Here is a 132,764-nt window from a genome sequence, read left to right as displayed (position 1 = left end):
GTGTGGGCGCATCACCCCCATCCAGCTCCCGGCATGCAACCTTAGGTTGATTGGTTGCCTGAGCTTGGTAGTGGACCTGGCCCGCAGTGTGCAAAGGGGACCCGAGCCTGGCTCTGGGGTGCGGCAAAAATCTGCGGGCCAAAGGGGACCCGAGCCTGGCTCTGGGGTGCGGCAAAAATCCTTGTTTCCCAGAGCTAGGCTCGCTCGGTGTGGCGGCTATATATCCTCACCTCTCCCCCTCCTTCACGCTCACTCGCTATTTTCACCGTCACTGAGTAGGAGCACGTGAGCCTCTTCCTCTCCTCTCAGATTCGTCTGCTCTCTTTTCATCTTCATCCTCAAGCACGCCTAACCATTCCTCCCCTTGTTCTTTGATTTGCAGCGGAGATTTCTTGGCGAAATCTGCGCTACAAGGCAAGTAATTTCGCCCCCTCTCTCGAGTTCTTGTTTACCTAACCTTAGATCCTATGAAAATATCATCGATTTGCTAACTCTATCATCTCAAATGTGTAGATCCTCACTGGATTTGCATCCTTTGGTTGCTTCAAGGTAGAGATCTAACTTCTGTGGCCTTGGATTTTTATTTCTGTAGATTCATAATAGTTTCTGATATGCACCATGGTTAAAATCAAGTCTTTTTTTGTGCAGGGCTTCAGATCTGTTGTTCCTCCCTCACTTCCCATCTAATCTATTGGTTGATCGGCTTCCTGCTGTTGTTGTAGTACATAAAGCATTAACCCCTCCTCCTATCTCGTCTCACAAATCTTGTGGTCGCGCTTATATTATTGTGCGGTGCTCTAGATGCTATTTCTGTGATGAAAGTGCTGTTGGATTTGCTATATTCATGCTTGATGGGAAAAGCTTATTCAGCGATGCTTTGTTTGTTTTGTTAATCTGAGCATTTGTCCATGTCAGTGATGCCTTTCCTGTAATTCTTAACATACTTATCCATGTCAATGATGACTTAACTATTTAATCTGAGCGTACTTGTCCATGTCAATGATGCATCTCCTATTAATCTGAGCATACTTATCCATGTCAATGATGTTTTTTATGTTGAAATGAGCACTTGTCCATGCGTGTGATGGTGCTTCATGTTAACCATAGCAGTAGATCATTTTTCGTGCATACACTTAGGCTATGCTACTTGTTTTCATTTATATAGATGGCTTGGGAAGACAAGAGGCACATGCTAATTGTTCAGGTAGCTGCTGTAGTGACTACTATGTATGTATTCTTCATGAGTAGGATTAGAATGGGTCAACTTTCATGACCTCGGATTACCTATGCCCCAATGAGTGCTATGGATGAGGAAAGACAAAAAAATTTGGATAAAATTTATAACTGCAATAATGTAGAGTGTGTAAACATGCTTCGCATGAGAAGAGCCCCTTTCTTTCAGCTATGCAATTTTCTTAGGGATAGAAACTTGCTTAGAGATAGCATACATAGCAGTGTTGAAGAGCAAGTTGCAATATTTCTTCATATTGTCGGCCGCAACCAACGTTTTAGAGTTATACACCAAAATTGGAGGAGGTCTGTGGAGACCATGCATAGATGTTTCAAGGAGGTGATCTAAGCTATTAGGGAACTTAGGCATGGGATGATTAAGACTCCATCTAATGAGACACCATGTAAGATCACAAACAACAACATATGGTATCTATATTTTAAGGTAATGAATAAATCATAGAGTTAATAATAATTGTTGCATACTTGGATGCATATTATGTAACAATAATTGTTGGGTTCCATGTAGGATTGTGTTGGGGCAATAGATGGAACTCATATCTATGCTAGAGTACCAGTCAAGATGCAAGCAGCATTTAGGGGCAGGAAACACTACACGACTCAAAATGTGCTAGCTGCAGTGGACTTTGATTTGAAATTCACATATGTCTTGGCTGGTTGGGAGGGATCTGCACATGATGCCACTATTCTTGCTGATGCACTTGAGCGGGAGGATGGGTTAAGGGTCCCACAATGTAATTAACTTAGCATAGGTAAATAAAGTTACAACCTACAAAACTTTAGGACTAATGCACCTGTATACACTTTTTCTAGGAAAATGCTACCTAGTAGATGCTGGATATGCATGTCGTCCTTGATTCCTTCCTCCTTACCGAGGCACTAGATACCATCTTAATGAGTTTGTTGGTAGAAACTATCCAACCAATCCAATGGAGTTGTTCAATTTGAGGCATTCAAGTCTGTGTGTAACAATTGTGAGGGCATTTGGGGCTTTGAAAAATCAATTCCGCATTATTAACAACAAACTATTTCATCCACACAAGTTAAATTGGTACTTGCATGTTGCATTTTACACAACTGGATACTTGGGCATGGAACAAATGAGGTTATTCCTCCTAAGTCATATTGGGAGCCCAACAATAATGGCTCTCATGGTCATGGGGTTCCATGGATGACAACTCAGCATGGGCTACAATGAGGGATGAATGAGCTAATCACATGTGGGATAGTAGGGGTTATGCTCACATCTAGAATCCTGTACTAGGTTATTTCCCTTTGTATTCTAGATAATGAACTTTGTATTCAGCTCTGAACTTTGTATCCTTCTTTGACTATGCATGCATTGGACAAGTTGTTGTGATTACTTGCTTTTATTTACATATAACTGAGGCATTGGACAAGTTGCTGTGATGATTAATTGCTTTTATTTACACATACATGAGGTATTGGACAAGTTGCTGTGATGATTAATTGCTTTGATTTACATATACCTGAGGCATTGGACATTATGCAATGATGAGTACTTTATGCTTTAAATTGTTTTAACCTGAGGCAATGGGCATTATGCAATGATGAGTACTTTATGCTTTAACTTGTTTTAACCTGAGGCAATGGGCATTATGCAATGATGAGTACTTTATGCATTAGGAGATGGCACAAGAGAATGTTCACTTTGACTTGGTTGATGAGCTTGACGCTACTGAGGCTGCTGCCCAAGATGCTATCCAGCCTGCTGTTGCTAGCCAGGCTGTTGCTGGTGCCCAGGTTGTTGGTGCTGCTGCTAGCCAGGCTGGTAACCAGGCTGCTGGTGGTGCTGGGTAGTAGCCTAGGGCTGCAATGAGATGGATCAATGTGATGTCAGAATTTGGGCTTTGCCACATGTGCCAGCTGATCTCCACTGGAGTGAGAACTGATAAAGGTTTCAAAGAGGTGCACTTGAACCAAGTGGCTAAGGCTCTGCATGAGTTTCCAGGCAATGAGGTCATTGGCACCTAGGTTTATAACCATCTACGCAAGTGGAGGCAGAGGTGGATTAGGGTGACCAAGCTTAGAGAGCTTAGTGGTGCTTTGTGGTATGAGGATAACTTCATGATCACTTTGAAGGATGAGCACTACAAGGGCCATATCAAGGTGTGTTGGGCTGGCCAAAGTTAATTAAATTCATGAATTTCCTTGCTTTATCTCCTTTTCTAATCTCACCTTTCCATACATGCATTTTAGGCACACCCCAAGGATGATGACTTATTGAACAAACCTATTGAGAACTACCAGCAGATGCAGATCATATTTAGCAATGGGTTGGCTACATGCAAGTTTGCCATGGGGTCTGGTGAGGCTTTGGGGTCTCCATCTGACTTTGCTGAGAGCTCACTTAAGGCTGAGTCAGATGCTATGAAGGTTGATGATGTCCCAAAGCTGTTCGGAGAGGCACCCAAGACTCAGGATGCTGGTGCTGGGTCTGGTTCTGATGCAGGCAACAAGAGGAAGATGTGCATGCTTAGTGAGGGGGACATTGTTGCCATGACTGGCATGACTAATGCAGTGAACAATGTTGCAAATGCCATTCTCCAGAGTAAGGTTGAGGATGTCCACCCTAAGTTGTATGGTGCTGTCATGTTCATGCCTGGGTTCACAGAGGAAGCATTGATGGTAGCCTATTATCACCTGCTTGACAACAAGGCTCATGGAACTGCATTTGTGAAGATGAATGACTCTCACCGTGTGTTGTGGCTGAGGATCTTCTTGGCCAAGCACTACTACATTTAGAGGATGATGGTCTAGTGCTGGTTGATCCATCTTTTGTGCAGTGAGCCTACTGATCAGATGGCGGCTTCTTTTGTGCAGTGAGCCTGCTTATATGCTAGTGCATTCTTTTGTGCAGTGAGCCTTGTGCTCTCTTGGTGGCTTCTCCAAAGCAGTGATGATGATCTCCTCCTTCCTTCACTTGTGTAGTTGATCTGATCCTGCACTCTTTTGTGCAGCTAACATGCCTTTACCTTTTTACTAAATATAGCTTATAGTTACTAATTGACTATATGGCACTCTAGCTGCCGCTACTTCTAAACTAGACTATTTGATGTGCATGAGACACTATTATGGATCAACCTTAGCTTTATGATGGATGTGATGTCATGAACAATATGGTCATGTAGTTATTTTGAGAATGTGTCCACTGCTAGTGATGTGTATTAAACTGAGCATATGCCCATTGCTAATGATGACCTGTTCACATATTTATAGTGTTCTCCATCACTTTCTTTCTGGCTCTTGCTTTTATTTCAAATATGTGTTGTTTTGCCTGTCCATACTTGTCTATTGCTAGTGATGTTGTTGTGTTGAACTGAGCATATGCCCATTGCCAATGAGGTTGTTGTTGTGTTGACCTGAGGATATGTCCATTGCCAATGATATCCTGTATCACTTCTTTTCAAGCTCTTGGCTTTATTTCAAAGATTTGCTATTTTTTGCCTTACCATACTTGTCCATTTTCATTTAGCTCATGCTACATCTCACATTTGTGTGAATTGTTTTCATGTTTTCTAACTATTTAGCTCGCTATGTCCTGGTACGTAGTTTGTGTTTGTCGACAGACTGGTGTATTCTCCAGCTGGGAGGCTTGCCATGCTTAAGTGGTTGGCTTCAGGGGTGCAGACTGTTGACACCAAATTTTGGCTGCCCGACCGTCTTTGGGGCAGTCTCATACAACTTCTCGAACATGGGGCGGTTCGTCAAGGCAGAGCGAAAATACCATATGATATCACGGTCTTCAATGCTGGCTAGTTTGTTGCGGTTCTCGAAGAAACGATTGGTGTATTGTCGAATAGTTTCGCCTATCCTTTGGCGGACTTGGCCGAGTTTTTCCCTGTTACCCAGGTCAGCTGTAGGTGGCCTGGTAATTTTGAGTGAAAGCTCTAGCGAGCGGACCCCAACTGTTGACACTATTAGGAGGGAGATTTTCCAGCCATAGGAGTGGAGCGGGACCCATCACTGCTGGGACGTAAGCGGCCATCTGATCGTATGTGCCATTGGCAGCTCTCACCACGGTGCTGTATGTTTTGAGCCAGATGGTGGGGTCAGAGCGACCATCGTACTTTTCATTGATAGCTAGCTTGAATGTGGCCGGCCAGTCAACAGCCTTGAGCCGTGGTGTGAAAGCAGCAAAGCTGTCGATCGCCATGTCATCGTCATAATCGTCGTCGAGGTAGTGCTGGATGGGGGGAGCCTTGCCGCGTCTACCGTAGTTGCGCCTAGGTGGATAGTGGGCATCAATAGGAGTGCCATACATGTAGTCATAGTCACACCTGGGTGGGTTGTAGGCATCTTCTGGGGCACCATACACGCGGTCGTAGTCATCACGGCGGCACATCTCATCTTCCTGGCGATGGCGGTCCTAGCGCTCTGCATCGTGATTGGGCACGGGGGGGGGGGGGGGGGGGGGGGGGGGGGGGCATATTCGCGGTTGTACTCAGCATGGCGACGGAGCTCATTCTCATCGCGCTCGTTGTGGCGATTATTGGGTTCGGCGCAGATGTCACAGTTCTGACAAAGATCATGCAGCTCATCACGAAGATCTCGTTGTCTTTTTGGTCAGCCACGATTGTCATCATTGCCTCTCCCACCGCGATGGCGGTTATCATTGTTGTCGCACTAGCGGTTGTTATTGATGGGCGGGTTGGCGTTGTTGTTCACCAGTGGACAGCATTTTGCTCTACCTCTTCTTCGCGGATTGGCTCCAGCCGACCAACTGCGCGGTCACCTCAGCGGTGGTCGGATTTGCTATGCCTTGACCAGCTCCGAGAGTGCCTGGAAATGTGGACCAAGAGTGTGCGCGTCGGTTGTTGATTTGCTACTCGATCTGGGCGTTGGCGACTTGGAGTCGCGCCTGAATCCGTCGTATATGTTCTGAATTTGGAAAATTTTCTAGCTCAGCAAAGTGTAACATCCGTGAAATCACCAACCTAAAATCACCCGTTAAAAACCGTCTTTAAAATCTTTTTACCGCTGAGCTCCCAGGAATCGGAAATTACCCCGGCGATTTCGCCGTCCCGGCACCCATGCCGACCCCTACCTTTTTACCCGTGCCCGTATCTCCCGCCGCGTGCCGTTGTCAGACGCCGCGCGCGTGCTCCGACCGCGTGCCGCAATCGCCGCCGGTCCCTCTCTTTTTCTTTCACTTTTTCCCTCCCCTTTTCTTTTCTTTTCCTTCTTCCTTTCTTCCTCCTTCTTCCTTCTTCTTCCTCCTTCCTTCTTCTCTCTCCTTTTCTTTCTTCTTCCTGGTGCCGCACGTCCAGCCCCAGCTCCTTAACTCCCCGGCGCCACCCCCTACTGGCGCCACGCCGCCTGGCCTCCGCACGCCAGGGGCCCGCCGCCCGGCCCGGCACCGACCACGCCGCCGCCTCCCTCGGGCCGCGCGCCAGGCCCGGTCCCCGGCTGCTTGCGCCATCCACTCCGGCGCTCGGCCGCCCCTGCCCCGCGCGCACGCCCTGCACCGCCGGTGCCGTGCCGCCCACCGCACCCTGCCGGCCGTCCCCTACCGCCCACTCCGACCCCGCCCGACGCCACCGCCGCACGCCGGCCACCCGAACCCCCACCACCGGAGCTCTCCCCGCCGCCTATAAAAGGGCCGGCCCTCGCCGGCTCCTCTCCCCACTCACCAACACCACCACCCGCCACACCCTTACTTCCAGTCGCCGACGCCGCCGCAAGCCGCCGCCGCCGCCCCTCCGCCCGAAGGTCGCCGCCACCGTCCGCTCCTCTCCATTTCCCCCCAAGGTGAGGGGCAAAACGGAGCCCCCTCCTCTTCCTCCACCACCCCCGGCCCTCGGCTGCCGTCGGCGAAGCCGACCGGCCGGCCGCCGCCAGCCACCGTCCACTCCCTCTCTCTTCCTCTGGTTCCTGGAAGAAGAAGGAGCAAATTTCCTAAGAATCCCGATCTGACCCCCATCTTCTCCCAAATTACGAACCGGTCCTCCCACCACTCTCATAGCATTTTCACAGATATGCCCCTCCACCTCCGAAAGTATTTACAAATAGGTCTCTGGTTTATTACAAATCAGTCCTAAACCTCCGTTTAAGCCCCTAATTCATGTTTAACCCGTCATTTCATGCGCCAAACTTCCTCCAATTAAACCCAAATTTCACCACGCCATCCTCTGGAATACTTTCGCCGATCCATATCCAAATTTCCCAAAAATAATCCTTCTACATATTTTCCGTCAACGTTTTCTGTTTGGAGCTCACGGTTAAAAACTGACCTTTCTTTTATTTATTTGTGTGTCTGCTTGTGTGTGCCGTAGATCGCGGATTGCCCGAGGAGGAGCCCGAGGAGGAGTTTGACCGCGAGCCCGAGCCCGAGGACCAGTACCGCGAGCCGAAACTCCCGGAAGGCTTTGAAGACAGCAAGTCCAATCTCACCCTTTGATGCATACTTAATACCTAGTTTTTCAAACACAACCTATTGGCCTGTTTTATGAAATGCATATTGTTTTATTGCAAGACATGGTTGGATAGCCACCCCTTGATTGTTATGATCATTCCTTGTTATCCTATGCTTATCTCTAAATATGACTTGCTCTGTTTAGATGATAACCACTGCTAGAACGCTTAGGAATTTGTTACACAACTGCAATCATTATTACAATGGTGTATTTGGAAAATAAACGTGTGTGTGTGTGCAAGTGAGAAAAATGACTTTTCGGGTTCAGGGGAAAAGGATGTGTAGACATGATGGATGGGTATTCCTTGTGTGGGATGCCAGATTGTTGTGCTCGTACCTTGGTGGTTGAGCAATGTCGGGAGATATCCATCTTGTCGTAATTAAGGACCGAGTTGATGTGTCATCTTGCCTAATTCCACCATCGTGCAACCACTCGACCGTTGTATGGGCAACGACTTAGCATAAATCCCACTAGCTGAATTGTTAGTCCTCAGGGGTGCTGGTGAGCGACGGAAGCCCATGGAAAAGGAATAAGATCTGGGTGACTTAGGTCCCGGTTACGGTCTCATGAATGAGCCGTGAACCCCTTGGGTGCTTCCGTGAGGGCTAGTCAGTCTTAGCTAAGGTGGGTTATGGCTTTGTTAGGATCCGCGCTGACACTACGGTGATCGTGCTGCGGTACCCTACTTGTGGGAAAAGTGTACAACCTCTGCAGAGTTAAAACCTATCCGGGTAGCCGTGTCTATGACATTGGACGAGTTACGGCTTGGTCACATAACTAGTTCTTGGGCAAGAATGTCGTGGGAGTGTGTGTGTGTTGGATTTTGGAAGAGTCCGGCAGATGTGCCGTGCGCTATGGCGGACGGGGAGTCCGATAGCGATAAAAACTTGGATCCTTTGTGTAGGATCAACCCCACTCAATGTTTCGGGTACTAAAGGAAAACTTTACAAAAACCCTTTCGAAAACGAACCCCTGCATGTGTTAAAATTTAGCTTTATTGCAAATGAACCTTAGCCTATCCTTATTATACTCTGTGCATAAACTTGCTTGTATCCCCCTCTGTGGATGGGGTTGGACTTGTTGAGTACATTTGTACTCACCCTTGCTTCGTTGCTACAGAGGAAGACCCGGACTTCATCGCCGAAGACCTTGAGTAGAGGTTGTGTCCGCACCCAACGCTGCCTGTGGTGTTGGCCTATCCAAGATGCTGCTGCTGCCGTTTAGTCCCGAGTGCTGTCTTTTGGCAGTCGCTTGGTTAGCCGCGGTTATTTATCTACTGCTTATTGCTGCGTGGCTTTCACGCCCACTCCCTCAGGAGTTGTACGGTAACTGAATTATCTGTCGAATAAATGTGTTATCAGCCTCCTGGGACTGATATTTGTATCACATTTAGTCTCTACTTATGTGGGGACGCTTCACAAAGGCATCCCCCAGGTTGGCCTAGGGTGTGGCAAAGACGTTGTGGCCGGCCTGCTTGAGATCGGCTAGTAGATTGCGGGTGTGTACAGGGCGCCTGTGTCTTTCCCGAGCACCACCTTGGTCAGTGTTGTCGCGGTCGTGGTGCGGCTGCTGGCGTTGGTCTCCTGCTACATCTGTGTTAGCAATAGATTGTTGTTGGGCGTCGGCTTGCTCCTGTTGTCGCCGAGCTGCGCGGTTCTGGTTCTTGACGTTATGGCCTTCTTGAGATTCCGTTTCACCATCCAGAGGTGGCTCGTCAGTGGAGACTATGAAAGATTCACGATCTAGCATGGAAGAATTTCTCTCATAGTTGCTTCCATAAGGATTTGGTGTCAGGACGATGTGAGGCAGCTAGAATTCTCTATAGTCCGGAACTGGGTGGGTTCGGGCAGTTCTTCAGATTGGATCTGGAAAGCGTTGTCAAGCCTGGCGGAGTAATCGGTGGCCGAGTTTTGCAGACCCAAGGGGACACGGGACGGACCCTGCACCAACCTAGTTTCATGCAGCATTGCCTTGGACAGCTCTATGCACTCAGTGATAGTGCTACTGATGCGATCTAGCCCCACGATCAGGTCGGAGGGCATGGGTGGGCGGCTGCCAACGAGTAGATTTGGAATCTTCTCGGAGAGGGAGAGTTCGCCGACTTGCTAGGCAAGCGGCATAACAATTTTTGGGTGGAGGACTTGTCCTGCTAGAACAGATCCGACGGGAGCCAAGTTGGTGCTGGACGCCGAGCTGGCAGAAGCCGCCAATTCTCCGAAAGGCGCCGAGTCAACGGGAGCCACCGAGTCAACGGGAGCCGCCGAGTTGACGGAGAAAGCAGTCGGATCAGAATGTATTGACATGGTCCCGAATTGAATCTGCACCGGGTTGGCGAGAAAGTCTTTCATGCTCTCGAGGAAAACAACACCGGGACAGAATGCCATCGAGGTCTAAAAAAGGATCTCGCAACCACCCCTACCTTGTGTGCCAACTGTCAGATTTATAAGCCTAGCAGTCCACCAGGGGGTTACCCAAGTGGTTGATTTGTAGGTGAGGACGATTATGAAACCAATAACTCGAAGGTGATCACGGGAACATGAAGGGGACATGAGGGTTTAGATAGGTTCGGGCCTTCGGAGAGTAATACCCTACGTCCTATATTTTGGTAGATTGTATTGCTCAATAATTCGATGCCCTTGGGAGGCTCTCTTGGCTGCCTTATATAGGCTGACGACCAAGAGTTACAAGTCGGTTTGAATCTAATCTACTCGATAATTATATGAAAGGAAATCTAAGTCAGATTACAATACTTGTCCCACGATATCCGGGTAGATTTGAACTATCTAGTTGCCTTGACGTGTACTCCAAGTAACTTTATGCCCTCGGCCCGCATGGCCTAGTTGGGCAGGCCCACTTGTCAGGTCCGACCAGTATCCTAATCAGTGGGGACCCATGGGGTACCCATATCCCTCAAGTATACGACTAGCATACGAGCGTATAAGCCTAGCATATCAACATAGCAAGGGTATATAATCAACTCATGTATATGAGAACCAAGCACAGCTCTATATAAAGAAGATGTATATTTTGAATAGAATAAAGTCAACCTAGGAATGTAAGATACAAGAGCCATACCCTAGACTCCAATGAGGACTTGGAACCTAAAGTAGAGCTACTTTAGCCTAACTCCACTAACTTGGAAACTAAGAGGGAGAGAATGATTCACTTGTAGTGTGTGTCCTAGAATAGAGCCCCTACCCTCATATTTATAGGCTCATGGAGGCAGTTTACAGGAGGAATATTCGAGGGAATCTCCCATAACTGATGTAGGGAAGTAATCACTTGTCGCGATGTGGAGGCTGATCAGCAAAGGAGCCAGAGGCGGTTTGACCGATCCAAGGGTTCGGTCAAACCCCTGGTGGCCCCTCTGGTAACCGTCTTCGCGTGGTAGTCTGACATGTGAGTCCCAATGATGGTTTTGTGCGTTATCCAGTGGATTGAGGCGGTTGTGGTAGTTTGAGGGCCCTCCAATCTATGGGATGCACACGTGGCAATCTCCCATTAGTTAGAAGTGTGTTTCTTGGATCCACAGGGTGCGTTTTCTCCATCCTTTTGTGTTATTTCACCTGCAACCAAATAATCTCCAAGGATAAGTGGAACTACATTATTTGAAACTAAATATGAGTGTAAGAAATGCCAATCCTCCTTTATTCCTGAATATATTGATGGTCATATTTGGTACTTAACGACCGTCAACAGTGGGTTTGCCCCATTCAGATAATACCTAAGAAGGGAGGAATGACCGTTGTCACCAATGAAAAGAATGAGCTAATCCCGCAATGTCTTCCTACTAGGTGGAGGATGTGCATAGATTATAGGAAGCTCAACAAGGCGACTAAGAAGGATCATTTCCCTCTACCTTTCATTGATGAAATGTTAGAGTGGTTTGCAAACCATTCCTTCTTTTGTTTTCTTGATGGGTATTCCGATTATCATCTAATCCCCATCCATCCCGATGACCAAAGCAAGACCACTTTCACATGCCCCTATGGAACGTATGCTTATCGTAGGATGTCATTAGGGTTGTGTAATGCACCTGTTTCATTCCAAAGGTGCATGTTTTCTATCTTCTGAGACATGATTGAGGAAATCATGGAAGTTTTCATGAACAACTTCTCCGTCTATGGGAAAACCTTTGATCATTGCCTTGAGAATTTGGACAAAGTTTTGCAATGATGCCATGAGAAGGACTTGGTGCTTAATTGGGAAAAGTGACATTTCATGGTCCGCGAAGGCATTGTCTTAGGACACCTAGTTTTTGAACGAGGGATAGAGGTGGAGCCAAGATTGAAGTTATAGAAAAGCTTCCACCTCCTGTCAATATCAAGGGAATCCATAGCTTCCTAGGCCACGATGGGTTCTGTCATCACTTCATCCAAGCCTTTTAGCCAAGGATGCACCCTTTGATTTCACTAATGAGTGCCTTGCTGCCTTTCACACCCTCAAAAAGGCACTCATCTCAGCTCCAATCATTCAACCCCCAAATTGAACGCTTCTGTTTGAGATCATGTGTAATGCTAGTGACTATGCTGTAGGGGCCATTCTAGGCCAAACTAAGGATAAGAAGCATCATGCGATCGCTTACGCTAGCAAGACTTTTACAGGAGCTCAACTTAATTATGGTACCACCAAATAAGAGCTCCTTGCCATTGTCTTTGTTATAGACAAATTTAGGTTACTTAGTAGGATCCAAGATCATTGTTTACACTGATCATGCAGTTTTGAAATATTTGCTCACTAAGAAAGATGCTAAACCCCGCTTGATACAATGGATCCTTCTACTCCAAGAGTTTAACCTTGAAATAAAAGATAAAAAAGGAGTAGAAAACTCTGTTGCAGATCATTTGTCGTGTATGCACTGTACTAACATGCAGGAGCTACCGATAAATGACTTCCTTTGGGATGACATGTTGCTAAAGGTGATAGACTTCAACCCCTGATATGCAAATATTGTGAACTTTATGGTTGCAGGATTTGTACCACCAGGAGAGAACAAGAAGAAGTTGCTCTATGAAAGTAGATGCCACTTGTGGGATGACCCGTACCTCTACAGAGTTTGTGCTGATGGCCTGCTGAGAAGATGTGTACCTGCAGCTAAAGGAATAAGGATCATTGAGAGATGCCATGCAACACCATATGGGGGATACTATGGTGGATTTCGTACTCAAGCAAAGATCTGGCAGAGCGTATTCTTTTGGCTGACCATGTATGATGACACCAAAGACTTTGTTCGGAGATACCGAAGATGCCAAAAGCATGGAGGAATCACCACATGAGATGCGATGCCCCTACAAGGTAACCTCCAGGTAGATCTATTTGACGTATGGGGAATTGACTTCATGGGACCTTTCCCAAAGTCCTATGACAGTGAGTACATCCTAGTAGTGGTTGATTATGTGTCCAAGTGGGTAGAAGCAATACCATGTCGTGCTGCCGACTCCAGACATGCTCGAAAAATATCCCAAGAGTACAACACAACATTGCAACCCCATATCACGCCCAAACAAGTGGCCAAGCAGATACATCAAACAAGCAAATCAAGAACAATCTGCAAAAGACCATGCAAGAGATAGGGAAATCAAGCTACCAGATGCACTATGGGCATATCGGATAGCCTACAAAACACCGCTAGGCATGACACCCTATTAGCTGGTATACGGGAAAACATGCCACTTACCAGTCGAGCTAGAGCACATGGCTCATTGGGCCATCTGGAAATTCAATATGGACTTCACAAAAGCTGGGAAACAGAGGAAGCAATAGCTATCAGAGCTGGAAGAATGGAGGGACAAAGCATATCACAATGCCAAGATCTATAATGAGAATACTAAGAGATGGCATGACAAGAGGATCAAACTGAAAGAATTCAAGCCAGGAGATAAGGCAGTACTCTTTAATTCCAGGGTCAAGTTATTTGGACATGGGAAGCTTCGGAATAAATGGGAAGGACTGTACCTTGTTGTCGACGCTGCGCCTCATGGAGTAATCACGCACCAAAATGACGGAGGTAGTGCCTTCAAGGTAAACGGTCATCACTTAAAAGTCTTCCTAGAACCTGATAATAGAGAGTATGATGTGATCAACTTCATCAAAGAAATCTAGCCTTAAAATAAACTCTTACAATAAATAGGCTAGACAACCTTTATCTTTCTAGGCTCCTTTTTATTTTGTTTTGTCCCCTAATAAAATGCAGGTACAAAATTAAGTGTGGGGGAGTCATCCAACCCCCAGATCATCTACACACAACAAAGGTATGCAACCCCTTTCCTCGCTCCCCTTGATTCATGATTTTGAATGATTTTCAAATTTGCCTCTTTAATCTTGAACTCAACATAAAATGAATCAACATGCTCTGCTTCCTCTACATGTTTCCTAAGCTTGGCTTGCATATGTTTTATTCCATGCTTATCATCTTGATGCTTGTGAACAAAAATCTTTAGGAAGGCATGCTCATCTAAGTAGTTGATGTTTGTAATATGGTTGATGAAATGATATTCACTCTTGATGCTTAAGTGCTTGGGAAATTTATTTGAAAATTCTAAAAACCCTTTGCAAAGCTCCTCTTTGATATGCCAAAGTCCTACCAAAGCCATATGATGAGATATCTTGAAAACCTATACACATATGATGCTTGTCGTTGCATTGAGCTTTGTCAAATTGTTGTGACCCTTGAGAGAATTCCTTTCATACTTTCATGATCAAGATTCATGTGCACGCCATATTCCCCTTGATATGCTCTTATGAGAGTTAGCATTGTACCATCCATCCATTCCACAAATAAAAGCCCCACCATACGTGTTGGTCTCTCTTTCTCACTTTTATTACAAAAGAGACATGGGATATCGAAAAAAAATATGGACACATGAAGATTCAAGTATTGAAAAAAAAGTTGGATGTATGCAGGTCTAAAAAAAGAAAAGGAAAGATAGCCATGTTCTCAAAAGAGTTTATAAAGCGAGAGACATCATACAACAGGAGTTACCGTTTCATTCACCATCTTCCACCATATCCATACACGTGCACATCTTGATCTGATTGTATGACTTGTTTTTCTCCTTGGATCCCCTTTTTGACTTTGCAATATATGTGATGCAAGTATGCCTTATCCTTTACTTCCTACCTTGAGCTCCACATATAGCCATCTTTAGAAGTAGGATGAAGAAAGGTAAATCAAATGTCTCGGTGAGGACATATACACAATGAGTGATCTAAGAGAATCAAATGAGGAGCTAAGAAAGGTTTGTTTTGAAAACTTATTGGAAAATCCCAAGCTACTTGACATGAGAAGTAGAAGTGATTTGATTCAAGATCATTCCATGCCTTAACTACCCAAGATGGTGTGATAGACACTTCAAAGTTCACAAGTGCAAGTTATGGTTTGGAATATCTCTTATGCTCGCTTCATACCTTTGGAAGTCATGTTTCACCTTAGTCCTTTCTCCTTCACTCGAGGACAAGCAAAGGCTAATTGTGGGGGTGTTGTTGACGGCTATTAAGTACAAAATGTAGGCCATCAACTCCTGCATAAACACATAAAAAAATGAGCATCAACAGTAGTGGTAGGACTTATTACTAATGAATTCCACAAGTGTTGGTGAATATTTGTATGCGATCTATTAAGGGAGAAAACACACCTCGAAGAGCAAGGAAACATACTCTCAACCAATCAAGAGTAAGCACATAGATTGAAGGACCCACAAATGGGAGTAAGCTGACTAGATACACCGCAAAACACCTTGTATCCAAGTGTGGACCCACCTGACAGCCACCCAACCAAAGGCGGTTGCCAGAGGCGGGAACCAGGGGTCGGCCGAACCCCTGGTTTGGCCGAACCCATGGTGGCCCCTCTCGCCTCCAGCCTCCAGCCGCCACGTGTTGCTAGATACTGACCTTACAATGGCTGTTAGGGAAGATTCCCCTAATATTCCCCTCGGGAACCGACCCCAAGTGCCTATAAATACTAGGGGAGGGGTCTTATTTCAAGACACACCACCAAGTGAAGAAACACTACTCAATAGGAGTTTAGAGCTCCATTTCAAAGGTGGAGTGCTGCTTAGCTAGTGCTTAAGTTAGGATAGAGAGTGAGGGGTAGTTCGGGGAAGCATCGGGTCTGTCGGCGCCCTTCTCCAAGTTTGTACCTCTACAGATGCTGCTTCCTTTGTTATGAAGTAAGTTTGTATTCGTGATTCCTTTCTCATAGTAGTTTTTATAGTTGGGTGAGATCAGTTCTCTTACTCGCGGGTTCTTCGCTCCGTATTTATATGGAGTGCTGTATGTCTGCTATGGGACGTCAGATGTAGTTAGACTGCAGTAGTAATTAGTAGCGAAGACGTGGTGATTAGGCTAAGGGTTATCCTTCGTTTGCCTTATATCCCATGGGTTGCTAGAGGTAGGTCGTAGGTGGTGACAACCCTATTTGTCCGTTGTAATCCTCCACGTTCGGATATAGCGTAGAGCCATTGGCTGGAGGTGCCTGACTAATTCAGGGTAAGCCGGTGCCCGAAACAAGTTCATGAACTAAGGGATCGACCTTTAAGTCCCCTATAGAGCTATATTTAGGAATACTCTCTACCCTCGCCATCTATCTTGGTTTGTCCTTGGATCGACTAAACTAGGAGTTAGTACACACACGTTCCCTTGGATTCGATACCCTTGGAATACTCTGAGGTGAAAGCTACAGCGGTATCCATGCGCTTGCGGATTTATTCACTATCGCTAAATATACCAAAAATGGTATTGGTGTAAAAGAGTTTATCAGATACATATCCAGGATAATATGCTTAAGTAACAGACCAAAGTTCATATAGGGGTAAGCCATGATAAAGATATGTGGGTAATCTGACACACACACAAGCCAATCTCATGAATAAAGAATAAACAAATAAACATAAGGTTAGTGGGAGTAAGGCATACAAGGAGGTCCTAGTAGCATTTATCTATACTGGCAAGGATCATACAAGCACATGATTAGAACTATATCTAAGCATACAGCATATAGGGAGAATATCCCTCTCTGGTCTGCCAGGGCAAGATATCTTTCAGAACTCCTACACTGTACCCGAACGTGGGGGAATACAAGGGACGGATAGGGCTGTCACCACCTGCTGCCTACCCCGACAAGCCGTGGGGTACAGTCATATTCGATGGATCCCAACACAAATGAGCACCACGCTTGTGCACGTGATCACTACTCTAGTCCCTCCGGAACCTCGACCATGATGATCGGCTCTTGGTATGGCTTTGTACTATGCTTGTCAGCATCTTATTTATAAAGATTATGGTTATTATGCTATTTCGGTAGTATGTCATACCATGTATTGTGCTTTATCTAGTTACACTCATATGCTTAGGCTAAATCCACGTTACCGCATCGGTTCGTTGTGCTTTCGGGCTTGCTCTAGTTCTATGCTTATCGAAGGTTTCATCCTCAACCGACCCGAAGGATAGCTTAGCACTACTAGAAGATAGCTCTTGCCTAGCTCCACTAGCCTAAGGAGTACAAGTCTATCTTAGAGAGAGAGAGAGGCTCCAATGTGTGTTGTGTGTTGAGAGGGGGGCCCTCCTCCTCCTTTTATAGCTGGTAGAGGGCGGTTCTCAGGAGCATCTTCCAAGGAATCTTCTCCCACCGCCATCAGGGGTTAACCAAGTGCCGCCATGTGGAGGATCAGGCTGAGAGGCCACCGCCTTGGTTCGGCTGACCCAGTGGGTCAACTGACCCTTGGTTGGGCCGCCTCTCTACCGCCTTCGCATGGTGGGCTGCTGGATGGGGCTTGGTGCTTTCCCTTGTGGTTTGCTCCTAAGTTGGGCTGATTTGCCCTGGCATGTGGGTCCTCTAATATTCATGCTTTGCGTAGAGTGTTCTTTGGTGTGTTTTGTCCGTGTTTACGTATGCTTTCTCCCTTATGCAGACTTGTGTTCCTGAAATGCTTAATGGCCAATACATGTGGAACTAGGTTATTGATAACAAATATGAGAGGAAGGAATGATAGTTTTCCTTTATTCTCTGAGTAATGTGACGATCAGATTTTCATCATAAGGACCGTCAACAGTCTTAGCATGAAACATTGCTACAATCTCTCATTATCTCACCACTTTGCTTTCATAAAGAATGCATTTATGAGAAGATGATATTACTATGGTACATACTTCTCACCAGTGAACGAGAGAAATTCTCCATAATTGCCACCTTTGTTTTGACCCAATTCAAGGTGTGGATCCAGTTCAAGGTGTATAGCAATTTTGAGGAGCATATGTCAACAATTTGTAGTCTTTGTATGATTGATTAAATGGAACCAATATAGCATGTGAAATATTAACCCTTTAGAACTCTTATCTCATTTCGCACGATGATAGAGTTAGGGTGTTCCAATGATCCAGTGGCTAAATTTATGTGCACATGTACATGGTTTTTGAATGATGAACATTCGTAGGCTTTGGATTTGAATAACCATAAAGTGTCTAACAACATGCATGCTGTTGATTTGTATTTACTATCTTGGAGGATGTCTCCCCCTATTTTCACGGATGCTTGTAATAAGCTATATCCCTAGTGACCATACTTCTCCCCCTCTTATTTTAATTTGGGAGTTGAGTGATTCTATTAGATATCTTCACTCTTTGTGGCACATTAATTGTAGGGATTGGATAAGGTGTGGCACTTTTGATAAGCAAATGCATTTGGCAGGTTATTTGTAATGTGTTACAAATAAAAGATGTTCTGAACTCTTCATTCAGATATTCTTTGGTATGTACATGGATGTGAGGATTGAATGTGTGTAACATTCATTTTGGATTCTTGGCATTCTATGTGGTAATTTCCCCCTAATGCTTGGAATTTTCCTCAAAGTATGATCAACATACGGCCTGTGTATAAATCCCCATAAGAGACCTAAGGTATTATATGACTGACGAATAATAATACCTTGTGTTGGTCCCTAAAGCCCATGATTTATGATAAGGTGGTGATATCAGTATGTGCAAAATATAACCGACACACAGATAGGAAATATTTGGCTGTGGCCAAGTTTCCACGTACAAACTTCAACAGGGAGAGCCGTATGATTGCAGTTTTATAAATTTAGATTATGTGGTGTGTAAGTCCACATATTACAAACATGATGTTGATAAATTGAATTCTATTTTGATGGTCATACAAATATCGATAAGAGGTTAAATTAAGCCAGAATTGGTATAAACATAGGGACTTAATGATTTAGTTCCCAAAACCAAACAATTCCATAGGAATGGATTTGCTAATGTGTCTAGGAAACTTTTCTCTAAGTTGAAAAATTAGAGCAATGAATTTGGTAAAATTGTAATGCCTTATGATCAGTAAGGGACACATGTGGAACTATTTGCAAATGCATTCATGAGCACATTAGAGTGCCTAGATAGTCAATAAATGGTTGAATATGACCAACTTATCTTGAATGTGTTCAAGAAACTTAGTGGCCATTATTTGAAATTTTAAGGTAAGAGGGCCTTAAAATTAATTCCCTTGTGGCACATGCAATGCACAAAATATGAGGATTTTGGGGATGCATGATGTGACAAATAGAGTTATTTTATACGCAACATGTCATACGGGATTGATGTATATACGTATAATACATCCCAGATGATATGAAAGGAATTTTATGAATATTTAAGTTCCATGCCCATTGTACCAAGTTATATTTTATCATTACTCTTAGTAATAGGTTTCGATATGAAACCATACAAATAAAAGGCATGAAATCATATTTTTGGTATTTGTAGAATACATGAGTGCATCTACGATTAATAAGTGAATACCCATAAGGAGATTATATATCTCCTGTAATTGGATGGTGGTGGTCCACTTAATGAAATTCCTTTTCTTGCTAGTTGGATCCCGAATAAATACTATGCATGAGGTACATGATATTAATGTTGGACAATATACTACATGTGGTAGTAAAATATTGAACTAATGATATTTCCATGAATTATAGGGAAACCTATGGAGATCTAATTTATTGAAGTGAGCTTCAAATGTATCCCCAAGAATTAGCTTGCCTCCAAAGAAGTGGAGGTATTGTTGAACCAAATATTTGATTTGGAAATAATGTGTACAAGAAATGTACAACCACACTTTAGACAAATGTGAGATTTTTCATTATGGTCACTTTTAAGGAAAGTGACATTTTATGTATGGGATCCATTATGTTGAAAATTCCATGAACTGAAAGTTCTATTCTTTATTGATAACTGTACTATGTTGGGTACTTTGATTAGGTTAGAACTATGGTGGCATTGATGCCATTAATCTCCCAATGATATCGTTGATATCAAGTGCCCATATTGGAGAGTAAATCACATCCAATGCGAATTAAAAAAAAAATCAATTTTTGAAAACGTTAGTCATGTCCTACATGAGTAGATCATGTATTTTAATAAATTTACTCAAGGAGTAAATAATATAGCATGAATATATTGTTGTGCAAAATTTTATTTAATCAAGTTGATTGCTTGATTATAAGTGGACTATTCTATAATTTACATGTGACAAAAGTCATTGCACATGTTCTGGTCTCCACTCTTGTGAGAATAGATGATTTGATGATCATTGCCAAAACATGATCTCTGTACACATATGATAGAAGATAGTCACCAAAATCTGTTGCACTTTTTCTGCTATTTATTTAAGCAAAAGTTGATGTCTAAATTTTGGATTCAAGATGAGTCTTGAATTAATCTATGCAAAATCTTGTATATTCAAAATGCAACTTGAATTACAAGTACTGTGAACCTCATCTTTGATAGGCGATGAAATCGCTGCTATTATCGAGTGTGACTCGATCATCATGTACTAGTGAGTTAACACATCAAAAGGTACTCACCAAAATGGTGTTGATCATGTGGATGAGAAACTCGTTGCTATAGGCATAGTTTGCATGAGTGCAATAAATGCTTTAGACTTCACTCATATGTGTTACACTAGTAATATTAGATGGTCACTTGGGGAGTAATCACCATGTTTGTGTTATGATTATGCAAAAATAGTGAAGTCAAGATGATTCATGCAATAAAAATTAAGGTATATGTCAATGGGCAGTGCAACTGCTGTAAATGCATTATTTATATTCTTGTGGGAATGAATGACTTGATAGTCATATTTAATTCAAAATTTTCATTGTATGAAATTTTGGATATACACGTTGAAGGTAATCATCATAAGATGTAGACCTCTAATGAGCAAGTAACTTGCTGCCTAAAAGCACGATCTCAACGCAAATAAATTCTTAGATAAGAACTTATTGCAGCCAATGCCTAGGCCTCATCACCTTGTGTTGTTCCTAAGATTTAATGAAAATTTGGTTAAAACCTTTGAAGGTAGAACCTCACAGTAATGGAGCATAATTTGCATGATGTTGATGGCCATTACCGTGTTTATACCAAATAATTTATACCTTAATTTTAATTTTGCATTATTTTCTACTTGATGTAGAATATTGATTTAGAATATAAAAATGCAAACAAAATGATTGCACATAAAAAAATGTTCTAGAACTAATTTGAGACCTGCGGATCATGACAATACATAATTACTATGGTAATTATAGCATGCTTATAACATTGGTGCTAACTACATACCTGATGGTATATATAGCTGATTCACAAGACACCATGTAAATTAGAACAATCAAGGAACTGAATAGTAATATTCAGAGCATAGACATGCTAGAACATGTAAATTGGTTAAAGCCTAGGGGCTTTTTGATTGAAATTAGAAGCAACTCTGGTTTGCAGCTGAAATTGGATGCAATCCCACATCGGCATGTTGTGCAGCATGCCCATACCGGTCTAGTGTGGTCCGGCTTTGAGTCACCACTGATTCGTCTCTCCCGATTGTAGCAAAGGAGATTCATGCGTGGAGGCACGATTAGTGATGGCTTATTGCGAGGCCATCGTCCTCATTTGCAAGCGGTGTAGGCCATCACCACCGCCACATGGATGGTAGCGTGGGAGGGCCAGCCATGTGCCACTGCCCCTTTTGCCACTAGCAATGCCTTACGGCCTCATGCATATAGGCGATCGTCATGGAGACATATGTGCGTGTGGCCCTGGTACGGGCGTCTCCTTTACATGGATGCGCGATGGTCTGTGGTCTACGGCCAGCGGTACCATGCACCGGCCGTCGGCCAGTGAAACTCGCTTGGAGCCTGGGGACCACGCAGATGCGTGTCTCGGTCACTGGAATCGGGTCCAGGAATGGTGGGGGCTTGAGCAGAGTCAAGCAGGCGGCCGCGTGTGGAACAACGGGTGAGTCCATGGTGGAGTCGGCACAAGCGTTGTTGCGGTAACAGAAGAGGTACTGCAAGGCATGAATCTCTACTTTATGTTTTTTTGTAGGGTTTTTGATAGGAAATGAATAAGGCATACTTGTATCACTTAATGTTGCAAAGTCAAAGAGAGGATCCGAGGAGATGTAAGTCATACAACCTGATCAAGATATGCATGTGTGTGGGATTTTGTGAAATTTTATTTGAACTCCTTTTTGCATGACTCTCTTTCTTTGATTTCTTTTTGAGACATGGACTATCTTTCTCTCTTTTTTTCTCATGCTTTTGTGCATGGATTTTATTTCTCTTCTTTCCTTTCCTTCATTTTTCATAGCCCATGTCTTTTTGCATAATGAACATGGAGAGTCACGTTAAAGGTATGGAGTATTTTTTATGTGGACGGAAGGCATGTTTTTGCGTAACTTCCAGTGTAGAAATCAGCATGATATATGTGGAGTGTATGTGATCTTGATCATGAAAGCATGACGAGAATCTCTCAAGGGTCACAACAATTTGACAAAGCTCAAAGTGATAGCAAGTAGCATATGAGGAAGGTTTTGTAATGTAAACATCATATGGCTTTGGTAGGACATATCATCATTATGGAACTTTATTATTTTGGAATTTTGAAAATAAAACTCCAGACGTCAAGTTTCACTTGGAACAAGATCATAGCAAACTCTATTGTACCATATCATAACTTGCAACAACTTAGATTTAGATCATGCACTCGCAATCCACAAGTTTCGAGCTCTAAGAATGAATGATGGCCAACAAACTCAAAACTTGAGAGAATACTAAGTTGTAAACTAGTGTTGACGCCTCTTAAGTGCCAATTCTAGGCCGTCAACTCCTACATAAACACCAAAAAAATGAGCATCAACCTAGTGGTAGGGGTTTATTACTAACCGTTTCCACTAAGTGTTGGTGAATATTTGTGTGCAGGTCACTTATCCTTAGAAAGGAGGAGAAAACACACCTCAAGAGCAAGGAAACACACTCTCAACCAATCAGGAGCAAGCACGCGGATCTATGGGCCCACAAATAGGTCTAAACCAACTAGATTCACTGCATAAGACCCCAAACCCACATGAGGGCCCACCAGGCAGCGTCCTAGACGAAAGGCGGTGCAAGAGGTGGTTACCAGGGTTGGCCGAACCCCCAGTGGGCCCTCTTGTGCCCATCTTGCACGTGGTGGCTCCTGGTGACTTCCTGAAGGCGGTTGTGACCGGTTCATCAGCAGTTACTACCTCAAGGCCTCGGATCCTTTTAGGTGGCACAAGGAGAGAGGGTGGAGGAAGAATATTCCCTTGGGATTCTTGGAGCATCTCCACTCTCCCAAGGCACCTCTAGCCTATAAATAGAAGGAGGGCCTCACTTTGGAACACACCACTGAAGAGTAGAATTAGTGCTCCATTGCAAAGGCGAAGCCCTGCCTAGCTTGTTACTTAGAGTTGGAAGAGAATGAGGGGTGTTCGGGAGGAGTGCTGAGGTGTCAGCACTCTCCTCCCAGCTTGTACCTCTACGGATGCTAGCTTCTTTCCTTTAGAGTAAAGTAATCATTCATGATTCCTTTCTATAGTGTTATACTTGTCTGGAGACCTTTCTACAGTATACACTAGTAGTACTTATATCCAAGTGAGATCAGTTCTCTCTGCTTGTGGGTTCGTCGCTCTATATTTATACAAAGTGCTGTAGTTTGCTACGGCGTACTAGATGTAGTTAGACTGCAATAGTAATCAATAGTGTAGACGTGGTGTCTAGGCTAGGGGTTATCTTTCATTTGCCTTAAATCCCATGGATTACTAGGGGTAGGTGGCAGGTGGTGACAGCCCTGTCCGTCCTTTGTAATTCCCCACGTTTGGATATAGCATAGAGCTGGAGACTAGAGTCGCCTAGCAGAGTAGGGGTAAGCCTGTGCCTGAAGCAAGTATCCATAATCGAGAGATCGACCTTTAACTTGCCTCAAGTGCTACCTTTAAGAATCCTCTCTACCCTCACCACCAATCTTGGTGTGTCTTTGGACCTACTAGAATAGAAGTTACTCGCACACATTCCCTTGGATTCCATACCCTTGGAATACTCTGAGGTGGAAGCTACAATGGTAGCCGTGCACTTGTGGATTTATTCGCTATCGCTAAAATACCCAACAACTAGGCACATGAAGGAAATAAAGCAGAGCAACTATTCGTCATCTCAACAAGGTAAAACTAGAACATTCTTTCTACATATATGAAAGTAAGAAAATATGTTTAGTTCTTTTTGTCATATGCAGTTTTTTAATTAAGATAAATAAATAAGGCATGCAAGATACATGTTACCGCATGGTGGGGGTCCTCCCCAAAGCTTGTTCTTTGGTCAATGGCCAGGAGGGGTATAGAATCCCTGCGACTGGAAGTAGGCCATCAAGTCGTTTATGCTTTGTTGCAGCATGCTGTTGATGTTGGTGAACTGTGTGTTGACCTGGTGCTGCAACTCGACAAAGCCCTAGACATGTGTATTAAGAGTGTTTTAGATTTCACCTGTCTGGACTTCAAGTTCATGCATTCGGCAGTTGAGGTTCATGAGATCACGGTGTCCTCGTGCCGAGAAAGATCGGCGTGCACCGAACAATGGGGATAGTCCACTGGAGCTGGAGGAGGTGTGATGTCCTTGTCAACTTGCTCCCACTCCGTACTACTTGCACTCTGCTAGCCCGAGCCTCCAACTTCATGCGGTTGTGGAGGTTGGTCCCAACCCGGCTGATACTCGGGTGTAAACCCTGGCATCTGCCCAGCTGGAACCCACCGTGCCTGGTACATCTCCTGCATGACATGCTGGGACTGCGAGAGCTGGTACTGTGACGTGGTGGCCTTATTCCTAGGCCTGCTCCGAGTTACCCTGCCAGACACACTGCTCCTGCGAGCTTCCTCTTGTGGTATAAGAGGAAGGGTTAGATCCCGACACTTATACAGATAAAGTTCTGGGTTAGGTAAAAGAATTTCATTTGTATAGCTGGGGAAGAAGAATACAAGTGATTGGTTTGCATCATGCTTAAGAATGTGACCTTGAATAAGATACACTTCATTTATGATAGAGCGAGTTGTTTGGATGAAAGGTAAAGCAGCACCATCAAGCACTCCAACTTTTGAAGCAATACAAGTAATCAAAGAGGTACACTCAATAGGACCAGTCATCTTAAAATTATCTAACCATTGAGCAATCATGGGTTTGATAGGAGAAACTTTGATTTTCTTAACCATAGAATAAAGAATTTTAAGCTCATCATTACGAATAGGTCTAATATCATTTCTAGGGAAAAGATATACATCAAGCCATTTATGCATCAACCTTAGAGTAGGATTACGAATTTCATTACAACGAGGTGAAAACTTGCCAACAACTACTTGACTAGAAATGCTTGTCCAAAAGGAATGCCGATTAAAATCGCGGACAACCTTATCAAAGTCGACTGTGCATTTCTTATGAAAACCAAGCAATAGACTTAGGTTTTTCCAAGGGAACTCATACTCCATTCTGAAAAAACGGAAGGAAATACCATCATCGTCTTTTTGCAAGGTGCATAAGAATTGGATGGTGAGAAGGCGAGAACCTTCCTCCAAAATGGGTACGAGATCATCCCATCCAATTGTATGCCAAACATTAGTGAAGTCGATGTCCATACCTATGTTCTCAAGAAGCTCCAAGTCGAAGGTTTGGGTGTGGGTGAAGACTCGGTCCTTGATGAGGGTGTAGGCTTGCATTTCTCGATCATCACGTAGGTCGGGTTGCAGTTCTTCTACCCCCATGGCTTCCGGTACGGCTTGCTCTTATTGCACCACTTCCTCCTCCCGTATTGGGCTTGGCGTGTAGTCGTCGGAGCGGGGTGTGCTTGCACAGGAACGGCTTGAGCTCGATCCTGTCAACTCCTTTCATGGTGGTCGGAGCAACAACAAGAAACAACTTGCAACCGGGTCATGTTAGCATAAATGAATGAACTTCTTACCCAGATTGATCCTCACCTTGACCGCGTGCAGGAATGGTCACCCAAGAATGAGTGGCATTCCTTGATCACTAGCCGTATCAAGGACCACGAAGTCCACGGGAACAATGGCCCCTTGGATTCTTACCGGGAGTTTTTCAACTATTCCCTTTAGGTAGCGGATCAACGAATTGGCTAGCTGAAAACGTATCATGGTAGGGGAAAGAGTGGGATAGTTTATTTTTTCAAACATAACCTTGGGCATGATGCTGACGCTAGCACCAAGGTCACATGGGGCTCGTTCCACATGGTAATCCCACATAGAGCAGCTGATCGCTGGGTACCCTAGTTCCTTATCCTTACTGCTGGCTCTTCCCATGAGCTCTTTCTTTTGTGCATGGATTTACCTGCATGGTTAGTAATAGGCGGGTTCCAAGATGGATTACCCCATCTAATGTTAACTGAGCTAACATTCTCAGGTTGCCCCGAGATCTTTCTAGGCTCAGAAATAGGTATAGCGGCAGCAATTTGAGCTAGTTGTGTTTCTATCATTTTATTAAAACTCACTTGACTTTTAACAGTAGAGGAAAGGCTTTCAATTTTTATATTTATACTTTCCAGGGTTTTATCATTGGCAGCAAGCTTTTTAGAAAGGTTTTCATTTATCTTTGCTTGGCCAAAAACAAGGTCTTTCAAGGAAGGTTGTTTTGAATTGAAATTACTGTTACCTCCTTGATATTGTAGGCATGGCTGGTTCCACCCCTGGCCTCCTTGAGAATGATACCTGCTATTGTTGTTGTTGTTCATGTAAGCGACTTCTTCACGGGTTTCGGGGCAGTCGTTCCCCAAGTGTCCTTCATTTCCGCAGACCTCGCACATGGAGTGCAAGTCTAGTGCTTGAATGGGTTTGAGCGTGAGCTCTTTGGGCTTCTCCCATTTGTCCATGTGCTTGAGTAGCAGGTCTAGCTTGCAGCTATCATGTCCATCTCCTTGATGGTGTGCATGCCCCGCGTACGAGGTTGGAGTCATTCTTTGCTCCAACCTTGGTTGGAGACCATCTTCTTGACCAGAGCCGTAGCTTTGGCTATGGTGACGTCGAGGAAGGCTCCTCCAGCAGCAGTGTTGAGGTGGGCTCATGCCGTCGTGGTTATCCCATTGTAAAAGCTCTGAAAGATGAGCCACTCATCCATTCCATGGTGTGGGTAGGCAAGCATGTATTCCTATAGCCTTTCCCACGCCTCTGGGATTGTTTCCAATCCCGACTACTAGAAGCTGGTGATTCTTCCACAAAGGGCATTTATTTTTCCCAATGGGAAGAACTTGGTGAGGAACACCGAGCATCATTTGTCCCACGTCTTGACAGCATCCTTGTCCTTATAGAACTACTGTTTCGCATTCCCAAGGAGGGAGAAGGGAAACAGGCGGAGTCTGATAGTATCAGGTGTGACTCCCCTTATGGTGACGATGTCACACAGGCCAAGGAAGTGTTGGAGATGAGTGTTAAAGTCCTCGTTTGGCTTGCCATAGAATGGGCTAGCCTGCACCATGTTGATGAGGTTCGTCTTCAGCTCAAAGTTCACGTCCCCCAAGTCAATGGATGGCCTAGTGGCCAAGTTGTTGGTGGAGGGGACGGAGAACTCGCGAATAGTCTTCTCAACCATAGCCTTAGGAGTAGATGGTGCTGGGAAGATAGGTCTGACTGCTGAAAGAACGATCTGAGGAAGGACGACGCGAGGTCTGAACCTTCTTACCAAATGTTCCGGGTTCTCGACGAAGTTCATCAGCAAATCAAAACTGGTCATACAGTACCCTGTTTTCATCCATGAGGAGAAAACAAAGACAAGTTAGCCTATATAAGCATCGGCTATTCCTTAGTCATATAGCCAAGAACATGTATTGGTAAATCTTTTAACCAGTGCCATTCCCTGGCAACGGCGCCAGAAATGCTTGTTGGTATTTCTTAACATTACAAATCAATCCGCCAGTGCACGGATATACCATTATAGCATTTCACCCAAAAGTATTCATGGTATCGTTACTTATATTTTCCTAGCATTTGTGTAAAAAAGTTTATCAGATACATAGCACTGCGGCCGGCGGGGGGGTGGTATGGCATGGATAAGGTGGTTTTGATTGCGGGGAGAGGGAGAGAAGTGGCGAGGGGGAGGTACTAGCGCAGCTACGCTTGGCACGGTGGCAGCGGGGAAGTTGCTTCCCGAGGTTGGGTGGTGTTGCGCACCAGCCGGTGGCTGTGTGTCAGAGAGGTGGGAAGGAAAGGGGGGTGCACTGTCGAGTAGAGGAGAAGGGGGAAGAAAATAGGATAGCGGTATGGCGGTGGGGTCGAGGTGGTTTGTGGGGCCGTAGGCGGGCAAGGGGGGGACGCACCTACGTAGCGATGCGGAGCGCGGCGGAGTGCGGTGGCATGCAACGGTGGCAGAGGTGTCAGTGGGGGAGGGGGTGAAGTAGCCCTATGCGTGGTTCGATCGAGCAGAAAGGAAGGAGGGGAGAGGAGAGGAGGAGAAGGGGGAGGGTGGATCCGGGCGCAGGCGGCGTGCTAAACCGGCACGACGGCATGATGAAGCCAGCACAGTGGCGCAGCGAGGGTAGCGCAGCGGTGCCAAAGGGAGAGGACGCCGGAGCAGCGGCGCTTGCCACGGGCCAGGTGGTGGCATGCTGGGCTATCTTGGGCTGGAATGGGCTAGCATGAGTGGAGCTGGGCCGAGGGAAGGGAGGCGGGGCTGGCCAGGCCGAAAGGATAAGTAGGCTGAATGGGAGATTGCCAACCCATCTGCTGGTTTAGATGGTTTTTCATTTATTAAAAGGGGAGTTTAAATCCAAGTTTGAATTTGATTTCAAATTTGGATAGGGTTTGAGGTGTGAGCTGAGTTTGGATTTGAAAATGGGACTTTGGGAGAAGGTTTGAGATTTAGAAAGGTTTGGATTTCTTCAGGATTTGAATAGAATTAATTCTTGAATTTCTAGAATAGGAAATATTTTAGGAATATTTTTCCTAGGTTTTTGGAGGGTTTAAGAACTTGATGGCGGGAGGGTTTGTTATAGATAGGTTCGTGGATTTGAATCCGAAATTAATATTTGAATAAAATTCAAATATTATTTCTAGGATTTTAGATGAAGGAAATTTTCCTAAGGTTGAGATGGAGAGAAAGCTAGAGCAATCAAATGCAACACGTATGCTCATGTTCATGCTAGGTTTATGTGTAAAAAGAGTTTTGAATATTTGATGAAACGGAAGATAGGTTTAGTTTAAAGAAAATTTTTAAAAACTTCATATTTTTAAATGCTCTAAAGAGCGGGATGTTACAGGTTAAACATTATTATTTTTGTTAGAGCTTCCCTTATGAGAATTTATTCCGCATATACATTCATCGCTAGAAATTGCATTTATTGCTTTTGCAAATTATGCATATTGGCCATGCGTACCTCTAGCAAATGCTTGTCCCTAATTTCCTATTGTCTGTGTGGCCCGAACCTGGTCCAAATGCTTGGGATTTATCTGGTCCAGGCTGGGTAACGGAGGCTCCCATTTTTTCCCCTCTATGTTTGGGTTATGATTAATGTCCTATTTTCCCTCTAGGCTCTAGCCTGAAGTTACTACTCCTTTAGTTATCGATTTTAGGCCTGTTTGTTTGAGCTGCAACTTTGAACTTTTTTTACGTGAAATACGCTCTTTGTTTGAACTTATGGCTTTTCATATTGAGAAGCTGCCAGGAAGCTCAAACAAATAGGCACTTAGTTGCAACTCCCTCTGTCCCATATTACAATTCGTTTTGGATTTTCTAGATACATAGCTTTTACTATGCACCTAAATATATATTATGTCTAGATACGTAGCAAAATCTATGTATCTAGAAAAGTCAAAACGAATAGTAATTTGAGATGGATGGAGCACTATTGAATCAGTGAGTAACAAAAGTTTTCCATGGTACGCCAGACATGCGTGCCTTCCGAATAAGGAAAAAATATATTTTTCATCCCTCAAGTATTGCAAAAGTGCGACATTCATCCCTCATATTTTATTTGATGCAAATCAACCCTTAACTAATTAAACCGGTGCATTATCATCCCATATTAGTTTAACAATGGTTTAGTACCATCTAACATAGGTTTAGGCTATGTAATCGTCTTACTAATCACTACTTAGCCACGTTTAATGTTGAATCAGAAGTTAAAAAATCGGTTTCGTCATTTTCTAATAAAATATTTATGGGTAGCTAATTTAGAGAATTTACTGAATCTTTTTTGTGAGCTTTATATCTTTGACTTGGCATATTACAATAAGTAGTGATTAGTCATATTATTACATGGGCATAAAACACCATTAGATGATACTAAACCATTATTAATATAAGGTGGGATCACTTAGTTAGTTAAGGGATTGATTTGCACCAAATGAAACATGAGGATGAGTGTCACACTTTTGCAATATTTAAGGGATGAAAAATGCACTTTTTCTCCTGAATAAAACTGACCTAGTTCGATGATTTCGTGCAATAGCATGTTTTATGCAACAAAATGTTTGCACCTTTATGCTTGGCAAGTGATGAATATCTATGTTTTTGGTGATACTCCCTCCGTCCCAAATATAGCTACGTTTAGATTTTTTCCAAAGTCAAACATATTTAACTTTGACCAACAATAACTCCAAAAATAATTTATTTCAAATATAACGGGTTACATATTATATATAATAGTTGGTTTCATGATAAATCTATTAATATTATTTTTATGTTATTAGTCTCAATGGTTGCTTTGCTATTCATAGTAAAAATTGGAAAGGTTTGATTTTAAAAAAGTTTAAACGTAGCTATATGTTGGGATAGATGGAGTATTTATTTAATTTGTTTTTTATGAATTTCCTTTCACCTTATAGCTTCTATCAGATTTTCGTAGTCAAACTTTGCCAATGTGCACGACTGACAGGTAGGCTATTGCCACTTATCATCCAACTCAGCAAAAACCACTTTCCAAATCAGCTTAATGGTCAAATTTATCTGATTTTGATAATTTAGTGGTAAAAAATTCCTAATTTTAGAGTTTCATAATCAAAATTAAACTCAAGCGATAGTTGGATTGGACGGCCAAAAAAAGAACTTCTGCCCGCAGAAAACTGATTTCAAAAGCATGACTAGCGGCGTAGCGCAACCATGAGAGCAGCGTCACGTGTACAGCGGTAGCGAGCGGTTAGCAAACCAAACGACAGGTACACACACAAATATGGGCCCAAGAGCCATCGGGTTCGGACATTTGGCCCAACAATGTCGAACCCTAACTCCTAAGGGTAGTCCCAATGGAACATTGATGATAGTTTCTATCCCTCTTAATTATCATGCTAACTAAGTAATTTGCTGATGTGACAGTAGATTTATTATGGAGAGAGAAACCATTTCTTAGAGAGAAAACTAAGTCCTCACGCCCACCAATGAGCCAAGAAACTAGCAAATCTGCATTGAGGAGATCCAAGTAGTTTCTTCTTACTTACTGCCGGATCCTTTACGCTTGCACCGCTGCTACCCATCACTCGAGCTCCTTTACATGATGCACAGAGGATCTGGTACTAGAAGGGAGAATGATTGGTTGGATTTTTATTTAGACTCTAGATAAAAAAAGTTGCATTGTGAAAGATGATTTCTTGATACAATATCCTAAACTATAAAAACTAGGTTGGTTTCTCCCATTGGGACTGCCCTAAGCAGCTCAGCTCCGAAAGGCGGCAAGAACGCAGCTCCCACGCTAGCCGCCACTTCACTTCACTTTACTCTCAAGTGAAAACCCTCGCTGCTCGGCTCCGCCTCCACGCCGCCGGCGAGCATGGACCTGAGTGGATGGCACATTGCGAGCATAAAGCAGGTCCGGTCCTTCAGCGGCGAGGATGAAGACACGGACACGGCGCTCAAGTTCGCGTACGGGTCCCTCTCCCTCCCACCCCCGCTCGCCATCCCCGATGCGGCCCTCGCCGCCGCCGCCCGCGCCGCGTGGACCGGGCCCCCCGACGACGGCGTCGACCGCATCAGCAGCCTTCCCGACGGTATCCTCCGGAACGTCGTCTCCCGCCTCCCCGTCAAGGACGCCGCGCGCACCGGCGCGCTGGCCTCACGCTGGCGCGGCCTCTGGCGCTCGATGCCCCTCGTCTTCGCTGACGCCAACCTCCTCGACGGATGCATAGCGAACCCGCTCTGGCGACCGGGCCTCAAGGACACGCTCGGCGTCACCAACGAGGTGTCCGACATCCTCGCCGCGCACCCGGGCCCCTTCCGCTGCGTCCAGATTACCTGCTGCTACTTGGACATGAACAGGGAAAAGATCAAGAGCTGGCTGAAGCTGGCTGCCGACAAGGGCGTCCAAGAACTCGCCTTCATCAACCGCCCATGGCCGCTCAACCTCCCTCTCCCCGCCACGCTCTTCAGCTGCACCTCGCTCACCCGCCTGCACATCGGCGCCTGGAAGCTGCCGGACACCGCCAAACTTCCGCACGGCGTCGCCTTTCCCCACCTCCAGGAGCTCTTCCTCAGCTTGATCACCATGAAGGATCGAGACCTTGCCTTCCTGCTCGACAGGAGCCCCGTCCTGGAGGTCCTCACCATCATCGCAAGCCAGAGGGATGTGAGCCTCTGCCTGGTTAGCCACAGTCTGCGGTGCCTGCAGCTGGGCATGTCTTCCCTGGGACACATCGCCGTGGCGGATGCTCCTCGCCTGGAGAGGCTCTTTCTGCTGAGGACACGTCGCATTGGGGGCAACAAGTCGTCGAGGATCAAGATTGGCAACGCACCCAACCTGCGCCTGCTGGGATACTGGCCCCCGGGACAGCACGAACTACAGATCGGCAACGCCATCATCGAGGTACCAATATAAATGCCAATCCTAATTTTCATTCTGTTCCATTGCGTAGTTGTCCTGGTATAGAAATGTGTGATCTTAATTTCTGATTCAGTGCATTGCATTTGCACATTCACACCGCAGGCGCGCACTAAGGTGAGCCCAAGCACCATCATCCCGAGTGTCCAGATCTTGGCTTTGCAGGTGCATTTCGAGGTCCGCAATGAAGTCAAGACAGTGCCTTCCATCCTCAAATGCTTTCCCAATGTTGAGACACTCCATATCCAAGTAAAATTTATCAACCTTGCTTGTTCATTTGGCATTTTGCATCGGTGGCACCGCTAGCTTAATGGCCTTATCAAATATGTTGTTGCCACCAGAATTATAACCATACGTTCCTTTATTTAACTTGCAGTCAGTGAAAGTTGATAAGCCTATATACTGGAAAGGTCAATCTCAAGTTCTGGCTGGAGGCTTGCCCTGTTGGATGTGTCAAGCATGTCAAGAAGTTGGTTATCCATGGGTTTAAGGGTTCAAAAAATGAACATGCGTTGATCAAGTTCATCATCGGAGAGAGGGCGCAGGCGCTGGAGACGATGGTGATTGTGATGTGCCTTGAAACTTTCTCTTCGACAAATTGTCTAGATGCCAAGATGAAGCCTTTTCTTACTGTGAAATGTGCCAGTAAAGACATCAAGAAGATCACCTTTGTACTTCCAACCTCTCCTAATCCCTGGAGTTTCCGCATGGCAACTGATGTTTCATGTAGGGACCCTTTTGACCGTGCAAGCGCTGTCTGAGGTAGCAGCTGTCTACGTGCACCTAAGCAACTAGTCATGAATGTTTGTAAGTGTCATTAGGTAAGGTTTCGACTAGCATGGACTTCAAGCGTTTAAGGTAGCGTTTGGTTCCCTTTTGCTTATTTTTAGCACGTGTCACATCAAATATTTAGATACTAATTAGAGGTATTAAACGTAGACTATTTACAAAACCCATTACATAAGTGGAGGCTAAACGGCGAGACGAATCTATTAAGACTAATTAATCCATCATTAGCAAATGTTTACTGTAGCAACACATTGTCAAATCATGAACTAATTAGGCTTAATAGATTCATCTCGCCGTTTAGCCTCCACTTATGTAATGAGTTTTGTAAATAGTCTACATTTAATACTCCTAATTAGTATCTAAACATTCGATGTGACGGGTGCTTAAAAATAAGTCATGGAACCAAACCAGGCCTAACTCATTTAGTGCCAGTTTTCGTACTGCAAAAACTTACTATGGCATAAACCTGCTACTATCTGGGAGGCATAAACTGCTACCGAGTACATTTTATATTTAATTTACGTTTTTTGTTATGTTGGTTTGCTCGTCAACATATTTATTCTTTGCCTGATTATTTGTTCATTCTGACCAAAGCTACCAACGCATTGTGTCTTCCATTTGTTGTGCATAAATCTGTTAAATTGTGCAGTTATTGAAAGTAGTCTGATTAATTGCCATGCATTATTTGGACGTGCTTGATCAACTTGCTGTTCTACTTGGAGTATGTATATTACCTGTTTTACATGCTGATTTTGTAGAGCAATGAGCAGTGTAATTTCATTAAAAAAAAGTAGTGTCTTGAACGATAGGCAAAGCTTGTCCCATTATCGTTTTGTTGCAAGTTTCTGTGATATTTCCATCCGATGATTTATAATATATATGCTTTGCATCCCATTGCTGTTCCTCAAACTAGCAGAACGATTCTTTTTCTATTCTCTATTCAAGTTTTTTTTTGAATATTTTATGATATAATTTGCCAAGTTCTCTTATGAGTGCGTGGTCGATGCTTCTCTGATAATGACAGAAACATTGAAACAAGGTTCCTCATTGAGACAAGTAGCTACTGTCGAGTCATATTAACCTGCAATTGCAGAATGTGTTTAGCATTGCACTTTTTTTTTTGGGTATTCCTAACGTTTTACTTGCAATTGACCAAGTTACTTCATCCTGTTGCATGAGTACTGTCAACATAGTTTTCAGGTTTTATTTCTGATACTACGCTACTGGGAAGGCAATGACAGGAATGTTGCCTTGTTCTGAGAGGTAGTTATTAGTGGGCAGCTTTCCTCTCATCCCCCTCCCCCCTCCTTGCATTGTAGCATCCTGAATATTTGAGTATAAGTAACTTGTAGCAGAGCATGCCCTGGAGGATGGTGCCCATCATGCCCAGGTGAATCGATCTTCAGTCACGAGGGCACCCCTTCCTGATATTCTTCCACATACATATGGAATACGATTTTGTATGCCTGATTCCGTGCTTCATGCTGATGAAAGATAATGGTGAATATAACTGGGGATTCCAGTTGGTGACTAATGTTGTGCTATGTTTTTTGCTTTTCGTCGTAGTAGTCTCCCTGCTGTTACTGGTCATTTCCGACAATCTCTGCTCTCTGGAATCTATAGTTTCTATTGTATTTTCAGTTTGGTTTATTGTGGCAGCTTATGCCACAGGATTTTATATCAATGCTTCTCAAATAATGACACAAATTGTTAAATAGAAGCTGGTCAATGTTCATCGTAGTATCAAATGTGCTTTCTCATTGCGATAGCTATCACGTATCAGTGTTGAGTCATTCTCATCGTAGTATGCAAAGCTTGTGGCATGCCACTTCGTCTTGTCATGTGAGTAATGTTTAGTGCTGGAGTAGGTTTATGTTCTCTCTCTGAATCTGTGCAGCTGTGAAGGCAGTGAACGAATGTTGGCTAGGTCCAATTGACAGCTACTCCCTCGGTCCAAAATTACTATTCATTTTAACTTTTCTATATACATAATTTTTAGTACATATCTAGACATAATATATATCTAGGTGCATAGCAAAAGCTACGTATCTAAAAAACTCAAAACGAATAGCAATTTATGATGGAGGGATATGAGTTAATTTGTTGTTTTCTTGAAAGATTGTCCAGAAGCTCCACCATTCACTGAAGTGAAGCATTCACTGAAGTGAATGCTGCATTGACACCTAATTGAGAGGATGGTACTTGATTACAAGAATTTGAAACATATCCCTATCTGTTGTGCCATTAATGTGTTCACTGTTTGTAGCATTTTGAATTCGAATTTAATTTGAAGTAGTACCACTGTATGCACCAATCTATCCACCCACAACAACTTCTTTAAATTACACGATCTAGATCTTCTCGTGTATCTTCTCTCTCCTTACTCACTCGAATCCAACAACTCACCTTATCTGGATCATCCATGTACCTCTTCATTCGTCTCCCCGCACGCACAACCTGCCCCCGCACCCCAAGCCCCCAACCTTTCGGCTTCTCAGGCGGTCAGGCCCTCGACTGACTCGTATTGTATCTTCCTCCATGCGACCTGACCCATCGGCTTCCTCATCAGACTACGCATCTCCTCTTCAATCACTGCCGCCAACAACGTGCACACGACGAGGGCTGTGCTCCCCGCTTCACTCCTCGCGCGCCCCCTCCTCCCCGTCATCTTCCTCTTTGTCGACGCCTGCGAGGACACCGTCGCTTTCCATGGCCAGACACCCACGCTGCTGCAGCCATCCCCGCCATCAACAACCGGGACGCTCGCGACGCCATGTTCATCTTGTAAGTAAGTTGTCTTCGCTGCTGCTGTTCAATCTGCTTGTTGGGATGATGAATGTCCAACGCTAACGCGTTAGCCCCGTGGACCTCGCCGTGGTGCCGCGCGTGGTGAAGGCAAGCCTGTCCCGTGGTCGCATCGATCTGCGGGCGGACGACTCTGGCTTAAGTTCTTGGCCACCTCCTACTGCAGTCCTCCACGGAACTGCAAGCACCTCCCTTCTGGTTGCCTCCTAGCACAGATCTGCTGACATCGCCATCTTTAGAATCAGTCATAGCTATGGCTATTTGAGCTCCAAGTAAGAAAAGCTATCAACTACCCTTTTTCTCTTCTCTAATTATCTGATTCCTACCAAATCATTCTTGCTGGCAAATCTTTCTTTGATCTATTAGCAATAGTTAGTCTCTCATCTTAAGTTTCAATCTGTCTCAGTTATTTTGGAGTAGGGAAGAGGATTTCATGCTAATATAATACTGAATCAAAATGTGGCCTACTAAAGTCCACTATTGCCTACTAAAGTTAGTGTCATATGTAGTTGTTCATAAAGAAAAGCTCTTGTATGTTGCAATTCAAAAGAGCAGTAGTTGTTCTTTGCTATCAAATATTCCAAAAGCTTGAGCGGAGCTCCATAGCTTTAACAAACAAATGTCAGTAGCTATCAAATCTTCCAAAAGTTCGAGATTGAGCTCTATAGCTTGAACAAATGTTAACAAATGTACAGTAAAAATCAAAGCTGATAGCTCCGTCATATTACTTTGTCTACAAACTATTGCAATCTTCTCTATATTACTGTCTTGGTGCAGGACCTTTTAATTTGACAAGGAGATATTGTCATCTCTTGGCGCAAGAATATTGATAAATCAATCCTCTTTCAATAAGCAGGCCAAGAAGGATGTAGAGAAAAAGTTCCATTATTCCTAAAAAGTTAAGACATTTGCCATAACTAATTTTATTATGAATAAGCCTCACCACTTCTGTTGGGGTGAGAAGAAAAACTCCCTGTTTGGATTAGAGCTCTTTTACGGTACATAATACTAGGCTATACTAGTGTACAAAAAGGACTAGTATACAAACATCCGACGGTCAAGATTAATTGTACACTACTGAAACCTATCAAAAGAACACAAATGACATCACTAAAATTTTATTTTTAACACTAGCATAAAGTAAAGGCCTTTCCGTTTGAAATATCACTTTTCACATGTAATAATTACTAAATCATCTATAATCATGAACATTTAGATCTTATATATACTATATACTACTAAGTAGTAGTATTGTGTACTGTAAAAGAGCTCTTGGATTAAGGTACAAAATTATTTGGTGTATTCATTGTCAGGCCCAAGAGAATGCAAATATAGCTTCAATTCCCTTTTTCTTTCATAAATACTTGGTACATGTGTGCCGTTAACTTGAAGCATCTATGAACTGTAGAAAAATCTTATGGAATGATGCAAGATGTTCAAGATCATTTTTTCTCTTTGGTGGGTGATGACATTGTCATTGTAGCTCCGGTTGAGCATTTGTTGCCATGGAGTGGCTCCAAGATCACTTTTGCATACATACAAACATGGTGGGGGAATCTAACCAACATGGATATTTGTCACATTGTTTTACTGGCATTCTTGGTCGTTTCCTCACATGAATAAGCTATTGTTTCTTTTTCCTTGCAGAACATTTCACTGTCAGTCAATGTCTCAATGACCTACTGCAGTTTTATGCACAGTGATGTTTATGATGGAGGTTATCCTAGACGCTACTTTTTTCAAAATGATCTTGTCACATGGGGTATTAGTCTACTTCGACTTTCATGATCTGCCACAGTATGAACTGTGGATTTTATTGAAAAGTTTTCTGGTAACACACAGTTCCATTCGTCGAATTTTATTGACTTATATGGGGACAACAGTCTTAGCCCTTTGGCTCTGAATGGTAGGTTTCACAGGTTCACTTTGACACTTGCCATTATGGATTTTATTACTTGATCTTAGCTACAACCACTAAAAAATAGTGTAGCTAGAGAAAATGATTCCCTTATTTGTTTCACCTTCTCATGGTCTTATTATGAAATTCATTTGTTCTTGGTTATATGTATTCCAGAAGGATATATATAGCTGAAAGAATTATGTTAGTGTTGCCTTTGGATGTTTGATGAAACGCAGGGCCTTGGATTACTAGCGTGCTCATCATGCTGCCCGACATTGGCATCCGTCCCCATGCTTTAGAGTGATTCAAGATGCATCCATGGCCGTGATCTTCTCCGGTAAGATTCAGAGTGATCCAAGATGCACCCATGGCTGTGATCTATTCAGTCATCCAAGATGCATCTATTGCTACTTCTCCAATATGATTTTGTTGGCCTTCCCTAGAGGTGGAGGGCGTGCCTGTGAAGATTTGATTAGTTCCTGCTTGACCTTCTTCTCTTCTTTAGCTTCAACAATTCAGAGCCTAAGGGGCCACTTAAGTCTTTCATGGGATATTCTCTCGTCATATATTACAGAATATACATTGGATACATTGCACATATTGTCATGTGCTTCATTTTTGTACGATAGATTGCTTTTTTGAATTTTCCCCTGCCGGTGCTCTTTTAATCTAAGGAATACTCCCTCTATCCCAAATGATAGGTGTTTTGGGTTTGTAGATTCATATCATTTGCTATGCATCTAGACATAATATATATCTAGGTGCATAGGAAAATCTATGAATCTAAAAAAGCTAAAATGACTTATAGTTTAGGATAGAGGGAGTATGTAATTAGTCAATTTTTACAGTGAAAGGGAAGAAATCATTATTTGTCAATTTAGTATTGTTAAAGTTGCATTTTACGAAATTGTTATGAGCTGTACAATTTTCCTGCGAACAAATTGGACCAATATACTTTTTGCTAATCTGTCGTAGCGTTGGCACAGGCGTTATACTAGTGTGAAAAGGTCTTCAATCATGAGTGTTGTATGCTGATATTCTGCATATACTATTGGAATATTACTGCCTTACTGGGTATGTTCTTCACTAGATATGCAATTGTATGCTGCACATGCAGCCGTGCTGGTGAAACACAATGGCAAATATACAACTGCGGATTACATTTCATTAGAGTTTTGAGGTTTCTTGGTATTCCAGCTCCCTCCACATGTTTTGATGGTACATATGGTTCTTGCTAAGTCGGATGCATTATATGCCTTCTGTACTTATGCCTGTTTGAAATTATTAATCGGTCATTGATTAAGAGGGATGCACCGTGCCACTGAAAATCGATTTGTTAGTGTTGATTAACCTTTTTAACTTGATGGGCATGAAGATTGTTGTGTGTTTCATAAAGCTTGACAGAAAATATGGCGCATGTGATTGAAAATACAAGATGCCACAGTTTATGGTGCCGATATTCCACGCCACCGTTTAGGCGAGAAAATGAACTAAAATGAGCTGTCCCTCGTGTGGCACGCCGAAGGTAAATCACCAACCAAACAGCCCCAGACTTGTTTGCATGGCTGCCTAACATATGGCGTGGCGGACTGTGGCAGAGGAACCAAACACGCCCTGACTATTTCATGGGTTGGGCAGATCTAACGATGGGGCATGCAGGGCTCAAGCCGCCCCCCCTCCCCCCTACCACCGATCGGACAATGGAGCCTCCCCTTAGCCCCTCCTTTGATTTTTTTTGGGAGAATGAAGAAGAGGGTAAGGGAGGTAAGGAAGGAGAAGAAGAGAGAGCCCCTCTTAACCTCACGGGTTGGATCTGCCACAAATCATGGGCCCACAAGGAGGATGCATTTTGGCCCACCAAAGTGGTGACAATGAGATGGAATTCCTTAAGTGTCTGTACTAGGAAGCAAATCTGATGCAGCCATGCAGGAGTTGATAATTGTGTTGCGTTATGATATTCTTGGTCTGGTGGATAAGATCAAGGGTCTTCTGAGTAGGGCTAGTGAAGCTTGCATGGTGTTGCTTGAGGGGCATGAAGATATGTTTTATTTGTTCTTCAGAGCATCTAATCTTTCTATCCAGGACCCATTTATCTGGGTACATGTGGAGCAGCTCTTACGTGGCACTGAAAAGCAACAAGCCAAGGATAAGGGCTTTACAAACACCATTGCAACAAGGTTGAATGCACCAATCTTGATGCTCCTTTAACTTGATGGACTAGGAGGTGGTTGTATGTTTCAGGATCCGTTCCAAGCTCGACCTTTTAGGAAGTATTACAAAAACTAGAGAATATATCAACGGTGTTGCTTAGCATAAGCATCAAATTTATTAGTATGATGGTTGACTCAGAGGATTATAACTACCTATTGTGTTCTTTACTCTTTAATGCATCATAGACGTCTATTTTGAATTTTGATGATGTTCCTTAGCTATCTTTGGCTTGACACTGAAAGAATATTTGGAAAGTTGTGACAAATGAGACAATATATTGCTTAAACCTTATAAGCATTTCATTTGAACTTCCCTTTTGAAAATTTTATTCACCAGTAGTCATTACAATTGCCTGTAAATTATGCTTCTTGGTTATTTATCCATACCTTTATAATTCAACTGTTGTTAGAACTATCTGTGAACCTTTATAATTTTCTGCTGCTTTTATAGCAACTAGGTTGGTTGACAAGACTCGTGGCGATGATGAGCATAGTGTTCATGCTGTGAGCCTGTGACATACAAAATGCATCTTCTGAATAAAACTGATTTAGTTCCATTACTTCATATGCATTGGAAGTTTTTGCTTCCTAGCATGCCTTATGCATATTGTAGTTTTGTAGCAAATATGCTTTCTCACTGTGGTAGTTTTCAGTTTCGAGTCATTGTTGGCTGTAATCTACAAAGCTTGTACAACGGTAATTCATCTTGTCGCGAGATGGCGTGAATAATGTAGTACTGTAGTGTGCTGCATTTAGGTTCATATTGTTTCTCTGACTCTGCAACTATGAAGGCTGTGAAGTAATGTTGTTCCGCTCCCATCGATAGTTACAAGTTGCGTTTCTTTTTTTCCGTTGAAAATTTGTCTGGAAGCTTTGGTATTCTCTGAATGAGATGCAGCTAAGTGGCTGGTTCTAGGATTTTTTACAAAAATCGAATGGACCATGCCCAAGGATTTGAAATTGTGTTGCTTGTATTAGGTCATTAGCCTCTTCTCTGTCCTGTTCCCTGTGAGTAGAATTTTGAGTTATGATTTTGGAAAGCTAGTAGCAGCCTAGAGAGCATGCCCTGACAAATACCAAAGCTATGAAAGAATTATATGTGAACTTTCATAATTCCTTGTACAAATCCAGTTATGCATTTATGAGACAAGCTGAGTTGCTTATGAATGCTCATGGTGATGGCGAGGAATGTCTCTATTCGTGAAATCATTTTGTTCAAGTGCATGAGCTTGAACAATTCTAATGGTGGTCCAATGAATAACCTCATATTTAGGCCCCCAAACTTGTCCCTCACTGATCCTTCTCATCCAGCCACTTTGTGTTTTCATTAGATACTTTTGCCCTTGCCCAAAGTTTCTATTCGTTTTGTGTGTTCACTGCCATGGAAAAACAGTCACAAAACTTTTTATTTGGGTGCAAAAGACAAATCTGTTCTTAACAAAAACTATTCCCAATTGTTATGACTTCATTCCTTTGAAACCCTTGCTTCCTGAGCTGGAGTATGAGTATCCTCAATTCCTTGTACCCTGCTAATTCAATTAAGCTTTCCTAGCCAGCTTTTAAATATGTGCCATTGCGCATCACTTGAACTTGAGTAGCATCCTTTGGTCATTCTGGCATTCTCGATTTGCATTTTGCTTTAGACCTATCTCTGTGGGGTTTATATGAGCGCTGGTGCAAGCATTTCGACTTGAAGCGTGACCGGGATGAGATGACTTGCTGGTTGGACCGTTTCAAGAAACCTGCAATTGACAAGTGATGAACAATTCTAGCCTGTCCTACAGATTGGAATTAAATGAATTTGCCGATGGGAAGTTATATGATGAGATTTTCCCCGCTCAGAGTAGTGCCATCGCAGCTGCGGTGCCTGCCCAGCAGCAGGGATCCTGGTCAATCCCATGAATAACTGCAATCATGAAATTGCTTTACAATATATAGGTGGCTATGGTCTTGTATTATGATGCTTTAGCTGGTACTACCACTTCCTCTCGTCACCTGTTAGCTAATGTATATTTGTACTCTCAAGTTACATGTACTAAATGCCAGCAATTATACACTAGTCTTACAAAAAATAGTTATGGTTTTTTATAGGAATACTACTCCCTCCATCCCAAATTACTATTCGTTTTGTTTTTCTAGATACAAAATTTCTGCTACGTATCTAAACTTAATATAAATATATATTTAGATGAATAGAAAAAATATGTATCTAGAAAAATTAAAATAAATAGTAATTTGTGACTGAGGGAGTATACAAGAATTTTATTTGGTTATACTGGTATACCATGTTGCCAAAAAAGTTTAAGGCTACAAGAGGGTATAACAAGGACGCGCACAACCAACGCACTCCACACTCACACCACACGCGCGCACACGCATGCGTGTTCATATACACGCTTATGGAAGAGATTGGGAGGTCTAAACCTCCCGTGCACGGGAAACGTACAACACCACTTACGCGCACGTGTGTGTACCTTAGCGAAGCTAGTACTACCCCTGAGCGCAGCTGGAAAAAATCCCGGTGAAGCACCCCCGCCAGCAGCCACCACGAGCTACGCTCTCGAATTGCACACGTCCCCATTCACCTCGGCCCAACACTGCAAACCCTAAGGCCCATATGCCCATTAGCTACCTCCCCACTTCCCAGTGTCGGTGCCCACTGGCCACTGCCCGGCAGGCGGCGGGACAGCAGCCGTGCCTTCTCCTCCCCATCACCCCTACCAATTCCCCACCGCCTCCACCCCCAACCAAAACCCTCGTCTCCTGCCGGCGCCGGCCACCATGGACCTGGCCCGCCAATGCGCTATGCGCTGCCTCCCCGTCCGCGGCCGGCAGGCTCTCCGCCGCGCTCCTCCGCATCGTCGCCTCCCGCCTCCCCGTCAAGGACGCCGAGCGCGTCATCGCGCTTTTCCCCAGGTGGCGCCGCGCCTGGCGCTCCGTGCCGCTCGTCCTCGACGACACGCACCTCGTCATCGCCGGCGTGCACGAGACCGTTCCCGCCGTGGACCACCTCCTCACCGCCCACCCCGGTCCGTTCCGCACCGTACGCCTCACCTTCAGCTTCTTCGGGGACCTCGACGGCGAGGATGAACTCGCCCGGTGGCCGCGACTCCTCGCTGCGAAGGGCGTGCAGGAGCTCTTCTTCATCAACCCGCCGCCGCCCATCGACATGCGCCTCCCCGCCGACATCCTCCGCTGCACCGAGCTCCGCCGCCTCTACCTCGGATTCTGGGAGTTCCCGGACACCCGCTGCCTCACCGACGGCGCTGGCGTCTTCCCCCACCTCCGGGAGTTCGTCCTCCTCAACACCCGCATCGAGGACCGCGACCTCGACCACATGCTCACTTCCAGTCCCGCGCTCGAGACGCTCGCGCTCGTCTTGAGCTACGGCCTGCCACAGCATGTCCGCCTTCGTGGCCAAAACCTCCGGTGCGCGCTCTTCTGGCTGTCCATGGCCGACGAACTCGCGGTGGTGGACGCGCCTCGCCTGGAGCGGCTCCTCATGTGGCTTACGACTACTCCTTGTGTACTTGGCGACTCTGACTCTGATGACGAGCCACCTATCAGGGTAAGGATTGCTTGTGCTCCTGAGCTGAAGGTGCTTGGGTACTTGGATACCAGAATCCACCAGCTTCAAATTGGAAACACCATCATCAAGGTGCTGTGTTATGATGTGATATTCTCGCGCATGATCACGCAACGACTAGCTGTATGCCTGTACATGTGCTTGATTCATGAATTGTACTGTAGGTTGACACGGAGGCGAGCCCAAGCTTCATGATCCCAAGCGTCAAGATCTTAGCTTTGAGGGTGGATTTCCTTGTCTCCACTGAAGTCCGAATGCTGTCCAGTTGCCTCAGATGTTTCCCCAACGTTGAGACCCTGCACGTGGAGGTAGCAAAGTGCAAGATAATGCAATTGTTTTGGCATATTCATCATCTCAGCATTGTGCTTCTATAATTACATTGTTTACTGATGGTGCAGTTTTCTATGACTGATCGGTCAACTGGCAAGCACTATGGCGAGTTCCTTTCGAAGCAATCTCCCATTGAATGTTTGCAGTCACACACCAAGAAGGTGGTTCTTCATGAGTTCCGAGGGGATCTGAGTGAGGTGGTATTCCTTCAACACCTAACGCAGAGAGTGAATCAGCTGCAGAAGCTGACAATTGTTTTGTCTAAGGATATACTACTTTCAGTGGATGACATGAAAGTTGTACTGCAAGAGTTGGCTAGACTTCCATGGGCTAGTAAATCGTGTACCGTTATGCTTGTGGGACCTAAGCATGCTTGGAACTTCCACAGGGCATCTGATCTTTCAACTGATGACCCTTTTGATTCGGAACATGGACAGGAGTTCTTTTGCTTCATTAAAGAGGGGGTTCAGACGGTTCGGAGGTCCGATGACCATTTTAGGCTGGTGGACTGTTCCTGGATCTGACTTACGTTTTTAGGAAATATTGCTGTTCGATCTGAAGCTAGATAAGATATCAACTGGCATGCATAGCAGAAGTGAAGTTAGTGAAATGATGGTTTGCTCGGAGGACCTTCACTACTTATCATGTTATCTAGATATGTTATCTAGATGTGAAGATGTCTATGTTTGATGATATTACTATCTGTGGCTTGATTCAGAAAGAATATTTGGAAGCTTGTGTCTATATTTATATTTCTTAATCATTATTATCTTCATCAGGATTTCCCTTTGAATTTGTCATATTCATCCTAGGGATACCATTTATATCTTGCAAAAAAATTATGCATTACGTATTATCTTGCATATTTCTTACAAAGTCAACTATCATCGGAAATGAAAACCAGTTCTGCATTTATGGACAACATATGTTGCGTATGAACTGCTCATGGACAAATCAGGATGGTGCTGTTCATGATGGCATTTCATTTTTACCTTTGATTGCATGAGATTGACCAATTATGAGTTTATGATAAGTGGATGAATAAGCTTTATGTTTAGGTCCAGTGCTAGCATATGTTAGGTGATTGGCCTGTCTCAGGTCCTGATCAGGCAATTGGGGTTAATTGATCAAATGCAGGCTGGGCAACTCCAACTGTGGTTCTCCCCATTTTGCCTTGCTATGTTTTTGTTCTATGAGGCATGAATTTAGGTAGATACTTGTGCTCTACATTTTCTTCTGAATAAAACTGTCACCGAGTTTTATGATTCCAATTTTCTTGATAGGTACAGTTCTGCTTGCTTCTTAACTTCATTTTCATCTTTAACTACTGATTCCGCTAACTGGTGCTTGAGTTGTGCGTCAACCTGGAATCTGTCAGCCGTCTTTACTGTTCTTTCGCTAGTATTCAATATTCTCCTGTACCTTATCATGTATACTGGTGTTGATATCACTAGCCATCTTCACTGTTCTTCCACCTTAACTTCATTACCAACTTCAACAACCGTTATTCGTTTCAGCTGACTGGTTCTTGAGTTGTGCTATCCACACCTTGAATATGTCAGCCATCTCCACTGTTATTTCACTAGTATTATCCTGCACCTAAACACGTATACTGGCCGTTTTAGGTAATCATGCTCGTGCTGACATGTTGGATGGTATTTCACAGTTTAATTTGTGGTAGCAGCTTATTCCATTTTCCATGTGATTCTAGTCGATGCTTCTCAAATAATGGCACAAATAGTTGGTGAGACTGCCATTGTGTGTGTTCTGTTCTGAATCATGTTAACTATGACCTGGAAAAACTTGCGGCATGGTTCTTGGCTTTTCATTGCTTTTTGACTTTTTGTGTGTTGGTGATTTACTTTCAACTGACTTATTTTGCTTTGTCTTGTCGCATGAGTAATGCCCAGTCATGCAATCCTGCATATATGTTCAATTGTATATCTGACTTTGGTACCTCAGATAAATAGTTTTGAGAGGTTCGGTTCTTCAAATTAAATTTCTTACACAGAAAATTGAATTGGAGAACTAGGAGTAACGATTCCTCATGAGTCCATCGCGTGCTGATACTCTTCCATATGTTCTGGAGTTTTTTTAGTTTCAAACAAAATTAGGTATGTTCTACTCTACTCCCTACGTCCAAAAGAATACAACTCTCGCTCTCCGAGAAGTTAACCAATTTTAAATTTTAAATTTGATCAAAATAAATATTAATAGATTAATTATGTAATATATTTTCGTACTATTTTTTATGTAAATTTGGTCGAACGACTCCTCGAACATTTTTTTTTACGGATCGAGTAGTTCCATGCTAAATGCTGATGAAAGATCAAGATACAGCTGACGACTTTTTTCTGGTCTGGGCACAGTGCTCTGCAAAAGTGAAAAAGAAAAGCACGAAGTACAATATCCGTATCCACTGCAATATAAAAAAACCATCGCGTTGGAACTTGAACATTCGACTTGTTTTTCTGGTCCGTGCTATGCAAAATTAAAGAAACACATGGAAGTGCGGCGGACATTGTCTGCTGCAGGCTGAATTTTGTGGTGGCAACTGGCGGCAAGTGACAGGCAGCCGAATTTTTTTCGTGTCTCCAACGACCTTCTTCGTAATGGGCCCGCGTGAAACTCGCTCAAGCCCACGAAGGCTTGGAAGCACGAAGCCCTAGCCGCCTCTCTTGTACGAAATCAAATCACCATTTCGGCATTTCGCCATTTCCCCAACCCAACCAAACAGCGCCGCTGGGCCTCCGCCCCACCCCCGACCAAAACACTCTTCGCCTCCGGCCTCGCCGCCGGTCATGGACGCGGTCCGCCAATGCGTCTTGCGCTGCCTCCCCGGCGCCGCCGTCACCAGGGCTGGCACGCTGTCCGCCTCGGACGACCACGACGGCGAGGACCGCATCAGCGCCCTCCCTGACGAGCTCCTCCGCGACGTCGTCTCCCGCCTCCCCATCAAGGACGCCGCGCGCACCGCCGTGCTCTCCCCTCGGTGGCGCCGCGTCTGGCGCTCCACGCCGCTCGTCCTCTACGACGCGCACCTCTTCCCCGACAGCAGCGAGGACGCGCGCGTCGCCACCATTCACCGCATCCTCGCCGGCCACCCGAGCCCGCTCCGCACGGTCCACCTCGTCTACTGCTTCTTCGGGATCCACGAGCGCGAGCTCGACGAGTGGTCGCGATTCCTCGCCGCGGGGGGCGTCCAGGACCTCGTCTTCATCTGCCAGCCACCGCCCGTGGACACGCCCCTCCCCGCCGACATCCTCCGCTGCACCCAGCTCCGTCGCCTCTACCTCGGATTCTTTCAATTCCCGGACACCCGCGATCTCCCCGACGGGGCTGGCGTCTTCCCCTACCTCCGGGAGTTCGTGATCCTCAACACCTGCATCGAGGACCGCGACCTGGGCCACGTGCTCGCTTCCAGCCCCGAGCTCGAGACCCTCGCCCTCGTCGTCAGCTACGGCCAGCCAAAGCTTGTTCGCCTTCGTGGCAAAAAACTCAAGTGCGTCCTCTTTTGGATATCCATGGCGGATGAACTCGTGGTGGTGGATGCGCCTTCCCTGGAGCGGCTTATCATGTGGCATACGTGCCCTCCTTCTCGATTTGATGAGTCTGATGATGAGCCACGCATGAGGGTCAGAATTGCTTGTGCACCTGAGCTGGAGGTGCTTGGGTACCTGGAGCTGGGAGTTCACGAGCTTCAAATTGAGCACACCGTCATCAAGGTGATGCCTGACGATACGATATTCATGGGTATGCTCATATGTTACGTATCATGACAACTTGTACATGTGCCTGATTCATGGATTGCATTGCAGGCTGACACAAAGGTGAGCCCAAGCTCCATGGTTCCAAGTGTCAAGATCTTGGCGTTGAGGGTGGATTTTAGTGTCTCCACGGAAGTTCAGATGCTGGCCAGCGTCCTCAGATGCTTTCCCAACATTGAGACCCTGCATGTGGAGGTAAAAACATTTAACGCTCAATTTGTCGGTTCAGTATTCTTATAATTTCAACCATTGTCCTGTAATTGCATTGTCTGTTGATTTTGTAGTCTGCTCTAGCTGACGAACCAACTGGCAAGCACTACTCAGAGTTCTTTGAGAAGCTCAGTCCCATTGAATGTGTGCAGAACAACATCAAGAAGATGGTTCTCCATAAGTTTCAAGGGGTTATAAATGAGATGGCATTCGTTAAGTTCATAACACAGAGAGCGAATAAGCTGCAGAAGTTGACACTTGTGTTACCTGATGAAGCACTTGTTCAAGTGGGTCAGGATCTACTGAGAGCTCTAGCTGTTCCGCAATGTGCTAGTAAAGCATGTACGATTTTTCTTGTGGGGCCTTTAGTGGAGCGTGGTTGGAACTTCCACAGGGCATCTGATCTTTCTATCGACGATCCTTTTCGTTTGGAACATGAGCATGAGCTCTTTCATCTTGTTAGTAAGGGAGAATAGGGAGTCTGAAAGCACTTTAGCCTGTGTAGGAAATCACCAGTGTGTATGGCTCTTTTAAGCTGCTGATGGACTAGAAGTTGGTTATGTGTTTCAGGATGTAGGTTTGCCTTGTAGGGAAGTAATGCTGTTCTAAAGCTAAAGAAGCTATCAACTGGTATGGTAGTGTAAACGTCAAGGCTATTAGTGCAATGGTTCATTCAAGTGATGACCAATCTATCTCTACTTATCATTTTATCTAGTTCATCATAGATATCTGAGTTTGATGATATTCCTTAGCTATCTATGGTTGGATTCTGAAAGAATATTCATGAAGTTAATGGTGTAAATGACCATGCATTGCTTAGACCTGTATTATTTCTGTTAGAATTTCCGTTTGAATGTTTTGAGAATCAAGCAATTTCTTGGTTCAGTTGAGAGGACCCCCATCTGGGCTCAAACTTGGGTGCTCGTAGGTAGTGTGACGTCTCTCCCATGGCCATGTCTTTTTAATGTTTTTATATGCTCGTTGCATTGATTACATTTATATCCTTCAAATCATGCACCATGGCTAACTATGTATATTTCTATATATAAGAATTTATTTTGGTCAATATTTTTGTTTACTTGGAGCATCTACAGAAGATAAACTTGGGCGGTTTGCCTCATCCAGCTTAGCAGAATGCCAAAAGGAGCTTTTGCTGGCTTAGAGGGATGAAAGTTATCGGTTGTTTTACATATACCATTTCATTCATTCAAAAGGTAATCCAAAAGACAGTTGTTTAGAAGCAGCTTTTCATCAGCATCTTTTGAAAGCTAGCCTTTATTAATATTAGCACAAACAAAACAGGCCTTAGGTTGTTGACAAAGACTCATTGTGATGATAGGAAGTCCCAATTAGTGATACAAATTTGTTTAGCTTTGATTGCACAAGCTTGACCAATTATTACAATTCGATGAACATGCTTCAGTTTTAACATATACAAGCAGTTCGCCTGGCTAGGTCCTCGTTACTTGTGGATGGGTCCTGGTACAACTGCTTGGGCTTGATGACGTCCAGGCTTGGTAGCTCCAGTGATGAGCTTTGCCCATTTAGTCTCTCCAAGTCTTCATATGTTTTATGTTCTGAGCTTATATGGTTGTGGTTAGCCTGGCTACTTGTTTGTGTTTTGATTTACTCTTTACTGCTCAATGAGTGCTGTACAGAATTTTGTGGTGCTATATTACAGCCATATGCTTCTAACAGAATGTCAAATAAATAAATTCATGCATTGGAAACCTTTGTTTTTTAGCATGCTGACTTACAAAACGTAGCATGCTTCTGCCTGAAAAGTGATATCTATATGTGCTTTCAGTTTGTCTCTGAATTCCCACCTGGTTGCCCTATCGCTTAACTTAAGTTTTTCATTCATGTTTTAACACATAATGACTCTCATACTTGATCATCTTCATCTTATACACATTCCTGTATTCTAATTCTAGCAACATAGCTTCATAGTTAGCAAGTACAACTCTACAAGTAGCATTTTGGGTGTTGACGTTTTGAGAACTAGTAGTGGATGCCACCATCTAAATAAGAAACAACTGTTTTTGCATTTGATGTGAGTTGAACCTGAAATATCAAGAGTCCATTACTTGCTGACATTAACAATTGTATCCCTTTTGGAATGTTGCTGGAAATGTACTACGGTCCCATGCTCTGCATGCAGGTGGGTGAAATATTTGCCTGTTCAGGTACACATGCTGTTTCAGTGAAATTAGTGTCCTCATCAGTGTGAAGTTTGAGCTGTATGGAGCTGTGTTTATACTAGGTTTGCAATCCTACTGTGTGCCCCCGTGATTGGTGGGAATGGGAACCTCGTAATTGAATGCTGATTATACTATTGTATTGCCAAATGCAGTGCTACTGCATGCCTGACCAACTATGAAATCTAGAACCTGTGACTATTTGTATGGTTTCAATTTTTTTGATTATCTGATTGGTAGGCTATCAGGATACTGTTAGCATTTAGCTACTTAATACCTAACTGATGGGTCGTTTGGTATTTAATCACAACTGCTGGTACTAGTGCCAAATGCCTAGGTGATTGGGGTCGTATTTAGTTTTTTTTACGGATGATCGGTGATCACAGGTTCACATTACAATAAGTTGTTATCAGCAACTATCTTGTGCACCTTCTTGCATGGTAGACCATAGTACATTACATAGTAGCATTTTTATTTGAGGCCGCATATCTTCATGCATAATCATCCTTCTTTAAAGCCTGGATATTGCAATTGGCATATGATGGTTCACTTAAGAGGGCTATTGTTACTTACCATGTTAGCTAAGGACATCGTAGATGTATTCCTTCGACTTTAGCTGTATGTGGTTTTGTGCTGAAATACTAGTGGTATGTGACTTAATTGTTCATCATTAATTTGCATTGTGAATTCTGTTCCATATATTGAGCACTAGGTACTGCACTTACTATTTCCTGCAAATTATGCATCTTGATTATTATTATATGTAATTATGTACCTTTAATGTTTAACATCAAATTAATAGTGGACTTTTTAATCTCTTTGTAGAAATCCAGTTCTGCATTTGTAAGAGAAACTAGGTTGTAAAATAAGTCTCATTGTGATGATGAAAACTTTATTAATGATATCTTGAGCTTCAACAATTATGGCTAATTGATGAGTAGGATTATAAATTTAGGCCCCATGTGTAACTTGTAAAAGTAGCTGGCTTTGTCATCGTTACATGTGTGTCCATGTCCAAGCCGTGCTACTTGGGGCTTGAAGGTTGATTACGTGCCGAGGCTGGCTAGCAAAAACAAAAAAAAAAGCCATTTCTGCTTAGGCTCCTCTCTTTGTGTACGTGTTATTTGGTGAACAAGAAAATTTTGCTTTTTGCTTCATCTGAATAAAACTGTTACCAAGTTCTATCACTTCATTCTTTGGGATCCCCTTGCTTTTGATTTAATACCAGGAATTTTATATGATAAGAGGGTATCGTTGAAGTTAAAAGGCAAGCTTTATAGGATGGCGATTAGACCTGCAATGTTATATGGTGCAGAATGTTGGCCTAAAAAAGACAACATGTCCAGCAGATAAGTGTTGCGGAAATGTGTGTGTTGCATTGGACTTGTGGTCATACGAGAAGGGATTAAGTTCGGAATGAGGATATACGTGATTGGTTAGGGGTAGCACCAATTGAAGAAAAGTTTATCCAACACCGGCTGAGATGGTTTGGACATGTCTAACGAAGGCCTCCAGAGGCACCGGTGCGTAGTGGAACTCTAAGGCGTGACAATAATGTGAAGAGAGGCAGGAGTGCTTGGAAAACTGTTATTCATGTGCCCGAACCTTGGTTTGTGGCTCTTGTTGGGTTTCAACTCTAGTCTACCTGAAGCGTTCTCACATAAGCAGTGACTAAATGTGATACAAATATCAGTCCCAGTAGGCTGATAACATACTTGTTCAACAGATGGTTCAAGAACTGTACAACTCCCGAGGGAGCAGGCGCGAAAACCACGCCGAAAGGATAAGTAAAACAACAACGATAACGATCCAAGCTACTGTCCAGATGAACCCTAGACAGCACTCGGGACTATGCGTCAGCGGCAGCATCCTGCAAAGGACCAACACCACATGCAATGTTGGGTGCGGAAACAACCCCCTACTCGATGTCTTTGGCAACGAAGTCCGAGTCTTCCTCTGAAGCAACAAAACAAGGGTCAGTACAAATGTACTAAAAAATGTACTCAACAAGTCTAACCACACCCATGGAGGAGGGAACAACAAGAATATGCACAAGTCATAACAAGGATAAGGCTAAGGTTCATTTGTAGTAAAGCTAGGTTTTTAACACATGCAATGATTTACTTTCAAAAAGGGTTTTCGCAAAGCATTTATTTAGTAACAGAATTATTGAGTGGGCTTGATCCTACACAAAGGATCCAAATTTTAATGCTACTGGACTTCCCGTTTGTGGTAGCTCATGGCACAACTGCCGAACACCTCCAAAATCCAACACACGCCATGGAAATCATCCATCTCCCAAAAGCTAGTTATGTGCCCAAACCGTAACTTGTCCAATACCGTGGACACCGCTATTCGAATAGGTTTTAACTCTGCAGAGGTGTACACTTTACCCACAAGTAGGATACCGCAGCATGATCACCTTAGTGTCATTGCGGATCCTATCAAAGCCATTACCCACCTTAGCTAAGACCTGACTAGCCAACACGGAAGCAACCAATGGGGTAACGACCTACCAACGAGGTCTTAACCAAGACCTAAGCCTCACATGCTTACTCCTACTCCATGGTCTTCTGTTGTTCACCAGCTCTCCTGATGGCTAATAGACTAGCTAGTGGGAATTATGCTAAGCCTTTGCCGCATACAAAGGTTGAGTGGTTGCGCGATAAATTGGGTTAGGCAAGATGTCACATCAACTCGGTCCTTAACCAAGACAAGATGGATATCTCCCAACCTGCTCAATCAACTCGGTCCTTAACCAAGACAAGATGAATATCTCCCAACCTGCTCAACCACTAAGTTACGAGCCCAACTTGGCATTTCACACAAGAAACATCCATCCGTTTCATCTAAACATCCTCTTTTATCTTTCACAAAACCCCATTTACTTTCACCAAAACACTCACGCATTTATCTTTGGCAAAATATTGTATTCATGATTGAGTTTGTATCAAAGAAAATAACCAAGTCCTAAGCATTCTAGCTGCAATTATCTTCTAAACAGAGCATATCATATTTAGAGATAATTCTAGGTCATCAAGGAATAATCATAGCAATCAACGGGTGGCTATCCAACCGGGTTTTAAGCAGTAAACAATATGCAATTTATAAAAACGGCCAATGGGTTGTGTCTGCAAAACTGGGATAAATATGCATCAAAGGGTGAGATTGGACTTGCCGTCCTCATAGCCTTCCGGGAGTTCTAGCTCGCAGTAGGGGTCCTTGGGCTCTAGCTCACGGTACTGGCCTCCAAGCTCCTCTTCGGGCTCCTCCTCCTCGATCACTCTGCGATCTAAGGCACACACGGGTGAGTACACGATAAATAAAAGAAAATAGAGTTTTACCTGTTGAGCTCGAAGAGAGAGAGAGAACCATATATAGAGGAAGGAAGAGTGTTTTCAAGGAATTCGTAGATGACTCGGCGGGAATATGTTTAAGAATGACGTGGTCGAATTTGGGGGTGCATGGGAGGAAATTTAGCGCATAAAATGTCGGCGAGAAGGTGCTTAGGGGCTGGTTTTGAAGAGTCCAGGGACCTTCTTGCGAGAATTCTTGGAACGGGAGGGACTCCTGGTGAAAAGGAAAAAGAAGGGGAGGTCTTGGTGCAAATAGGGGAAAGGGGAGGGGCAAGAGGCAATTTTGTCTTCTTCTCAAAACAGAAACAGAGGAGGGGGAGGCGGGCCTGGGCGGCCGACCGACCGGCGGCGGCGCCGGCGTTCCAAGGCGCGGTGGCCGGGCTGGGAAGAGGGGGGAAAGGGAGAGGGGAGTGAGGGGGATCCATTCCTCCCCTCACCTTGGGTGAAGGAGGCACAAAGGGGGTGCCTCGACGGCGGCCGGCGGGAGGCGGCGGTGAACTGGGCGGCGGCGGCGTCCTGGTGGCGAGAAGAGGCGGGCAGGGAGGGGTGGCGAGCTCGGGGATGGAGCGGAGTCCCCTTTCATAGGCGAGCTCAAGGGCAGCGACAGTAGGGGTCTGGGCGCGGCGTGGAGGTAGCGTGCATGCAGCGCTGCCAGGGTGGTGAGCGGCGTGGGGCGGGGCCGGGGCAACGCATGCAGGCGTGCATGGGGGTGCAGGGCACGGGGCCGTGGCGAGCCTAGGCGCGGGCGCGTAGGGGTGCTGGCGCGCGACGGGGTGGCGAGGTCGGGCGCAGGCGCGTGGGGGTGCTAGCGCGCTGCGTGGTGGGGGCTGGGGGCGCGCGGTGAGTGGCCAGCGGCGGGGCCTAGTGCGGGCGATAGGTGTGCGTGGTGGGGGCCGAGGCGATGGCACTGGGAGGCAGGCGTGCGTGGCCAAGGAAAAGGGGGAGGGAAAAAAAGAAAGGAGGGAGGGGAAGAAGAAGGAAGAGAGAGAAAGAGAATGGGAAGGAAAGGAAAAGAAGAAAAAGGAGATGAGGTAAAAAGGAAAAAGGATTGGAGTATAAAGGGAAAGATAGAATTAAATTGTGTGAAGAGTTAGAGAGAGAGACGACGGGGATTGCGGAATCGGTTGTGGGCACGAGCGTGGCGTTCTTCCGCTCGACATGCGGCGTGATGCACGGAGAGGAAAAGGAAAAGAATGGACGGTGGTCGGCTTTGGTGCCGGGATGGCAGAATCACCGGGAAGACGGGATTTGGGAGCTCAAACGGTGAAAAGATTTAAAAAAAAGATTTTTAGCGAGTGATTTAATTTAGTGAATTTTAGGGATGTTACAAACCTACCCAACTTAAACTGAATCTCGTCCTCAAGATTCAGCTGAATCCTTAAGAGATAGGGAAACTCTTTCCTTAGAGCATCTTCTTGGGAAAGGATCACATCTATTCCTTTAGACTTAAGTACTACTAGGTCTGCTAGAAACTCTAACCCACTTAAATTGATCCTTGCCTGGGGACAACCTAGTCAACATCGATTGTCAACTCCAGGTGTTCGGGTTAATAGGGGTAGCCTTAGTAGTACTATAGGTATATTGTGCTTGTTCACAAAACTTGATGATATGAAAGAATGTGATGCTCCAAAATCAAAAGTATTGTTGCTAAGATTGAGCTGACTAGAAACTCACCAAATACTATGCCTTGTGTTTCTTGAGCCTCTTCCGCTCTGATGTGGTTGACGCGGGCTCATCCAAATGACTGCTGGGGCGGGCTCATATGTTGATTGTTGTTGTTGCTGGGGTTGTTGTTGCTGCGGACTGGGACACGATTGGCACCTGACAGAGCTGGCCTTGGTCCATTCACAAAGTTAGAGAAGGCTGAGGCTGCTGGCTTGTTGGCATATGGATAGTTGGTGATGAAATGTCCTATCTCATGGCAATTGAAACATTCCCTGTTGTTGCTGGTGACTTGGCTGGTGGGGATTGCGGAAGCGGTTGCAGGCATGAGCGTGGCGGTCTTCCGACCAGCATGCGATGTGATGCGCGGAGAGGAAAAGGAAAAGAATGGACGGTGGTCGGCTTTGATGATGGGACAGTAGAATCGCCGGGAAGACGGGATCTGGGAGCTCAAGCGGTGAAAAGATTTTTAGTGAGTGATTTAATTTGGTGAATTTTAGGGAGGTTACACTACCCAACTTACTTGGTACTGAAAGACTATGTTGTTGTTGTGTTTTATGGACTAAGATTTAATACTCTCTAGAGTTATGGTAGAAGTTATCATGTACATCGAATCCGTTTAAGTCCCATTTTGAGATTCAGGAAAAGTGTGCAGTGAGGTACAGGTGGGGCATTATATCCCAAAATGTATTTCATACGGTATATGTGTACCTATCGCTTGCTTAATAAATACTTCCTCCATTTCATTTCAAATTGTAGGTCGTTTTGATTTATCTAGATTTATAATATTTTTATGCATCCCAACAAAATCGAATTGCCATTCCCCGCACTCCGGCCAAAAGCACTCCTCTCCCCCTTGTCTGCCCTTCCCTCCCATCTCCGCGACGACCACCATGGAAGCCTTCTTCAGCCGCTCCTTGGCCTGCCTCCCTTTCCCCGCCGTCACCGTGGACGGAACCCTCTCCGAGAGGCCGACGACGGCGTGGACCGCATCAGCGCCCTCCCCGACGACCTCCGCCGGCGTATCGTCTCCCGCCTCCCCGTCAAGGACGCCGTGCGCACCACGGCGCTCTCCACCCGCTGGCGCCGCCTCTGGCATTCCACGCCGCTCGTCCTCTACGACTCGCACCTCGACCCCGCCGATCCCGGGCGCGTCACCGCCGTCGACCGCGTCCTGGCGGGCCACCCAGGTCCGTTCGACACCGTCCACCTCGCCTTTTTTTTTCTCTTCGATGAACACGAACGCGAGCTCGGCCGGTGGTCTCGGCTCCTCGCGGACCGGGGCGTCCGGGACCTCGCCCTCGTCAGCCTACCGTGGCCTACGGATCTGGTGCGCCTCCCCGCCGACATCCTCCGATGCGCGGAGCTCGAGCACCTTTACCTCGGTTGCTGGAGGTTTCCGGACACCGCCGACCTCCCCGACGGCACCGCCGTCTTCCCTTGCCTACGGGAGCTTGCCATGGTCCACACCTTCTTCGAGGACCGCGACCTTGACCATATGCTCGCCTCCAGCCCTGTCCTCGAGACGCTCGCGCTCTTTGTCAGCTTCGGCAAGGCAAAGCATGTCCTCCTCCGTGGCCAAAAGCTCAAGTGCGCGCTCGTCTTGGAGACCATGGCATTCGAGCTCGCGGTGGTGGACGCACCGCTCCTGGAGCGGCTTATCATGTGGGAGACGTCTGCTCCTTCTGAAGGTGATGGGTCACTTATGGAGGTCAAGATTGCTGAAGGTGCTTCTGCGTTGAAGGTGCTTGGGTACTTTGGAGCTGGGTGTCCACATGCTTCAAATTTGGAAAAGAGTCATCAAGGTACTATTTGACGATCTGATATTCATGCGTGTGGGTCATCATCATGCTTGTTTTTATTCGTATATCAAATATGCTCGATTCATGAATTGCATTGCAGGCTGACACAAATGTGAGCCCAAGATCCATGGTTCCAAGCGTCAAGATCTTAGCGTTAAAGGTTAACTTGGGTGTCTTCAAGGAAATTCAAATGCTGGTCAACTTCATCAGATGCTTTCCTAATATTGAGACCCTACACGTGGAGGTAACAATATGCACGCTAATTCAATTATCTGGCAAGTTTTATCATTGCTTGTCACTGATCGAGCTGTTTGCCAATTTTGTAGTCTGCTCGAGCTGGTGAACCTACTGGAAATAACTATATTGAGTTCTTTAAGGAGCTCGATCCTATAGAGTGTGTCCAGTCACACATCAAAATGATGGTTCTCCATGAGATCTATGGTGATCTTAAGTGAGGTGACATTCATGAAGTACATAACCCAGAGGGCAAATGAGATCAAGAAGATAACGCTTGTGATTTCTGATAATAGAAGAGCTACAGTAGGCGAGATGATTTATGTAGTGAAAACTCTAACTATTCCACCTTGGGCTAGTGAAACATGTACGGTTTTGCTTATGGCACCTAAAGAGAAGGCAGGTTTGGACTTTCACAGTAGGGCATCTGATCTTTCTGTCGAAGACCCTTTTCTTGAACATGGGCAGGAACTCTTCCGTTTCATTAAAGAGTGAGAATGGAGAGTAAATGGTACAATATGGCGAGGAAACCTTTCGAGCACTCCATGGAAGGTGGCTGTATGACATTTCAGGATCTAAGCTTCCTTTGTGGGAACTAGTCATTCTCAAGCTAGAGAAGATATCAACTAGGATGTGAGAGTATTGAAGTTAGCACTGTGATGGTTCACTTAGAGGACCATTATTACTTATTATGTTAGCTAGAGTATCATGGGTATGTTTGTTTGACTTTAACCTTTAAGCTATGTATCTGTGACTTGATACTGGAAGACAATATATTCCTCATTCATTAGAATTTCCCTTCAAGTTCTTTGTTCCATAGATGACCACTAGTTGTTCCATTTGTTGCCTGCTTGTGTAGGACAGAAGTAATGTTGTCGAAGAGGTCCTCATAGTAATGATGATGAAAGTTCTACTCGTGATATCATTCTGTTGAGTTAAATTGCATAAGTTTTCAACATTTTTTGTAAAATGTAGCGTGTTTACACCTCGTGAGTGATGTGTGTTTGATATTGCTTACCTCCGTGTTTGCTGTCATCTCATGTCCTTGTTTGAGTTTTCCTAGTCATGCTTTAGAGTTTCGAGTATGTGCTGCAAGTACTTCCACTAGGCTATACGTCCTCTTCTGCTTCAAGTATTTTTAGCTAAGCAGTAAGCACAGTTGCTGCTGGCCGCTTGACTTTATTTTCAACAAGGCTTTGTTGCTGTTGGCTACCGGTTCGGCTGTCTGGTGTTTTGAGTGGCCACCCGCTTCGAGATAAGGCCTAGTCCAAAGGTTGAGCTAACTGCTGGCTCGTAAATCTTGCGTGGAGCTTCCACGTAGATATAAAAGTCAACCCGTCCATCAGTCTGGCTCTTTACACATTCTCCAAGTATCCGTGGGGCCCATGTTTTTATTTTTTACTCTTTCTTCTCTCTAGTTCCTTTTCCTGCTGCACACAGCCGAGCTCATGCTCTTCAATGGAGGTCTGCCGGAGGCACTCAAGGCAGCCATCGTCGCTCGTCGGCACGCTGCTTGCTCACCCTCTTTCCCTCCAGCTCCGGCGACGCGAGTCCCTCTCCTCCAGCGGCAGCACGAGCACGAGGCCCACTCCTCCTGCGGCGGCACGAGGACAAGGCCCTCTCCCCCGGTGGTGGCTGAGCCGCTCGCTGTTAGCAATCAAGGATCACAGTGACAAAAACAAAATCACACACATGAGCACATCTGAATTTTAGAACTAATTTATTTCAGAGGTCAGAGCTATTTTCCTCTGATGAGATTACAACTGAAAACAAGAACTCTGTTTTTCTCATCTAAAAAAAAAAACCAACAATACACTACTTGTACCAGCAGTGATTACAGGAACAGAAACCGCTAAAACTTAGCTACGATCCGAATAAAACGAGACTACATGGAACCGCATGAATTATTCTTCAGCTAAACTAACACTACTGAGATGCTTGGCGCATGATCTCCACCTGAGCACCTTCCTCGCCACTTCCTGCTTCAAAGCCTGAAGAAGCGCTCGGCCTGAAGACCTGTTGCATCCAAAGCCACCATTGTCCCCACCAGCACATACAAGATTAAGTCCAACAATCTCCCCCCTAATCCTGACATGTGCTAAGATCTCTGACACCCAACAGGTGCCTCATTGCCTGCAGCTTCCCTGCTGTCAGTGCTTTTGTCAGCAGATCTGCTCTTTGTTCTTCAGTACAAATCCAGTGCACTGAGATGTCACCCCTGCAAACATAATCTCGTATGAACTGATACCTCGTATCAATGTGTTTGCTTCGGCCATGGAACACAAGATTTTTCATCAAAGCAATTGCTGAATTATTGTTAACATATAGCTTCACACTCCCTTGCTTTTCTCCTGTCATTTCTTCAAGCATTGACTTCAGCCACAATGCTTGACAGGCAGCAGCTGTTGTTGCCATAAACTTAGCTTCACAGGATGACAATGCCACAGTATTTTGCTTCTGAGAAGTCCATGACACTAGGTTGTTGTTCAGATAAAATGCCATCCCTCCTCCTCCTATCATCCAGATCTCCCCCAAATCACTGTTTGTGTATCCTGTTAGCACCTCTCTTCCTGTCCCTTGGACAAACACCAGCCCAAGGTCAATGGTACCTTTGAGATACCTGAGCACTTGCTTCACTAGCTTCTGATGCATGACAGTAGGCCTTTCCATATATCTGCTGGCCACCCCAACTGCATATGAAAGATCTGGCCTAGTATGGAGTAGATATCTTAGATAACCAACAACTCTTCTGTACTCTGTGACATCCACAGGTTGACCATCTGAATCTTTGTGTACATGAGCTTTGTGTTCCATGGGGTACTTGGTTGGGTTACAATTCTCCATTTCAAACTGCTTCACTACCTTTCTGGTATAAGTTGATTGCTTGATTGTCACACTGCCTTCCTGCTGTGACACTTCAATCCCAAGATAGAATGAAAGTAACCCCAAATCACTCATTTCAAACTCTATTGTCATCTATCTTTTGAATGCAACAATCTTACTTAGCTCCTGTGACAATGAGATCATCTACATATACACCAACAATGACTGTGGTTCCCCCTTTACCTCTTGTGTACATGGCTTGCTCTTGTGCACACCTTCTGAATCCCAACTTTTTCAGACTCCTGTCAAGCTTAATGTTAAAAGCACGTGGTGCCTGCCTCAAACCATAAAGGGATTTGCTCAATTTCAACACATGTTGCTCTTTACCTTTAACTGAATATCCCTCAGGTTGAGCCACATACACCTCTTGCTCTAGATCTCCATTCAGAAAGGCTATTTTGACATCCAGGTGATGCACTTGCCAACCCCTGTGTGCAGCCATTGTAAGAATTACACGCACTGTATCCATTCTGGCAGTAGGTGCAAATACTTCTTCAAAATCTATTCCTTGACACTGCACATAACCCTTGGCAACCAGTCTGGCTTTGTACTTGATCACTTCTCCCTCTGAGTTCTTCTTCAGTTTATAAACCCACTTCATACCAATGGGTTTCTACCCTGTTGGCAAGGTTGTGAGTTCCCAAGTTCCATTTCATTCTATTGATTCTATTTCATTGTTCATTGCTGCAACCCACTCAGAATGTCCTATTGCCTCTCCAAAGCTTGAGGCTCCTCCATCTCTACTAGAAGTGCTTCACCATCTAGATCAGAGTTCTGCTCTTCATCATCTGAATCAAAATTCAGTGCCACCTGTGTGTTCTCTGATAGACATCTTCCAAACTCCTAAACCGGTGAGGCTCCCCATCTGAATTTCCACTTGCAATTGACCCTGGTGATGGCTACTCTTGAACTGGACTGATGGTTTCAGCTGTCAGTGGTGTTGAATCCATCTAGATTGCTAGGAAAAATGGAGCACTGGTAGCTAAATCTGCTGCTGTTGCTGCTCCCTACATGTTTCTTGCAGCTGCTACCCCCTCACCAGTACTCCACACAGGTGGATTTGTCATAGCTCTAATTCCTTCTTCTTCATGGAACTCTGTTGATCCCCACATATCTGCACCACCATTCCACTGCCATGGTACATTCTCTTCAAATTTTACATCACGACTTACAATGACTTTGCCCCGACGAGGATCGAGCAGACGATGTGCCTTGCATCCTTCCTCGACGCCGAGATACACCATCTGCTGACTCTGGTCGTCGAGCTTCTTCAGGTGTGGAGTCGCCACCTTCGCATGTGCCAAACAACCAAACACACGCATGTGTCCCAAGTGAGGCTTCTTCCCTATCCATGCTTCAAATGGAGTGTGCTCCCCCATTGCCTTCGTTGGCAAACGGTTCAATAAGTAAACCGCGTGCCGCACTGCCTCGCGCCCAGAGCTTGCCTAGAACGTTCATGCTCTTCAACATGGATCGTGCCATCACAACCACGGTCCTGTTTTTACGCTCGACAACGCCATTTTGCTGTGGTGTGTGGGGCACCATGAGGTGTCGCTAGATCCCCGCCTCCTCGCACACTTCCGTGAACTCTGCACTCAGGAACTCGCCATCACGATCAAACCACAACGTCTTTATGCGCCGCCCACATGAGTTCTCCACCAATGCCTTGTACTTCACAAACTCCGCACAAGCCTGATCCTTACTCTTCAACACACACACGTGCATCCATCTTGAGTAATCATCAATGAGTAAAAGGAAGTACCTATTACCAGCATTTTTCGATGAGGTGATCTGCCCACAGAGGTTGACATGAATCATCTCGAGCGACTCCTCCGCCCGATACAACACCTTCTGCGGGAATGCTCCACGTGTCTACTTTCCCACCAAGCATTCGTGGCACAACTGATCCGAATGCGAAATCAGTGGCACACCTACCGCCATGCGCTTGTCGACGAGGAGTTTCAGTGCCTTGAAGTTGACATGGCTGAGGCGACCGTGCCATAGCCATGTCGGATTCTCCATCTTTGTGAGCAAGCAAGCAGGACTCGCCCGTGTCAGCTCAATATGATACATCCTATTTGATGATTGCTGCACCTTCATGATCAGCCGCCTCGTCGATTTCTCAATCACCTCGAGCTCACCTCCATCCAGCACCACACGGTAACCCAACTCGGTCAGTTGTCCAAGAATGATGAGATTGCTACACAAATGCGGAATGTAATACACATCTCGGAGAGCCCACTGGTCCCCATTCTTGCAATCAAATAGAATTGAGCCCTTTCCCATAATCTGCACAGTGGAGCCACCACCGAACCTGACCTTGCCGGTGATTGCTTCATCCAGCTCCTGAAATTTCTCCCGATCGCTGGACATGTGGTTGCTAGCACCGTTGTCAAGGTACCACGTGCTCCCGGCGGTCATGCCTCTTCCTGCTAGGTACAGCTTGGGAAGACTTTCTCCTCTGTCAAGAACACAGCCTCCTGTTGCGCTCCTTGTGTAACAACTCTACCTAAATTAAGTGCTTTTAACCCTAAACCAGTGATAAATCCTTAAGTTAAGAAGTGAAATGACCTTTATAAACCTAAGAAGCTCTTTTGGAGTTTGATTTAAAGCTTGAAATTCTATAGACAAACTTAAGTTTCTGCCCAAATAAGAGTTGTAAAACTTTTAAATTCCAACAACTTTTGTAAAAGGCACTTTGACCATTTCGGAGTGAAAGGAAGTCAAAAACAGCAACCAAAGCCGGCTTTCCTAAAGGATCCTGAAAATCTCTTAAGTCCTGGAATTCGAGTTTTCCTCCATCTTTGCAAGCTTTCATCTCCCGTTTTCCTATCTAAACTCGAGTCAGAGCCTTAATAGAAGTTGTAGTACCTCGAGAGTGTTCCAACTTCGTTACACTGACCCAGATCCAAATCGGACCCGAACTTGTTCAAAATCCCGATCAAAGTGAGGTAAACCAGTCAACTCAGCCCGGATGCCTTAAATCCTAAGTCTGGAATTCCAGATTTTTGGCTAACTTTGGCGTAAAATATCTTCGAATCCTTTCACAATCTAAACCAACACCCTAAACAAAGTTTGAAGAACGACCAGAGTTGAACAAGTTTGTTTAAGGGAGTTTCGGGAGTTGTGTTGAAAGATTCGGAGAAGGGTCGCTCCAAAGCTGGTCGGGCTTGCTGCCCGAAGGGAGCCTCGACGCCCGAGCATGTTCGCTCGCGCGCCGCGCGCCGCATGGCCGCCGGCCACCGGTAGCTCGCCGGCGCCCTATCACCAGCGCGACAGCGACAGGACGAGAGCCACGACGTCCAACCCGTGCCCGCGACAGGACGGAGCGAGCGCAGGGCTAGCCAATCACCGGTCGCGCGCAGGTCGCCTTCCGCCTGCCCCGGCTCTGCTCCGCCAACGCCGTTCTGCCCGTTCGCCGAGAAAGCTGAGACGCCCCCGACGTCCCGCGCCTCCGCCCGCTCGCCCAACCCCCAACGGTAGCCTTTCCGCCTCGCCCGCCCGACAGACCGGAAGCCCCAGACGCACGCCGCCCAAGGCCAATCGCCGCCGAAGACCACCCGGAGCTCCGCCTCCTCTGCCTAATGGCGTCGTCGGCCAATGGCCGCCTCGCCCGAGTACTCACCGCTCCCGGCCTTATCCTTTCCCCACCGGAGCCCTGCTTCGACCCTCCACGCCACCCCGGCCCTATAAAAGGGAACCCCCTCACCGGCAATGCCACCCTTTGCCACCGCCCGCACCTGCGCCGCCGCTTTCTCCTCTGTGCCCTGCTTTCTCCTCTGAGCCACCGCTTTCTCCCCGCGCCGCCGCTGAGCTTCCGTGGAGCTCACCCCTTGCGCCACCCTACACTCCGGCGACTTCGCCACCACCCTCAAGCCGTTTCTCCCAACACACCAGCCGCCCGCTACTCCACGCGATACTCGAGCTTGCTGGTGTCCGCAAGAAGCACCGCCGCTGCCGAACCACCGTCAAAGTCTCGCCGCTGCCCAAGCGTTAGCGCGTACAACTTCCCGCCCCAGCCTGCTCTATTCGGCCCCAAGGCTTCACCGGTAGACCTGGAGGTAAGCTACTTAACCTCCCTGTCCTTTCCGTCTCGCCCGACCCCTTTTTCTTTCCATCTCGCCCGACCCCTATCCTTTTTGTTTCGCCCGACCCTTTGTTTCGGTTCGCCCGACCCCTTTTCTTTTTATCTCGCCCGACCTTTTCCCGTTCGCCTCGCCCGACCCTACCAAGTTCGTCGACCCTTTCTCCGCCTCGCCCGAGGGCTCGGTTGTAACTTTTTCTTTGACCCGAGGGTATCAGCGAAATATTTTTGGGGATTCCTCTGTGTTGAGTCTGAGGACCTCGGTACGGTTTTCCTTAAACCTGAGGGTTAGACCCTAAGTTTTCCCCAATCCGACCCTCTCATCTTGCTCTCCACCAACAGAAGTTGAACTCCCCCACCTTTCCTGTAGCTTTGCTACAAGTGTCCGTGTTAAAACATGAGTGTGTTGAAATAACCATCTAAAATGTTTAACCCCTGCATTGCATTTCCGTGTAGAGTTGAATCTCGCCGACGGAACGTACGAGCTTCATCCAGCACCGGAAGAAGACCCCGCCGAGGAACTGCATCCCTGCGAAGGAGAGCCCGAACCGGAGCAAGACCCCGAGGACCCGCAAGCTTTTCCTGAAGGCAAGCCCCGGTGCATGAACTCCCTATTTTACTTTCATGCCACTTATTGATTACTTGATTGCGCATTTACGTTTCGAGGAGTTGTAATGAAACCTTAGATGCATAAACTTAGTACCTTGTCTGAATACTAGTTGCTAAGGTCGAGTAGTGCAATGCTTAATAGGTTTCGGTAAAGTCGAGTGATTTCCTGTCACTCGCGAGTTATAGGAGTTGAATGTTTCAGTTTTGTCGCAAGTATAAGGATGACGGACGGGGTCAGGCTTATGTTCGATACTTGGTGCATTGCCCCGTCTGTCTATATGAAAATGAACTAAGGTCGAAACGTGTCGGCGTTCGTGATCAAGTGTTTGAAAGTACTAATCTCATACCTAGTATGGGATGGGGAAGCCTAGTACCTGATTGAACTGGGGCGTGGCATACCTTCCGGCTGTCCTTGGAACATCGTTTCCATGGTGCATCATGTGGGTGCAAGTGCGGTCACAGTGCAGCAATAGGCCGGGAATGTGGAGCATTGCATGCCAAAGGAAGCTGGCCCTGACACGTGCCTAAGGGATCGATGGGGACGGCTGACAAATGAAGCGACCCTTCATGGTGCGCGGATGTCGTGAGATTAGGTTTGCCATGCATGGTTAATAAAATTCGAATCGATTCATCTGCCTCTCACAGATTGGGACTACTTGATCGCTATTCTGCATTGAGTAAAGATGGAACATGATGACGATTTTAATCTTGATGCTTGTTCAGTAATTGCTTGGAAACCATGTTTGTTTAGTATAAGTTGCTAATCTAGAATGGATAAAGAACATAGAACATGAGCTAAAATGTTGAAAGTAAGGACTGACTTTAGACGCTTTTGGCAAGAAATCCCCAGAGCCAGAAAGCCTTGCATGTCTAGGTCTCGGTCGTGTCTTTCCGACAGGTCAGTCTTGCTGAGTACTAGTTGCTCAGCCTTGTTGTGGCTAATCTCTTTCAGGTAATGTCAATAGCTTGGGTGTTGGTACCATTTGGCCGACCCAGCTTCCTCCAGGCTGGACCGTCGAGTGGGATCCTTCCTCGGATGGCGAAGGAAGGAATTTTTGATGTCATCATCGGCTCCGTCATGATGTCATGTATCGACGTTTAGCTTCGCTAGTTTTATTTGACTTCGAACCTTGCAAATTTCATTCTAAATTTCGAAAACTCTTATGTAATAAATTGTTAAACTATGTTGTCATGATGGAATATTGTAACCTCTGTGCTACTCACCTTCGCGTGAGCGATGCTTCTCGATCCTGTTATGTGGTTTATCGGAGGAAATCCGACGGTCGACCAAGTTGACTTGCTTAAAGTGCATAATCGCGTGTCAGGCGACTTCAATGCATTTTAGTCAGGTTAATTTGGGCGGTTCCGCCACAGCTGGTATCAGAGCTCGAAGCACAGCACGGAGAACAACAAACCTTAAAACTCTTTTTCTAACTAAAATTTGCAATAAGTAAAATCGAGAAGTTCGTAAGTTCGCTAAGGATGAGTTTAGTTCGAGGAGCCCTAGGGGATTTTGGAGTTGTTTTTGAGGTGGCTAATAGTTATTGGTTATCTTCTAACTTCCAGCACTTTTTGCCACGTCTATCATACGTGTGCTGAAATCCGCATCGCGAGTATGCGAAGGGTGATGGGAATTCGATTCCAACGAGCCTATCATCACGGTTGTTTCGCCCACGTCTATTATACGTGCGCAGGTTCCGTATGTTAATACATGCGAAGGATGATATGGTTCGATTCCAATAAGCCTATCATCACGGTTGTTCGCCCACGTTTGTTACACGTGTGCATGATTCCACATCACGAGAATGCGAAGGGTTATAGGATTCTATTCAAAGGAACCTATTTCCACGGTTGTTGCGCTGTCCATGCAGCGTTAAACGCATGGGTGCCATTTCTATAGTGAACGGTAATGATTGTGGACGCTTTCGTGAGTGCTGGCACGGAAGGTTCAAGCTGTGTTGTGTTTTTCTGCAGGTACACTAACAAACGTTGCGTTCGAAACGATGCCTAGTAACTCGACTAGTTATTATAGTGAGAGCCGTATTGTTGCCTTGCCACCGGCACTAACCACGTAAGTCCAAAGATTTTTAGCAATTATTTTTGGTTGAGAGGACGACTAGGACGTGCATGCATTCAGAAATAAAACCAAACTCGAGTACGTCGTAAAAAGTAATGCACCGCGTTAAGGATTGTCTAGCTGTCCTTTTTCCGCCATGCTAACTCTAGAAACTTTGTATAAGAAAGTTGTGTTAAAACTCCCAAGTAAAACTGCCGCAAGGTACTACCATTTGGGTTGAGAGTTGTGATCAGTTTGGTGACCCCCTGTTGGCTGTTGGCCCAAAGTGCACACCAGCGGAGTTTCTGCTGTTTCGACCACCTTAAGGACCTTTTCTGTGAGGAGTCCTTTAAGCAAAGTTTTTTAGGACTTAGTGAAGGACTTACTGGTAGATTTTTGGTTTTGTTAAGTCTCTGGTTTGGAAGAGGTATTCAGTTTATCTTGACTCGGTCTGAAGAATTCCAGCAGGTACACTTAATGGGAATCTGAGATTATCACCTTGTTAGGTTCTGTTCTAGCCCTACCTTTGAATACCAAACTTGTTACCCACTATCTAAAGAACATGCTGGTATAATTTGAGAAGTTTTGGAGGAATACTTGCTGAGTTATGAGCTTTTCTCTAACTGCTAGAAATCTGTTTGATTTCCAAGTGTTAGCTCCGTTTCTCACTTGACCTTTGGTTACAGATGGCGCAGCCCGTGCACGTTGCAGTCGGTACGGAGGGCACCACCTACTCACGGTGCCTTCACTACGAGGGTTTTCCAGCTGTGTTGTGGGACACTCTGCGCTCTTTCGGGTACCAGTCGCCGCTGGTTTATGCGGGCCGTGCGTACCAGTACCACGGGATTCCGCGGAGCTGAGAACACGTGCGGGTACCCCCGCCTCCGGATCAGCCACAGTGGCCGCTGTTGGAGGTAATGGCTGAGGGACACACGCTCCACGACGCTTGGGAGTTTGCAGCCTTGCAAACCTTGAGATCGTGCTAGACCCGATTGGGTTGTTCCCTGCCCGGGATACGAGGGACCCGAACTAGTTGGATTGTATGGAGCATATGGACTTGCTCGGGCTTATGGATCCTCAGCGCACGATTTTTGTTTCAGCTCGTTGCCTAAATGTGTTCTACAGGATGGTTGAGCTGCAGAGCTGAGCGATGGCTACGGTGATTGGGATGGCAGTGGCCAACCAGGTTGCCTTGTCTACCGTGCAGAGTGGCATGGTGGACCAGTCGCTCGAGCTAGTACAGAAGGATGTTCAGATTGCTGAGATGCAGGACAAGATTACTCATTTGGAGGAAGAGATTGTGGATATGGAGCACGATATGGAGATCTTGGCTGACCAGTTCTATGATGTGAACATGGAGCTGGCGAATGCCAATGAGCACTTGCAGGAGCATCACAATGAGCTTAATGCCATCCACGCCTTAGAGGTGCAGCTGGATGAGCAAATGGCCCAGGAGGAGGAGCCTGAGGAGATCGAAGGCTTTTCGAGCATGGACTATGAGAATGCCTCACCGCAGCCTCCAATTGGTGATGCTCACTCTCCGGTCCTTAGCTTTGCCTCCGTGGGCAACCTCGACGACTTCTAGTTATGGCAAACTAAGTTGAGCGGTTCTATTTTGTTTTTGATTGTACTCCTCGGCGACCTATATTTTTGGCCAATGATGTAATAGGTTAGCCTTGAGTTGAGTACTCCTCCTGTATGTTAAGACCAGCAGTGAAATGATCTTGGTGAAAGCAGTTCCTGTTTTCCTTTCACTCTTGACTCTACTTCTGACCCTTGCGACACGCCGTGGATGCCAAGCTGTGTGGGTTTTAGTGCTGTGACCACACACCCGTCTCCTGTGGGCCTGTCCAAAGCTGACCGACCCCGAGTCGCGAGGTCGGACGCGCCCGACCCCTCGCGGATGGTCTCCGCCCCGCCCGACCCCTCGCGGCAGGTCTCCGCCTCACCCGACCCCGGGATGAAAAGCTCCGTTTCGTCCGACCCCATGTTGAAAGGTCTCCGCCTCGTCCGACCCCGTGTTGAGAAGCTTCGTTTCGCCCGACCCCGGCACTTGAGGTCGGAATTAGTGGGACCCTAAAGATAAGGTTTTGGCTCGCCCAAGGGTGTGTGCAGACCAACCAGGGAGACACCGGATCTTGTGGACCCTACAAAACGTGGATCAAAATACCTTTCCGATCGGTAACAAGGATAAAATGACGCTGCAGGAACGGGCTAGTTGCTAGCTAAGATATGTGCATCTCCTTAATAAGGATATGTGTTGGGTTGCAAAAGTTGCATTTGCAGAATTAACACATACATTCCCACATTATTGGAATACTGCTGAGGTTATGGAACTAATGGAAAGGTGAATCTTGCGGATGGCGCATCGCACACACTCCGGCTCCGTTCCCAGTGGCAGCAAGGTGCCTCCCCCACCTCCGCCTCCGACCACCCTCGAGTCGATCTTGGCAGCCCAGACCGAGCTGTTGAGGCACATCGCTCAGGGGCAGCAGCAGCAGCCCCAAGGAGGAAGGGCCCATCATCAGCCACATGTTGCTCGCTATGAGGATTTTCTGGGGACCCAGCCTCCTCTATTTCACAAGACGGAGGACCCACTTGACGCCGATGCCTGGATTCGCGCTATCGAGTCCAAGTTCTCCCTTCTCACCGCATATTGCCCGGATAAGAACAAGGTTCGGTTCGCCGCGCAACAGTTGCGTGGTTCTGCTCTTCTATGGTGGGAACACTACCACGCCATGCAGCCGGCCGACCACGTCGTCGGCTGGGAGGAATTCAAGATGGCGTTCAGGGGCCATCACATCCATGAGGGTCTTCTGGAGCGCAAGCTCAATGAGTTCCTGGCTCTCACCCAGGGAGGCCGCGATGTCCTGCACTATGCACAGGCTTTCAACGACCTGTGTCGCTATGCAGGCTATCATGCGGACTCCGATGAAAAGAAGAGGGACCGCTTCCGTAGAGGCTGAACCCCATCAAAGTGGGTTCCTACAATGAACTGGTGAACCTGGCAATTTCCCAGGAAGATTGCATGAAGGCTCTCAAGGCCGACATGAAGAGAAAGGCCCCAATGCCGGCACCCAGCCCGCCTGCCCAGAAGTACAGAATGGTTCCCCCACAAGCGCCTCGCAGGCCTGCACAGCCTGGAAGATGGGTTGCTCGACCTCCACCACAGGCAGCACCTCGTTTCCCCGGTTTCCAGCCGCAAGGGCCCCGCCCTGCTCTCCCGATGCCACTGCGCCCGGTCACTGGAAACCGCTGTTTCACTTGCGGGAACTCAGGACACTTCGCCAAGGACTGCCCCCGCAACCAGAATCAACGACCCGGTCAGAACAATATATCGGGCAACAAGGGGAAGAAGCTTTCCACACCTTGAGGCAATTATTGACTTCTGCGCCAGTTTTAGCTCAGCCCGACACCACTAGGCCATTTGATGTGTATTGCGATGCCTCTGGCACTGGACTTGGTTGTGTTCTTATGCAAGGCAGCCGAGTCATTGCCTATGCCTCGCGAGCGTTACGGCCACATGAGTTGAACTACCCTACTCATGATCTTGAGTTAGCGGCAGTCGTTCATGCTTTGAAAATGTGGAGGCATTATCTCAGGGGAACCTGATGCAACATCTATACAGATCACAAGAGTCTTAATTATATTTTCACTCAAGCATACCTCAATATGCGCCAGCGGAGATGGTTAGAATTAATGAAGGATTATGACCTAGAAGTGCATTATCACCCAGGAAAAGCCAACGTAGTTGCAGATGCACTCAGCCGCAAGGTCCATTGTAACTGCTTATCGGCGGTTAGTTATGCCGAGATCCTGTGTCACGAAATGGCTAAATTCAACTTGGAAATTGTTCCACATGGCACCTTAAGTCATATTTCTCTGGAGCCCACCCTGCTTGACCAAATAATTCTAGCACAGCTAGAGGACAAAGAGATAAACCTGATCAAAGCGAAACTTGCACAGGAGGATGAAGGATATAAACGTTTCCGATGGGATTGGAAAGGAGTGGTACTTTATGAAACTCGACTTGTAGTTCCAAATGATCCCGAGCTTAAGAAACAAATTCTGGACGAAGCACACCTGTCCAAGTTCTCGATTCACCCCGGCAGTACCAAGATGTATCACGACCTCCGACAAAATTTCTGGTGGAGTGGGATGAAACCCGACATTGCTCGATATGTTTCAGAGTGCGATACCTGTCAACGAGTTAAGGCAAGCCACATGAGGGTAGCTGGCCCCTTGCAGCCGCTGCCTATTCCCTCGTGGAAATGGGAAGACATAAGCATGGACTTTATAGTCGGACTACCCAATACCTCTTGCAAGCATGACTCCATATGGGTTATAGTAGACCGACTAACCAAAACGGCACATTTCCTTCCAGTACACACCACCCACACCATACAGAAATATGCAGAACTGTACCTTGATTGGATTGTTTCCTTGCATGGTGTACCTAAAACGATCATCTCTGATCGAGGTAGTCAGTTTGTAGCACGCTTTTGGGAGCAGTTGCAGTTTTCACTTGGCACGAAATTGATCCGCAGTTCCACATATCACCCTCAGACCGATGGGCAAACTGAAAAGGATTAATCAGATTTTGGAAGATATGTTGCGCGCCTGTACTATTCATTATGACAAGAACTGGGATAAGTGTTTGCCATTAGCGAAATTCTCCTACAACAATAGTTACCAAGCTAGCCTGAAAATGGCACCTTTCGAGGCCTTGTATGGACGTAGATGCCGAACCCCACTGAGCTGGTCGCAACCCGGAGAGAGAACGGTGTATGGACCTGACCTGGTCATAGAGGCCGAAGAAAAAGTGAGAGTCATCCGCGAAAATCTCAAGGCCGCCCAATCTCGATAGAAGAGCTATTCCGATCAAAGAATAAGACCCATCCAATTTAAGGTTGGAGATTTTGTATACCTACGGGTTTCACCGACCAAAGGCGTACAACATTTTGGAGTAAAGGGAAAGTTAGCTCTGCGCTATAATGGTCCCTATGAGATCGTAGAGGCGTATGGACCCGTAGCGTACCGAGTAAAACTTCCAGAGAAGATTGCAGCGATACACGATGTTTTCCATGTCTCGCAACTCAAGATGTGCATCAGGATTCCAGCTGAGATCATTACCCCGGAAGAATTGGAGATTGAACCCAATTTATCGTATAAGGAGTATCCAGTTAAGATCCTTGACCGGAAGGAAAGACACACTCGTCGGCAAATGGTCAAGATGTACAAAATTCAATGGAGTCACCATACAGAAGACGAAGTGACATGGGAGATGAAAGAATATCTCAACGCTAACTTCCGCGGTTTTCTTTTTGGTCAAGGAGGTATGTTGCACCAGCCACACTAGTTCTTTCTACACTTGAATCTCGGGGCGAGATTCCTTTAAGGGGGGTAGGCTGTAACAACTCTACCTAAATTAAGTGCTTTTAACCCTAAACCAGTGATAAATCCTTAAGTTAAGAAGTGAAATGACCTTTATAAACCTAAGAAGCTCTTTTGGAGTTTGATTTAAAGCTTGAAATTCTATAGACAAACTTAAGTTTCTGCCCAAATAAGAGTTGTAAAACTTTTAAATTCCAACAACTTTTGTTAAAGGCACTTTGACCATTTCGGAGTGAAAGGAAGTCAAAAATAGCAACCAAAGCCGGCTTTCCTAAAGGACCCTGAAAATCTCTTAAGTCCTGGAATTCGAGTTTTCCTCCATCTTTGCAAGCTTTCATCTCCCGTTTTCCTATCTAAACTCGAGTCAGAGCCTTAATAGAAGTTGTAGTACCTCGAGAGTGTTCCAACTTTGTTACACTGACCAAGATCCAAATCGGACCCAAACTTGTTCAAAATCCCGATCAAAGTGAGGTAAACCAGTCAACTCACCCCGGATGCCTTAAATCCTAAGTCTGGAGTTCCAGATTTTTGGCTAACTTTAGCGTAAAATATCTTCGAATCCTTTCACAATCTAAACCAACACCTTAAACAAAGTTTGAAGAACGACCAGAGTTGAACAAGTTTGTTTAAGGGAGTTTTGGGAGTTGTGTTGAAAGATTCGGAGAAGGATCGCTCCAAAGCTAGTCGGGCTTGCTGCCCGAAGGGAGCCTCGACGCCCGCGCACCCGAGCATGTTCGCTCGCGCGCCGCATGCCGCGTGGCCGCCGGCCACCGGCAGCTCGCCGGCGCCCTATCACCAGCGCGACAGCGACAGGACGAGAGCCACGGCGCCCAACCCGCGCCCGCGATAGGACGGAGCGAGCGCAGGGCTAGCCAATCGCCGGCCGCGCGCAGGTCGCCTTCCGCCTGCCCCGGCTCTGCTCCGCCAACCCCGTTCCGCCCGTTCGCCGAGAAAGCTGAGATGCCCCCGACATCCCGCGCCTCCGCCCGCCCGACAGACCGGAAGCCCCAGACGCGCGCCGCCCAAGGCCAGTCGCCGCCGAAGACCACCCAGAGCTCCGCCTCCTCTGCCCAATGGCATCGTCAGCCAATGGCCGCCTCGCCCGAGCACTCGCCGCTCCTGGCCTTATCCTTTCCTCACCGGAGCCCCGCCTCGACCCTCCGCGCCACCCCGGCCCTATAAAAGGTAACCCCCTCACCGGCAATGCCACCCCTTGCCACCACCCGCACCTGACCCGCCGCTTTCTCCTCTGGGTCTTGCTTTCTCCTCTAAGCCACCGCTTTCTCCCCGTGCCACCGCTGAGCTTCCGTGGAGCTCACCCCTTGCGCCACCCCACACTCCAGCGACTTCGCCGCCACCCTCAAGCCGTTTCTCCCAACACACCAGCCGCCCGCTCCTCCACGCGGTACTCGAGCTTGCTGGTGTCCGCAAGAAGCACCGCCGCAGCCGGACCACCGTCAAAGTCTCGCCGCTGCCCAAGCGTTAGCGCGTACAACTTCCCGCCCCAGCCTGCTCCTGTTCGGCCCCAAGGCTTCACCGGTAGACCTGGAGGTAAGCTAGTTAACCTCCCTGTCCTTTCCGTCTCGCCCGACCCCTTTTTCTTTCCGTCTCGCCCGACCCCTGTCCTTTTCAATTCGCCCGACCCTTTGTTTCGGTTCGCTCGACAACTTTTCTTTTCGTCTCGCCCGACCTTATCCTGTTCGCCTCGCCCGACCCTGCCAAGTTCGCCGACCCTTTCTCCACCTCACCTGAGGGCTCGGTTGTAACTTTTTCTTTGACCCGAGGGTATCGGTGAAATATTTTCGGGGATATCTCTGTGTTGAGTCTTAGGACCTCGGTACGGTTTTCCTTAAACCTGAGGGTCAGACCCTAAGTTTTCCCCAATCCGACCCTCTCATCTTGCTCTCCACCAACAGAAGTTGAACTCCCCCACCTTTCCTGTAGCTTTGCTACAAGTGTCCGTGTTAAAACATGAGTGTGTTGAAATAACCATCTAAAATGTTTAACCCCTGCATTGCATTTCCGTGTAGAGTTGAATCTCGCCAACGGAACGTACGAGCTTTATCCAGCACCGGAAGAAGACCCAGGAACTGCATCCCTACGAAGGAGAGCCCGAACCGGAGCAAGACCCCGAGGACCCGCAAGCTTTTCCTGAAGGCAAGCCCCGGTGCATGAACTCCCTATTTTACTTTCATGCCACTTATTGATTACTTGATTGCGCATTTACGTTTCGAGGAGTTGTAATGAAACCTTAGATGCATAAACTTAGTACCTTGTCTGAATACTAGTTGCTAAGGTCGAGTAGTGCAATGCTTAATAGGTTTCGGTAAAAGTCGAGTGATTTCCTGTCACTCGCGAGTTATAGGAGTTGAATGTTTCAGTTTTGTCGCAACTATAAGGATGACGGACGGGGTCAAGCTTGTGTTCGATACTTGGTGGATTGCCCCGTCTGTCTATATGAAAATGAACTAAGGTCGAAACGTGTCGGCGTTCGTGATCAAGTGTTTGAAAGTACTAATCTCATACCTAGTATGGGATGGGAAAGCCTAGTACCTGATTGAACTGGGGCGTGGCATACCTTCCGGCTGTCCTTGGAACATCGTTCCCATGGTGCATCATGTGGGTGCAAGTGCGGTCACAGTGCAGCAATAGGCCGGGACTGTGGAGCATTGCATGCCAAAGGAAGCTGGCCCTGACACGTGCCTAAGGGATCGATGGGGACGGCTGACAAATGAAGCGACCCTTCGTGGTGTGCGAATGTCGTGAGATTAGGTTTGCCATGCATGGTTTATAAAATTCGAATCGATTCGTCTGCCTCTCACAGATTGGGACTACTTGATCGCTATTCTGCATTGAGTAAAGATGGAACATGATGACGATTTTAATCTTGATGCTTGTTCAGTAATTGCTTGGAAACCATGTTTGTTTAGTATAAGTTGCAAATCTAGAATGGATAAAGAACATAGAACATGAGCTAAAATGTTGAAAGTAAGGACTGACTTTAGACGCTTTTGGCAAGAAATCCCCAGAGCCAGAAAGCCTTGCATGTCTAGGTCTCGGTCGTGTCTTTCCGACGGGTCAGTCTTGCTGAGTACTAGTTGCTCAGCCTTGTTGTGGCTAATCTCTTTCAGGTAATGTCAATAGCTTGGGTGTTGGTACCACTTGGCCGACCCAGCTTCCTCCAGGCTGGACCGTCGAGTGGGATCCTTCCTCGGATGGCGAAGGAATTTTTGATGTCATGATCGGCTCCATCATGATGTCATGTATCGACGTTTAGCTTCCGCTAGTTTTATTTGACTTCGAACCTTGCAAATTTCGTTCTAAATTTCGAAAACTCTGATGTAATAAATTGTTGAACTATGTTGTCATGATGGAATGTTGTAACCTCTGTGCTACTCACCTTCGCGTGAGCGATGCTTCTCAATCTTGTTATGTGGTTTATCGGAGGAAATCCGACGGTCGACCAAGTTGACTTGCTTAAAGTGCATAATCGCGTGTCAGGCGACTTCAATGCATTTTAGTCAGGTTAATTTGGGCGGTACCGCCACACCTTGCACCTGCTCGCACGGTGTCAGCTCCTCCGACATCACGAGCAGAAGTGCTTGTTCCACATCATTCGCATGGGCATGGTGTGCCTCTTCTTCCTTCTTCAGCTCCTTGCATTGGCTGGTGTAGTTGCCGTAGTTGCGACAGTTGAAACACTGGATGTGACTTTTGTCATGTGTGCCACCACCTACCGCTTCCTTCCCCGTCGAGTTTTCATACCCACCGCGCCCTCAGCCACGAGCACTCGTGTCCGGTGACTTGCCCTTGCCGGAGCCCTCGCCGACCGCTTTCTTCTGGCGTGCCTCCAACTCCTCCTGATTGAGGAGGAGTTGCCCGTCTATAGTCGCGCCCCCTATGGGACGAAGCGTTCGCTCCTCAAACACCTTGAGTTGGTCCACCGCCTCCTTGAACGCCAGCTTGGAAAGGTCGAAGAACTGCTCGATGCCGGCGATGACAGTGATGAAATGCTCAGGAACTGTGTCGAACAACTTCTTCACGAGCGCAGCATCGTCAAGAGTACCGCCCAGGTTACTGTACTTGACTGACATGGCTGACAGTCTCCCAGCGTACTGATCCATTGACTCATCCTCCTTCATGCGCATGTTGTAGAAGTCGCTCTTCAACATCTGTAGTCGTGAATCTCTAACACTATCGGCAATTTTCTTGTTCGCCACCTGCATGAGAAGATCTTCCGGCAGGCACTGACTTTGCCTTCTTGTCCTTCCTGACATCAACGGCCATCTCGATCGCCGGCTCGATCACCTCCCAGACCTTCTGGTCCTCCATCATTGCCTTGACTTGGATCCTCTAGCTGGTGTAGTTCCTCGCGGTGAGCTACGGATACACATACCGCTCGTCACTGTGGGAACCTTCTGCACCGATGACGATGGACATCAAATTGAATCGGGCAAACTTGGGTATGCACTGACCTAAGCTCTGATACCAAATGTTAGCAATCAAGGATCACAGTGACAAACCCAAAATCACACACACAAACACACACGAATTTTGGAATTGGTTTATTTTAGAGATTAGAGCTATTTTCCTCTGATGAGATTACAACTGAAAACAGGAACTCTATTTTTCTCGTCTGAAAAAAAAACTAACAATACACTACTTATACCAGCAGTGATTACAGGAATAGAAACCGCTAAAACTTAGCTACGACCAAATAAAACGGGACTACATGCAACCGCATGAATTATTCTTCAGCTAAACTAACACTACCGAGATGCTTGGCGCATGATGTCCACCTGAGCACCTTCCTCGCCACCTCCTGCTTTAGAGCCTGAAGAAGCGTTCGACCTAAAGACTCGCTGCATCCAAAGCCACCACTGTCCCCACCTGCACATACAGGATTAAGTCCAACACTCGCCGCCTCACCGTCACTGAGCCGCGCTCGAGCTCGCCGGTGCCACTTTGCTCGCGCACGCCACCCCATGCGTGCCGTCGTGGGGAGCCATGGCGACCTATGCCATTGCCATGGGGGCACGCCTTCACCATGGCTGTGGGGATGGCCTCTGCTATGGCAGCCAAACGCGCGCCGGAGCTGCGGCGCTAAGGTCGCCGGTGGCTGCCGCGATGCCATCCGAACACGTGTCTCTCCGGTGTGCGTAGGGGCCATCGTCTCCTCACCTCCGGCTACTTCTGCTGCCGCGCCAACATCTTCCGCAAAGAGGAACAAAAAGAAGAGAGAGAAATGTAGGGAGAGACGGAGGGGGGAGAGGACGCGTGAGTGGGCCCCACCAGCAACTCGTAGTCCGTTCGAGCTGACCGCGGAAATAAGAGATAGCTCCTCTCTTTTTTCCTCAACTCTCTCTCTTCCACATAGTCAAAATGCTGCGTTGGAACTTTATGAGCCAGCTGAGGTGTGCGAGGCCAAATCCTTTTTAAAGGGCGACGTAAGGTTACACCTGACCAACAATGTTCGAGTTCTCGACTTGGCACTAGTGCTCGTATTTTTCTGGATTTATTTTAGGATTTAATCGGCGCTATTCTTCCAGTGGTAGAGGATGTGCCCGTCGACAGCGAGGTGCTAGTGGTGACTTCGTCAATCTCAAGGATTGCTAGCTCAGTCTTTCGAAGATGTTCATATGGATAGAGTTGCGTGCGTGAGTTCGTAGAGGCGAGTGTGCGTACGTGTATGTGAACGTCTGCGTTTGTACTGTGTGATTCAAAAAAAATAACAATACTTCAAGCTAATCTTAGTGACTATAGGTAGTTTGTTGTCTTATAGCAACTCCAAGAGAGTTGCTATATGCCTCTCTAAGCTAAAATTTGGCAAAGTAAAAATTCGTGGTCCAACAGAACTCTTATTCGAGTTGCTATTGTGTCCAGCTTGCTAAAATTCTCCTCCCACTGGTCAAACTTGGCAAGCCAATTTGGCTTGCCAAGTGTGGGCCCCACGCTCCCAACCACACCATCAGTCCCCGATCTCGCGCCACCACCCCTGTTGCTGTGCCGCCGCCGATCTCGCGCCACTGCGACTACCGCGTAGCGAGCCCCCTTCCTCCGATGACGACGCACGCATCTGCACCTCCTTCCTCCTCTGTCCGCTGCAAACCGGCAGACGCCTTTGACGCTGGCCTGGTCTCGCTCCAGTGCCCCCGCTAGCCTAGTCTCCTCCAGCGCCTGCACATCGCCACCGCCGTTCACCACCGCCCCGGCCTGCCTCCCGTGCCTGCGCAGCCACTGCCATTTGGGGTGGGGTGGAGCAGTGGCTAGACCGGCAGGCGCGGCCGGTGACGGGCCATCATCGGGACGGAGAGCAAGAGAGAGGAGAGCATGAGAGAAGAGGTGACCGAGAGGATGAGATAGCACAGAGAGAGTATAAGAGAGCGCAGAGAGGCACCTACTAGATAAAGAGTATCGACGGTGGAAAGAAAAAGAAACAAGGAAAAGAAAAAAGAATGGAAAGGAAAAAATAAATAGAAAGAAAAAGAAAAGAAAAACATATAAATGATATATAGAGAGAGGGGGGTTTACAGCTAGCTATTGGGATTTGAAGATTGGGAAATTGATAGTATGTTGGAGTGAGCAAGGAGAGAAATCTTTTTGCCAACTCAAATAGAGGGTCAAATATAGAGCTATAATAGGTAGTCTGTTAGAGATACTCCCTTGTAGTTGTATCTAGTGCTTGAACATACATATTAGCTATTTCAGGTAATCTCTGCTCTTGCTGGAACCTAAAGCGAGGCTGGGCGGCTAAACCTCCCATGCTCCCCCATTTAGCCTCTCATTTTGTTTTTGTTTTATGCGCTTTTGCCCTTACCCAAAGTTAGCTATTTCAGGTAATCTCTACTCTTGCTGGAACCTAAAGCGAGGCTGGGCGGCTAAACCTCCCATGCTCCCCCATTTAGCCTCTCATTTTGTTTTTGTTTTATGCGCTTTTGCCCTTACCTAAAGTTACCGTTCTCAAGTGTCGATATGTTCACCGTTATGGAATATCACATCAATAAAAGCCTTTTTTGTGGTGTGGAAGACTGTTTATGAATTCTGAACGAAACTGAAGATCAAGAATGTTTTGGCTGTCACTGATTCACAGTGCAGCAAGTTGCCGAGAAAGAAAACGGGGTGAGCAACAAGACGGTTAATTTATTAGTGACAGAACACACACAACATCTTTGTTCTTGAGTGTGTTATCCCATTCAGAACTTTCTGACTGTCAGTAAGCACAACAGGTACCATCTCCAATTTGAGCAACGGAAACGATCAAGTAGAATCAAGCAGCAGGCTCAAAAAAAATACAGATAATCACAATCACATCAACATCCAGCAATACTTTTACTCAAGTTATTTTGCTGACATACACGGACCAATACAAAAGAGGAGTTTGAGATTACCAATTTCACATTTTCCAGTTCCAACTGTGCTCAGCATACAGTAAATTTCCACAAAGAAACCAACCAGTGATAACATTAGGAATTTGGTCGCAACAAATGCAGTCTTTTCAACTGTGACATGTCGAGGAGCATTTGGTCATTGCATGAACTATAAGCCTCTTCCAATTCACTCAGAACTGTACTCGCACTTGTCAGAGATGACACAACATGAGACAACATTCTAAGGTGTGCGCAGCTAGTATACTGACAAAAATCAACGATTAGCTCCACAAGATGCTAGAATTAGTCATGGCACATGCCATCACCTTGAGGCTTGAGCTTCATCACCAATCAAAGGGGTCACTCACAGAAAGATCTGATGCTCTCTGAAAGCACCAAGCGCTGTCTCCATCACGGGCGACTGCCAACAGTGTAGGGCATTCACTGGCGCGTTTCGCCGTGGTCAGAGATTTCAGCTTGGTGAGCATCTCATCCACTGAGGCTTGATCTCCATTGGATAACACAACCACCAGCTTAAGCAGCGATTGCGCCCTCTCTAGGATGAACTTGAGGAAGGCAAGCTCACAGCGCTCCCCTCTGAACTTGTCAAACACGACCTTAGTGATGTGAGTCTCTAGGCAGTCGATGGGGCCAACCTCCTGCCAGAACTTCAAATTGAGCTTGCCAGTAGGCTCATCAGCTTCATGGGACTGCAAAATCAACGCGTATGTATATGTGGTTCGATTAACAACTGTCATGACAGAGATGTTGAGATTTCTGAATGAGGATAGGGGGTGAATGGAATGTCACCAGAACATGCAATGTCTCCAAATTGGGAAAGCATCTCAGGAAGGCAGGCAGCATCTTGGCTTCCTTGCGAATTTCAAATTGCACCTTCAAGGCCAAGATCTTGACACTTGGGACCATGGTAGATTGGGTCATCTTTGTTCCACTCTACGACACAATTGAAAACGCAATGCCATGGATTAAACTTCAAGCTAACAATTGAATTGACGGCACATGTAGGTGGAGACATGTTATGTAACTAATGCATTGGAGGAAGAACTTAAGGAAAAAGAGATACCTCGATTATGGTGCCGCCAATCTCGAGCTGGTGGATGCCTGGCTCCAGGTAGCCGAGCACCTTGAGTTCGGTGGTGTAGCCAATCCTGACCTTGGTGCGGAAGGGAAAGTCGGACACGCGCGGGTACGCCTGCCACAGGATTAGGCGCTGGAGGCGAGGGGCGACAACCACGGCGAGCTCATTTGTCAGAGCCATCCACGAGACGAGGCACTGGAGGCTGCGGCTGCGGATCCGGACGGGGCCCTCGTAGAAGGTGGCGACGAACGCGAGCTTCTGAAGCACGGGGCTGCAGGCGAGCAGGTGGTCGATGTCCCTGTCGTCGATGCCGACGTGGCAGAGCCCAATCTCCTGGAGGCGGGGGAACACGGCGGGGCCGCGCGGGAGGCCGCGGGTGTCCGGGAAGCGCCAGAAGGCGAGGTAGAGGGTGCGGAGGGAGGCGATGCGGAGGATGTCGGCGGGGAGGTGCAGGCCGCTGGGGAAGGGGCGGTTGACGAGGACGAGGTCCTCGGCTCCCGCGTCGGCGAGGCGGTGGAGCCAGTAGCCGAGCGTGCCCATGCGCGCGGCCAGCGCCATGATGCAGCAGGTGAGGCGCACGCAGCGGATGGGGCCCCGGTGGGCACAGAAGACGCGGGAGACGGCGTCGGTGACGGCGTACCATTCTTCGGGCTCGGGGTCGCCGCCGCGGGCGGGGAGGGCGAGGATGTCGGAGTCGTCGAAGACGAGCGGCGCGGAGGCCCAGACGCGGCGCCAGCGCCTGGAGAACGCGGCGGTGCGCGCGGCGTCCTTGGCGGGGAGGCGCGACACGATGTTGGAGAGCACCGCGTCCGGGAGCCGGCTGATGCGGTCCTCGCCGCCGCCGCCGCCGCGGCGGGCGCTCGGGGAGGGGCGGGAGCCGGCGGCGGTAGGGAAGGGCCGCGCGGGGAGGCATGTGAGGACGATGCGCATGAGCTCCTCCAGGTCCATCCTGACCAGCGGAGCCATGGCCCGGAGGCGGAGGGGATGGCTCGCCCGACGAGAGGAAAAGAGGGTTTTCTGGTGGGCGAGCGGGGAGCGTGCTGGGCGGCGGTGGGGTGGGTTTGGCTCCGCCGCTCGGGTCACTGGGCGAGCGAAATCAAACGGGGAAAGGTAGGTTTCCTCGCAGGCCCACCTGCCAGTTAGAAGGTAGACAAGGACTCTGAGCCCTTGTTTACTTCACTCCAACTCTCAACTTTGACACTATGCAAAAAGAAAATTTCCCATCATATCAAACTTACGGTACATACATGGAGTACTAAATGTAGATGAAATTAAAAACTAATTGCACAGTTTTGTTGTAATTTGCGAGACAAATCTTTTGAGCCTAATTAGTCAATGTTTGGACAATAATTCACAAATACAAACGAAATGCTACAGTGTGCTACAGTGTCAGCACAGTAATTTTGGCACTTCCAATTTTGGTAACTAAACAAGGCCTGATTCGAGCCAGAACTACTGTTTATTCGAGTCGGACGAGTCTTCTCAGCGGTACTACCCAGTACCATTGCAGTTGAGTGTTTAACGTGTGGGTCCGCACATTCCATACTATAGCTGAACAAGCTTGTTCGGCTGGATTTATAAACCGAATGAAAAGCTGAAACAGTTGATTTGTTGTAAGAGAAAAATACTGTTCGGTGACTGATAAGCTGGCTGATAAGCTGAAGCGAACAGTTACAATATGCTATAACCATTTCCATTCCACAGCCTGATTTCGAAGATCGAAACATTCTATTCCACAATTGGACAATCAAAAGCACATGACCCAACTTCGCCCATGTTACTTCAGAATGTGGGGGGAAACAACTCACACACCAGCTTTAGCAGCCGTGCAGACAATCACGATCGCATCAACTGATCAACAAGATAAACTTGCATTCGAAGTTCTGGGCATAGATGGATGAGTACCCAATTAAAGAAGTCTACCAGTTTTTGAGCATTTGCACTTAAACCTGACAATCGGTAACATATGCAACAATGGAGCCAGTGCATTTCGACCAACAACCAAAACGACAAGTGATTAAACATCATTGCATCACAAATAAATGAACTGTAGTAAATCTAAATCCTTAAGTAGCATAGGCTAACAAGCTTCTCTCGTGTTCAAAGCTCAACCAAAATGATTTGTGATGAAACATCATGGCATCACAAAGAAATGAGCTGTAATTAATCTAGATCCTTAGGTAGCATGGGCTAACAGGCTTCTCTCATGTTCAAAGCTATAACCTTACTTTCCAGAGATGACAATAAACTATCTTGACAGCACAAGCCATCAATCTAAATATATCTTGCAACAGATAGATACTGAAATGGGGAAGTTGCCGGTTCAGTAAAATGGCACTGCTATCATTAACATAACAGCTAGTCAGCTAGCACCTAGAGCTTCAGCAATCAAAAGGGTCGCTCACAGAAAGATCAGATGCTCGACGGAAGCTCCAAGCGCAGTCTCCATTACGCACCAAGATGGTCAACTTCCGGTCTTTGCTGGCCCGCTTAGCACTAGCAGCTAGAGGTTTCAGTTTGGCGACCATCTGCTCCATCGAAGCAGGATCATCTCCATCGGCCAAAACGATCACCATCTTGTGCAGCAGCTGCGCTCTCTCCCAGATGAACCTAAGGAATGCAAGCTCGCTGCGGTTCCCTCGGAAGTTCCTGAACACCACCCTCTTGATTTGGGACTGCAGGCAGCTGATGGGGCCTGTCTCCTGCCAGAACTTGAAATTGAGCTTGCCAGTGGGTTCATCAGCTTTATCAGACTGCAAAATTAAGATGTTGCTAGTTCAATTATCCACGGTTCATGCATATGTTAAGCAATCATATGCTAAAGATGACAGAGATGTTAAGTGAGGGGGGAATGGAGGCTCACCATGATATGCAATGTCACCACATTGGGAAAGCATCTCAGGAAGCTTGGCAGCATCTTTGCCTCCTTGCGGACTCCAAATCGGACCTTCAATGCCAGGATCTTCACACTTGGAACAATGGTCCGTGGGCTTGGCTTTGTTCCAGCCTGCAATTCGTTTGCAATTCACATCACCCAAACATAACACTAACGATGGTTCCATATATGCAATTGAATGGAGAAATGCACATATATATGATTATTCGCATTGCATCAGTACACTAATTGATGAAATTGAGGTTGACCTCGACGACAGTGTTGGAAATCTCGAGCGCGTGGAGCCTTGTGTCCAGGTAGCCGAGCACCTTGAGCTCCTGGACGTAGCCAATGTTGAGCCTGGTGTGGAAGTTATCATCGAAACGGGCACCGGGGCACTCACTCCACAGAATGAGCCGCTCAAGGCGCGGGGCAACGAGCACGTCGACCTCCTCGGCGCCGGACATCCAGAAGAGCACGCAGCGGAGGCTGCGGCTGCGGACGCGGACTTTGGGTGGCGAATTGTAGCAGGCGACGAGCGCGAGCTTCTCCAGGAGGGGGCTGCACTGGAGGAGACGGTCGATGTCCGCAGTCTCGATGTCGGTGCGGCAGAGGCCAAGCTCGAGGAGGCGGGGGAAGACGACGTTGCCGCGGCGGAGGGCCGTGGTGCTGCCGGCAAAGTCGTCCCAGAGGCCGAGGTAGAGGCGGCGGAGGGAGGCGACGCGGAGGACTTTGGCGGGGAGGTCCGCGCCGATGGGCCAGGGGCGGCACACGAGCACGAGGTCGTCGACGCCCTTTGCGGCGAGGACGCGGAGCCAGTCGCGCGCGAGGTCGCCGCCGCCGCGGATCGCCGCGTAGTTGCAGACGTGGGTGAGGCGGACGGAGCGGAAGGGGCCCGGGTGCGCGTCGAGGATGCGGGATACGGCATCGGCGATGGCGCGCCAGTCGGTGCCGAAGCCCAGGGGCCCGTCGGGCTCGTCCGGGAGGAGGTGGGCGTCGTCGAGGACGAGCGGCGTGGCGGCCCAGACGCGGCGCCAGCGCGGGGAGAGCGCGGCGGTGCGCGCGGCGTCCTTGGCGGGGAGGCGCGAGACGATGTCGGAGAGCAGCGCGTCGGCGAGGCGGCTGATGCGGTCCTCGCCGTCCTCGCCCCCATCACCGTCGGAGCAGGCGGCGGCGGCGGTGGGGGAGGGGAGGGGCTGGGTGGGGATGCAGGAGAATATCTCTTCCATGATGTCGAGGCACCCCGGGGCCCGCCGCGGGGCGGCCATCGCAGCGGCGCCGGACCGGAGGAGGGAGAGGGTTTTGCGGGGGTGTGGTTGGTGGTGGTGGGCGGAGGCGGAGCGGAGTGAGAGGGTTCGGTCTCTAGTAGGCAACGCCGCGCTGCGACTGCGACAGAGGATGTCCCCGTCCGGCCGTCCCGGGTTTGTAGGGCTTCAGTTCCTGCTGGGCCAAGTATCGGAACCAGGATTTACGTTTATCACGGGCCCATCTGTCAATCTCGTCGATCAGATCGGGAAAGCTCTACTATGCCCGGACCGGGTGCTTTGATGAAGCCAGGCACCTTCCTTTCCAGGCAACGTGTATGCCACGATTCAAACAAGTGTCTTTATCTGAATATATGGTGTTTAGAATAAACTAATTCAGTAATTCGTTTAAAAATAAACTACATCTAGGCTGTTAGCGCAGTAGCTGATCCTTCGTTTCTTGTTCAGCTGTCAGCACCAACAAAATTTCCTGCAATTTCTTTTTTACTTAACGCACCAGGCATGTATGGCAACGAGTTGCGCATTCGCCTGCAATGAGAAATTGGAAGGTTCCATTGTCAAACTTTGTTTCGACTTGAACTACGTACGGTTTTACTAAGAAATTAGGTCGTACAACTGCAAACCCAACCATCCAATCGTAACCTTCGTGTGCATGTTATGTTATAGGTCGTCTTACACAATTTCAACTTTATGGATATGTTATAGGTTGTTTGGGCTTCTCTTTGTTCATAATTTTTACTATGCATATAGATATACTATGAACTTCGAAAGACCAAAACAAACTATAATTTAAAAATGAGTGAATATCTTGCAAGTTGACATCATTTCTATCACCCAGTTCATTGCTACCCAAACAAATTATGAACTTCGAAAGACCAAAATAAACTATAATTTGAAAAGGAGTGAGTATATTGCAAGCTGACATCATTTCTATCACCCAATTCATTGCTACAGGCATAGCGCATTCCTCACTTCACATGTACCAACTCTACAATTTCAGTATCTTAAGTCAATAACCACAAAATGAGGTCATTTCTCTCGTTCACAACTTCTCATTTTGACTGCCTTGCTAAGAAACGCAGCTGTTACCATACACGGTGTAAAGTTGAGAAGAACACACAGAGAATGAACTCAAACGCTTGAAATCCTCAGAATAACGGATTAGCAACATGGATCATGCTCCTTCACAAGTACAGATACAACATGACAGCAACACAACAAAGCTTTACAAAGCACGCGCATATCATGTTCCTTGATTCAACTCATTGGGGCCTGGTATGTCCCCGACGAGCTGTTTCGGTGGAAGTCTGCTGTGGTTATTGGCTGCAATTGGAAGACCTGGTACAAACATAGGCACAGCATACCAATATCAGTAAGTGTGAGGTCCCAAAAATAAGTAAAAGTTCAGGATGTTCAACTAATTTACAGATAATCAGTACACCTCATTGCCCTCAGAAAATATAACAGACAGATGAAAAGCACAGCACAAAAAGTAATTAGATGTTAGCCACTTTATAATGATAAATAACCTGATAAGTATCAAAACATAAACTATTCTCTAACATTATATTCAGCTTGAAGTACCACAGAAACAGTATGTATCAACATCACTGATAAGTGTCTGCAATGCATTTTGGACCAAGCACCATGGCTAGGTACACTGCCACAAAGTATCAGAACAGCAAACGACACAGAGTCTGCCTATCCAAGACCAATACCTACCTGATGAAATAACATTTTAACTCTTAACCACACTGGTTGTTGGCTTGGTTGAGCTGTATCAAGTATACATTCAAACGGTTGTTTCTAACAGGATTTGCCACCCAAGATTCAATAGTAAATTGTTCTGGTAAGAATAATAAGGAAAGTTCATATGGAACTATGCCACTCAAAAGGTGAGGTTACTGATGTTTCATGACTGGGAAATCCAGTGAAAGTAATAGATAGCAATTAACCGCTCACAATTATATTTTTTATAGCCACCGCCAATTGAAGTTTGATAATAACACAGATCACGGTGGTGGACAAGAACTATATGTAAATTCGATTAATTAAACTGGCCAATGCCAGGATACGTTTCTGATCCTATGTACAAGTGACAGTACAAGCGCAAAGGCAGCAAAGAGCATGCCACGTTTTTTAAGATCTGATGCCACATCTCGCACTGAATTTATAACTTTTGTGACAGGTAATTTATCAAAAGTTCAAAACCCAATGTGGGTCAGGGACTTCGCCAAAACTGAGGTACTGTGTAATGCTAAAATGATTATAGAATCATATATAAGAAGTAGCGTTGGATGACTGGCTTAACTATACTGATGGGCTAAGGCTAACAATTATAATACAACTTCATATGCAGAATACAACATGAAAAAGTATCTGAGAAGGTCTTTGAGAATACCTCCAGGTTCAGCAACCAAATGGGTCACTCTGCAACAAGTCAATGGCTCTCTGGAAGGTCCATGCAGTCCCATCGTGCCTCTCCACCAGAACTGTAGCATCTGCTGATACACACCCTTCCGAAGATAAACGACTTAGAACAACATCTCTTGAACAACTGCCATCCACTAAGACACGCATATCCTCCAGTATTTGAGCTCTTTCCATGACAAACTTTGCAAATGCCAGCTCACTATCCTCGCCTCGCACAGCTTCTAACACCAACTTCTTTAGATGTGAATATACACATTCTGTGAAGCCAACTTGATCCCAGAATTCTATGTCAACATTGAGCGGTGCTTCAGAAGGAACCGACTACATACCAAGCAAGTTATGGCTTAACTCAACAGTTAAAAGCACGAACTACAACAAGAATGAGGAGTGGTGGGGTTTGATACCATGACATACAATGTCTCTAAGCATGGGAAGCATTTGAGCAAGGTGGGAACCAACTTCACTTGATCCTCGACTCCAAACTGAACCTTCAATGCCAATGTCCTGAGGGTCCTAACCATTGCGCTTGGCTTCACCTTTGTATCAATCTTCAATGCAAGGAAGAGAAATGGCACAATGAAATACCATCCGTCTCAGCATGGAGAGGCAAGATGAAATAAGCAGCAAACGAAAGGTACCTTGATGACAGTATTACCGATCTTGAGCTGATGCAATCCAACATCAAAGTAACCAAGCATCTTCAGCTTTGGTGCTTTAATGATCTTGATGTGTGTGGCGGCATCAGCAATCGGCTCCACCAGTAGTCGGTCCACGTTGGGGGAATCGTCAAGGTGTACCTCCCTGAGCATAGACTTCCAAATCACCACGCAGCGGAGGCTCGACGACCAGATGTGGACGTATCTCGGGTAGTCCTGACTGAGCGCGAACGCGAGGATCTCGAGCACGGGGCAGCGTGGGATCAAGGCGTGGAGATCGCTATCCTGCACGGTGGAGTGGACAATGCCGAGCTCCTGCAAGCTCAGGAGGGCCGGAGCGGCGCCGGACGTGTCCGGGAACTGGCAGAGGCCGATCCAGAGGCGGCCGAGGGCCGCGCAGCCGAGGATGTCGGAGGGAACGCGCCACTCGACGGGCCAGGAGCCATTGACCACCACGAGGAGGTCCTCGACGTCCCTGGCAGAGAGGGAGGCGAAGACAGAGGCGACGACCTCGGCGTCCTCCGAGGGGGCGAGGCGCGCGGAGAGGACGGGGCCGGGTGGGAGGCGAGCGCCGCGGCGGCGGCGGCGGCGGGGGCGAGTCCGCCGGCGCCGTCGTCGAGGACGATAGGGGCGGAGGTCCAGATATGGCGCCAGCGGGAGGAGAGCACGGCGGTGCGGGCAGCATCCTTGATGGGAAGGCGAGAGACGATGTTGCGGAGGATCGCGTCGGGAAGGAGGCCGACGCGGTCCTCCTCCTCGCCGTCGGGGGAGGCGGCGGGGAAGGGGGAGGAGAGGATGGAGGAGGACGAGACGGCGGGAGGCGGGAGGTAGGAGAGGACGGCGGGAGGCGGGAGGTAGGAGAGGACGGCGGCGAGGGCCTCGTCCATGGTGGCGGTTTGCGCGGCGGGCGGCGCAGGCGGTGGCGGAAAAGGGGATTCGGGTCGGCCTGTCGGGGGCTGCGGAGGGAGGGAGGAGCGGAAGCCTGGGCCCGGACTCCCGGAGGATGCCAGATGGGGGCTGGACGCGATCTGGTTGTTGGGCTGTTATAATCGACGGGCTTGTGTCAAAATGTTGTTCCAATACTGTGTGTGTTTTGTCCCCCGACACATGTCCGTATGTCACAACTTATTAGACCGGTGTTTAATGTATATATTCGTAGTCGTGGCATGTCATACTTACTCAACTATATGACTGATATGTTATTTCTCATCTCTTTGCCAAACTTTGCTTTAGGTGTGACGATGTCTCAATGTCATCTAAACACACCAACTCTGTTAGATATACGACAGCATCAATTTGTCCTAATAACAAAGAGAGAGAGGTAGCTCACTATAGTAGGTAGGCAAGTCTATAACGCATCGCAATGCAAACATTTAACGAAACGTTCAGAATCCATCGTTCAAAACCATATACAGTACATGACAATATCTGAAGGTTCACCGTCGAAGGTCCGAGTTCATTTTCTTTTTCATTTGCTTTCTTTTTCGTTTCTCTTATGTTGACATGGCCGAACGTCTTTTCCCCTGCCCCTGACCAAAGCACTACGATTTGGTGCAGTCGCACTCGGGCTAGAGCGGCGTGAGGCCCGAATTGAAAGGGGACTCCCTGCTCCGACGTGCTCACGCTTGCTCGACGGTGGCTGGCGTGGTCCAGGGTAAATGGCGCCCGCCTCTGTGGCGGACAGTAGCGAACGCCTGGCACCACCAGCACGAGCCGTGCGGCTGTGCCGTTCGGGGCATGCAGTAGGAGCCGACATGTGCGGGTCGAGTCGGCACGGGCACTTCACTACTGCTGATGGGGATCCGCGTGCGCATCATTTGTGCCAATGGATGCGTATACGTGCGGATCCAATATCGGACCTTCTATTTTGGTTCATTTCCCTTCTCTCTTTGCTTCCTGGTGTGACTGCCGAACTGCCCAATGTGCGCGCCCGATCATGGAAGCCGGCCACGCCGCCGTTCCGGTCGCCCTTGCTCTTCTGTACCGGTTTTTAGTTTCTAGCAAGGATCGGGACAGTAACCGACCGAGGAGGCCAAGCTATGTTTTCTGAGATAATTCCTTATTTAACACCAGGAAAATGACTCGTTCCTTTCTTAATCCTGAAAATTTCTTCCTTCCTTATTTGACACTCACTTCAACTTTCATCCCTAATATGACATCGCCGTCCATTCTGTTAGCCACCGCCGTGAGATGCCCCTTGAGACCTGTTAGTTATTTCATCTGTGGACAAAATTGCCCCTAGCTCAGACAAATCGATCCCCGCTCATGGTTCTTACCCTCCATCACGGTCCTCTGTCTCACCCGTCCCTTTCTCTCCCTCAAACCCTAGACGACGAATCGGCGGCGCCAGGATGAATTGTTAGCGGCGGGCGGCAGCACATATGGAAGGCGACGAGGAAGGATTAGCAGATGGGGTCCCCGACGGCCCGGCGGATGCGGCGGGCGCGAGCCCCGTCGGGCGGGCTCTGGATCCGGCCGCAAGCCCCGTCGGGCAAGCCGCGTAGGCGGTCGCGAGCCCCGCCGGGCGGGCTGTGACGGTGGCCGCGAGCCCCCTCCCCCTCCCCCCTCCTCCCTGGGCGGGCTGCGACATCGGTAGCGAGCACGCTCGGGCGGGCTTCGGGGGGCCACGGCGGTCGGTCTGATGCTGCTGGCATAGGGCCAGATTGGCTCCTTGAAGGGTCAGTGCATCATGTCTTCGATCCATCTTAGTAGAGCAAAAGGAGTAGTTCTTGCTTACCAGACGACTGAGTAAGACATCTAGTAGCGGTGTTGATTCCTTAGGTTGTTCGTTTCATTTGCAGGATGGATCCAAATTCGACATATTTGATTGAAATTAGACTGTCTGGCAACAAAAAGAGAGTTAGAAAGGATTTTAGATGTTTCTGTTTTGATATGACTATTGATTTAGACTTGACAAACTATAAGGATTTTGTTGAAGAGATTGTAGAGAAGTACCCGACAGGTTATCTGGAAATTGCTCATGTTCAGTACTATGACCATGATATGAAAGAATTCTCTGAAGTTCATTCTAACCAAAATTTGGTGTCTATGTTTGAGAAAAATTCAAAGACAAAGGTTGTCGATATGTTCATTTCTTACTGTGATCCCTCCAAACCATTTGAGCCCATCAAAGAGTGGCATAGTGATGTGCAAATGTAGGCTGCTAAGAATATTGCAGAAGATGAGGATAGGTACCTTTGCAACCTAGTACCAGAGAATGAGCATGTAGGTGTTGATGAGGAGGTCATGTACTTAGAGAAGACACCTTGTGAAGCTACAAATATGGCTGTGATTGTGCATAAGGATCAGGACAAAGAAAAGGATGAGAGTGAGGCTGAGAGTGAGGATGAGGATGAGGATGAATTGGAGATTGAGTCAGGGACTGAATTAGAGGATGACCAAGAGTTGGTAGGTAGAACATATTCCAAACATGGAATATGATAAAGAAGACCCTCCAATGGTAGTTGGCTCAACATATCCTAGCATGGCTGAGTTTAAGATTGCATTATCTCAGCATGCAATCAAACATGAATTTGAGTATAACACGGAGAAGAGTGCACCATATAGGTTTAGGGCCTATTGTTTAAGGTGGGAGGATGATAACTGCCCATGGAGACTACATGCTTCTACAATAGATGATATGTGCATTGTAGTGATAATTATTTAACTTAATTAATTTCTATTTTTTTCTAAATATTTGTTCTGTTATATTCTTGTAGCTAACTACTGATGTTAATCTTTTGTAAGCGAAGAAGAACCCTTGTGCTCATCAATGCTCTAGTACAAGGAGGAAGAAGAAGGTCAAGAATGCTACCAAGCATTGGGTATATTCTAAAGTTAAGGACTGGCTCATTGAGGATGGATCTCTTACTGCAATGGTGTTGAAAAAGAAGCTGAAAGAACACTACAAGGTGAGTGTCCACTACAAGAGGGTGTGGATGGGTAAAGAGCTAGCATTTAGGCAGATTTATGGTGATTGGGATAGCAGCTTCGACAATTTGTATAGGTTTAACCGCAAGAGATATAATTCAAATGACATTACTGCTATGATGGCTGTGAGGTACTATACATGGTAACTACTTTATTCTTCATTGTATTTTCCTTTTGGCATAATATAGATTCTAACTACTTTATTTTTTATCATGTAGAGGACCACCTAAGAAGAAGGCAAAGAAAACCAAAACAGCAGAGTCATCTATTGTGCCTTCGGAGGATGAAGCACCAGCTGCTTCTATGTCTTTTCCACCAATGTCTTTTCCACCAAGGTTAGCTCATGATTTTGACAGCAAGTTTTGAAGCACTTTACTTTTGCCATGTTAGCTAAAATTTGGAGACTACCATTAAGAGTAAGGATAACCAACTCAATTCTAATAATGGAGCATCAAAAAGCAAGGAGATTACATCTAAGAAAAAGGGAAAAATGGGCAACTCTAGTTGTGGAGCATCAAAAAGGTAATACACAGATCTGAAATTTTCATTCTATTTTCTTATCTCTTGTTCCAATCTTTATTTGCTCTATATCTACTGCTTCCTGCCATACACAGATCAATATCAGATTCAAATGAACCTACACCTACTGCTGCTCTAGTCAAGGAAAAGACTAAAAGGAAAAAAGAAGGAACCTACTAAAAAGAAAACAGCCATTCCTGTAGTGCCACTTGACAGCGCTGCAATGGGCACAAGAAGCAAAAGGATGGATCCTGCTAATCTTGCAATGAGCATAAGGAGCAAAAGAAAGCTCAGCCTGTGATCCTCATGTATCTGTGAATTTGGACTCCACTTTGTGTGTGAACTTGTATGTATCCGTGAACCTTTTTATCTATGTATCTGTGAACTTGCATGTTTGAAGTTAATGTGGTGCTGGTCTTTATTGCTAAAAAATAAGCTCACGATGCATCTGCCATAAATCTGTTGTCCCAATCATGTTGTTACAATTAACTTTGTGTATGTGTTATCATCATGATGTTGTATTTTAGCAAAATATTGAAAAAAATGTTGTATAAATGTGTTATCATCGTGCTGTATCATGTGTCATCATCATATTGTATAAATGTTTAAAAAATATTATATAAATGTGTTAAAAATCATGTTGTATCATGTGTTATCATCAGGGAGCGTGCATGTATGGCGCAGCGTGCATGCACGGGCACCACACGACTGCATGCCAACGTGCATGCGCTGCTGACTGGCAGGCCAGTGCAGCATGCCAGCATCAGAGCCTCAGATGAACCGGACCCTTTGATGAGTGATGAGGAGCAAAAGCGTCTTTTCAACTAGCACTTAACGTTGTTAGCTAACGGAATGGACTGCGGTATCATATTAGGGAAGAAAGTTGAAGTGAGTGTCAAATAAGGAAGGAAGAAATTTTCAGAACCAAGAAAAGGAACTTGTGTCAAATAGAGAATTATCCCATGTTTTCCAGATGTTTTCGTCGGTGACATGTACACAGAGCCACCACACGGGGTTCCGGTGTCGGCGATTTCGTCGTTGCAGAACTGCAGATTCGTCTACCTCAACTTGATGTAGTCGGGTTGGATGTTGTCTACATACCGCTGCCGCATCCTCCTGTGGGGTGCGGTTTTCTGTTTCCCCTTATTTGGTTCGTGGTAGACTCGTAGTACATGGGTCTGGGTCTGCCACCCAACTACCCAAGCTTAAGTCGTCAGATCCCAATATCCACGATGATGCTACGGCTTGGTAGCCGTGCCATGAGGCCGGGCCGCCGGGGCGTTCAACGATTTTGTGGCGCATTGTAATTTTGTACGATGGCATTCTCTTGGAGCGGTTTCAAAACTTGATATTGTGCTTCGTTGTGCTGGGATCCGGTTTCAAGCTCTCTGAGGTCTTTTTAGTGCGGCGGGATGACGAGCGGCGGCTACGATCAGAGATGACGAAGTTGGCTGGGAGGACCTTATAAAGGTTGCTTGTAATTTTCCTTTATCATAAGTGTTCTCTCTCGTAAGAGGTGGATGTACCGCATCCTCTGTATCCACAGACCAACAGGATCAGGGCGGCAACTGATCAAACAGCAAAGGAAAACAGTGCTGTCATGTGGCACACTCAAAGGAATTCAGGTGCTTAGTGGCAACCTCTGAAAAACGCAAGAATTAGGTGATAAATGTTGTGAGGCATGTGTGGAGAACTATGAAATATCTTGAATTTAACACCCTTGTATATGTAGCCCACATTAGTTTTAAGGTCATGCTATAGCTATATATACGATGCTTCAACAATCAGTGTTCCATTTCCTTCGATTGACCAAAGTAAACCAATGCAACATGTTGGATGTCACAAACAGCTAAATGTCCCAAATGAGCCACACTAACATTTCTACTCCCTCCGTTCCAAATTACTATTCATTTTGGTTTTTCTAAATCCATAACTTTTGATATGCACGTAGATACATACTATATTTAGATACATAGTAAAAGTTATGTATCTAGAAAATTCTAAACGAATAGTATTTTGAAACGGAGGGACCTGAATGCACACCAAATAAAATGTCGACCGTAACAAATCAAGTCGCCAACAGATGCAAGCCGAACATGCAGGTACACGCACTGTGGCGCCACGGCGGCACCAGCTGCAATGGGCCTCTACGACGCCACGTCGATATCGCCCTTCACCTCCGGCGCCGCCTCCGCAAGGCCGCCGGAAGGCACCTCGTTAGTCTTCTCCTCTGCCAGGGCCGCCGCTGCCGCCTCCGCGGTCTCCTCCTCGTCGCCGTCCGCGGTGCCGGCAGCTCCGAGCACGAGGTCGAGGATCCCGAGCAGCTCGTCGGGCGCGACGAGCTGCGGGAAGTGGCCGAACGAGTCGATGGTCACCATGGCGGCGGCGCAGCGCGCCACCAGCATGCGGGCCTGCATGTACCGGCCGACGTACGGCGGCGCGGCGAAATCTCGGGAGACGTGCACCAGCGTGCAGGGCACGGCCACGTCGTCCAGCACCTCGCGCTGGTCGCCCAGGAAGATCATACGCGCCAGCGCGTGCGCGGCGCGCGGGTCCATGGCGAAGAAGCTCCGCGCCACGCGCTCCACCGCCGAGGGGTCCGCGCTGCCGACGATGAGCGGCACGAAGCCCTCGGCCCAGCGACGGAAGTCCGACGAGATGCTGGCCAGCATTGCCTCGATGTCGGACTCGTCGAACCCGCCCTCGTAGTCCTCCGAGTTCATGTACCTGCAGGTTGATGATGAACGCGTTTGTTCAGCGATGTGCCTAGCAAATTAATTTATGCAGGAGATGGCTACATAAATTTTTCCCATTTTTGTAAAAACTAGATGGATGTTGACTTGTTGAGTGAAAAGACTAGTACCATACTACCATCTATTATAAAATGAAAGTCATTTTAGTTTTGTTATAAGCCAACTTTCTCTAACTCTAACACGAATATAGAACACATGCACAGTGTTTATGACATCAAGTTAATTTCATTAAATCCAAAACTAAACATGTCTTATTAAAGCATTTATTTGGTATAATAAATGTTAATGTATTTTCTTGTAAATTTGATCAAAGTTAGATGAATTTGACTTAGAATAAAATAAAAATGACCTACGTTTTCGAAGAGGTTTAGTAGCTAATTAGCATGGAACACTTTGACATTATCTTTTGACAAAACATTTCTGCAAATTGTGTTGTTAAAAAACACGCATGGAAGACAAAACATTTTAACATATAGTCGCAAGAAAAGAAAGGAAATGAAGATTAATATTAATTATTCATGCTATAGTAGAAATTAATTAGAAAAATGTTATACAGGAAATAAAATATGAGCAGTACTCTCTCTAGACATAAAAGAGTGTCGTTTTAGAGATAGACACTAATTATCAACACACTATTTTACCACTAATTATTACTTGGATAGTTGCTGCTAGATTCACGGCTTCTCTATCGCAGTCATACGACCTCTTCAAGTCTTCGCGCAGTCATACGACCTCTTCAAGTCTCCGCGCAGGGAGAGTACTCCCTTGGATCCCGTCATCTTGAGTACTAAGTACACGTAGTGCAGGATGGTCAGGAATTTGGCCAATGCTTGTCTTTCAAGGATGGCATGGTAAGATATTCTGAAGTCCACTACCTCGAACTGGATGTATTCTATCCGGTAGTGTTCTTTGATCCTAAATATAACTGGCAAAACCACCTGTTCGAGGGGCACAGCCATGTTGCCCAGGACGATCCCATAGAATGCAGTGTTGGGGGTGAGCATAGCAGTGAAAGGCCCATCTTCTTCAGTGTCTTGGTGAACAGGACGTTGAGACCGCTACCACCGTCGATGAGTACTTTAGTAAGTCTGGAGCCAGCGACAACCGGGTCCAGGACAAGGCGATACCATCTTGGGTATGAGAAACTAGTCCATTGATCCTTCCAGGAGAAGGTAATTGGCACCTTGGACCATTTCAGGAACGTTGGCGTCGCAAGTTCAATGGACATTATCTCTCTCGAAGAGTGGGCTTCTGGGACTGCTTAGTAGCAGTACCTGATGTTCCGTCAAAAATGACGTTGACGGTGTTGGATGGGTTCTGGAACTTGCCATTGTCACCATCATCTTCGTCTTCCTTAGCCTTGCCCTTTTCTTTGGTGCCAGATGGGTCTGGTAGGTCCTTCATGACTCTTCGTAGACTGAAACAATCTATCACAGAGTGCTTGTGGTATGGGTGCCATGGGCACTACTTCTTTAAGAGCTCATTGAATGAGGGCCTATCTTGATTCTTACCGCAACCTTTCTTAGACGACTGCAAAATTGCCGTGAAAGTATTGTCTGGCTTGCACTTGAAGTTGTGACCTCCCGAGTAGTTATTTCGGTTGTTATTGTTGGGGCGATCGTTGCGGTTCTTGTTGTTGCGTTGGTCATTGTTTTTATTATTGTTATTTTGACCCTTGTTGCGATTAGACTCGAATCTTTCGATCTCCCTGTCTTCTTCACCTGCCCATGTCTGTACCATGATCTTGAGAGATTTGACATCAACGGGGTGTCTTCTGCCAAAGTCCTGGAACATCCGACGGTCATGGAGGCTATTCTGAAAGCAGTCAATAACGTCATGCTCCGTGGCATCAACGATTGTGGCCTTCTTATCGAAGAAGCGACGTAAGTAGCTCCACAGGGTCTCGCCTTCTTGTTGTTTAACTTGAGACAAGTCAATCCTGTTGCTAAGATGCTGCATTGCTCCTACGTAGTTGTTGGTGAACGCTATCTTAAGGTCCTTCCACGAGTCGATGGAGTTCTTATCCAACAATTCGAGCCATGTGAGTGGCGCCGCCTCTATGCAGATGGGGAATGAGATGACTTTGGTGTCCTCGTTTCCCCCAGCTGGTTGTACTAACAGCGAGTAGCGTCGGAGCCATTAGGTTGGGTCCTGCTTGCCATCGAACTTGGTGATACCTGGGGATTTGAACTTTTCAGGTAGAGTTGTCCTCCTCACACGTCTTGAGAAGGCGGAGAACCTGTCAGTATCATCTCTTGGGTGTTCGACTTCTTGCTCGCGCTCGTGGCGCCATCCGTCGATGATGGTACGGGCATCGTTACTAGCATTGATCTTGTTGTGGAGGTCTTCTACAGGGCGTTCAGGCTCTAGGTTAGCCCCACGATGGCTACGTCCTCCCGAGGGTCCTGTTCGACTACCTTCAGCTCCAGCTTGGCTTGGTCCGGCACCTCCGAGTTGACTTGGTCTGGACGGAGGGCATCTATGGCTGCCGCCATGTTGACTTCACTGGGATAGGAGTGTTGGATTGACTGTGTCGGATTCTACTGATCGAGTTGTTCGTACGCGAGTTCCGCGAGTTCAACCAATTGTCTAGTGTACTTGTTCTGAGACATCGCATGGGTGATGAGATCAATAGACGCGATGGTAGCCAGGGGAGTACGATGGTGAAACGTTTGAACTGCTTCAAAGGTATTATCCAGGTTCTGGATTGGTAGGTCCGCTGCAAAGCGGCGGCGGCACTCTGCTCTTGCGGCGTTTCTTGCTCGTCATAGAGTTCTTTGGGCTTCGATCTCTTCTTCGACAATGTTGGCGGTGAGTTCATCTTACGAGATGTCATCCAGGTGACGCTCATGTTGTGAGTTTCTATCCCGTTGCTCTTCTTCTTCATCCTCTTATCTAGTAATGACGGCGAAGAGTTCTCGCTTTAGAGAGTGGCTTCCTGAGCTTGAAGTGATGACCTTCGTGGTGCCGTCTTTCTCGTAGATGAGTGGCAGAGGAGCTCCCTCCAGGTATGAGAGAGTGTCGAGATAGGCGATGAGGCGCGAATCGTCGTCTTTGGCAAGAGTGGGTGGCTTCATGTTGGGTCAGTAGACGAATCTGCCTTGGGGAGTTGATGTGATTACCAGGCCCTATTGCGGACCTGATAAAGGAGTCTCCTCGTTCAGATCCGAGTAGTAGTTGAGTCCTCATCCGGATCCGTGTAGTAGTTGAGGTCCTCAATCATATCCGTATCGGATTGTGATCTAGACAGGGCAACCTGATAAATAGTGGTCACGTTGCGGAGTTCGAACGGGAATCTACTCGGGTGGTAGTCCGATTTGCACGATAGCTTATGTGCCGACTCGTGAAAGTCAATCCGACTGGTGGAAGAAGTTGAGTTGAACTTGGACTCGTCCCCCCAGCCTCTAACTAGGTTAGAAATTGAAATTTCGTTGAAACTCTCGACGAGATTCTCTAGAGCTTGGCGTTGGAGCTTCATGGTTTGCTGCTTCTTCTCCGGGATCGATGTAATGTGGCAGTGAAACTTTCCAGCACCGCCTGCGATGCAAACCCAAGAGCCGAAGATAAACGTCGCGCCAGCTTCGAACGAGATGATTGACTTGATGATATTGTACCATCGAGTTCGCCAGTGGATTCTCGGTGAGTCCCCCTACCTGGCACGCCAGTTGTCGGTGTTTAAACTTGGCAACTTGCTGGGGGGTGCCCGAGGTAGTGTTTTGGTTTGTGGGGCTCGTCGAGATCAGGAACTCAAAGGTAAACGCAGACATATGATTTAGACAGGTTCGGGCAGCTAGATTGCACCCTACGTCCTGTGTGATGGTTGGATTGAATCATTTTGGAGGGGGATCCCTAGCTCGCCTTATATTGTCGGGGGCAGGATTACAGAATACTAGTCGGATACGAGTAGAGAAGTTCTACTCTTATTACAACGAGTACTTTCCTAATCCTTAACTAGTTCCTATCTTTCCATGTTGACTACACCGTCCTGTGCCATGGTTTCCATGTTAGATGCATCTCGGTATCCAGCCCCATATTTACGACTGTCCAAACATCCTGGTGGGCCCATAGATGTATGTGCGACAATATGTAAATTACTTATCAACACATTTTACCACTAATTACAGGTGTACAGAATATATGTAAAATGCAACAAATTCTAAGAACACCATTTAGAGAAACTCACTCGAGGTGTTACGAAAGATATCACTGGTAAAGCACTCTAACTGCACGCAACCTAAAATGATTCTTTTTTAACAGGGACGGAGTACCATAATTTCCATCCAATCCCTGATGGATTAGGCAAGCACTTTTACTTACTTTTTTCTATAGTTACCCTGCTTGAAAATGCACATGGCCAATGGAAGTGGAACAAGCAGGTCTTTTTCAACAAAGAGCTACTTGATGATTATGTGTGCTGACTGCTGAGGGTTAAGCTTCATTTTATTTTTGTTGATTCCTCTGATTGATTAATGCAGGAAGTTAACCTTTCTTTATGTACTCCCTACGGTACCAATTAACCGAACCCTATAATGTGTGAATACAACCTGGCCTAGCTACGACCAAGAAGAGGAGGTGAAGGGTGCACGTGATTGGTTACTTTCTTCCCTCTAGAGTACGTCCATAAATGATGCCTTCAATTTCAGGATGAGGACTGCTACATTTTTGGATTTATTATGATAGAGAAACGGCAACTAATCCTCACTAATATAAAAAGTTGGTGATGATGCCAGCACAAACAATGAAGAATGACAAAAAAAATATCTGTAGATTAACACCCGTCACATTATATGGCAATAAACTAATAAATAAACAACTTCAGTATATAATTTTTGTTCTAAATGATTCATCAAGTTTCGAATAGTAATACTAAACATTAATAGACGCATTTTATCTGTATGAATTGTAATCAATTTTATTATGTGCTTCTTGATTGGTTGATAAAAAAATAGCGTAACAGATACATCAAGGTTGGGACTGCAAAAGTCTGAGAGATTGCTCTTCTAATAAACCACATAACATGGTAGGCGAGTTTTAAATCCTTAAAAAGAAGAGATTTAAACTCCCAAAAAAAACCTAGTTAAAAGCAAACTGATAAATGCATAACTTTGTTGAATAGGAACGATATTCCTAAAAAAATTATTTGGACCACAGATGCAAAATGAGGTAAACAATAAGATGACTTAGGTTATTAATTATTCGAAGCTTTTATAACTCTTTGGATCTTTCTTATTTGTGGTATATGCTCCTTTCTTCAAGAGCCTTGCTAATGGCCATATTACCAAAGATTTCTCTATCAACCATGCATCACCAAAATGTTTTGAAATTTAATTCTTGTGGACAGAGACAAGACTATGAAGAGTCCTTTTTTTCGGCATTGTCGATAAGGATCCAGTTAGAGTCTTGGACTATTTGACTTGGAGAATGTTTTTTTTGGCCAGCAAGATGTACCCCAATAGTCGGAAAAGAAAATCGAGATGTTTCAATTTTATAAGAAAATCGAGAGCGGCGGCCGAAGAAGATGGTCACCTCGGGGATGCGCCGACGAGGACGAGATGGGCGAAGAGGTCGGGGCGCTTGATGGACGCAATGCAGCCGAACATGCCGGCCATGGAGTGCCCCACGTACACCGCGCCGCTAAGCTTCATCTCGTCCATGAGCGCCACCAGCTCGTCGGCGTACCTTGAGAACGTGTAGCAGCTGTGCTCCGCCGCCCCCTCCTCGCCGGCGACGGGGGCGCTCGAGAAGTCCCAGTCGAAGAGGAGCACCTGTAAACTTGCATGTTATATACTAAAAAGAACTTACAATAAGCAGCAGGTAGAAGATATAGATGCATCGAGCTGCCTGCCATAGGTAGGGTGTGTGCGCTAGAGATGCCGACGAACCTTGTTCCTCCGTGACAGGTGAGGTAGCACCATGTCCCAGATGGCCTGGCTCGCTCCGTAGCCATGGGAGAGAACCACGGTCCTCTTGCCATTCCCTACGATTCTTGGATTGAGGTACATGTTGCCTACGAACTTGAAAGAAAAGAGAGAGCGATGAGGAAGATGATTGTGGCTATGCTGCTTCAATTCGTTCCTCTTGCTAGCTAGCTCCTTGCTCCTCCTCAGTAGTACCCCAGTACCCAGCATTTATAGAGCCGCGCGGCTCTTCATGGGCCTGTTCGGCTGGACTTATAAGCCGGCTGAAAAGCTGAAACGGCTGATTTGTTGTGAGAGAAAAACACTATTTGGTGACTGATAAGCTGAAAGGAACAGAGCCACATGTCATTAAGCTTTAGCATACGTGGGTCCGAACTTATCTTTTGGTACACCTGACTTTTCAGACAAAAAAAAATGACAGATAAGTCTGGCGTGCGGAATTCATCTAGGCATGGCAACGATGCACGCCTAACTCTAAACGTTTCGAAAGGAGAAAAAAATTTGAATTCTTCACTAGTAAATCTAGAATGATGGCGATGCGAGAGGAAAATAGGTGGGCACTGGGCAGATAGTAGCAATATAAAATGATACGTACTGATAAAAAAAAATGTAAGACACACATGGTTTGTTAATACTTTTAGATATGGCCATGACCGATGCGTGACAACAGAGGACAAGACATATACAGTTCATAAAATGTGTCATCGTATATCATTTGGTTCAACCAAAACAAGCACACAAGACAGATTTTGTTGCACTGACATGGGGACTCTTCTCCTTCAATATTAGAAACATTTCAAGTGGGTCTAAGTAAATAAACAAATGATGATAACAAACTTGCATATGCACAAGTACTTTTATATTAGGCTAACCATCCAGTGAGTGTGCATGTGTGTATATGGGCACCTTTGTACTGTGTTTCACAACAAAAAGAACCTATCCATTTTATTTATATGATTAACCCTTAAAACAAAATTTAGAGTCAATTTTTCCACCCAAACCAAAAAAAAATGCATGTGATTTTTTTATTGAAAAGAAAATTTATGATTTGAATCATCTCTCTGGATAGATGAAAACCGGAGAGATTCCCCGAGCCCAAATTCCTTTAAAGAAAGATATTTGTTTACTATTTGTGTGGCTATCGGCTGAGAGGATCATGAAAAAGTGGCGGTTTGTCGTTTGGCGGGGACGGTGACGACTGAGGAGTCCGGGTACGATGAACTTGTATTTGGAAAAGGGGTCCACATGACCATTCGTTCATGGTATAGGCTAAGCTTGATTATGCATGCTTAACAATCTCAACTCTCAACCAACAACCTGCATGATTCCAGCTCCCTCTGCATAGTACACATACCATGTGAGTTGGAGGATAATTTAACCGACAACATCCTTATCCTCGCATTTCAATAGTTCTACCACACATGGAAAATTTGAGGTCAAATGTCGAGCATGTTACTGAGATTTGGTTAGGCGTAATGACATCAGGAGACTTGATTAATCTAGTGACTAATGCACCATGCATGCTCCATATATATATGCTGCATGTGGTACCCAGCTAAAACCGCCCTCTATTAGTCATCGCATCGATGAAATAATGGTGCGCATGTTTAAGTTATCGGCCGAGTATCATCAGAGTCAACAAAGTGCTACTGTTGCTACGTCAAGCAGGGCTCAGCTTCCATGGCAATATTGGCAACCTTTTTCTTTTGGCAAGTTTCAAACATGAGGTTGAGGTAGAGACATCCAGCTATGTACGAAGTGAGAATTCAAACTTGAAGGAAAGTCTCGTATATATGGTTACAAAATAACAGAAAAGGTGCTTACTAGGCTAGATTATGAAAATTCATAGTCATGGGCATGTGCTAGCCCCTGTAGTAAGTATTCATAAGCTCCACCGGCACAAGTTGTCCCTTCATTCTTTACGATGAAAAGTCATGTGGTTTAGGTCCAGGTACTACAGAAATATAATCCTATTTTTTCTTGGTGGCAAAGAACCATAAGAAAATATTATCATGGCGATCAACCACCCTCACAAATAATCCTTAGGGATAAATCCAAACACGAAACATCCGAGAAGAAGCTTTAGTGGTCAGTAGACGCGCTCGCCAGCTTGTATTTGGATCCTTTTCCCTCCTCGACAACCCGTCGCGGGACATCTCTCCTCACATCTATCCTCATCTTTCACAATGTCTAGGTCAGAGATGTTGATAACAACCCAACCCTAGTATAATAATAGCATTGAGCACCTCATGATCTCCAAACAAGATACGCACCAGCGATTTTGCGCTATATATATCTTAATCATTGGCGTTTAATTGTTCACCATATGTTGAAAGTAGAAAGAAAGAGTGAAAGAATGAATATGAGGATTCTCTTCATTGATTGAATGAATAGTTTGGTGACATATTTATAAAGAGGAAAGGACATGCCCAAAGGGCATCATGTCCCTTAGGAGTTGGCCCTTCATGAAAGATCCACACTCTACAATTATCTATAATATTAGTTGATTATTAATAATGTGTTTCGCAACACAGATCTAATCAAAACCATCAATGCATGCAAGGGGAGCCGAAAAGGTTACGGATGGCACCACATACCTAATCCCCAAAAGTAAGGTGGCCGAGCAAAGAGATTGGTCAGAGAAGTTGCAACCGATCCGTCCTCTTTCACATCGAGTGGCCCCCGTGATGCTGCACGGGCTACGCTTGTGGTGTCAACTGCGGCAGCAAGAATTGTAAAGACATCGGGCGTCGCTTGAACCTGGACGTATTCCGTTTCGGTTTTTCTTCTCTAACATAGAAGTAGAACCGACTAAATTACACAGTTAAGGTCTAATCCACAGGAAGCTATTGATGCACTTCCTTACCTATTACTAAAGCGACTTAATAAGGCTGACAGGTGGGTCACATCTCATGGTTGCTCGCAAGACACCGTCACGGATACGGTAACAATAGCCGGATGCCCTGCGCAGCACGCTGTCTAGTCTCTGCTGGTTGGCCAGGCCCGGTCGCGTGCATATGCATCCGGGATGGAGACGCGCCGTACGTGCCCGGTGCCTGGCCTTCTCAGGAACGGATCGGAGCCATCCATCGTCGGCCATCGCTGTATAAGATGACCATCGTATGTCATCACGCATGACGCGCTCTCTATAAGGTCATGCGTACCTGGCCTTGAAAGCACAGGCGACAACCAACGTTCACGACGGCTGTGCATTCCTGGAGCATGCATGCACCTAATCTTAATTCTCCCGTCGCCCGTACGTCCACACCTATCAAATCGATTCCGGCACTACAGAGAGTCACTCATCGCGGCAATCCGTCCACATGTGGCCGGCCATCCTCGGATTGCATGGAAGCATATAGAACAGCTACCACTGGTACAAAACTCACCTTTAGTCCCGGTTGGTAGAGGGTAAATCTTCCAAAAATTCATCCGGGATAAAGTAATCGAGACGAAAAGGAGATCTTTAGTCCCGAGTCGACCAGCCGGGACTAGTGGGGTCACCATGCTAGGCACAACCCCCATCCCCTTTTCATCTATAGTTCCGGGTGGTAACACCAACCGGGACTAAAGGGTGATCTTTAGTCCCAGTTGGTCTTATCACCAAGAACTAAAGGGTCACACACGGATGGCTGATTTTTTCACCCGGAACTAAAGGGTCTCCCATGGGTGGCTGATTTTTGACCCGGGACTAAAGGGGGACCTTTAGTCCCGATTGGTATTTGATCCGAGACTAAAGCCTCTTTAGTCACGGGTCCGATTTTATCCAGGACTAAATAAGGTTAGATGAAAGATCAGTTCTCTACTAGTGTACCACGTTCAGATCTCAATCCGTCAAACTATGAAAACAGCGCTATGTTAGCTTATCAGAATTGTAAGTTGTATTTGTGCTACCTTGTTTGTAGGTTTGTATTTAATTAGATAATCTTCTCTTGTATATTGCTGTAGTCACTCTCTGTAAAAATAGCAAAGGTATACTGTATATTCTTATTAAGAGGGTGTTTAGATCCTAGAGCTAAAATTTAGTCCGTGTCACATCGAATATTCGGAGGCTAATTAGGAGGACTAAATATGAGTTAATTATAAAACTAATTACATAGATGGAGGCTAAATGGCGAGACGAATCTATTAAGCCTAATTAATCCATCATTAGCAAATAGTTACTGTAGCAGCACATTGTTAAATTATGGACTAATTAGGTTTAATAGATTCGTCTCGCCGTTTAGCCTCCATCTGTGCAATAGGTTTTGTAATTAGTCTATATTTAATACTTCTAATTAGTATCTAAATACTTGATGTGACAGGGACTAAAGTTTAACCCGAGGATCCAAACATCCCCTAACTATATATAGATCAAATGGTTTATAATCTGATAGATTTTGTAGCAAGAAGAAATCTATGGACAGATATCTAGCGCATCATTATTATAAGAATAAGCACTAAAGGCATCTCTATACGAATAGCACAAAAGGTGCCTTTGCAAGAAGCCAGCCGAAGGGTGTCATGGTCGACTGACCCACACCCACACTCTGCACCTGACTGGCTGCTGCTTGCCACAAGTAGTAACTACTTTAGTACCGACGCCGACCCCGATCGGGCAAGCGCACCTCAAACCTTCACCGACCGGCGTGCATACCGCCGTGGCCTGCCCACGCGGGGGACTCCGCGGAGCCCGCACGCCCACGCACGCTGGACTTTGCGCGGACCGCGCCACGGCGCCGATCGCGCTCGCCACCTGGGTCACCACCCAAGAAGAAAAAGGCCTCTTCCGCAGGTGATCCGTGGCCCGTGGCAACACGATCGGCTGCCGCCTGGCCGTGGACGGCGAGCCGCTGGCCACACGCTGGATTCCGCGGCCGTCCGCTGCGGCAGCGCTCCACCGAGCAGAGCCGGCATCTCGGTGGCGGCAGCATGGGCGCGCGCGTAGAGGGCCGCGGCAGCGACGAGACAGAGGAGTCGACAGCAGGCGAAGGCGCTGCTAGGCGCGATGCAGACGCTGGCGCATACGGCCAGTTTGTGGCTTTGTGCCTATCTCAGATGTATGAATGCTTAATAAACACAACACAGAATGAGCCTGCCCATGGCCATTATGCTAAAAGCAACGAAAGTGTTTTCAGTAATTGTCCAGAATTCTTTTTATTATGGTTGATCATTTCTATGCATCTGGTCCACCAGAGGTTGAGAGGTTGGATGGATGGTTAATGACGCAGGACAAAATGAGCCTGTCTAAGCTCATTTTACTTATAAAAACTAAATGGATTGTGAATGTACTGCTCGGTCCGGTGAATATATAACATGCCTATCATCACCTGGTGATTAAAAGAGACCAATGCGTCTTATTTCAATGATAGCCAGGGGTCGATCACTTGATCCTTAAGGGTTAGAGGAAACAACCACCTACGCTAACCACCTGAGCTATATATGCTTGACCGTCCATACGAGAATAAGCACAAGAAGTTTTGCAAGAAAAAATAGGTGGGGTCTTCCCTACTGACTTCGATAAAACAAACTAAAACATTATATGAACAATGCATTATCTTGAAAGTAATTTCTGATCATAAATCCATAAGACCAATAGACGATGCACTAACAGTTACTTATTACTATGCTAGATTACGAAAACAACGATTTTTTATTGTAGGTAAAAGTTGTTTTTGCGACTAACAATCGGTGGGTATAGATCTGTGCCGACTCCAGCTGTTAAGCAGTGAAAGTGGCATCGATACATGTTTTTGCTGACTGATATGTTTCTAGCTAGCCGTTGATTTGACGCACTGAGAAATTTACTACTAGACACATACTCCAATGGTTAGATTGGACGAATCCTCTCCCTCCTCAACAATACGTGTCTCCTCGCATCCTCACCTTTTCCAATATCTAACTCAGATGCCGACAACAAGTTAACAATACAACTTTTTTTGGAAACAGGAGGAGCGCACCCTACTAGTTAATATATTACAAATAAGGAGAGTTAACCACCACAAAAGAAGGAGAAAAGAAAAAAGAAACTAGGTAGCTAACAACAAAGGAAGAGAGATAGTGAAGAAAAAAAGATTACAGAGAGTTTAGCCATAGTTCCATTGAATTCAAAAGGTTGGGCTTTGCTCTTAAGAGCACAAGAGAGAACTCCGAAATGAATTTCCTCCTGCAAGATGCAACGGTAGGGTCGATATTATTGAAGATCTAGTCGTTTCTTGTTGTCCATATACTCCAAGCCATTAGGATGATTATTTTCATAAAGAAAGGGACTCCCAGTTGCTGCCTGATCTTTCTGATTGTCTGCAGAATTGGTCATGTAGATATTACTGTTACGCCAATGGAAACCCAGCATGCCTTGGCAAAATTACAGCGAATAAATAGGTGCGTTGCAGTTTCTGGTCTTTGTAAGATACAGAAATCACACGTGTATGAATCCAGGACCATTCTTTTCCTTCTAAGTAAATCCCTAGTGCTCACTCGATCCTTGATGAGTAACCAGAAAAATACCTTGTGTTTCATCTGACATCGAGATTTCCAAAGCCAAAGAAATGCTGGGTGAGTGCTTCTGTGCCCAATTATTGCTTTGTAGGTTTTTGCTGCTGAAAATAACTCATTTCCCCAACTGTAGCTCCAAAATCTTTGCCTTCTTGAAGCTGATTGTTTTCCAGAATAAGGGAGAGATCCTAAAATTTCTGATATGCTTGGATGGATAATGGGAGGTGGAAATTTAATGATGGAGCCGGCTGCACTAGCGCTTGTTTGAGGGTGATGTTGATGTTTTTGGCAAATAAAAAAAGTTTAGGGTATTGTAGCTTCAGGATTTGATCGTTCCAAGTGTCCTACCAAAAAACCACTAAGGCACCATCCTTGATTGAAACTCTAGCAATACCTTTGAAGGTGTCTAGGCAACTTGCCATTTGAGTAATAGTTATCCCAGACAAGGTGAACCCAGAGAATGTCTGCTCTATTATAAAACTTGTGGAAGAATTTCAGGAGCAATGAGTCATTGTGTGCTTCAAGATTGATAACCCCAAGACCACCTTCACTAGGTAAGCAGACCATTGTCCATGCAGCTTTAAGCGGTTGTTTAGCATTAAGATTAGATCCTCTCCGTAGATAGTGTTTTCTGTACTTGTCCAACTGTTTGATCACACCCTTATGGAGCTTCAAGGTGCATGAGAAGAATACTGCAGATGAAGAAAAGATTGAGTTTACCATTTCTAGCTTGTCAGGAAGGAGGAGATACATAACAGTCTTCTCTCAATTCTTTGGACATGGAGAAGGTAGTCTTCAATTTTTGATTGGTAGTACCCAGTGGAAGGCCAAGGTAGGTGAAAGGTAGGCTGCCTTTCTGACAGTTAAAAGTGTTAGCCAATAACTCAAGTATGTGATCAGAGACATTGATGGGCACCATCAGAGTTTTATTATAATTGACCCTAAGACTAGTAGACTCAGCAAAAGTGCTCAGAATATCCTTTAGTACGAGTAGTTGCGTGGGCAAGCATATTACACCTTTGTTAGTACTGTTACTACACCTTCCATTCTCTTTTGATAGGGATATTTTACATTAAAACAATGACAAGGAAAAATAACTCTACTTGTCATCTAATTAATACAAACAAACTTTTTTCACTAGTCCTCCAATGATTGCCGCGATGACTCCTCGCTGTTGATGCAATTTATTACCACGGCCCACGTTATTGGCAAATAGGACTACCATTTGTGAAAATCTAAATTTTGAAAATATACCTATCAAAAGAGAAATTTTGAAAATATACCTATCAAAAAGAGAATGCATTGAGAACTGCAAAAGAAACAATGTTGTTTAGAGAACGTCAATTAACACGCTTGCACCATTTTAAAAAGAAAACAGCATATACTTTATATGGTAGCCTGCCGGGTCCCACGGTTATGTTTTTGATGCTCCCCCGCGCTGCAGGCTGCAGCCCCTTGCACAGTTGCACTTAATGACCATTTACCTGCCATGGGAAGTCTTTGTTTTCAGGACACCAATGTCCACACTGCCTGCTCTAATCATTTGCGTTTGCTCGCGGCGATGGTCTAACCAACGGAGCCGAAAAGGTATCGGATGGCAGTGTTGTGGCACCGCATACTATGATCCAGTATTTGGATACACCCACTAAAATTTAGCATCTGTCACATCAGATATTTGGATGCTAATTAGAAGTATTAAATATAGGCTAATTATAAAACTAATTGCACAGATGGAGTCTAATTCGAGAGACGAATCTATTAAGCCTAATTAGTCCATGATTTGATAATGTGGTGCTACAGTAACTATTTGCTAATGACGGATTAATTAGGTTTTATAGATTCGTCTCGTGAATTAGCATATGGTTCTGCAATTAGTTTTATAATTAGCTCATGTTTAGTCCTCCTAATTAGTATTCGAATATCTGATATGACACTGCTAAATTTAGCTAGTATCCAAACACCCCATAGCCACGCAAATAGACTCGTCAGGGAGAACATGCAATCGATATCAACCGGTCCTCTTCGCATGTGGGCAAGCTAGCTGTTTCGATCACTTCCTGGCAGATGCTTCCAAAACCCAACTTTTGGTGCACTGAACCTCGATTCTTATACTTTTGTGCTACGCAGTCCGTCTAGATCTGTCGGCATATAGTAGGTCCGGCCTCAGTATGTGGCTGACGGATACTGTTCAGGATACGCTTGTGGAATTGTGGTACCTAGGGATGGGCGTCGCTACCTCCAATAGATTTTGAGTATTTCTATGATGCAGAGGTTCCATGCGAGGACATTTCTCTGAAATAGCAATAGAGCTCATATATTCCATGATTGTATGAGCTAACGATCAAAATTGATAGGTCTGGGCAAGGGCAAACTGGTCTGATCGGGTTACCAAAATCAGACAAAATGGTTTAGGTAACATGTTCAAAATACAATTGAACTTCACCATTGCGTATCTCTCATCAAAATGATCAGAATGTATATGTAGAATGTACAATTCGAATTATAACTTCGGGAAGATATGCACCTGAGAAAATTGGTTTTGCCTAAGTAAGCCGAGTGAAGAGTTGTATTTTGATACATGATTTGTAAGGGTTTCGACTTTTAATGGGGCAAGGCATCCGTTCCCTAAAAATATAAAGGGCCACAACTAGTTAGTCGTGGCCCTTTATATTTCTCTATATTTCAAACGATCAACATTTCAAACAAGCACACAGAATATAGTTCAATACAGTTTTTGGAAAAGGTATCATTGTTCAATATGCCAAGTACTTATGGTCAAAAAGGAATTTGCATGTACTTGGCTATTAAAGCACAAACGACCACCAACGATCACGACAGTTGTGCCTTCCGGAGCATGCACTTGTCCTTAATTGTCCCGTCGCCGCCCGTTCGGACAGACAAATCGGTTCCGACACTATAGAATCACTCATGGCGGTAATCCATCCATATGCTGCTTTCTCGTATTGCGTGGTACTTCCTCTGTTTCAAATTATATATTGTTTTAATTTTTTTTTAAATTTATAGATATTTATATGTATCTAGACGTAGCATATACCTATAAACCCTATAAAACTTAAAAAGTAAAAACGATCTAAAATTATACAGCATCGTCTGTGATGATGCAATGATTTGGAGCTCACACGATCTTTGTGCATCTCTATGAGAACAAGTGCAAGGGACTTAGCAAGAAAACAGCTGAGCGTGGCGGTCAATTGACTCCGGGGCACCACGCGGTGGCAAAAGAACTCTGCGGAACCCGCGCGCCCACGCAGAACTGCGCGGACCGCGCCACCGCGCCGATCGCGCTCGCCCACCTTGGTCACCCAAGAGAGAGAGAGAGAAAAAAAGGGGCCTCTTTCGCAGGTGATCCGTGCTGCCGGGCAACGCGTACGATTGGTCGCGTCGGGCGACCGGCCGTTCCTCGGCAGAGCCTGCCCGTCGCCGGCAAGCCGCTGGGCGCTGGCCACACGCTCGGCCGAGCAACCGGCGGACCGGCCGCAGCGGTGGCACGCTGCAGCATGGGCGCGCGCGACCTCTCCTGTCCTGTTCAACCAAAGAAACACGCGTGAGCGACAAGACCCAAAAAAAACGGAGTCGATAGCAAGCAGGCCATGCTGCCCAGTTTGTTTGTCTGGGCTAAGTAGGCCATGGCCCATGGCCATATGGGGCCGTACCTTCAACGTACGTGTGTCTTCATTTCTCTGCATGCTCGCTCCATCAAAGTAAGGTAGGATGGATGCTTAATGACGCAACACAAAATGAGCCCATTACTTAAACAAACTAAAGGGTCTGTGAATGTAATGCTCGCTCTGATGAATAGCCAGCCTAACATGGAACACAGTTAGCTCACGTATACGCACTCCACAACATGCACAAACACACCTCCAGGCTCCATGAACGTCTATGAAGATTGGACCGGCAAACCTTAAGATCAACTGCCAGTCCACTGAAATGAGACAGGACCGTTTCCTAGAGAAAAAAAAGGAGACAGGACGCCAAACATAGGGGCCGATTCATGAAGGCTCAAAAGGTACAGCCGTTTCCTCTAATAGTTTGGTTCTCAATCAGATTGCGTTCCTCGTTGGATGATTACAAGAGATCAACTGAAGGATAACCTTGTAATTACTATTACAAAAGAGACGAACAAAGAATTGCTGAAAACAATTTGCAAAGGCCAAAACTTGATGCAAGTAGGCACCCACATCAGCAACAACAAAGATGCGTAAGGTCATCTATCCACGATGCATTTATTATTATATAGATAGATTCTTATTCTGCCCCAGGACTCCAGGAGCCTTTATACCCCCTTTTCTTCTTAGGCCAGGAGTCTTATACAGGTATTATACTTCAGAAACTGATAGTACCAACGACAAGAACCGAACATAAGGTTCTCAAACCATGAGGTAGTGCAATTACAGTACATTCTAATGAAACACGAGAAGCACTTCCGTGGTAATCCCGGGTTTCTTGGCGCCTAAGGGCAACTGGCTTTCATCGATCCAGTCTGTCTTATGCATCTACTATACAATTACAATAAAGACAGATGAAGCTAAAAACAGCGATGTGCTTCAGTGCCTGGAGTCCAACTGCCCATTCTATGATGTCATGTATCATGGAGCAGACGAGAGGATGACCTGGAAACCAGATGAACAACTTCACCAAATTAACCATTGTACAGAAAAATCAGTAAAAGATTATGAAAGTAGGTAGAACATCATGTGTTACCTACTAGAAATCAAAACGAACATCGCTAACTGTTTAACTTAAAATCTGAATAGTGAATACAAGACTTATTTTTAGTTCAGATCTAAACATCTCGAAGTACCAAAATTCCTATCAGCACAACTCTTAATCCATATGTTTGTTTTGACAGACTCCAAGAATCTGACCCCAAAGATGTTTTGGAGCAATAAGCCTACAATGTGCATGTCATAGTGCTTCATCTACTCTATCCCACATCATTAGACGTCGTTTCCACCACCACTGGCCACTTCAAACTATTCCTCCCCATATCAGGCCTGATTTTTTGTCACTGCTGAGCCTGAGTGTCTGAGGCTAAAAGCATTCTTAGTAGACTTTAGGAAGGTGCGTGCAGCACTTGTGAGGTTGATCTACCTCATTTTTTCGCTTATACCTTGTTTTCTAAAAAGTAAGGTCCAACAAGGTCTTCTGTTGTACTATGACAAAGGAAGAGGTTATGATGCATCAACGAACACGTGCCTGCTTTGCAAACATCAATTGGAAGGGCTATAAAAGTTACAATTTTTTAAGGTAACACAAAGCGGCACTGCAGAAATGATACTCATGCTCCTATGAAAATAAACAATATCACTGTCTCCCAGTCGCCACTACACAGCAGACTCCTGCAGAGTAGGCCATGATTGTTGTAACTTGTTCTTCCACAAAAGTTCATGAAAAACGATAAAAATGGACGGGATTGGAATTAGCTAGGTGCATGAAATCCAAAGGGCTTGTCAAACACACTGGGCCCATTTCAGAGCAACTAGATGCCCCTTAACAGATCAACACCACGCTGTTGCCACAGTAAGATAAGCAAGCTTCCTGCTCAGGCCTTCCCTCTCAACATTAGCCAATGCCCACCTCCTCACCTCCCCTCAACGGCTTCTTGCAAGCCTCGGAGAGGTGGTGGAAGGTTGTCACATAAAAGCCAGCGGTGACTTGTGTGCCACCTACCCTGTGTCAAAAACTCCCATCCTGTACCAGTCGACCACCTAGGCGCTAGGTGACAGTTACAGCCCACCTAGCATCTAGAAGTTTCTAGAATCTAGAATGCAGCTAGACAAAAAAAACCCATCTACCATTGATTCACTACCCTGCATAGAAATGTTGTCAGCTAGGAAATAAAGATGAGTGCTGTTCTTCCCACGTCAGCCTTCTAGTTCACATGTTAACTACACTGTCACACTTTGGCGTTCACTGCTTGTTGGCCAGCATCTCCATGTTGCCAAAGTAGAAAGCCCATGAAAGATCAGAGTATTTGATCACAAGTATTTTGCGATAGTGAAAATGAATTCATCTTTATAACTAACACATTGGTTAAACAGTTGAAGTCTACTCAAGAGGAAATATGGGACATCATCGGCACAGCATTTATAACCTCTTTGTGAATGATACAGTAATAGTAGCTTTTCCTAACAAAATCAGCATGTTGAAACTATAGATTTTATGTTTTCAGTCATAGTGTTCCTCTCAGAATCCTTGCAAAAGATAATAAGGTCAGTTGATTCCATGGCTTTTTTTTTTCTTTTTCTTTTTTGTAAAGCAGACTGATTCTTAATAGAACTGTAGCAAAGTTTACGTCGTAGTTGTAGACGACTGACCCTATATTTGACCCCACAGCCTTTCTAGCACCACCACTGGCAAAGCAAGTCAGCTTCCTGCAGACCTATATATCTGCATTTCAGTGTACTTCCATTTATCCTGATACCACTGATGCATTGCAGCATGAAACGCGGTCAGTCCTGGAAATGTTGCTGTCCAAGACAATGAAATGGAGATTGATGTTTGATCCAAGCAATGAAGTATCGGTGTATATATTTGTGCTTTTGGACTACTGCTGCTGCAGCACATGATCTTTTACAGTTCCACTTCTACCGCAAGATTTACTGTTCAGAAATGAACTAGCACTAGCCACTAGGTACATAAATAGTGTTTGTGTTTGCTAGTTTTTCTATTTCTTACTGGGTTATCGATAATTTATTGCTTTGCAGCTTTCAAGTAATTCATGGACTGTTATCATGAATGATGAATGATCTTGAAGAATGCTCTTCTAAGTTCTTGTAGGCATCTGTAAGTACAAACCCATTAAAACTAAACTTTGTATCTCCAGTTGCAAACTTTCCCACAAACAATCAATTCTTGAGTTAATTAACGGCTGAAACACTAGGAATTAATATGCCGTTGTTTGTGGGAGACTGTGGCATTAAGCCATTGCCAGTCCAAGAAAGAGAGAAATATACTAAGCAGTTTTTGCACTGATAACATAAGATATCACTTTGCTTAAAAGGGCTAAAGTTACTTGCTAATTTTCAACGCTTGAAGTATCCTGAGTATCAACACTGCAAGAGCCAATTACACTTCCTATTAAAGAAAACAACTGGGAAAGCAAGCAATCCCAGCACAGTCAAGCAACTATTTCAAATGCCAAAGAACCTAACAAAATAGCAGCAGTGCAGCACAACAAAAATCATAAAACGGTGGACTATATTAAACAGGTAGATAATGCAACACTATTTGTAAGTTACATTGCCAAGCTAACTGTTAGAGGCTACAGCACTTCTAGCTAGAACGACTGGAACAATTCAAACATCTATAACTCTGAACTGCCATCACATAAAAGAAAGATAAAGTGTGCCTCAGACCGCTGAGATTCGTAGTCAAATAGGATTCATTTCGTTATCATGTTTACTAAAACGACTACCCTTCCCCAAGTAATAAAAAATGAAACAATCATGCTTGCTAATCTGAGAAAATAGCAAAAATACTGCAGGCATCCTTTGGTCAATTTGATGTATACAAATAAAAAAAGGGCAATAATAATCGATGTTGTGTTCTTAATTCCATGATCATACCACGCTCAAGGAGACGGTACCAACAAAATTTGAGACTACAAAACCAAAGTAGTCGGGACGAGTAGTACTCTACTCACCTTGCTGTCTTATGAGTCAGCCTTGGCGGGGCACTCGAGGCTGGCGTTGAAGTCCCGCGCGGGGAACTTGGCGGAGACCGACCCAACCTCGAAGACGAGCTGGTCCCCGTCGGCACGGATCCCTGTGATGGACCACCAGCGGAAGAAGGCCCTGACGCGGATGCCGCTAAGGCCCGAGATGCGGCGGTCGTCGAGCCGCCCCGTGAGGCGGTTGTTGAAGGCGGCGAGGTAGCTCCCCGCGGGCAGCACGATGCGGCAGCTGGAGTGGAGGTCGACGGCGAAGTCCCCGGACCCGGTGTCGAGCGTGTACCCCCGCACGTTGGCGGGGAGCAGGCCCCGCGGGAAGCCCCGGAGGCGGAGCTCGTCGTACGCGGTGCTGGTGGTGTTGGCCGGGAGGGAGGAGGAGATTGAGGAGTCCGGGCGGGCGAGCGGCAGCAGGAGCGACACCGCGAGGAGGGCGGCGAGGAGGCGGCGCGCCATCGGGATTGGGGATGGGGAGGAGGAGGAGGAGTCGACGCGGGGGAGGGAGGAGAGAGGCGTGAAGCGTTGGAAGAGTGTGAGGCAGTTGAGCGGGTCAGGGCGATACTACTGTACTAGCAACGCCACGTCGACAGCGAATGGTCAAACATGGTGGGTTCCTTGAACCTACTCGCGGGTTTCATACTTGCGTAGTAATTTTTTTTTCGAAACACAGTTACATGATCTTAAACGTCGTAAAAACGAAGATCCTGTTAAACTTTTAGTTTTGATCGTAATTCGTAAAATCCTGGTATGATGCAATCAGGATTTTGAAAGCAATGCATGCCCGTGGCGTAGTTGCCAGAATTGTTGGGCAGGCGTTGGCAGCTCCCAGCGGCATTTCATCCAAACCGTACCAGCCACATCGAAAGGTCGCCATCCTATTAAGTACTAGTAAGAGTAATTAGTGCAGTAGCAAATGGCTGGTACAGGTCGCTTTACGTATAATGAGTCCCTCGAATTTGGGTAATTGACCAAATAACACGGATCTTGGAACATATACTGCCTAGCTGCTTGTAAATAATTATTAATTGTTTTTTTCGGGAACACACTTCATTTGGTACTAGATGGTTTTTGTTTTATTGTAGGGGCCAATTACACGGTGGGGCATGCGATTTGCTTGTCAACGGAAACAGGTCTGTTCGCTTCAGTTTATTCAACCGGCTTATCAGCTACCAAACAGTATTTTTCTCTCACAACAAATCAGCCATTTCAGCTTTTCAGCCAGCTTATAAGCTGAAGCGAACAGGTTTGGCTGATTAGTGTGTTGCTCGTTAACTTCTGAAGCGAACAGGTTTGGCTGATTAGTGTGTTGCTCGTGTTAACGGCGATCTGATATGGGTCCACGAAATTATTTAGTACTATTTTCGTGCCCGGAGAAACTCGCCGTTATCTTGGATAGTACCACGCTGCCAATCGCAGCGATTTTCTTGCTCTGAACTTTTCTTCTCTCTCTCGGTTTTTCAAATATTCTAGTCAAACGACCGTGAAAAGCAAGACAATTCCAGTTCCGGTAGCTAGAGTTATACCGGAGCCGTCCACAGTAACAGACGATCCCGAGGCTGAGATCGAAGATTTGCCTCTCTTGCTACAAATGCAATCAGAGGATCGCCATTTTTTTTTCCTGCTACGGAACAACATGTATCCAACAATATGTATTGCACATCCACAAGTACTACCCAAGAACCGGATGGATCGCTACTAGTCAATCAAGCCACCAAAAGCTCTGCACGCTTCATCACCTTACATATGCTCTCCAGGACATCCGCCGGGCTAACGTCTCCGACGACGGTCACCTTCTTGCTCTCCAGCTCCACCTTGAAGGACACAACTCCTGCGCAGCAGAGAACTCAGATTGCTTTGCATAGTTGCATGCTTTGCTTGCAATCATTCGTGTAGTGCAGGGATGAAGATAAGCTGCCGGGCATGCCGTGCTCATCACCTACCTTGCATCTTGGAGACCTGCTTCTCGACCTTCCTCGCGCAGCCATGGCAGTGCATGGACACCTTCAGAGCGACGGTCTGGGCGGTTCAACAAGCAGAGTTAATCATCTGGGAGAAGAGCCGAATGAGATGCACAACAACAGAAAACTAACTAATGCTTCCAGTGATCGGTCACCTTCGGCTCCACACGCACAGCTAGAGCCTTGGATGTGTCACCGGAATCCGTGACCGGCACGATCTGATGTTGCAGGTGGCTCCTCAGCAAGCCGCTCCTCTCGCTGCTGTCCTCGTCTTCTTCCTGCAAACCGCCCGATGCAGAGGAACGAGGGAACCAGCGCAAAATTCTCTTGAAAGTGAAACCCCTTGAAGCCATTTGGGTGGCTCTCTCCCCCGGGCTGAAACTGCAAGCAGTTTGGCCAGAGGCGTCTCAGTAAGAAGTCACTTGTTTATATAGACAACAAGGAACAGCCAGCCTACATGCATATTCACACAGCCAATGCCAACGTTGTTACTGTGTACCTTTTTTTTCATTTCAGAACAATAATGAGAGTGTTCTAGATGCACTCAGGTGATATGCCTGCCCCCATGGAAATGTCTAGGGAGGTCAACCACCAGAGAACACAAAAGTTCTTATCAGAAGCTCAACGGCAGATCCATCTGCCCAACCACTTCGCTGGTTGAGACGTCCTGCCCTTCAGCACCTTCTCCTGGATCTCTTTGTAGCCTGGATCTATGTTGGGTGGCCAATACATATTCCGATATTTGGCAGGAAAGGTGGCACCAACACGACAGATACGTATTGCGTGCCATCTGAAAAGATGAGCACTGCCACTGCATGAGTAATTATCGCTTGGTGATTACTCTGAACAAACATCAGGAATAATTGTGGCAAAACTGATTACAAAGGACGGGATACAATAGGACACATCTCTACACCGTTGTGGTATAGCATCCCTTAAAACGCTTAAATGCTACATCATTTGTAGCCACAGCCAACGCCCAACAAACATGTCCTGTAAGAAAAAAATGGCATCTTTCAGTTTTTTAATCAAACCGGCTCATTTCTGGGTTCTGGCTCTGGTAAAGCGACATGCAGCTCATCCGACTGACAAAAAACAAAGCTCTGGAAATTTTACCATGAATTGAGAACCCATCACCCTGGAAAACAGAAAGACAGGCAGGTAACTAGATGGCTTTTCAAGCAGGTACCCCGAAAAATCCATGTGAGCACATGGAACCAAACTAACTGGACACTCATTTGAGCTGAAAATAGTTGCAAACCGCACCCACATTTCAACACTGTCCAAAAGATACAAACTGCGGCAGTAAAGCCACTCAGTCTTAGCAACCACTATAAGCGGACCGGTACATCAGAGCAGACTGACACCAACGGGAGTCAGTACTCACTAACAAGATGTAGTTAAAAAAAACTCAACTTTCTCAACCAATGCAAATCATTATTCCAAGCTCTCATCAACAACCGCCCACATCTTCAGAAGCAGCCAACAAATATGATATTTCCATATGCATCACAACCGAGCAACACCTAAAATTTCATGATGCCATCAGTCGCATTGTTGTCGAAACTGAAATCACAATTAGTAGTGATCTTGGGAGGAAAATGCTTACTACAGTTCAAGTAACGAATGACACCCCTGCTCTGCTGTGAAGTGACCCCATCAGATAACTCCAGCATGAACAGGCATAAGACCTGGCAAATGAACAGCTAGTTAGGCAAACTACATCCAACTGTTGAAAATGAAACCATATCACAAATGCTAGTTAAAATTATACATCAGAATGTTTACAGCATATAGATGTAATTGTAGCAGAGTAGCTTCATTTGGAAATACATACTCCCTCCGTCCATAAATATATGACGTTTAGGACAAGCTAGTTCATTTTGAACTAACTAAAGCTTGTCCTAAACGTCATATAACTATGGACGAAGGTAGTATCATTTTAGCTTCTCTACATAACTTCTCCCCCTCCAAATACCCTCTACCCCAAAATCCCTTCTAGCCATTGATGCTTCAACAATGTAGAAATACATCTGAGAGAAAGTAATAGATGGGATTGGAAAGGGGGGAAAAAAAGACAAACTGCAAGGTGTGTGATGATGTTGTATTTCAAATTAAGAGCAGTGAACTACAGGCATCATATGCATTCCTCTCTTAGGCATTATGCACACTTGCTTAGGCAGTTAGGCATTCAAAGATGTCTAAAGATAGGACATTACCTAACATAATTTACGATACCAAAGCCACCCAAAGTGCTCCAGATCAAAACTGGAGATCACAAAGGGCCTAAATAGGGCCTGTGGAACACATAAGCAACAGATAAGTTTAAGCACAAAGAAAAAGAAGTTAGTAGGTGATATCAGAAAAAATATGTAACTAACCATAAGCAGCTTATTCAGATGCAGTTCACCTTACAAGGTGCATCACTGACTGAAGTTCATCTCTGAGTATCTGCAATACAAGAGTGCATAGCATGCATAAGCTTGTTGATGTAACAAACACCAATGTGATTTTGCAAGTTAAAAAAAAAGGGCATAGAATATCTTACCTCCTGGGCTTGTTCTGGCGCTGATCAAGCTCTTCATTCCCAATATCTGCAGTTCAAGTTAGATAAATATTAGTAAAGCAGCTTACAAATTGTAGCATGAGCTAATGCATTATTTTCAATGCATGATAGAGATGAAGCACAACTCACCATTTCGAGGAGGAGATTTCGACCCTCTATTAGCAGTAGGTTCCCTGTAAGGGTAATAAAGACTTAGCATCCTTCGTTAAGAGAACATTTTATTAATGATGAAATAAAAACATGGACCAATGGGGGCAAATGTATGAGAACTACAAGCAGTTTTGCCTAAAGCATGTGAATTGCAACTGATCGAACTACTTTATACAAGAGAACATTATCCGAGCTCCCATCAGGAACGAAAATGTATAATTGTATATAAATGCCCAAATGCTTGTGTGAATGACCCACTGACCACAATTGAAATGTTGATGCTAATAACCCATTTTATTTTACACAAGGTGGCATAATTTGTATGGCTGATTGGGTTGCTGCACGTACAGGCAATTACATAAATCGTATGGCTAGCTGGGTCAAGCTTTAGTATTTCACCTGGATGGAACTGAAGATGATGTCTGTCCTGAAGGTCTGGAGTAAAAGCTCGGATCAAGGGCTATATAAGGTGGATATGATCCTCCAAAAGCACCAGCTGCACCGGCCAATAATGGCAACCTGTACCAAGTTCAATCATCATAGGGTAAACAAAAAGATCGTGCAGAAATAGGAGGGTATATCCCCACCAACATATTAAGTCACAGAAGAAAAACTCCGGTACATTAACAAATTAGAAGTACTGCAGAATAATGAGAGGTGCAATAAAAAAAACCCCAGTGCGTTAACAAAGTAGAATTACTGCAGAATAATGAGGTCCAATAACATCTTCTACAATAAGGAAAACGAAACCTGAAATTGTATCCTTTCATTTAAAAATAAAGTAATAAACTAACGTTGTTGGGCAATTGAGTTATTGACCATCCCATTCGTATTATGTAAGTGTACAAAAATGAAAGCATTCTTACAGGTTGAAGAAAAGAAATGTATATTAGGCAAAATGAAAAAGAGAAGTAATGAGGAACAAGACAGATGCATTCACAGAATTTGAGTGCAAATACTGCTGTTGCCTCTTCCATTTTGTTGTCTTAGGAATCCATGCGGTTAATGATACTTCTGATCATACACGAGCACACAAATAATATTTGTAGACACAACAGAGAGACTAGCAAATCCAAAAAGATATATGAATATACCATGTCATTTCGTTGTTTCCCATCCCCATCTGCTGCTGAGCTACGTAGCCAGGGAGAGCCATACCAATAGTAGGAACTCCAGGACCACCAGGATGCTGACCCCCAAATTGCATCACTGCATTACAGGAGAGAAAATAGGTAATGAATCAGTTCAAGTGATTATCAGAAAACTGAAAATAATAATCAAAACACTAAAGAAAATAAGGTAAACTGAATGTTGAAGTTAACAAACCTGGCAGCAGAGCTGGAGTGCCAGGAAAATTTTGATCGCCCTGGGAAAGACCAGCAGCCCCAATAACTTGGGCGCCACCATACATAAATGAACCCATTCCAGTTTCATGGTTATTGGCTTTTACCACCGCTGAAGGTGCCTTCGAATTATTCTGACTAGGGTATGAACCATTCTCACCACTTTCTGTTGATTTAACAGGTTGATGCTGAGCAGGTGACAAATTGTTAGTCCGATGGTTCAACGGCTGAGGTGGGATCCTCGCTGCAGATTGATTCGGCACTTGGCCTGACTTTGGGTGCATGACTGGCGCGTGACTCTGCATTTGCGTAGAAATCCTCTGCATTTGGTGAAATGATGAAGTGGACTGATTATTTGAAGAAACCCCGGTGTTTGAACTGCCCCCTGAAGCCCTGACAACAGGTGATTGACCAGGATTAACCGATGATGATGTGAATCCTGAATTCAATGATGTCGTTGGGGCCCTTCCAGGTGATGATCTAACAGGACCATCAGCATGAAACCTATCACGTCCACCATAATCCATGGTTGTCCTACCTCTAACCATTGGACCAGATTGTAGCTTTGAGTTATCATCCATCTTCATGGAAGAAGGAAGGACCTTATTGGAACCTCCTGTTTGTATGTCCCTTCTTTGAGCTGCTACAGGAAAATCTTGGTTGGATGCACCAGAAGGATAAAATGGTGGTGACGCAGAATTTAGGCTTGAATTGATGACATTCTTTTTAGGAGGGGCAGCCTCTGGCTGTGTGTGTGAAACTTGACCAGAATCTCTGGCTGCTGCAGTATTTGGAGCGGGTTCTCGAAATCTTGCTGCTCTGAATAAGAAATGAGAAGAAAACTGTGTAAGAGAACTTCACAAGCAAAGGTGCAGTAGTGACCAAAAATATTTTTGTCCCAAGTTATTTACTATCACTCACTGTTTTCGCTGGGATCCAACAACCTCTCTGCTGTTCCTTGCAACAGCTTCATAACGTCGAGGTCCTCTTCCTCTAACTACTTTTGGGGGGCGGTTTTGGGTGTTGCCATCTTCCTGGTAATTGCGGTTCTTTCCCCCTCTGGGAAAACCACGACCACCACCTCTTGCTTTACCTCGACCACCACGACCTCTAAAACGACCTCTTGACATGCGCTGATCCTGCAACACAAAGATTTTTGCATCCTTGAGATTTGTTAGTGGTTGTGCTTGGTTTTGCGCACTAAAGGTCATGAGCAATTACTTCATAGCGATCATCTTGCAAGTTCATCTCCTCAAATCTGTCATGCACCCAAGCTTGATCATCTTTAGCATCCCATAACTTCCTCCCACCAAACATTCGCCTGTTTATAGAGGAAAAAGAAAAGAAAACAGTCAGCACACGGCATATAAATATGAAGCATTAAATATTGACAGTATTACCCACTATCAGGTCACATTATGACAAAGGCAGCTTGCTAAGAAAATTGACTAAGAAACCACAGCACTAGATTAGCCACAAGCTTGAATTTAGTGGTAGAGAACGCTGTCATGTACAAGCTCATTGCACTGTAAGCCATTAGCAGACAATTCTTTTTTTTAATGATCCCTTTAAGAACACGAAAGGATGTTCACAACTAAAAGGATTCCAGAGTTCTGTGAACCAACAGTCAACCCAATCTAGTGACAATAATGATTAACCGTCTGGTTGTTCTTTCCTTGAAAATAACACTATCTGATTGTACCAAAATCTCATTGCCAGCCTGAGAGTTGACGAAACCACCATAAAGCACAAATAAACTCACAACTCCACACACAGTTTGTCGCTGTGAAACACCCTCTAATCTAAAATTAGCACTGTTGACAAATTTATTCATTTTATTCCATCAAACTATTTTATTATACTCCCTGGTTTAGAAATTTATTCATTTCATTCCATCAAACTATTATATTATACTCACTGGTTTGCGATTTTCCCTCCATTGGTAAATGTATGGCGTTTTGGACACCAAGATGATCTTCAATATGGAACTCTGACCAATACTTTATATACGAAATAAATAATAAACATATTTCCGCAACAATCCAAGGATATTGTCTTCATGTGATCAATTCAAATGAATTTTCTTAAATACATCAAAGTTAGACAGGCTTCACTACACACTTTCTAGAGGGTCACAAATTTATGAACAGAGGGAGAGCCTTTTTTCCCTGGCCCTTAGCTCTTTGCCAATGTTCAAAAAGTGTTAGGCTAGAGTACACATGGGGCCTGGGCGTTGCCTAGCACACCATTTAGAACAATGCTACTTTCTATTATGACCTTGTTCAAGATGTAAGTACATGTTCCAAAAAGTACTTGCGTTAGGGACACATTCAGGATCCACCTAGCGCCTTGCCACCTAGGCATTACCAAGACGGTTGTATTTTTTCCAGAAGGCTAGAGTAGTGCCAAGTTAAATAGAAGAAATTTGGCATGTTACAAACATAATTTGACATTATCATGCATCAATGAGTTCCATGACCACAGATCATCTTCCTCCACCAATTTTCACCACTTTCATACATAGATCAAACCCTAAACCATTCTAGGCAGGAAACACCTAGACAAAATGCTTAGGTGGTAGGCTAGGCAGTGCTGCTCCACCTAGCACCTAGGGACTGCCTTATGAAATAGAGCAGATATAAACAAAGCTGAGATTGTGGCGGGCAATATTTTGATATGCTCACCTTCTAGAATCCTGCTTTTCTACTCGCCTATGTCAAGAAAAGCTGTATCTTTTCCATGGACAGCTTTTGTGCTCAGAAAAAAGCCTCTTTTTGTCGGAACTGCAGGTGATATCAACTAAAAAGTATCCCCTGGCCCTAAGTTTACATTACCGTACACCGCCTAGGCCTTATCCAATAACTTCTGAGCTACCCCCACCCCAGAATCTATTGCCATTTTCCTTGACACCAATGAGAGCCAAAGGTTACCAAAATCTTGCCATTTGACTAAAATGAGTCGCTATTGATATCAATGCCAAGATTTTGTTGGCACTCTGTTAAATTTGGCACTATCATCCATTTTAGGAGCCAGAGTTGACAAACACTTGAGCAGACAATTTGGTTGCCTAGATTTTGACAATGCCGGACACAGACCAAACAGGCCCTAAACCTCTGGCCCTAAAGTCGAAACTACACAGTTGTGATTCTACGGAAAGTATGAGCTAGAACTGAATTTGTAGTTTTAAGGAAGCGAGGCACACCTGCGCCGGCCGCGGTTCTCCTCCTGAAACCGGTCATCATGCATGTAGAAGGCACCAGAAGTGGGCACTGCGAACGGCTCCTGCTCCTTCTCCTCCCCCTCGCCCTTGGCCTCCCCTTCCGCCAGTCCCTCCTCCCCAGCCACGCCATCCTCCCCGCGTGACTCCTGGCCGCCGCCGCCGCCGTCCTCCATGGGCGGTGCCGCGCGCCCTTCATACTCCTCGAACCCCTCTCCCACATCCTCCTCTTCCTCGTCGTAGTATTCCTCGTCCTCCTCATCCACCTCGTCGTCGTACGCCTCGGGTGCCCCCTGGCCGTCGTCGTCCTGGTCTGGCCCGATCCGCGCCCGGGGCCTCCCGTCCTCGGACCCCTCGTCATCGCTGGCCTCCCGGCGCCGCATCGTCGGGAGCAGCGCGTCGTCGGGGTCGCTCACGTATTCCTCATCCTCCTCCACTTCACCCGCCCCATCCGCCCCCGGAGCGGTGTCCGGCTCCGGCGTGAGCGGCGCCGCGGGGGGCTTCTCAACCGGGGCGGCGTCGGCGTCGGCGGCGGCGGCGGCAGCGGGAGCGGAGGCTGCGGAGGCGGCGGGCGGCTGCTCAGGCTGGGCATCCGGGGCCGGCGGGTCGGCCATGGCGAACCGAGCAACCCTAGATTTGGGCGCGGTGCGGTGTGGTGAGGATTTTTTTCCCCCTCGTGCGCTGCGGTTTTGAGAGAGTTCGAATCGAAGGGTAGGGGGAGCAGGGGACAGCGAGGGGCTCGTGGAACGGAACGGGATGGGGTGGGGTTGAGCCGTTGAGGCAGACGGAGGGGGCGTGGAACGGGTACGGCACGGGGGACGCCAGAGTCGCAGTCGGTTGTTGTCGTCGATGGAGTGGAGTGGAGGTTCGGTTGGTTAGGTAGGAAACTCATATTCGGTGCATTTCGATCCTGGGTAGGGTTTTTCTAGTCCAGGCTTTGGAGGGTTTTGCCACTTGTTCAAGCGAAGAAAATCCTGTTAGGCTAGGTGTAATCCACTCGGGCTCGTATAAAAAACCCACTCCGGCTAAGGCACTACAAAGAAAAACATCAAATAGAAAATAAGATAGTTGTTGATGAGCAATAATATCAGTAAGATGTGATTATGTTCTTTTAACAAACTTCCTGTCATCATTATCTCTTCACGCGGACATTTATTATTTTATGTTTTTTGAGCTACTAAGTATGTTACACTTCTAATGCAATTAAAGGTTTGTTTAGATCCTTGCAAGCCGCCAGCCTCGCCTTGCCGGCCAAGGTCAGTCGTTTGGTAGCAAGAGCAGCAAGCTTGCCCAGCTGGGCAAAGGATTTCTTTGACCACGCAAGAGAGCCGATTCCGCTCTCCTACGCTGGCAAGGTTGAGCGCAAGACGCCACGGTTTCGAGCTCACAGCCACCAAATCGAGGTCTGTCGTAGTCAAATCGAGTCCGCCGCCACCAAACTGGGTCTTGCCATCACCGAATCAAACACTACTACTGCCGAGTCGGACCTTGCCGTTGCCAAATCACGCTCCTTCATCGTCGGATTGGTCGCTCCGTCATTGGATTGAGCTGCCCCACCGTTGATTTGTATGCCAGCAAGACAAGTGGTGGGAAAGAACCAAAGCCTCCTTGCCCACCGAGCCGAGTAGCGCGTGGTAAGGCTAGGCTAGCGGGCAAGGTAAGGCTAGCGGCGGCGAGAGTTCCAAACGGATCCTAAAAATATTTCACTAGCCATCACACAACTTTTTTTTAATTTTCCTCCATAAACAATAACCATCATAGTTCGACGTACCGACCCAACACCATCATACTCCATACTTGCCCGAGGCCTCCCAATATCTTTCAGGGCTGCAGGCGACACCATAGCTAATTGCTTGCCTTGGCACCCTCTCTTGTCTTGTGACCTCCATGCACAAATGACATAGGTGAGGCCACATGCACATGGTGGTGCTACGATGCACACATGCTAGAAAATGCAGCTAGAAGGCGGCATGTCCTCCCATGGGTGGAGAAAAAAGTTGAAGGGAGTGGATTTGATCTTAGAGAAGTGAGACATTTAAAGGGCTAGAGAATTGGAATATTGTAAGGGATTAGGGCATTTAATATCTTAATCTAATTTTTTATTTAATTGAAATACTTTCCTTCTCATGCTATTGAACACTTTATCAATAGAGCGTTTTCGGAAGGTGCAGGTGTGACAGAACCACCCAAATTAACCTAGTTAAAGTGTACTCAACTTCACCTTATACGCAAATTGACACTTTAACCAAGTCAATCTGATACTCTGTCGGGTTATACCCGATAAACCACTTGTCTTGGATTGAAACGAAAAGCATGCTCACACGAAGGCAAGTTCAGAGATTACAACATTCCAGTAGTTTAATTCATATATCCCACTTTATTTATTACATCACCGCAGTTCGAAAATACATAAAGTAAATTGTTCAGAGTTTAAGCAGCGGGAAAAGGACAACAACTAAGCATCGGAGCAGAAACATTATGGTGAAGTCGACCATGACGTCAGTTACCACAATCCTCGCTGACCAAAGACAGGTCCCACTCGACCGTCCAACCCGGAGGGAGTTGGGTTGGCCAAGTCAAACTGGCAGCACACTCATCAACATCTAAATTACATGAAAAGATAAGTCACAAGCAAGGCTGAGTATACTAATACTCAGCAAGACTTAACGGTCGGGTGGTAACTACTTCATCAACTTCTAAATATGCAAGGCTTCTTAGCTGAGGGGTTTGTTTTGCCAAAAGCATCTAAAGTAAATCCTTACTTTCAAGTTTTAGCAGCAGGTTTTAGTAGATTAATCATTCTAGTATGCACCTGTTCTAGACAAGCAAGTTGAGCAAACATTTTATTCCAAGCATCATCATTAAATAATCATTCTTTGTTCCACTTACTACTCAATGCAGCATAGCAGTCAAGCAGTCTCAAATTGTGAGAGACAGACGATTCGAATCGAGTTTTTAAACCTTGCCAAGTGAACCTAATCCCACAACATTGCATACCACGATGGGTCCACACATGTCATTCGTCCCCATCGATCCCCCGGCACGTGGCTGAGCCTACTTCCCTTGGATACAATACCCCACGGTGTTGGAACATCGTCGTACTGTGACTGCACTTGTACCCACATGGTGCATCAGGGGAACTAAGTTCCAGAGAGAGTGGGGAGGTATGCCCACGGCCCGGTTCAATCAGGTACTAGGCTTCCCTATCCCATACAAGGTATGAGATTAGTACTTTCAAATACTTGACCACGAACACCATCACATTTCAGCCTTAGCACATTTATTACTAGACAAACAGGGCAATTCCACCGAGTCAGAATCAAAGCCCGGCCCCGCCCGTCATCCTTATGGTTGTAGTATAAGTAAGCAAGCAACTCCTATAACTCGCGAGTGACAGGAAATCACTCGACTTTTACCGATTCCCTATTTAGCATAGCAACTACACGGCTTAACATACTAGTATTCAGCATATAGGTACCTAGGATCATGCAACTAGGGTTTCAAGCAACTCTTATGAACTTAAATGCACAAACATAAGTAGCATAGATATTGCATGAACTTTAAAATCAGGGTTATGCTTCAGGGCTTGCCTTCCTGTTCTAAGTTAGTAAGGAGCTCGTTGGATGCTTGATTGGGCTCTTGCTCGGCCTCAATGTGATGCAGCTCAGCAGATCCTTCCTCAGCAGTCGGCAGCAGTTCGTACATCTCGTCTGCGAGGTTTGCTTCTACCCGAGATGCATATGCAATATTCAAGTTTCACAATTTCATGAGCAAGATGCATTCATAAGATTGCAGAGTGTAAGTTTATAAATGAACAGTAGTCCAAGTCAAGATTCAACTGAGTTCTTGGTGAGATAAAGTGACTTTGTGTCTTAAACCCTAGGTTGACTTGATGGTGATTGTGTACACATATATGGTTTTAACAACTTAGACTTCACAAAAGAAAGGTGGGGTCCCTCTAGGGTTGCTCAAGGTTCATTTGGAAAGTTATCCTATTTTTGAATTTTTAAACAACTTAATGTAACATTTACCATATTTTTAAGTGTATTAACTCACATGCATTTAATTAAGCAAGTTAAAACATGTAGCCACCAGAAGCTAGTATTTTTCCTAGTTAAACAAAGGCATCAAGAACCTAACAAAAGTGATCTTGCATTTTATCTATTTACTTCCATTTATAGAGAAAAATAACAAGATTAAAGCCAGGATTCAAGCATTTAACCCAAAATAGTAAGTTTAACCACTAAACTAGTGTTGCAAAAATTCCATTCAGAACAAGCATGTCAAAAGTAAATCAACCGAGGTGGATTCATATTTTTCTCATTTTCCATGATTTATAAAGTATTTATTGGCTTAAACACAAAAATAAAATCCTAAAGGAAAAACACAATAGTAATAGGTCCAAAACTATTTTTCTGTAAAACTACTCATCACCTGGAGTCTAACAGAGTTGGATTTGTATTTTTAGCATTTTTCTATAATTTCTTATGCATTTTCAAAGTTCAACCGATTTAATCCAAAATAAAACAGAAAAGAGAAAACACGTTTCACAAGGGGGCCCCTAGATATTTTAAACTTTCACAACGGCACCCTCGCACTTTTCACTAAGAACCCTGGAAAGAATTAGGGACTTGCAATGTAGTCCCCGAGGCGAGGCTGGCAGCTTGCCGGCGCAATTCCGGCAAGCGGCGGCGATGACCGGGTAAAGTGAGGGCACGGGCACGGTGTGTGGCTCATCTGGGGGCTACGGGCTGAAGGCGGTGACGGCGGAGGGTGGCCAGCGCCGAAGCTCAACGAGAAGGCCCTGGGCGTGGCAATGCGGCCTTGGCTCCAGCGATGACTGCGGCGATGCTGGCCGGAGAAGGGCTTTGTGGGCTACAGTGGAGCGTGAGGGAGCTGCTAGAGGGGCTAGGAGGTTGCGAGGGTGGTCGGAGGGTGGTGCTCCACGGTGAGGTGCGCGGCGATGGGGAAGCTTCTCCGGCGCCGGCAATGGTGCGAGCGACCGAGAGGCGGCTTGGTGAGCTGTGGTGGGGAACGTGTGGTGCTCTGGTAGGCTCAGGAGGCAGCAGGGAGGCTCTGAAGGGGGGCTCTCGACGGTGAGTGGTGCGGCAGCGCTCTGGGGGCAGTGAGGTTTGCGTGCGTGCGCCGGCGAGCTGAAGTACTGGCTTTTATAGCCAGGGGAGCGGTGAGGGGGTATGAGGAGGATGCCCTGGCGCTTGCTGGCGATTGGGGAAGGGAAGGAGGACGGCGAGCAACTGGCGCAGATCATAGCGGGCACGGATTAGCGGCGATGGCATGAGGTGAGCGCGGGCGAGCTCCGGCCATTGGCCGTGGGGGATTGCAAAGCTGGAAGATGCCCTTTGTCGCGTGCGCTGGTTGGCCGGGGAGAAGGGCTGAATTGTCGCCTCAACGGTGGCATTGGGCGCGGCAGCGGAGCCAAGCAACGGCGGCGACGTGGCGGCGAACGCGGTGGCGCGGCTGGCGTGCGCGCGTGGGCATGGTGCAGTGACTGGGCGAAGAAGATGCGGCGCAGGGAATAAGGATAGCGTCGGCGGGCGATTGGGCAGCGCGGGGCATTGTGCGGTCCCATCGCCGGTCATCATTAGCGGTCGTGCCTACACGAACGCGCGTGCGAGACGTGGCGTGGCGCGACGTGGGCACGCGGCGACCGCTCGCTGGCGTGTGGGCCGGAACGCCATGGTGTGCAAAGCAGCCAGTTTCAAACCAATTTTTCGCTAGATTTTGAAACTAAAGTTGAAAATTTTCAAATATGAAAGTTGTTGTCCAAAGGTCACACTTCAACTTCTACAAAGGCTTCAGGTTCAAAACTAATCTAGGTTTGGAGATAAAAGCATGCAAAGATTGGAGGAACGCCGGTTTAAAAGAGTTAGGGGATTTTGAACTAAGTTTTGAAATTTCACTGAACTTAAATCCAAATTTTGAACCCCTTCCACTTCAAATCAAGAAAAAATCAAATAAGAAAAGTTGTTTGTTTTGAAAAGTTCTACAACTTTTATATTGGCAAAAATGTAAGTTGTTATATAAATTTTGAGTTTATCAACTGCCCCCAATTAGTGCCTTTTAGGGTGTTTTTGGTCATTTGAGTGTTTGGATTTCAATTTCAAATTTACCTTTTGGGATTTTTGATATGTTTGCTACAATTCCAACCTTGTTTGAGTGTTATTCATACCTATCCCTTGGTTTGACTTGGTTTGGTTCAAATTAGCCCCTCTTTGGTAACATTTCAAGTGTTAAGTGAGTTTGCAATTCAAACAAAGGCAATTTAGAACTTAGGTGCAAATTTGGGTCCTTAAACACTTTAATTAGCCTTTTAAGAGTCTACCAAAACTAGGAATGTTACAGTAGGGGGTTTGCTTCATCATGTGAAAAAATAATAAAAGATGTAGAGGTTCATCGAGCGAGGGAGTAGCGGCAATCGCCAAGAGCTTGACTCATGGATCGGCCCGTGCAGGTGGTAATGGGCTATTGGGCTGTGCATGCCGAAACCCGGTAAGTTGGTGGCCAGTTCTCAGTGGAATTCCTATACATCTTCCAGAAGATTTTAGTCTATATACATTTCCACTGTTTGAGATTCGTGCAACATTATTTGGATGACTCAGATTAATTTGGAATTGAGGAGGAGACGGAGCGTATGCGCAGCTGCATGCTCGCCAATAGGTGACTAGCAATACGTGGGGGGACAGATGTCACTACGTGAGAGGAGGAGGTGGGTGGGATGCTAAACAAGTTGCAAACTTCAAACGATTTTTTCTCTTAAACCATGCATCCAATTTAAAATCCATTTGAACCATGGTATTTGTTACAAAATGAGATCCAATATCACCATGTTTTGTTGTATTTTTAAAAAATCAACATTTTAGATGAACCGTCTCAACATTTTTTTACTTAAAAATGTTGGTGAATATAAAAAAAATGTTGAGCAAATTTTTTAAACTTATTTTATATATCCACCATTGTTTTTTAATATTATCCAACATTTAATTGACATAGGCTAACTTATTCCGGACATACAGTACCAGTTCATGATATTGACCAACAATTTATTTTACCTTAACCAACATTTCCTTTACATAATTCAACATTTATTGATGATTGCCAACATTTTTTTAACATATACCAATATATTCTTAAAATGTTTGGCCAACATTTTTTACACTCTCCAACATTTTACTGAGCGCCGCCACCTCAATCTTGCCTGTCCAAGGTCTATTTCTGTATCTCAAATTAGCTTCGTACAATTCAATTTTTGCTGGCATCTGCTTATGTTTTTGCTGGCTCCATTCAATTAATTGCAGCTATTTTGTTCCATTTTCTTTTTCCTGAAAATGCTGTTAACATCTCTGCAAACTTTGTTGGATTGGTCTTGTCTTGCTAAAACGGTTTAATCTTGTGATGTGGTTCACCAGATGCCAATGGAAGTTAGCATGCTTTAACATCACCAGGGTAAGTGGCGCTGCCTGCCATATTGTCCTGTATAAATTCACTTGAATGTTATTAATCATTGTGCACTCATGCTGATAAGCATCCTCATCTTGTGCAGTACAGGCAGCCTCTGTCCCTTTGCAAGCTAATTATGCTCCCCTATTAAGCTTTTTTCAAGAAAAACTGGATGTCAGTTATTCTTGTGAGAGAAAAGTCTGATCTTTTTTACACATTTGTCAATCTCATCTGCTCGGACCAGAAAAGGGAGGTGCTGTAGGAGCTATAGCAGGAGGAGTTGTCGGTGGTGTTGCCGCACTGCTCCTGGATGCCCTGCTTCCATCTTCTGAAGATTCTACCCAACTTGGTAATGATATTTTGGGCTTCTCTTTATATGTAACAGACAGT

At 45.9% G+C, this 132,764-nt stretch overlaps 11 protein-coding genes, 1 long non-coding RNA gene and 2 pseudogenes across 13 annotated transcripts; 5 read left to right on the top strand and 9 right to left on the bottom strand.

Annotated features, from left to right (window-relative positions):
* Nucleotides 1–13,083: 13,083 nt before the first annotated feature.
* LOC140222989 (uncharacterized) lies at nucleotides 13,084–13,886 on the top strand (annotated as a pseudogene).
* A 17,895-nt stretch (nucleotides 13,887–31,781) lies between these two features.
* On the top strand, nucleotides 31,782–33,586 carry LOC117856377 (putative F-box/FBD/LRR-repeat protein At1g78760). The gene is made up of 3 exons (XM_034738756.1): nucleotides 31,782–32,810; nucleotides 32,931–33,074; nucleotides 33,236–33,586. The coding sequence occupies exons 1-3, from the start codon at nucleotides 31,782–31,784 to the stop codon at nucleotides 33,584–33,586; spliced, it is 1,524 nt and encodes a 507-aa protein (XP_034594647.1).
* Nucleotides 33,587–42,864: 9,278 nt separating this feature from the next.
* LOC117856375 (F-box/LRR-repeat protein 13) lies at nucleotides 42,865–45,151 on the top strand. The gene is made up of 2 exons (XM_072294221.1): nucleotides 42,865–44,423; nucleotides 44,514–45,151. Exon 1 carries the CDS (start codon nucleotides 43,147–43,149, stop codon nucleotides 44,308–44,310), a length of 1,164 nt encoding a protein of 387 aa, XP_072150322.1. The 5' UTR covers nucleotides 42,865–43,146; the 3' UTR covers nucleotides 44,311–44,423; nucleotides 44,514–45,151.
* A 1,822-nt stretch (nucleotides 45,152–46,973) lies between these two features.
* Nucleotides 46,974–49,068, top strand: LOC117856374 (F-box/FBD/LRR-repeat protein At1g13570). Its single transcript, XM_034738754.2, has 3 exons — nucleotides 46,974–48,170; nucleotides 48,264–48,407; nucleotides 48,497–49,068. Exons 1-3 carry the CDS (start codon nucleotides 47,247–47,249, stop codon nucleotides 48,896–48,898), a joined length of 1,470 nt encoding a protein of 489 aa, XP_034594645.1. The 5' UTR covers nucleotides 46,974–47,246; the 3' UTR covers nucleotides 48,899–49,068.
* A 7,363-nt stretch (nucleotides 49,069–56,431) lies between these two features.
* Nucleotides 56,432–57,895, top strand: LOC117856373 (F-box/LRR-repeat protein At3g26922). Its single transcript, XM_072293989.1, is given in 4 exon segments — nucleotides 56,432–57,394; nucleotides 57,396–57,443; nucleotides 57,541–57,684; nucleotides 57,767–57,895. Coding segments are annotated over 4 exon segments (1,284 nt in total).
* Nucleotides 57,896–76,476: 18,581 nt separating this feature from the next.
* LOC140222863 (uncharacterized) lies at nucleotides 76,477–77,032 on the bottom strand. Its single transcript, XM_072293988.1, has 2 exons — nucleotides 76,958–77,032; nucleotides 76,477–76,872 (listed from the first exon to the last, which is right to left on the bottom strand). The coding sequence occupies exons 1-2, from the start codon at nucleotides 77,030–77,032 to the stop codon at nucleotides 76,477–76,479; spliced, it is 471 nt and encodes a 156-aa protein (XP_072150089.1).
* A 3,032-nt stretch (nucleotides 77,033–80,064) lies between these two features.
* Nucleotides 80,065–82,256, bottom strand: LOC117858335 (F-box/LRR-repeat protein At3g26922). The gene is made up of 3 exons (XM_034741388.2): nucleotides 81,152–82,256; nucleotides 80,878–81,021; nucleotides 80,065–80,777 (listed from the first exon to the last, which is right to left on the bottom strand). The coding sequence occupies exons 1-3, from the start codon at nucleotides 82,130–82,132 to the stop codon at nucleotides 80,412–80,414; spliced, it is 1,491 nt and encodes a 496-aa protein (XP_034597279.1). The 5' UTR covers nucleotides 82,133–82,256; the 3' UTR covers nucleotides 80,065–80,411.
* A 976-nt stretch (nucleotides 82,257–83,232) lies between these two features.
* Nucleotides 83,233–85,309, bottom strand: LOC117856372 (putative F-box/FBD/LRR-repeat protein At5g44950). The gene is made up of 3 exons (XM_034738752.2): nucleotides 84,311–85,309; nucleotides 84,030–84,173; nucleotides 83,233–83,919 (listed from the first exon to the last, which is right to left on the bottom strand). Exons 1-3 carry the CDS (start codon nucleotides 85,307–85,309, stop codon nucleotides 83,548–83,550), a joined length of 1,515 nt encoding a protein of 504 aa, XP_034594643.1. The 3' UTR covers nucleotides 83,233–83,547.
* A 906-nt stretch (nucleotides 85,310–86,215) lies between these two features.
* LOC117855256 (F-box/FBD/LRR-repeat protein At1g13570-like) lies at nucleotides 86,216–89,683 on the bottom strand (annotated as a pseudogene).
* A 4,937-nt stretch (nucleotides 89,684–94,620) lies between these two features.
* LOC117859049 (probable esterase KAI2) lies at nucleotides 94,621–101,755 on the bottom strand. Its single transcript, XM_034742223.2, has 3 exons — nucleotides 101,480–101,755; nucleotides 101,124–101,362; nucleotides 94,621–95,571 (listed from the first exon to the last, which is right to left on the bottom strand). Exons 1-3 carry the CDS (start codon nucleotides 101,723–101,725, stop codon nucleotides 94,992–94,994), a joined length of 1,065 nt encoding a protein of 354 aa, XP_034598114.1. The 5' UTR covers nucleotides 101,726–101,755; the 3' UTR covers nucleotides 94,621–94,991.
* On the bottom strand, nucleotides 96,085–101,117 carry LOC117859050 (uncharacterized). Its single transcript, XR_004641089.1, has 2 exons — nucleotides 96,473–101,117; nucleotides 96,085–96,384 (listed from the first exon to the last, which is right to left on the bottom strand). It is a non-coding gene; the product is annotated as an uncharacterized lncRNA (long non-coding RNA).
* Nucleotides 101,756–112,208: 10,453 nt separating the features above from the next.
* On the bottom strand, nucleotides 112,209–116,234 carry LOC117859241 (uncharacterized). Its single transcript, XM_034742450.2, has 2 exons — nucleotides 115,659–116,234; nucleotides 112,209–112,623 (listed from the first exon to the last, which is right to left on the bottom strand). The coding sequence occupies exon 1, from the start codon at nucleotides 116,136–116,138 to the stop codon at nucleotides 115,668–115,670; it is 471 nt and encodes a 156-aa protein (XP_034598341.1). The 5' UTR covers nucleotides 116,139–116,234; the 3' UTR covers nucleotides 112,209–112,623; nucleotides 115,659–115,667.
* Nucleotides 116,235–117,239: 1,005 nt separating this feature from the next.
* Nucleotides 117,240–118,153, bottom strand: LOC117859242 (protein SODIUM POTASSIUM ROOT DEFECTIVE 2). The gene is made up of 3 exons (XM_034742451.2): nucleotides 117,796–118,153; nucleotides 117,623–117,698; nucleotides 117,240–117,510 (listed from the first exon to the last, which is right to left on the bottom strand). Exons 1-3 carry the CDS (start codon nucleotides 117,991–117,993, stop codon nucleotides 117,386–117,388), a joined length of 399 nt encoding a protein of 132 aa, XP_034598342.1. The 5' UTR covers nucleotides 117,994–118,153; the 3' UTR covers nucleotides 117,240–117,385.
* A 724-nt stretch (nucleotides 118,154–118,877) lies between these two features.
* LOC117859240 (protein MLN51 homolog) lies at nucleotides 118,878–125,648 on the bottom strand. Of its 2 annotated transcripts, XM_034742448.2 has the most exons (12): nucleotides 124,902–125,647; nucleotides 122,921–123,020; nucleotides 122,621–122,838; nucleotides 121,683–122,518; nucleotides 121,451–121,565; nucleotides 120,756–120,875; nucleotides 120,336–120,379; nucleotides 120,189–120,234; nucleotides 120,022–120,091; nucleotides 119,860–119,937; nucleotides 119,250–119,331; nucleotides 118,878–119,166 (listed from the first exon to the last, which is right to left on the bottom strand). In XM_034742448.2, the coding sequence occupies exons 1-9, from the start codon at nucleotides 125,528–125,530 to the stop codon at nucleotides 120,064–120,066; spliced, it is 2,136 nt and encodes a 711-aa protein (XP_034598339.1). In that variant the 5' UTR covers nucleotides 125,531–125,647; the 3' UTR covers nucleotides 118,878–119,166; nucleotides 119,250–119,331; nucleotides 119,860–119,937; nucleotides 120,022–120,063. The 2 variants fall into 2 exon arrangements, with proteins under 2 accessions (XP_034598339.1, XP_072149698.1); XM_072293597.1 differs by lacking the exon at nucleotides 119,860–119,937 and having other exon boundaries at nucleotides 124,902–125,648.
* Between the last annotated feature and the right edge of the window lie 7,116 nt (nucleotides 125,649–132,764).

This window comes from Setaria viridis, chromosome 5, assembly GCF_005286985.2.
Source record: "Setaria viridis chromosome 5, Setaria_viridis_v4.0, whole genome shotgun sequence".
Taxonomy (NCBI): domain Eukaryota; kingdom Viridiplantae; phylum Streptophyta; class Magnoliopsida; order Poales; family Poaceae; genus Setaria; species Setaria viridis.
Note: the sequence above shows the minus strand (reverse complement) of the source record. Positions and strands in the feature narration are given on the sequence as shown.

Coding starts and splice junctions, on each gene's coding strand:
- LOC117856377 (XM_034738756.1), top strand. CDS start 31,782: ATGGACCTGAGTGGATGGCACATTGCGAGCATAAAGCAGGTCCGGTCC. Junction 32,811..32,930: donor TCGGCAACGCCATCATCGAG/GTACCAATATAA, acceptor TTCACACCGCAG/GCGCGCACTAAGGTGAGCCC. Junction 33,075..33,235: donor TTGAGACACTCCATATCCAA/GTAAAATTTATC, acceptor TATACTGGAAAG/GTCAATCTCAAGTTCTGGCT.
- LOC117856375 (XM_072294221.1), top strand. CDS start 43,147: ATGCCCATTAGCTACCTCCCCACTTCCCAGTGTCGGTGCCCACTGGCC.
- LOC117856374 (XM_034738754.2), top strand. CDS start 47,247: ATGGACGCGGTCCGCCAATGCGTCTTGCGCTGCCTCCCCGGCGCCGCC. Junction 48,171..48,263: donor TTGAGCACACCGTCATCAAG/GTGATGCCTGAC, acceptor ATTGCATTGCAG/GCTGACACAAAGGTGAGCCC. Junction 48,408..48,496: donor TTGAGACCCTGCATGTGGAG/GTAAAAACATTT, acceptor TTGATTTTGTAG/TCTGCTCTAGCTGACGAACC.
- LOC140222863 (XM_072293988.1), bottom strand. CDS start 77,032: ATGGAGGACCAGAAGGTCTGGGAGGTGATCGAGCCGGCGATCGAGATG. Junction 76,873..76,957: donor ATGTCAGGAAGGACAAGAAG/GCAAAGTCAGTG, acceptor TCACGACTACAG/ATGTTGAAGAGCGACTTCTA.
- LOC117858335 (XM_034741388.2), bottom strand. CDS start 82,132: ATGGCTCCGCTGGTCAGGATGGACCTGGAGGAGCTCATGCGCATCGTC. Junction 81,022..81,151: donor TTGGCGGCACCATAATCGAG/GTATCTCTTTTT, acceptor ATTGTGTCGTAG/AGTGGAACAAAGATGACCCA. Junction 80,778..80,877: donor TGGAGACATTGCATGTTCTG/GTGACATTCCAT, acceptor TTGATTTTGCAG/TCCCATGAAGCTGATGAGCC.
- LOC117856372 (XM_034738752.2), bottom strand. CDS start 85,309: ATGGCCGCCCCGCGGCGGGCCCCGGGGTGCCTCGACATCATGGAAGAG. Junction 84,174..84,310: donor TTTCCAACACTGTCGTCGAG/GTCAACCTCAAT, acceptor AACGAATTGCAG/GCTGGAACAAAGCCAAGCCC. Junction 83,920..84,029: donor TGGTGACATTGCATATCATG/GTGAGCCTCCAT, acceptor TTAATTTTGCAG/TCTGATAAAGCTGATGAACC.
- LOC117859049 (XM_034742223.2), bottom strand. CDS start 101,725: ATGCTGGGTACTGGGGTACTACTGAGGAGGAGCAAGGAGCTAGCTAGC. Junction 101,363..101,479: donor ACCTGTCACGGAGGAACAAG/GTTCGTCGGCAT, acceptor GCAAGTTTACAG/GTGCTCCTCTTCGACTGGGA. Junction 95,572..101,123: donor CTCGTCGGCGCATCCCCGAG/GTGACCATCTTC, acceptor ATCAACCTGCAG/GTACATGAACTCGGAGGACT.
- LOC117859241 (XM_034742450.2), bottom strand. CDS start 116,138: ATGGCGCGCCGCCTCCTCGCCGCCCTCCTCGCGGTGTCGCTCCTGCTG.
- LOC117859242 (XM_034742451.2), bottom strand. CDS start 117,993: ATGGCTTCAAGGGGTTTCACTTTCAAGAGAATTTTGCGCTGGTTCCCT. Junction 117,699..117,795: donor CTGTGCGTGTGGAGCCGAAG/GTGACCGATCAC, acceptor TGAACCGCCCAG/ACCGTCGCTCTGAAGGTGTC. Junction 117,511..117,622: donor GCAGGTCTCCAAGATGCAAG/GTAGGTGATGAG, acceptor TCTGCTGCGCAG/GAGTTGTGTCCTTCAAGGTG.
- LOC117859240 (XM_072293597.1), bottom strand. CDS start 125,530: ATGGCCGACCCGCCGGCCCCGGATGCCCAGCCTGAGCAGCCGCCCGCC. Junction 122,839..122,920: donor TGCAAGATGATCGCTATGAA/GTAATTGCTCAT, acceptor TTTGTGTTGCAG/GATCAGCGCATGTCAAGAGG. Junction 120,380..120,755: donor TCATCTTCAGTTCCATCCAG/GTGAAATACTAA, acceptor TTACCCTTACAG/GGAACCTACTGCTAATAGAG.